The 144,179-nt window shown below is 47.8% G+C and overlaps 1 protein-coding gene across 1 annotated transcript; it reads right to left on the minus strand.

Annotated features, from left to right (window-relative positions):
* Positions 1-2,788: 2,788 nt before the first annotated feature.
* On the minus strand, positions 2,789-97,963 carry XPNPEP2 (X-prolyl aminopeptidase 2). The gene is made up of 22 exons (XM_077286511.1): positions 97,866-97,963; positions 97,180-97,254; positions 93,192-93,256; positions 89,686-89,796; positions 89,156-89,219; positions 63,086-63,190; positions 53,776-53,862; positions 53,225-53,371; positions 52,144-52,245; positions 48,290-48,371; positions 47,480-47,678; positions 47,128-47,217; positions 45,895-46,004; positions 45,534-45,611; positions 45,136-45,207; positions 29,800-29,860; positions 28,742-28,811; positions 28,167-28,271; positions 27,620-27,679; positions 25,100-25,176; positions 6,313-6,411; positions 2,789-3,166 (listed from the first exon to the last, which is right to left on the minus strand). The coding sequence occupies exons 1-22, from the start codon at positions 97,924-97,926 to the stop codon at positions 2,966-2,968; spliced, it is 2,121 nt and encodes a 706-aa protein (XP_077142626.1). The 5' UTR covers positions 97,927-97,963; the 3' UTR covers positions 2,789-2,965.
* Between the last annotated feature and the right edge of the window lie 46,216 nt (positions 97,964-144,179).

Here is a 144,179-nt window from a genome sequence, read left to right on the forward strand (position 1 = left end):
ACCAGTCGTCCTGTCCCTGCAGCTGAAAAACACCCCCATAGCATGTTGCTGCCATCACCATGTTTCACTGTTGGGAGTGTATTGGGCAGGAGATGAGCAGTGCCTGGTTTTCTCCACACATACCGCTTAGAATTATCACCAAAAAGATCTGTCTTCATGTCATCAGACCAGAGAATCTTATTTCTTAGTCTGGGATTCCTTTATGTGTTTTTTAGCAAACTCTATGCGGCTTTCATATGTCTTGCACTGAGGAGAGGCGTCCGTCGGGCCACTCTGCCAGGCCCGACTGGTGGACGGCTGCAGTGATAGCTGACTTTGTGGAACTTTCTCCCATCTCTCTCCTGCATCTCTGGAGCTCAGCCACAGTGATCTTGGGGTTCTTCTTTACCTCTCACCAAGGCTCTTTTCCCACGATTGCTCAGTTTGGCTGGACGGACAGGTCTGAGAAGACTTCTGGTGGTCCCTAACTTCTTCCTTTTAAGGATTATGGAGGCCACTGTGGTCTGAGGAACCTTGAGTACTGCAGAAAGTCTGTTGTATCCTTGGCCAGATCTGTGCCTTGCACAATTCTGTCTCTGAGCTCCTTGGCCAGTTCCTTTGACCTCATGATTCTCATTTGGTCTGACATGCACTGTGAGCTGTGAGGTCTTATATAGGCAGGTGTGCGCCTTTCCAAATCAAGTCCTATCAGTTTAATTACACACAGCTGGCCTCCAATGAAGGAGTAGAACCATCTCAAGGAGGACCACAAGGAAATGGACAGCATGTGACTTACATATGAGTGTCTGAGCAAAGGGGCTGAAGACTTATGAACATGTGATATTTCAGTTTTTCTTTTTTAATAAATTTGTGAAAATTTCTGCATTTGTTTTTTTTCAGTCAAGATGGGGTGCAGAGTGTACATTAATGAGCAAAAATGAACTTATTTGAATTTACCAAATGGCTGCAATGAAACAGAGTGAAAAATTTAAAGGGGTCTGAATACTTTCCGTACCCACTGTATATGCTGATGACACTCAGATCTACCTCTCTGGCCCAGATGTCTCCTCTCTGCTCTCCAGAATCCTGGAGTGTCTATCAGTAGGGTTGAGCGACCTTTAGTTTTTTAGGGTCGAGTCGGGTTTTGTGAAACCCAACTGTCTTAAAAGTCGAGTCGAGTGTAATCGGCCGACCACTGTGAAAAGTCGGGTTTCGGCCGAAACACGAAACCCAATGAAGAAATTTTTTTAATTCTCTCTATATCTCCCTCTCCCTCTCTCTCTCTCTCTCCCTCCTAAACGCTGATTTTCCACATCGCTCCCAGAACGCTCATTTTACACTTTGCACATCGCTGTAATGCACGCGAAAAAAAATGCCTGTTGTTGTGTACGCCCCCTAACACCTACGTCAGCACTCTAACGCTCCTTCATTGGCTGCAAAAATGGCGCTAAACGCGTCATACGAAACGCGACTTTCGCGCCTAGATCGCGTACCGCATGGCCGACCCCACACAGGGATCGGGTCGGGTTTCATGAGACGCCGACTTTGCCAAAAGTCGGCGACTTATGAAAATGAACGACCCGTTTCGCTCAACCCTATCTATCAGCCATATCCTCCTTCTTCTCCTCTCGCTTCCACACACTTAATGTGAACAAACCTGGACTCATCATCATCTTTCCTCCATCTCACAGATCTTCCTTACCTGACCTATCTATCACAATAAATGACATCACGCTTTCCTCTGTCCTGGAAATCTGCTGCCTCGGAGTAACCCTTGACTTTGCCCTTTCCTTCACACCGCACATCCAAGTTCTCGCCGCCTCCTGTCGCCTCCAGCTCAAAAATATCTCCAGAATCCGTCCATTCCTCAACCGTCACTCTACTAATGCTTGTGCATGCCCTCATCATCTCCCACCTTGACTACAGTAACATCCTCCTCTGTGGCCTACCTTCTAACACCCTTGCACCTCTCCAGTCCATCCTTCACTCTGCTGCCCGACTAATTCAACTCTCTCTTCGCTACACTCCTGCTTCCCCCCTCTGCAAATCTCTTCACTGGCTCCCATTCCCTCAGCGTATCCAGTTCACATTACTAATACTGACCTACAAAGCCATCCATAACCTGTCTCCTCCATATATCTCTGAACTAATCTCCCGATATCTTCCCTCACGTAATCTCCAGTCCTCCCAAGGCCTCCTTCTCTCCTCCACACTTAGCCGCTCCTCACCCAACCACCTCCAAGACTTCTCCCGAATATCCCCCATCCTCTGGAATTCTTTGCTCCAACACTTCCGACTATCAACCACATTCAGATGCATCAGACGGAACCTGAAAACCCACCTCTTCAGGAAAGCCTATAGCCTGCACTGACCCTGCTACCTCCTCACCACTACCGAAGCTACCGCCTCACCAACACCGCAGCTCCTGCAACCCCCCGACCTACTGTCTCCTTCCCCACCATCCTGCAGAATGTAAGCCCGCAAGGGCAGGGTCCTCGCCCCTCTGTACCAGTCTGTCATTGTTAGTTTGTTTACTGTAAGTGATATCTGTATTTTGTTCGTTTCCCCTTCTCATGTACAGCACCATGGAATCAATGGTGCTATATAAATAATAATAATAATAACACCTTGCTGGCTGCTCGTCAGTGTCCAGGAGCTGACTTTTCCATACGTTTCTATGGACAGTGGAGGAGGCTGGACTCATGTGATGCCCGCCCTGTGAAGTCCAGACCACTGCAGCTACCAATATATTCATTAATGCAATATTTTACGCACAAACAATAAACAATAAAGCACAGACCACACGTGATTCTTCCCCAGTATTTATTATGTAAGATGTTCTGAGGAGTCCATACCAGGAGGTGCGATGTACAAGGTGCCTCATGCCTCCCTGCAGAAGTCACAGGCTGATGAATGACTGCGCCCCTTTAGTGTCTATTAGTAGTGACAGCCACATATTGCCTGTGCACGGGATGGCGGCATTATCTCACGCTGTGGTCAGCTGTATGCACAGGCTGGTGATGGAGCTTACAATGAGGACACCAATGGAGGTTGCGATGGCGGCTCCGTGTGACAGGGGCTTAGTGTTTGCCTCCAGCCATCTGAATGCCTCGTGAAGATCTTGTTTTTGTAATACGGGTCCCAGAATTCTTCGGATCTTCTCATAATGTTTGTCTACATGTTGAATCTACAGAAGACAAAATATATGATGTGCACTTGTCTCTATCACCAGTGCCGTCACCATATGAGGAGTGTCCCAAACCAGGGGTGGACATATCATTGGTGCAATCTGGGTGACCGCACAGGGGCCCGAGAGGTCAAGGGGCCACTATCATGTCCAAACCAGGGGTGGACATATCATTGGTGCAATCTAGGTGACCGCACAGGGGCCCGCGAAGTCAAGGGGCCACTTTCACCTCCAAAGCAGGGACCCTCATCTGTTTGTGTCCACCCGTGCCCCAATCTCTGCCTTTAACTATAGGATCTGTGACATAATGGTATTAGCTCTGCCCTAATCGCTCCCTTTAACCATCTGATCACTGCGCCCAATGGTATAACCAGTGCTGCAAACATTGCCTTTAACTGTCTGGTTATTTCTGCTAATGCAACACCAATAACAAATCCTATCGTGGTTAGCCAAGCATAAATAAATACCTACAAACAAAGGCACCACATGCACAATATTGTTTATAAAAAATCCTTTATTAATGACAGATAAACCATCAAAGTGGTCATAAAATTGCCTGATGCGGCAAAGGTGAGACACAACAAACACAAAAGGTGGACAATTAGCCTAAAAATAACAATACTTAATGTAGATTTGAACAAGATGCTATACACATGGGAACTAGATATATGAGGCAAATAAGATATACAACATAGCAGGGCACATAATAAGATATATAAATATGACACAGCAAAAATAGTTGTAACATAAGTACTTAGGACTGGTACATGACACGTGAAGATCACATAGTTTAAGTAAACCACACATACTGGTCCGTGAGCTGTATAAAAAAAGCCCTTGTTAAGCCATATGGCCACAGGAACTACCTAAAAACAAATGTTATACCCACATGAAGAGAGAGGTCCAGGAGTCCACCACACCCGACGCGCGTTTCGCACGGAAATGCTTCGTCCAGGGGTGGATAGACGTTGGACAGGTACCTTTTTATATAAAACAGATGGCCACAGAAGTGAGTACAGCTGATACACGCCAGCGCTACAGACCGGAAGTCGTCATCATCATAGCGGCAGTAATATTGCAGCGAGCAAAGGGATGCATCCACAAAAGATTGAAAATTAAGAAAGAAACACTCCAAAAATATAGAGGGACACTCCTCCAATACGGGGAGAAGTGAAATGTAAAGTGAATCAAAAGTGCAAATGCCGTACAGCGGAGAACTTCCGGGTGAGCATCCGTAAAGTGAAACAAGTGATGTAAAAAGGTCAGGGAAATAAATAAACCAGTGCCACTGCGTAGCCGTAACTAAGCGACGCTGAAGCGCATATACATAAAAGTGAACACCACTACAAGTGAATGAATGAAAACAACTTATAACGAATCCTCATAGAGGAACCATAAAGGTATGAACGCCATGAAGAAATTAGATTAAAAACAGCTTAAAAATGCACACTAGCCCGCAATTAGATATGAAATAAAGTGCAAATGCAATACACATAATTTAAATTATGTGTATTGCATTTGCACTTTATTTCATATCTAATTGCGGGCTAGTGTGCATTTTTAAGCTGTCACTAATTTGTATATTTCTTTCAGCTTTTCTTCATGGCGTTCATACCTTTATGGTTCCTCTATGAGGATTCGTTATAAGTTGTTTTCATTCATTCACTTGTAGTGGTGTTCACTTTTATGTATATGCGCTTCAGCGTCGCTTAGTTACGGCTACGCAGTGGCACTGGTTTATTTATTTCCCTGACCTTTTTACATCACTTGTTTCACTTTACGGATGCTCACCCGGAAGTTCTCCGCTGTACGGCATTTGCACTTTTGATTCACTTTACATTTCACTTCTCCCCGTATTGGAGGAGTGTCCCTCTATATTTTTGGAGTGTTTCTTTCTTAATTTTCAATCTTTTGTGGATGCATCCCTTTGCTCGCTGCAATATTACTGCCGCTATGATGATGACGACTTCCGGTCTGTAGCGCTGGCGTGTATCAGCTGTACTCACTTCTGTGGCCATCTGTTTTATATAAAAAGGTACCTGTCCAACGTCTATCCACCCCTGGACGAAGCATTTCCGTGCGAAACGCGCGTCGGGTGTGGTGGACTCCTGGACCTCTCTCTTCATGTGGGTATAACATTTGTTTTTAGGTAGTTCCTGTGGCCATATGGCTTAACAAGGGCTTTTTTTATACAGCTCACGGACCAGTATGTGTGGTTTACTTAAACTATGTGATCTTCACGTGTCATGTACCAGTCCTTAGTACTTATGTTACAACTATTTTTGCTGTGTCATATTTATATATCTTATTATGTGCCCTGCTATGTTGTATATCTTATTTGCCTCATATATCTAGTTCCCATGTGTATAGCATCTTGTTCAAATCTACATTAAGTATTGTTATTTTTAGGTCTAATTGTCCACCTTTTGTGTTTGTTGTGTCTCACCTTTGCCGCATCAGGCAATTTTATGACCACTTTGATGGTTTATCTGTCATTAATAAAGGATTTTTTATAAACAATATTGTGCATGTGGTGCCTTTGTTTGTAGGTATTTATTTCTGCTAATGGTATAACTACTGTCATGGGAATTGCCTTTAAACGTCTTCCCTCAATGATATGATCAATACCCCAAAGTTGCCTTTAACTATGTGAGCCCGGCCCCCAGGGTGTAATCAGTGCCCCATGCCGCAGTGGTGAGATCTGTGCCCAGCACTACAGTCACAGCTTCAGTCGTGTTAACGCTGCCATAATGGTGGAGTAGGACCAACACTATTCTCACTGCCTCAGACTCCGGCCATATCCACCAGTCCGTGCCCCAGTTATCAGCCCTCCAGACCAATGCCCGCCAGCTAATGCCCTCCACCATCTGGCCCGTGACCACGTGGAATAATTAACTCTTCCAACACTACAGCCAGTTTGTCACCAGTCTTATAATGGTGAGATCTATGGCTCTCATGGAGGATCAGTGATCACAATGCTGTGACCGATGCACCCACATGGGGATCACTGACCGAGATCTGATTCGGGAGGGAAACACACGGGAATGTCACCGGGACTCTGCAGCGCCCTCTGCCAGGAATCAGTGGTGTCTGCAGGATGCGGTGTCGGGAATCCTGCACTTCTGTTGGTTGCATTCACTACTCACCTGCACGTCGGTCATTATGCTCGTGTCAATCAACTTTCTGTCATATGGGACTAAGGTCACAGTCTCAAATGTGAGATACTTCTCCCCTCCAAAAATGTTCTGTAGCCAGAGAGAAGGAAGGAGATAATGAGAAGGGGTGAAGTGAGACAACACAAAGGGTTAATCATCCTTCCACAATCCAGTGTTACTATGTAACAAAACGTATCATAAACACTGGAGAAATGGTAAACACAAAGCATCCTCAGCTCCACACACCATACAGACTGCCCTCTAGTGGCCATGGTCACATATGACAAGCAGGAGAAACAGCAGTCTAGAAGCCAGTTCACACATTATACTGTGCACATACATTTCTGCTGGAAGCTATGAATGCCTCTAACATAGAAATGACGATTCGTGTTTGTCCACTGGGATTAGGAACCGTAGACTGTCAACCAAGGTTAGGACAGGAGGAAATACTCCATGTACAGCACTACGGAGTAGGTTGGTGCTATACGAGCACACTCGCTCCATATTCTGTGGGGTCGATAATTACATTCCCCCCACTTTCTCGCTGCGCCTGTGGACTACGCTCAGTGTAAACCCTAGAAGCGCTGTGCTGAGCCGGAGTCCTTTCTGCATCTGGCCGGGTGGAATGGGCCGGTGTAACCGCTCACTATCGGGAAGGGCAATGCTACACGACCCGTGTATGTACGGGCACATAGGGGCAGTAGTGATGAGCGAATATATTTGGCACTATTTGTTACTCGCACGAACAGTACGGTATTCGGGCTGTCCATTACGCGGCGAGTAATTTGGTATTCACCTCAGTATATTCGAGTGACCCGCCCAGCATGTTTGGCGCTTTATTTGCAGCCAATGAACATGCTGGCACCATCTTTCATGTGACATTACTGTGATCGGCTGCCCGAACGCCAGATGCTTGTTGCGCTGTCATGTGCATTGCAGTGCGGTAAACACCACTTCTGATCGGTGGTGAAATCATGCTCGCTGGTCAGAGCTGTGGGTCCACACTGTCAAAAGACAGCATGAGCGCTCAGCTGTGATCATAGGTGTAAAGTTTACCTCCGGTCACTGGTGTCAGCTGATGGGACCACAGCTCCTATCATCTGACGACTACTGCCGCTAATAACAGTGAGAGCAGGAGCGGCGGATGGGAGGATTCATCAACTGCTCCTGCACTATAAATAATGAAAAAAAAAACCTGAATGGGTTCCCCTGTATTCTTGATAACCAGCCAGGCAAAACTCACAGCTGGGGGCTGCAACCCTCATCTGTCAGCTTCAGTAAGGCTAATTATCAAGAATAGAGGGGGGTCCCATGCTGTTTTTTAAATTACTTAAATAATTAAATTAAAAAAAAAAAAAACACAGCATGGGTCCCCCCATTTTTTGACAACCAGCCTTGCTAAAGCAGACAGCTGGGGTTTGGTATTCTCAGACTGGAATTTTATTAAATGATAACCTCAAATTAGTATTTACCAGAAACTATACAAGAACTAATTTAAACAAAATCTTTATTTCAACAACTAGGATAAACAAATCAACACAACCCCTTTTATAAAAACCCTTCTATATAAGACAGGGTTTGACTATCTGGTCTGCATGTATATGAGCAGAGGGATGGGGTACCTATCTGGGATCTAGACCTACACGTCCCTGTGGTGCCCCCTACCTGTCTGCGGGGGTTGGCACCCTCTTGAACGCAATATGGCGCCCCCGCTCCTCGACGGCTGACCCTCAATGCCCTATGGGTCCCTTGTGCACAGTTCGTTGTGGACACCTCACACCTGCCCACTCTTAGGGCCCAAAAATTACAAAACAGTTACCAGATAAGATTTTCCACCCCAAATAACACAATAACAGACAAACTCACTGCCTCTCAAGGCTCAACCAAGTAAATATGGCACACTTAGCCGTCTGTTCTAAGCCTCCTTCACTGGCTATCACACCCTTATGCGTCCCTACCAACAATGCCCTGCCTCACAGCGGAGGTTGGCACCCTCTTGATCGCAAAATGGCGCCCCCGCTCCTCGGCGGCTATCCCTAAGATGCCCTAAGCAGGTCCCTACAGACCATTGAACCCGCTAAGGGAAAGTGCCTATGGGGCTGTGCTGGTGGGCTACAATATAGGCATTAAATCATCATATCAGCAGGGTATGCACAGTGCGTCAGACCTAGTATCTATGTACCATACATTAGCTCTGTTAGTGAATTTATCACACAAGGCAAAGAGAGGTGCAGTGTTGTCTATGTACTAAAGACACATATATTCATATCATTGTTATTTTAGAATATATACATGGTGAGAAAATCAAGATAATAAATAATTAAAAATCTGTTGCACTTATCTGTGCCCAGATCTCGCCTCTACGCGTTTCCCCCCCATGATATGGTTCCTCAGGAGGCACATGGGAAAAAGAACCGTGTGTAACCACATCGGTGATATGCTGTGCCTGGTTGCAGGTGCAGGGATAACACTGATACAGACATGCTTATATATCTCATAAAGCTCCCGCCCACACGGCGGTATTAGGGGGGTTAAATCATACCTGTAGATTGCATTTTGATGCGCTAATGATGGCTCAGATGTCCAGTAGTTGCCCCCAAAACGTATCCTTACATTGCACATGGCGGCCGCCATTATTCCTATGGCATTCTCGGCGTGCCTGTACTGCGCATGCGCCGTTTTCAGACCCTAGAGGTCTGTTGTATTCCTTCAAACTGCGCAGGCGCTCAGGGAGGACTCCATTTTGTTGTGGATCCTATCTCCCTTAAAGGACACATTATCGTCATTGCGACTTATACCGGCACCATTATAAGAACCCCCAAAGAGAATATAGTGCACCGCATACTTGGGGGTAAGGATAAACATGGTGCATCCGAATTACCATATAACTTCTAATGTATGCAATCGCCTCCCATTCATATCATTACACAGTAGTCATGTATCAAATTTAACCCCTATAAAATACCAGCTCATCCATAGATATAACCCTGGGGAACGGTACCAAAAATACCAAACCACCCAAGGTGGGGTATTTCTGAGTTTGCCAGCCTGCACGTAGACCACTTCACATATAGCTTGGTAGCCTTTTATAGTCATGGCTGTACACCTCCATACAGTAAGAAACCCCCTTCCCCCACCTGCAATAATTTTATCCTTACGCCCATCACTGGCGAACAGTCAGAGTTACGTTCTTGGGTAACTCCTTATTATTATACATTGCGAACCATCTATTAGGTCCACATAGCCTTTCTAATCATGTCCAGGGACCGGGGAAGCCTGGATCTATGCAGACAGTTCACACGAAGCAGCTGTAGGTTAGTCGCTCATTGAGTCCCCTAGGGACAACTGACTCCATTCTAAATATCCACTGGGTCTCTTTTTGTAGAATGACCCTATCCCAATCACCCCTTCTCCCATTTTGCTTCACCACCTCCAGGACACAAAAGGAAAGTGTCCTATTTTCTCCCTGATGGAATTCCCAAATATGACGTGCTATGGGGGTGTCCCTGCAGTTCTTAATGTCACCCAAATGTTCCCCGATTCTCCTCCTCAGCTCTCTCTTGGTCTTCCCTATATAATTTTTCGGACAGCCACACGTAGCCATATAGACCACACCCGTGTCCTGGAGGTGGTGAAGCAAAATGGGAGAAGGGGTGATTGGGATAGGGTCATTCTACAAAAAGAGACCCAGTGGATATTTAGAATGGAGTCAGTTGTCCCTAGGGGACTCAATGAGCGACTAACCTACAGCTGCTTCGTGTGAACTGTCTGCATAGATCCAGGCTTCCCCGGTCCCTGGACATGATTAGAAAGGCTATGTGGACCTAATAGATGGTTCGCAATGTATAATAATAAGGAGTTACCCAAGAACGTAACTCTGACTGTTCGCCAGTGATGGGCGTAAGGATAAAATTATTGCAGGTGGGGGAAGGGGGTTTCTTACTGTATGGAGGTGTACAGCCATGACTATAAAAGGCTACCAAGCTATATGTGAAGTGGTCTACGTGCAGGCTGGCAAACTCAGAAATACCCCACCTTGGGTGGTTTGGTATTTTTGGTACCGTTCCCCAGGGTTATATCTATGGATGAGCTGGTATTTTATAGGGGTTAAATTTGATACATGACTACTGTGTAATGATATGAATGGGAGGCGATTGCATACATTAGAAGTTATATGGTAATTCGGATGCACCATGTTTATCCTTACCCCCAAGTATGCGGTGCACTATATTCTCTTTGGGGGTTCTTATAATGGTGCCGGTATAAGTCGCAATGACGATAATGTGTCCTTTAAGGGAGATAGGATCCACAACAAAATGGAGTCCTCCCTGAGCGCCTGCGCAGTTTGAAGGAATACAACAGACCTCTAGGGTCTGAAAACGGCGCATGCGCAGTACAGGCACGCCGAGAATGCCATAGGAATAATGGCGGCCGCCATGTCCAATGTAAGGATACGTTTTGGGGGCAACTACTGGACATCTGAGCCATCATTAGCGCATCAAAATGCAATCTACAGGTATGATTTAACCCCCCTAATACCGCCGTGTGGGCGGGAGCTTTATGAGATATATAAGCATGTCTGTATCAGTGTTATCCCTGCACCTGCAACCAGGCACAGCATATCACCGATGTGGTTACACACGGTTCTTTTTCCCATGTGCCTCCTGAGGAACCATATCATGGGGGGGAAACGCGTAGAGGCGAGATCTGGGCACAGATAAGTGCAACAGATTTTTAATTATTTATTATCTTGATTTTCTCACCATGTATATATTCTAAAATAACAATGATATGAATATATGTGTCTTTAGTACATAGACAACACTGCACCTCTCTTTGCCTTGTGTGATAAATTCACTAACAGAGCTAATGTATGGTACATAGATACTAGGTCTGACGCACTGTGCATACCCTGCTGATATGATGATTTAATGCCTATATTGTAGCCCACCAGCACAGCCCCATAGGCACTTTCCCTTAGCGGGTTCAATGGTCTGTAGGGACCTGCTTAGGGCATCTTAGGGATAGCCGCCGAGGAGCGGGGGCGCCATTTTGCGATCAAGAGGGTGCCAACCTCCGCTGTGAGGCAGGGCATTGTTGGTAGGGACGCATAAGGGTGTGATAGCCAGTGAAGGAGGCTTAGAACAGACGGCTAAGTGTGCCATATTTACTTGGTTGAGCCTTGAGAGGCAGTGAGTTTGTCTGTTATTGTGTTATTTGGGGTGGAAAATCTTATCTGGTAACTGTTTTGTAATTTTTGGGCCCTAAGAGTGGGCAGGTGTGAGGTGTCCACAACGAACTGTGCACAAGGGACCCATAGGGCATTGAGGGTCAGCCGTCGAGGAGCGGGGGCGCCATATTGCGTTCAAGAGGGTGCCAACCCCCGCAGACAGGTAGGGGGCACCACAGGGACGTGTAGGTCTAGATCCCAGATAGGTACCCCATCCCTCTGCTCATATACATGCAGACCAGATAGTCAAACCCTGTCTTATATAGAAGGGTTTTTATAAAAGGGGTTGTGTTGATTTGTTTATCCTAGTTGTTGAAATAAAGATTTTGTTTAAATTAGTTCTTGTATAGTTTCTGTATTCTCAGACTGGTAATGGGCCATGGATATTGGCCCCCCAGCCTGAGAATAGCAGCTCGCACCTGCTTAGAAAGGCACATCTATTAGATGCGCCAATTCTGGCACTTTGCCCGACTCTTCTCACTTGCTCTGTAGCGGTGGCAAGTGGGGTTCATATTTGTGGGGTTGATGTCACCTTTGTATTGTCCGGTGACATCAAGTCCACGGCTTAGTAACGGAGAGTAATGGCTATAAACATCGGCCCCCAGCCGTCGGCTTTCCCTCTGCTGGGTTAAGAAAATTACACGGGAGCCCACGCCATTTTTTTCAGAAAAATAATATTTTAATAAACATTGCACACATTGTACTAATTGTATTTGTCATACAGGTGTATGTGTGTGTGTGGGTATGTGTGTATAATTATATAGTTATATAATTATATATTTGCGCATATACTGTATGTAATCCATCTCTTCTATGCTGTCGGCTCCGGCTGTGATTTGTGATTTTACAGAAGCCAGCAGATGTAATACCGGCTTTTCTTCTATGTATCTTTGTAAGATAGCGCTTACTGCGTGTCTTGGGGGACACTCGCTTGGCAACGGGATAAACGCACACAGGCACGATTTTCTTACAAAAACAGTCTACTTGGTTTATTTCGACGTCAGCACAAACCACAACCTCAGGAACTTGGTAGCATGCAACAGCCTGAACACAGTCTGTACACATTCAGCTTTACAGTGGAACCACAGTCCCTCACTGACCCCAGTCAGCATAACACGGATTACAGTCCGTTACCTGTTGGCGACCATCACTCAGGTTCCCAGATGCTTCTTATCCTCAGAGGTGTCCCACAGGCGTCTCTCACTGACCCCGGTCAGTATCACTCACGGTTATCAGACCGTCCACTCCAGAAGTATCTCACAGGCCTCCTTGCTCTGGCTCAGACCAGCCAGCACTCGCTCCCATGTGCCAAACACACCTCCATTACATAGGTGTAACCACACCCAGGTACCTATCACACAGCTAGTCAGGTGATCGTGACATCACCGCAGGTCCTTAAACACACAACCATCTTAGGTGTTCAGACACATCCCTTTTGGGTGGGCATGTAGGTGACTGAACCCACCCAGCTCTCCAACTCACCTGAAAGTCTTCCCAATGTAAAACATGCCCAGGCTTCCATCCAGGCTCGGACTGGCCCACCGGAGAACCAGAGGATTCTCCGGTGGGCCCAGGCACTGACACCTGCTGGCATACTGGCCAGCAGCTGCCTAGGGCCCCCACTGCTCCAGGGGCCCCTTGCCAGTGGCTATAGGGCCCCTGAGTCAAGGGGGCCTCCCCTGTGCCAGTAGCCGCAGCTGGAGACAGGATCCTGTCCCCGCTGCTAAAGCCAAATGAATATTCATGCTTCCCCACGCTCCTATGGGCGTGGAGAGGCGTGAATACCATTTCTCTTTAATAGCGGGCAGCGTTAGTCGCAGGGTGCAGCTAACACTGCCCACATGTAAAGCTGCACCACACACACACAGCACAGCACCGCACACATACACACGCAGGCACACAGACTCACAGAGCAGCTCACCTCCCGGCGTCCTGCTTCCTGATGTCATCATCCAGCAAGCTGCTGTCTCAGTCAGAAAGCTTCCAGGAATCCAGCGAGGAAGAGGCTGCTGGAATGAGCTGCTGCTGCGGGGAGGTGAGCTGTGCTGCGTGCCTGCATGTGTGTGTGTGTGTGAGAGTGAGAGTGTGTGTGTGTGTGTGTGTGTGTGAGAGAGTGTGTGAGAGTGTGTGAGAGTGTGTGAGAGTGTGTGTGTGAGTGTGTGTGTGTGAGGAGTTGCTGCTGCGGGGAGGTGATGTCACGGGAGTACTGGGTAGACTAAGGCTGGTTACCCGGGCCCCTGCGATTTCCCTTAGGCTAGGGAAACCCTGTCTGTCCCTTTCCCAGAAGTTACACTAAAGGTGTGCATGTCTGGGCCGCCAGGCCTGACCCTGTCTCCTGTTTCAGCCCTAAGCTGAGACCACCACCCACCACCCAGTGAAGAGACCACACACCAATCCCCACAGAAAGCACAGACAGGGAAAACTGAAAAATGCACCACGCCGCAGACATACAGGAATACACTATAATGTGCACAGGGCAAAACAAATACAAATATAGGAAGGAGGAATATGACAAAGGATAATACACCACCAGATACGATATTCCTCCAACAAGACCACCACTCCAGACCAGATTCACTAGGCACAAAGCACAAGCTATAATCGGCGACGCCCAAAGTCCAGCGCGACTATTTAAAGGCCGTGGGCGTGACCCAGCCTCCAACCTGATTACCAGCTAGATTAACCCCGAGTAAGCTGGATAAAATCTAGCCGACGCCACTGAGCGTGTAGTGGACGTAAGTGGAATTATTGCTGTCTGTCGGACGCCCTAGTGTGAACAGCATCCCACATGACAGTACCCCGCCTTCTACGAGGGACCCCAGGGCCCTCACGACTTATAGGACCCGGCTTGTCCGGATGGTGGCGGTGAAACATACTGACCAGCCGGTCCGCATGTATGTCCGAGGCAGGTACCCAGGACCTCTCTTCCGGCCCATAACCACGCCAGTGTACCAGGTACTGTAATGTGTGGCGCACTACACGAGAGTCAACCACCTTGGAGACTTCAAACTCCAAATTACCATCCACCAAAACTGGAGGTGGCATAGGCGCCGTGTCCACAGAACCCACCACCTTTTTTAATAAAGATCTGTGGAACACATTGTGTATTTTATATACCGTAGGGAGCGCCAAACGGTAGGCTACCGGGTTAATGATGGCGGCAACCCTAAATGGACCAATAAACCTTGGACCCAATTTCAAGGATGGAATCTTGAGTTTTATGTTTTTTGTGGACAACCACACCCAGTCACCCACACTCAGGTCCGGACCTGTCACACGTTTACTGTCAGCCACTCGTTTGTACCTTGCACCTACGCTTAGCAAGCGCTGTTTCACTCTCCTCCAAACTGGTCCTCCTCTGGGACGCCAGTAGAGCCCCCCTGACGCAGAGTACAAAACTGAGGATGGAGCCCGTAAACACAAAAGAACGGGGACTCCCCAGACAATTCCTGATGGTGAAACTCAGCCAAAGGAAGGAATGTCGACCACTCCTCCTGATTGTCAGAAACAAAACAGCGTAAGTACTGCTCCAAATACTGGTTCATACGCTCGGTCTGACCATTTGACTGAGGATCAAACGCAGAAGAATGCGACAACTTGATCCCCAGCCGTGATCAAAAAGCTTTCCAAAATTTTGCCACAAACTGAGAACCCCTATCAGACACGATGTCAGACGGGACCCTGTGAAGTCTGACCACCTCCTGCACAAAAACCTGAGCCAGAGTCTTAGCGTTAGGCAACAAAGGCAAAGACACAAAGTGCGACATCTTTGAGAACCGATCAACAACCACCAGAATGACCGTGTTCCCAGCAGAGGAGGGCAAATCTGTGATAAAATCCATGGAAATCCAGCAGGACGAGAGCGGGACGTCTTAGCCCTAGCGCACGTGGTACATGCTGATACGTATGAGACCACGTCCTGTTGGATTTTGGGCCACCAAAACCGACGTGACACCAACTCCAAGGTACCCCTAACCCCTGGATGGCCAGCCAGGACCGCATCATGATGCTCACCCAACAAGATGGAGTGGTACAAACGATTTGTTAATGGGAAGCTCTGGTGGTACCTCCACCTGAGCCTTGGCAATCTCAGCCTCAATCTCGGTCGTGAGAGCCGAGACCACTACACCCTTTTGGAGGATGGGTACCGGATCTTCCCGAGGTTCTCCCCCCGGAAAACACCTGGACAAAGCATCCGCCTTAGTGTTCTTAGACCCAAGTCGGTACGTAACAAAAAAGTTGAACCGGGTGAAAAACAATGCCCAGCGAGCCTGCCTGGGGGACAGACACTTGGCTGACTCCAAATACAGCAGATTTTTATGGTCGGTGATAACTGTAACCTGATGGACCGACCCCTCCAAAAAGTGTCACCATTCCTCAAAAGCCAACTTGATAGCCAACAACTCCCTGTTGCCGATATTGTAATTACGTTCGGCAGACGACAGCTTCTTGGAAAAGTAGGGACAAGGACGCAACTCGCCCAAGGATGAGCCTTGTGACAGCACCGCCCCCACTCCAACCTCAGACGCATCGACTTCCACGGTAAAAGGTTTTGATACGTCCGGTTGCACCAGAATGGGGGCCAAAGCAAAACTGTTCTTCAGAAATTCAAATGCGCGCACAGCAGCCTGAGGCCAGGCAGAGAAATTGGTACCCTTTTTCGTCATGTCAGTAAGCGGTTTAGCAATGGTACAAAAATCTTTGATAAACTTTCTATAATAGTTGGAAAACCCAAGGAACCGCTGAAGTGCTTTTAGGTTATCAGGCCGTTCCCAATGCAGCACCGCTTGCACCTTAGCGGCGTCCATTTTAAACCCTGAAACAGACACAATATAACCCAAGAAAGGCAACTCTTGAACCGAAAATACACATTTCTCAAGTTTTGCATAGAGCTTATTTTCCCTGAGAAGCTGTAACACCTGCCTCACATGCTCTAAATGAGAATAAGGCCATGTGCACACGTTCAGTATTTTTCGCGTTTTTTTGCTATAAAAACGTGATAAAAACGCGAAAAAAACGCTTACATATGCCTCCTATTATTTACAGTGTATTCCGCATTTCTTGTGCAAATGTTGCATTTTTTCCGTGAAAAAATCGCATCGCGGAAAAAAAAGCAACATGTTCATTAAATTTGCGGAATTGCGGGGATTCCGCACACCTAGGAATGCATTGATCTGCTTACTTTCCGCATGTGGCTATGCCCACCATGCGGGAAGTAAGCAGATCATGTGCGGTTGGTACCCAGGGTGGAGGAGAGGAGACTCTCCTCCACGGACTGGGCACCATATAATTGGTAAAAAAAAAAAAGAATTAAAATAAAAAATAGTCATATACTCACCTTCGATGGCCCCCGTAGTCTTCCTGCCTCTCAGCGGTGCATGCTGACACTTCCGTTCCTATAGATGGTGTGTGTGAAGGACCTGCGATGACGTCACGGTCACATGACCGCGATGACGTCGCGGTCACGTGACCGCGACGTCATCGAAGGTCCTGCAAACACACACCATCTATAGGAACGGACGCCGCTGAGGAGATCGGCTGTCTGCAGGTGAGTATAACCATTTTGTTTATTATTTTTAAACATTCTATCTTTTAATATTGATGCTGCATAGGCAGCATCTATAGTAAAAAGTTGGTCACACTTGTCAAACACTATGTTTGACAAGTGTGACCAACCTGTCAGTCAGTTTTCCAAGCGATGCTACAGATCGCTTGGAAAACTTTAGCATTCTGCAAGCTAATTTCGCTTGCAAAATGCTAAAAAAAAACGCAAAAGAAACAGGAAAAAAACGCAAAAAAAAAAATGCGGATTTCTTGCAGAAAATTTCCGGTTTTCTTCAGGAAATTTCTGCAAGAAATCCTGACGTGTGCACATACCCTCACGGTCGCATGAATAAATGAGAATGTCATCTAGGTACACAATAACGAATTTCCCCAGAACATGCGAGAATACATCATTTATGACATGTTGAAATACAGCAGGCGCGTCTGTCAACCCAAATGGCATCACCAAATTTTCAAAATGACCCTCAGGAGTATTAAAAGTCGTCTTCCACTCATCACCTTGATGGACTCTTATGAGGTTGTACGCCCCCCTGAGGTCAAGCTTGGAAAACCACTTAGCTTCAGCCACCTGGTTGAACAAATCAGGTATCAGTGGCATAGGGTATGGATCACGAACCGTAATCTGGTTTAACTCCCTGAAATCCAGACACAGGCGAAGTCCGCCATCTTTCTTTTTAATGAAGAAGAACCCCGCTGCCACCGGCGAGGACTAAGGCCTGATGTGCCCTTTGCTCAAACTCTCAGCAATGTAATCTTTTAAAGCTTGCCTCTCAGGACCAGAGATGTTGAACATCCTAGCTTTCGGCAATTTAGCCCCTGGTTTAAACCTAATAGAACAGTCATAGGGGCGATGTGGTGGCAATTTTGAGCAACCCTTCTCTGAGAACACATCCGCGAAATCAAGCAGTGACTCAGGAATGCTTGGAGTCAAAGCGGACAAACATGTGGCCAGGCAATTCTCCTGGCAAAATCCGCTCCACTGAATTATGTCCTGAGTTTTCCAGTCAATAACCGGGTTGTGCATAGATAACCATGGAAAACCCAGAACCATTTGTGCAGGAAGATTACTGAGCACCCTACATGTAACCTGCTCAGAATGTAGGACCCCAATGTGAAGATTAACCTCAGCCACAAACTCAGTAATCTCCCCCTGTGGGAGAGGGGTAGCATTGATGGTGACCACCCGGATAGGATGAGGCAATTTTTCGACCGTGAACCCGGCCGTGCGCACAAACTCCTCATCAATGAGATTAGTGGTCGAACCACTATCCACAAAAACAGTGATTGGCAGCTCTCTGCCAGCGACCATAACTCTGGCAGGGAGCATACATTGAGAGACCACCATGGAGGATATGCATAAGCTCAGATTGGCCTCCTCCACTCCCTCAGAGCTTAGTAGTTTTCCGCCGTTGCGCTTTTTTTTTAGAAAACAGAGGACAAGCATTTACATAATGCCCCTTTTTACCACAGCAAAAACAGAGACTCTGCTTCCTGAGCGAGGGGGCTTGATGACGCGACACCCCTGCGATTTGCATAGACTCCATGGGCTCACCTTGGGCAACCTCAAGTGCACCTACAACCTCCCCCATAGGCGGGGTCTCTAGCGCCCCCTGACGCAAACGGCGATCAATGCGGACAACAAGACTCATGGCAGACTCTAGAGAAGCAGGAGTCTCATACATCAGAAGGGCTTGTTTAACCCTTCTCGAAACCCCACATACAAACTGACTCCGCAGCGCCGTGTCATTCCATTGTGAGTCCACCGCCCAGCGGCAAAATTCAGAACAGTAATCCTCCGCCATTCGCTCCCCCTGGCAGAGAGCGAGTATTTTAGATTCTGCTAGAGCCAATCTGTCAGGATCATCATAAATGAGTCCAAGAGCAGAAAAAAAACTCTCTACTGTTAAATGCAGCTGAATCAGAAGGTAATGAAAACGCCCATGCATTATATTCTATGAGAGGGGACTGCATTATATTCCGTGAGGGGGCTAAATTATATTCTGTGAGGGGGCTAAATTATATTCTGTGAGGAGGCTACCCCAATCCTTGCTACATAATTAAGACGTGAATTACCTTATATTATACCCTGATTTTACCGCACAATTGGTGGTCTTTTATCTATTTCTATGTAGCTACATAGTGGGCCCCAAGAATGATTTTCTCTGGTAGGCCCAAGGTGCTCCAGTCCGACACTGCTTCCATCAAAGGTTCACCCACGTCTGCGATACATACCGCCCATTAATCACATGACCAGTTGCTATATATATATATGTGTGTGTGTATATATATATATGCATACACACTGATCAAAAAAATCAGGGGAACACTTAAACAACAGAATATAACTCCAAGTAAATCAAACTTCTGTGAAATCAAACTGTCCACTTAGGAAGCAACACTGTTTGACAATCAATTTCACATGCTGTTGTGCAAATGGAATAGACAACAGATGGAAATTATTGGCAATTATAAAGACACCCTCAATAAAGGAGTGGTTCTGCAGGTGGGGACCACAGACCACATCTCAGTACCAATGCTTTCTGGCTGATGTTTTGGTCACTTTTGAATGTTGGTTGTGCTTTCACACTCGTGGTAGCATGAGACGGACTCTACAACCCACACAAGTGGCTCAGGTTGTGCAGCTCATCCAGGATGGCACATCAATGCAAGCTGTGGCAAGAAGGTTTCCTGTGTCTGTCAGCGTAGTGTCCAGAGGCTGGAGATGCTACCAGGAGACAGGCCAGTAGTACACTAGGAGATGTGGAGGGGGCCATAGGAGGGCAACAACCCAGCAGCAGGACCGCTACCTCCACCTTTGTGCAAGGAGGAACAGGTGGATCACTGCCGGAACCCTGCATAATGACCTCCAGCAGGCCACAAATGTGCATGTGTCTGCGCAAAAGGTTAGAAACTGACTCCATGAGGATGGTCTGAGTGCCTGACGTCCACAGATGAGGGTTGTGCTCACAGCCCAACACCGTGCAGGACGCTTGGCATTTGCCACAGAACACCACGATTGGAAAATTCGCCACTGGCGACCTGTGCTCTTCACAGATGAAAGCAGGTTCACACTGAGCACATGTGACAGACGTGACAGAGTCTGGAGATGCCGTGGAGAGCGATCTGTTGCCTGCAACATCCTTCAGCATGACCGGTTTGGCAGTGGGTCAGTAATGGTGTGGGGTGGCATTTCTTTGGAGGACCGCACAGCCCTCCATGTGCTCGCCAGTGGTAGTCTGACTGCCATTAGGTACCGAGATGAGATCCTCAGACCCCTTGTGAGACCATATGCTGATGCAGTTGGCCCTGGGTTCCTCCTAATGCAGGACATTGCCAGACCCCATGTGACTGGAGTGTGTCAGCAGTTCCTGCAAGATGAAGGCATGGAAGCTATGGACTGGCCCGCCTGTTCCCCAGACCTGAATCCGATTGAACACATCTGGGACATCATGTCTCGCACCATCCACCAACGTCACGTTGCACCACAGACTGTTCAGGAGTTGGCAGATGCTTTAGTCCCGGTCTGGGAGGAGATCCCTCAGGAGACCATCCGCCACCTCATCTGTAGCATGCCCAGGCGTTGTAGGGAGGTCATACTGGCACGTGGAGGCCACACATACTACTGAGCATCATTTACTTGTCTTGAGGCATTTCCACTGAAGTTGGATCAGCCTGTAATTTGATTTTCCACTTTGATTTTGAGTATCGTTCCAAATCCAGGCCTCCATTGGTTAATAAATTTGATTTCCATTGATGATTTTTGTGTGATTTTGTTGTCAGCACATTCAACCTTGTACAGAACAAAGTATTCAATGAGAAGATTTCATTCATTCAGATCTAGGATGTGTTATTTGAGTGTTCCCTTTATTTTTTTGAGCAGTGTGTGTATGTGTATATATATATATATATATATATATATATATATATATATATATATATATATATATATATATATATTGTAGTATGGTGACCCCTGTGGCACGGGAAGGAACCGTGTTGTACTGACCGGGGTCAGAGTTAAAGGAAGAGAGAGACATTGTGTCTGGGGCACCTCTGAGGCCAAGGGGTGTCCAGGAACCCATGAAGGTTGCCAATGGGTAACGGTCTGAAAACCGTGTGTAATGCTGACCAGGGTCAGAGACGAACTGTGGTGGAGTTGAACATGTCCAGATACTGTTCAAACTGTTACTAAGTTCCTGTGGATGTGGTTTGTGTTGTGAGAAATAAACCTAAAAGACTCTGTTTTGATAGAAAACCGTGCCTGAGTGCGTTAATCCCGTGCCAAGCGAGTGTCCCCCAAGACACGAAGTAGGCGCTATGCTACAATTGGTGGAGAATGCGGGCAAAAGCGGTTCCCAAGAAGCACATGTGCGGTGCTGGCTAAGCCAGAGGAGTCGACGGTCTGACAACCGTGTGATACTGATCGGGATCAGTATCACACGGTTTTCAGACCATTACCCATTGGCAACCTTCACGGGTTCCTGGACACCCCTTGGCCTCAGAGGTGCCCCAGACACAATGTCTCTCTCTTCCTTTAACTCTGACCCCGGTCAGTACAACACGGTTCCTTCCCGTTACCTGTGGGTGCCGCACAGGTTCTCGGACACCTCTCTTCCTTAGAGGCATCCTGCAGACATTCACACTCTGTCTTTCCTTTTCTCTGACCCCAGTCAGTACAACACGGATGTCCATCCGTTCCACAGCCTGGTCTGTGCGAGGTCCAGAGCCCCCGCCATGTGCTCTTCAGGGAGCCGACACTCTCAACACATGGGGCTCTCTCCAGGACCTTCCAGCACAGACCATTCAGATCCAGACTCAGAGCCCATGTGACCATCCCTCAGTCACATTATCTAGTACTAACCACTCCCACAGGTGGGAGTGTGGATGTGTGGCTAGTTTGTCCCGCCCATCTCACACAACTAGCCTAGTAAATCTCCCTTACAACCATACAAACTCTTGAGGGACTACAGGTCCCAGAACAACGACATTGCAACAGACTTACCACGCAGAATCCCTCTGCGACACATATCGGACATTCACAACACTGCCAGTCACTGTTTTACTACCATTATCACAACAGATATGCCTCAATGCATATCCCAAGGAGCACACACAGCGCCCCCTAGCTGCCACAGGGGTCACTATACTACAATATATATATATATATATATATATATATATATATATATATATATATATAGCTATATATATATAGAGAGAGAGAGAAGAGAGAGAAAAGAGAGCACAGCAGCACTATGTACTATGTACTCTGCTACTAATGCTCAAATTTATTTTTTTTTTTTAACTTACAGAGATGAATGAAAATGAAGGCTCTTAGTGCATAAATTGGCAAATTCATGTATGCCCATCAACCACGGCAAGGTGACCTCCCACTGATGGGTCCCTGCTCTACTGTACATGCCTTCCCTTGGACTATCGACCTACAATTTTGGACACTCATGTCTGCTCCTGGGCTAAGCCTACAATTTATGGACAAGTAGAGCTGGTTACGGCCACCTGCAGGTCAATGGGAGGAGTGCAGAATCAGGCAGGATGCAGCCAACATCCAATAGCTAAATATACAAAAAGATTGATCAGTACCTCCCAAGTGTGAACATATGCAAGCTGCCTGGCTGCATTATATAGAAAAAAGAGAGCACAGTGTCCAAAATTGTAGGTTGATAATCCAAGAGAAGGCACATACAGTAGAGCAAGGACCCAGCAGAGGGATGTCACCTTGCCGTGGTTGATGGGCATACATGAATTGGCCAATTATGTGCTAAGAACCTTCATTTTCATTCATTTCCGTAAGTTTAAAAAAAATTTGGGGGGGAAAATATTTTTTTTGAGTGGCAAACTGTAGATTATGTTTTTAACGTTTTTCTGTGTTTTCACATGGCCTAAACTTATACATAGTGCTGCTATGCTCTCTATTTTTCTGTCTCTTCTATCCTGTCGGCTCCTGTGCGCGGCAGAGCAGATGAATTGCCGGCTTCTCATTTATCACGCGGTGTGAGTCACAAAGACATGCGGCATCTTCTTCATGCTGGTCCCATTAGTTTTAGCTCTTTCCCTTCCATTTCAGCTTTTTTCTCCGGACCCCAGACCAGTTTGTTGGGTCCAGCAGAATAATATTCGGCTTTCCCATTGACTTCCATTGGATCCATTATTCGGTACAAATACACGGATATTAGAAAGTATTTGTGCTGATTTTCTTGAATCCGAATATTTCACTATTCCCTCATCACTACGGGTGATGTCTAAACCGGATGGCGCACAGGTCAATGGAACAGGTGATGTTCCCTTCTTATGTAAGAGAGGCCTGAGCGATGAGAGATGGCTGCCAGCATCAGCCCCATCCTCCTCCATACGACTCATGATGGTGGAACATGTCGCGGAGGCTCGGGTTTAGGGTTTAAACCTCTTCAAGCTCTTACTATAAGGTTCAGATGGATGTATTTCATGGTCTGCAGTGGACGGACTGTCTGTGGGCTTCCCAACCTGAACAGGCTCATACTGTATGTGTGTACGAGGTATAAGTTCAGGTCAGTGCAACCATTGCGGTCTGTATACAGACCTCGGCGTACCTGAGTCGCCCACCAGGGCAATGGGGTACTCAGTACCGGGTCCGGTACTCACAGGGGATATCACGGTGGCGGCGACCCGGTCCGTGGCCCTGGGTGCCCATGTTAAAGGAAAAGTCTTTAAAGGGATTTGGTGAATAAAGTTTGTGTTCGTGACGCCACCTGTGGTATTCGGTCAGGGTGACAGACGCTGCTTAAAGGGGTCCTCTGGGGTGATGTTATGGCAGCTAGATGGTATAACTTCCCACAGGTGAAGTATATCCCCAGGGCTCCCGGTATGTAGGTGAAGATGGTGAGTGGTGTAGTAAAGAACGGAGGACACAGGTTTGCAGTCTCTTTACCTGGTTTACTGATGGTAGCAGGCAGCCACAGTCCAGGGCACCAGATCACAGGCAGGGTATGGCCAGCTTGGAAGTGAATTCAGAGTCCCCTTTACCAGGTGCAGTTAAAAGCCTTCCTTCTAGCGCGGTGGTACTGTAGTCCCTTACTGCCTGTGGCTTCTGGTAAGGTCCTCACAGTTCTCTCTGTCCTCCTTGAAGGTGGGACACAAACCCATATGACAGGTGGCTCGAGCCTTTTTATAGGGTCTCTATCACGACCTGGGCTCTATGCACCACTGTATCTCCTGGTTATTAGGGCAGACAGATTACGTGTAGTTCAGCTTTCCTGCTGGTTTCTGCTGTAAGTCTTGGAGTCCCTCACAACTTTAGTCTTCCGGCTACCGGTATCTGGCTTCGCAGGGAGATAGCTCAATCGCAGCTGTCCTCCCCTGGTGTCACTCTCCTGTGCTTCGCTCTCCTGCAGGCTCACTAAATGCTGTTTTTCCTTCTGTACTCTCTCAATCCTGGAGCTGCAGCACCTCTGGGTGCACGGCCCCTCACACGTCTCTCTGCCTCAGACTGCTCCAGTCTGCTGTCTGGCACAAACTGACTGACTTTCCCTCCAGACCAGAATTTTTATATAGGGGAGCCACCCATAAGCAGGATCAGAGCTCCCCCTTCTGGCCTGGAGTGTGGACATGTTGTGTGCTTTGTGATTACCTGATAAAAGGTATCATCGCTTCCAAGCGTGACATCACTCATCCCGTGAGGAAAGCAATGCCACTGTGACAACCAGGACAATGGGGCGTCACATACCCCATCTGAACCAAGCAACAAAGAGATAGAGATTTCAATGGGGTTCAGGTTTTGGTTCAGTTTCGGATGTTGCTCTGGTACCAAACTTTGGAATAAAGTTTGAGTCTGGTACCAGAACCCGGACTTCCACAGGTCCACACAACCGTACTTGTACTTATGTCATTCTTTGTCAGATCCAGCCCATATACACTCTATATACTCTGCGCCCTTATATTATTCTACATAGTGAAAAAAATAGATAAAAAGTGAAATAAAAAAGAAACCTTGGTCTCTGCTTCCACCACCACAGCAATATCCTCAATACGAATCCCAAAATGTCCATCATGATAGTAGCCGGGTTCTAGGAAAGAAAATGAAAGATATAGTGAAGGTGTGAGGGTGCAAAGGCTGCAGTCTCAAAAAGTCACCCCCATTATATCCACAACAGCTTAACCAAAAAGCTGGGGATAGGGTAGAAGCCCCAAGGTAACAGTGCCGGCCACCACACCCCAGTGTAACAGTGCCGGCCAAGGTGCCCCAGTGTAACAGTGCCGGCCAAGGTGCCCCAGTGTAACAGTGCCGGCCACGGTGCCCCAGTGTAGCAGTGCCGGCCACGGTGCCCCAGTGTAACAGTGCCAGCCGCGGTGCCCCAGTGTAACAGTGCCGGCCACGGTGCCCCAGTGTAGCAGTGCCGGCCGCGGTGCCCCAGTGTAACAGTGCCGGCCACGGCGCCCCAGTGTAACAGTGCCAGCCACGGCGCCCCAGTGTAACAGTGCCCGCCACGGCGCCCCAGTGTAACAGTGCCCGCCACGGCGCCCCAGTGTAACAGTGCCGGCCACTGTGCCCCAGTATAACAGTGCCAGCCACTGCGCCCCAGTATAACAGTGCTGACCACGGCGCCCCAGTGTAACAGTGCCAGCCACGGCGCCCCAGTGTAACAGTGCCGACCGCGGCGCCCCAGTGTAACAGTGCCGGCCACAGTGCCCCAGTGTAGCAGTGCTGGCCACAGCGCCCCAGCATAGCAATGCTGACCACGGCGCCCCAGTGTAACAGTGCCGGCCACAGCGCCCCAGTGTAACAGTGCCGGCCAAGGTGCCCCAGTGTAACAGTGCCGGCCAAGGTGCCCCAGTGTAACAGTGCCGGCCAAGGTGCCCCAGTGTAACAGTGCCGGCCACGGTGCCCCAGTGTAGCAGTGCCGGCCACGGTGCCCCAGTGTAACAGTGCCAGCCGCGGTGCCCCAGTGTAACAGTGCCGGCCACGGTGCCCCAGTGTAGCAGTGCCGGCCGCGGTGCCCCAGTGTAACAGTGCCGGCCACGGCGCCCCAGTGTAACAGTGCCAGCCACAGCGCCCCAGTGTAACAGTGCCCGCCACGGCGCCCCAGTGTAACAGTGCCGGCCACTGTGCCCCAGTATAACAGTGCCAGCCACTGCGCCCCAGTATAACAGTGCTGACCACGGCGCCCCAGTGTAACAGTGCCAGCCACGGCGCCCCAGTGTAACAGTGCCGACCGTGGCGCCCCAGTGTAACAGTGCCGGCCACAGTGCCCCAGTGTAGCAGTGCTGGCCACAGCGCCCCAGCATAACAATGCTGACCACGGCGCCCCAGTGTAACAGTGCCGGCCACAGCGCCCCAGTGTAGCAGTGCCGACCACGGCGCCCAAGTGTAGCAGTGCCAGCCACAGTGTCTCCTGTGTGATCACCGACCAGTGACGTCCCCGATATGCTTGATGGAGACAAGTCCAGAGATGCTGCAGCCATGGGAGCAGGTTTAGGTCACACAGACGCCTCACATTAGTGCGAGAATCATGAGACCTGATATAGTCTTGATGAAAATGACTCGGGACAGTTTGGAGAAATGGCCGCACCACTGGTTCCACAACCAAATCAATGTATCCCGAGCTGTTAGTTACCTGGAATGAAGACTAGAGGGGTCCGACTATCAGAAATTATGACCTCCCTACACCATAATCCCGGGAGTAGGACCAGTGTGACGTTCCCTTGTGAACGAGTCTTCATGGCGTTGCCCATGTGGTCTCCAGACCAATCACCAAGTGAGATCTGTCTCTGAAGAGGACGGACCTCCATTCCAGCCTACATTACTGTATTGCACAGCACATGGAGGCCTTTGAAAGCTGAAGTGAATGGAGCAGCTACAGCCGGACGTCCGGCGTATAGCCACGATGTTGTGCAGATGCTCTTGACGCATTGTGTAGACCCTGACGCCTTGGGCTCGGTCAGTAATGTCTAATATCACTGGGCACACAAAGGATCACAGCACAGCATTCTTGTACCCAGACGTTTCGCCCGTGCAGTTTTGCCTCTGTGCACCTCCTGCTTTTTCATTATTCTCCAAACATCTGGGACACGTAATGTTGATCGGAGCAGACATCTGGGCCGACGCTACAATCTGCCGGACTGATAACCGGATCTCTCTGGCTTCTGTCCCTCTCAGTCTGTGACAAGTGGCGATGACAGCACATAGAGAATCAGAGGCAGCGCACAATCTCCCCATAGGACGGGGGCAAATTTACAGATTCCATGTGGATAAATAAAAAAAGTGCTTTCTCTCTGACTCTTATGCTCCTCCCACTTGTCACAGATTGGAGCGAGATACTGTAACGTGTGATCATTTGCAGATCTTGGTGACACCGGCCTCATTCTGCCTGGCCTCGCGGCTCGTCCTTGGTGCGGCTACTTCAGTGTTGAGGAGTGTATCATAGCGTGCCGAGCACCGGACCCCCGGATATATCCAGGACGAAGAGGAATCACCTGCAGAAAATGTCACCGGTCAGAGGCCGGACTCACCGATAGATGTGAACATGCCTTTAGTCAGAGGGATGTTGTTGGTCTGCAGTCCGACCGGCCCTAAAATATCCAGGAATATGGAGAAATAACAACATTGAAGCGAATAAGACGGAGCACGAGTTACAATAGTAATTAATGCACAACTAATATAAATATTATACAGAATAAGAAACTAAACACCAAGAAGGACTTGTTCACATAAAGCATTTATTATGCGTTTTACCATATTTTACCATACCAACAGCAAAATAATGAGATATCTAAATCTCTCATAAAGGAACACTGTTTTTCTTTGCGTTTTCTGACTTGCGATGTGTTTTTATGAAAAACAATATTCGTTCAGTGTTTTTACTGCAGTTTTTTCCCCTTTGAGTCAGTCAAAAAAAATGCAGCTAAAAAATACATCAAAAGCTATGCATAAAAATTATTAAAATGCAGAGAATTTCAGCCATAATCTCACAAAAAAAAAAAAAAAATGATAAAAAGGCTACATGTGAATCTATCCCAACTGCTCCCCTCACTCTGCTGTTCTCAGGGGTTCACTTACATTCATGGACAGCAAAGAAGTTTCCAATCCCATGTCCGGTGCCGTGGCCAAAGTTCAATCCCACCTCCCATAGGGCTTGTCTGGCTATCGATTCAATGGCTCTGCCTGCAAATAAGAAAGCCACAAGCACCCGTCACATGGCCCCCCCCCGTGCAGTGGATCGTTTTGGGTCACTTTTAAGATCATATAAAAAATTAAATAAAAAAATATCAATGGGGAAATTCTAAATTGTTTATCATCAGAACTTTAAGGAATTTATAGCAGGAAACATTTATGATTATTAGGACCCCGACAGGGCCGGTACTTGTTAATAATGGCGGCCAGCAATGGTAGCGCTGTGGTCTCTGTGCTGTAGGTGATGGGTGAGTCACTGAGAACTGGTGCTGTTGAATATTGATACATTGTTTCACCATTTCTGATACGTTACCAGATACCTACCCCCACTCTGCACTATGGCAGGGGGCATGCCGTCACTCTCCGTTACTTAAGGTCAGAGTCATTGTAGCAGTGAGATCCTCCGGATATCAGGATGACAATGGTAACAAAACACATGGAAAGTAATAAAATGAAGATACCGGCAGTGCGAGGTGGGAACACCAGTCTGCTCAGCTCGATGTTCCCCATTAGGACACGTGTATAGGCCTCCTATAGGACAGACATACAACAGAAGTTAGATTTTGGTGTCCTCCAACTTTAGGAATGAAGGTCTCCAGCTTATCTAAGGCCATATGCACATGGAGGTTTCTTTTTTGAGGCAGTCAACAATGATGAGTTTTCAAGAAGAAAAATGCTCCTGAATCTGTGAGATTTTGTTGTACAGTAGTTTTGGAATAGTTATGATTTTTTTAAGCTTTCTGATTGACCAGTTTGGAGCGTTTTCCATCAGGAGTTGCTTCCTAGAAGAGACATTCACTGCCTGCCTAGCCTTTTCTCGTTATTAATTATAGGGGGACCCTACGTAATTATCTTTGTTGGGTCCCTCATTTTAATAACTAATAAAGTATACAGCTGTGAGCTGATATTAATAGCCTGGGAAGCTCCATAGATATTACCTCCCTTCCCAAACTACAAACGTGAGCCCCCAGCTGTCTGCTTTCCCTCTGCTGGTTAATAAAATCTCGGGGATCCTACACCATTTTTTTTTTTCCACAATTTTTTTTATTAATAAAATACATGTACAGTAAGATGCACACACACCGTACTAATTATATACGTGACTGACATGTTTATATCTATGTTTCTGTATCCTTCTATTCTATATATATCTATCTTGAAGAATATTTCCTTTGAAAACTATGTGTAAATGACAGAGAATTACTTTATGTAAAAGCTCATGTTAACATTGCATTGCAATCAGATCACATTCGCATATAAATCGGATGTCATTCGAATGCTAGGTGCTAAAAATTGCATTATACTCGCAAGAAAATTGTATGACCCTCGTCCCACTTTTCTAGCCCTCAATTTTTTATGGTGATGGGTACGAGCTCTTAGCCTCAGACTTTATAGTGTGACAAGAGGAATCATTGTCATCACATAAAGATGATCACATAATCTCTAGGACCGGACGGTGTCGCCCGATTCTTTCCAGAATCCTCGCTGTGGTTATTCTCACTAAGAACAAACATGTCACCTTTTCAAAGTCCGATGGCGTCCCCCAGTGCACCGTCCTGGTGATGTCCGTGGTCCCATCACTGAAAACCAGATGAACAATAAGAGCTTTACAGAGTGAATGTTATTACTGAGTGTCAGGTTCCACCATTACTATCAGCACGACGGCTGAGACTAGAATTACTAATGTTAGTGCAGGAATTACAGTTACGAGCGGCGACTCTACTGCTGATGTTACTATAATTATTATAGTGCTTTGGAACAAAGCACTATACTGTTATTCCACCGTGGTAAACTTCTTCTTATTATTATAGTGCTTTGGAACAAAGCACTATACTGTTATTCCACCGTGGATAACTTCTTCTTATTCTTATTATTCAGTCCGCACGTAATGCGGCCCGAACCGCTAAACTCACAGACTCCAGTGAGGTGTCATTTCGAAGCCAGCGTCCCCAAGAGGTGTGCTAAGTATTTTTCGTGCCGATCGGATTTGTAGTTTTTGCGCAATTTGTGTTTGAAAAAAGTCTTTCAATGCGTTTCAATGGAGAAATTTTCCAATACGTTTATAATGGGCTGGTTTCTGAGGCAATTTCTAAAAATAACTGCCACCTGGCTGATTAGCTCATTGATATGCGCAGTCAGACACAGTTACTATGCCAACGCCTATGAAATCTACATCAGCTCACCAGGTCACAAGTTTTGTCAGATAATATCAGCTCTTAAAGTGACAGTACAGCACAATTCCAAACCACTATCTGTAGTCTTATAATTATTAGACGGTGGCCCGATTCTAACTCATCGGGTATTCTAGAATATGCATGTCCACGTAGTATATTGCACAGCCACGCAGTATACAGTGCAGAGCCGCGCAGTACACAGCGCAGAGCCGCGCACTACACAGCGCAGAGCCGCGCAGTATAAAGCGCAGAGCCGCGCAGTATAAAGCGCAGAGCCATGCAGTACACAGCGCAGAGCCGCACAGTATAAAGAGCAGAGCCGCGCACTACACAGCGCAGAGCCGCACAGTACACAGCGCAGAGCCGCGCAGTACACAGCGCAGAGCCATGCAGTACACAGCGCAGAGCCGCACAGTATAAAGAGCAGAGCCCCGCAGTACACAGCGCAGAGCCACGCAGTATACAGTGCAGAGCCGCGCAGTACACAGCGCAGAGCCGCGCAGTATAAAGCGCAGAGCCGCGCAGTACACAGCGCAGAGCCGCGCAGTACACAGCGCAGAGCCGCGCAGTACACAGCGCAGAGCCGCGCAGTACACAGCGCAGAGCCGCGCAGTATAAAGCGCAGAGCCGCGCAGTACACAGCGCAGAGCCGCGCAGTACACAGCGCAGAGCCGCGCAGTACAAAGCGCAGAGCCGTGCAGTACACAGCGCAGAGCCGCGCAGTACACAGCGCAGAGCCGTGCAGTACACAGCGCAGAGCCGCGCAGTAGAAAGCGCAGAGCCGTGCAGTACACAGCGCAGAGCCGCGCAGTACACAGCGCAGAGCCGCGCAGTACACAGCGCAGAGCCGCGCAGTACACAGCGCAGAGCCGCGCAGTATAAAGCGCAGAGCCGTGCAGTACACAGCGCAGAGCCGCGCAGTACACAGCGCAGAGCCGCGCAGTACACAGCGCAGAGCCGCGCAGTATAAAGCGCAGAGCCGCGCAGTACACAGCGCAGAGCCGCGCAGTACACAGCGCAGAGCCGTACAGTACACAGCGCAGAGCCGCGCAGTACACAGCGCAGAGCCGTGCAGTACACAGCGCAGAGCCGCGCAGTATAAAGCGCAGAGCCGTGCAGTACACAGCGCAGAGCCGCGCAGTACACAGCGCAGAGCCGCGCAGTACACAGCGCAGAGCCGCGCAGTATAAAGCGCAGAGCCGTGCAGTACACAGCGCAGAGCCGCGCAGTACACAGCGCAGAGCCGTGCAGTACACAGCGCAGAGCCGCGCAGTAGAAAGCGCAGAGCCGTGCAGTACACAGCGCAGAGCCGCGCAGTACACAGCGCAGAGCCACGCAGTACACAGCGCAGAGCCGCGCAGTACACAGCGCAGAGCCGCGCAGTATAAAGCGCAGAGCCGTGCAGTACACAGCGCAGAGCCGCGCAGTACACAGCGCAGAGCCGCGCAGTATAAAGCGCAGAGCCGCGCAGTACACAGCGCAGAGCCGCGCAGTACACAGCGCAGAGCCGTACAGTACACAGCGCAGAGCCGCGCAGTACACAGCGCAGAGCCGTGCAGTACACAGCGCAGAGCCGCGCAGTATAAAGCGCAGAGCCGTGCAGTACACAGCGCAGAGCCGCGCAGTACACAGCGCAGAGCCGCGCAGTACACAGCGCAGAGCCGCGCAGTATAAAGCGCAGAGCCGCGCAGTACACAGCGCAGAGCCGTGCAGTACACAGCGCAGAGCCGCGCAGTACACAGCGCAGAGCCGTGCAGTACACAGCGCAGAGCCGTGCAGTACACAGCGCAGAGCCGCGCAGTACACAGCGCAGAGCCGCGCAGTACACAGCGCAGAGCCATGCAGTACACAGCGCAAAGCCGCCGCAGTATAAAGCGCAGAGCCGCGCAGTACACAGCGCAGAGCCGCGCAGTATACAGCGCAGAGCCGCGCAGTACACAGCGCAGAGCCGCGCAGTACAGAGCGCAGAGCCGCACAGTATAAAGCGCAGAGCCGCGCAGTACACAGCGCAGAGCCGCGCAGTACACAGCGCAGAGCCGCGCAGTACACAGTGCAGAGCCGCACAGTACACAGCGCAGAGCTGCGCAGTACACAGCGCAGAGCCACCCAGTATACAGCGCAGAGCCGCACAGTACGCAGCGTAGAGCCACGCAGTATGCAGCGCAGAGCCGCGCAGTATACAGCGCTGAGCCGCGTAGTATACAGCGCAGAGCCCCGCAGTATACAGTGCAGAGCCCCGCAGTATACAGCGCAGAGCCGTGCAGTACACAGTGCAGAGCCGCGCAGTACACAGCGCAGAGCCGCGCAGTACACAGCACGGACACGCGCAGTACACAGCGCAGAGCCGCGCAGTACACAGCGCAGAGCCGCGTAGTATACAGCGAAGAGCCACGCAGAATATAGCACAGAGCCGCGCAGTACAAAGCGCAGAGCCGCGCAGTATACAGCGCAGAGCCGCGCAGTATACAGCGCAGAACGCGCAGTACACAGTGCAGAGCCGCGCAGTACACAGCGCAGAGCCGTTCAGTACACAGCGCAGAGCCGCGCAGTACACAGCGCAGAGCCACGCAGTATACAGGGCAGAGCCGCGTAGTATACAGCGCAGAGCCGCGTAGTATACAGCGCAGAGCCACGCAGTATACAGCACAGAGCCACGCAGTATACAGCGCAGAGCCACGTAGTTATACTGCCCAGTCACGTAGTATATTGTCCAGTCACATAGTATACTGCATATCCCTGTTAAAAAAAAAAAAGAATTAAAATAAAAAAGTTACATACTCACCTCCTGGAGCGGCCGGTATCTGATGGTTGTTGCACCTCCTAGAGCGGCCGGTACACGATGCTTGTTGCACCTGGAGTGGCCGGTACCCGATGCTTGTTGCGCGCTCCGGTCCCAAGAGTGCATTGCGGTCTCACGAGATGATGACGTAGCGGTGTTGTGAGACAGAAAGACGGAAGTGCCCTTAGACAATTAGATAGTAGATTACCCCGCTCACCAATTCGGAACCCGAGAGGCCCGGCCCACCAAATCGGACCCCGAGGGGCCCGGCCCACCAAATCGGACCCAGAGTGACCCCGCCCCTAAATCAGACCCAGAGTGACCCCGCCCACCAAATCGGACCCAGAGTGGCTCCGCCCACCAAATCGGACCCAGAGTGACCCCTTCCACCAAATCAGACCCAGAGTGACCCCTTCCACCAAATCGGACCCAGAGTGACCCCTTCCACCAAATCGGGCCCAGAGTGACCCCGCCCACCAAATCGGACCCAGAGTGACCTCACCCACCAAATCGGACCCTGAGGTGCCCAGCCCACCAAATCAGACCCTGAGGTGCCCAGCCCACCAAATCGGACCGAGTGACCCCACCCACCAAATTGGTCCCTAAGGTGCCCCGCCCACCAAATCGGACCCAGAGTGGCTCCGCCCACCGAATCGGACCCAGAGTAGCCGCGCCCACAGAATCGGACCAAAAGTGACCCCGCCCACCGAATCGGACCTAGATTTACCCCGCCCACAAAATCAGACCCAGATTGACCCAACCCACCAAATCGGACCGCCTGAGGGGCACCCAAGTGTCAAAGTCTTGCAGGGGCAGCCCGGGCACCATTCCAAAGCACTATCTGTAGTTCCTTCAGGAAATACCCATCTAGTTATTTTTCTTATTATTAGGCTTTTTTTCGCAGTTAATGCGGCCCGAACCGCTGAACGCACAGACTCCAGTGAGGTGTCATTTCGAAGCCAGCGTCCACGAGAGGTGTGCTAAGTTATTTTCATGTCGATCGGATTTGTAGTTTTGGCGCAATTTGCATTTGAAAATTGTTTCCCCCTCATTGGAAAGCATTGTTTCAATGCATTTCAATTGGGAAATGTTGCTATACGTTTAAAATGGGCTGGTTTCTGAGGCAATTTCTAAAAATAACTTAACTGCCAAATGCCACCTGGCTGATTAGCTCATTGATATGCGCAGTCAGACACAGTTACTATGCCAACGCCTATCAACTCCACCAGGTCACCGTTTTATCAGATAATATCAGCTCTTAAAGTGACAGCACAGCACAATTCAAAAGGACTATCTGTAGTCTTATTATTATTACAGTATAAAGCGCAGAGCCCTGCAGCATACAGCGCAGAGCCGCGCAGCATATAGCGCAGAGCCCCGCAGTATACAGCGCAGAGCTCCGCATTATACAGCGCGGAGCCGCGCAGCATACAGCGCGGAGCCGCGCAGCATACAGCGCGGAGCCGCGCAGCATACAGCGCGGAGCCGCGCAGCATACAGCGCGGAGCCCCGCAGTATACAGCGCGGAGCTCCGCATTATACAGCGCGGAGCCGCGCAGTATACAGCGCGGAGCCCCGCAGCATACAGCGCGGAGCCGCGCATTATACAGCGCGGAGCCGCGCATTATACAGCGCGGAGCCGCGCAGCATACAGCGCGGAGCCGCGCAGCACACAGCGCGGAGCCGCGCAGCATACAGCGCGGAGCCGCGCAACATACAGCGCGGAGCCCCGCAGCATACAGCGCGGAGCCGCGCATTATACAGCGCGGAGCCGCGCAGCATACAGCGCAGAGCCACGCAGCATACAGCGCGGAGCCGCGCAGCATACAGCGCGGAGCCGCGCAGCATACAGCGCGGAGCCGCGCAGCATACAGCGCAGAGCCGCGCAGCATACAGCGCAGAGCCGCGCAGTATACAGCGCCCACCAAATCGGACCCAGAGTGGCTACAACTACCAAACCAGCGCCTGAGGGGCACCCAAGTGTGAAAGTCTTGCTGGGGCAACCCGGGCACCATTCCAAAGCACTATCTGTAGTTCCTTCAGGAAATACCCATCGTTTTCTCTCTGTTATCAGCCATTCCCCGTACTGCTGTCAGTCTATTTCTCTCTGTTATCAGCCATTCCCCTGTCCTGCTGTCAGTCTATTTCTTTCTGTTATCAGCCATTCCCCTGTCCTGCTGTCAGTCTATTTCTCTCTGTTATCAGCCATTCCCCGTCCTGCTGTCAGTCTATTTCTCTCTGTTATCAGCCATTCCCCTGTCCTGCTGTCAGTCTATTCTCTCTGTTATCAGCCATTCCCTTGTCCTGCTGTCAGTCTATTCTCTGTTATCAGCCATTCCCTTATCCTGCTGTCAGTCAGAGTGACCCGGCCCACCAAATCGGACCCAGAGTGACCCGGCCCACCAAATCGGACCCAGAGTGACCCGGGCCACCAAATCGGACCCAGAGTGACCCGGGCCACCAAATCGGACCCAGAGTGACCCGGGCCACCAAATCGGACCCAGAGTGACCCGGGCCACCAAATCGGACCCAGAGTGACCCGGGCCACCAAATCGGACCCAGAGTGACCCGGGCCACCAAATCGGACCCAGAGTGACCCGGGCCACCAAATCGGACCCAGAGTGACCCGGGCCACCAAATCGGACCCAGAGTGGCCCGGGCCACCAAATCGGACCCAGAGTGGCCCGGGCCACCAAATCGGACCCAGTGTGGCCCGGGCCACCAAATCGGACCCAGAGTGGCCCGGGCCACCAAATCGGACCCAGAGTGGCCCGGGCCACCAAATCGGACCCAGAGTGGCCCGGGCCACCAAATCGGACCCAGAGTGGCCCGGGCCACCAAATCGGACCCAGAGTGGCCCGGGCCACCAAATCGGACCCAGGGTGGCGCCGCCCGCCAACTCGGACCCAGGGTGGCGCCGCCCGCCAACTCGGACCCAGGGTGGCGCCGCCCGCCAACTCAGACCCAGGGTGGCGCCGCCCGCCAACTCGGACCCGGAGTGGCGCGGCCCGCCAAATCGGACCCGGAGTGGCGCGGCCCGCCAAATCGGACCCGGAGTGGCGCGGCCCGCCAAATCGGACCCGGAGTGGCGCGGCCCGCCAAATCGGACCCGGAGTGGCGCGGCCCGCCAAATCGGACCCGGAGTGGCGCGGCCCGCCAAATCATACCCGGAGTGGCGCGGCCCGCCAAATCGGACCCGGAGTGGCGCGGCCCGCCAAATCGGACCCGGAGTGGCGCGGCCCGCCAAATCGGACCCGGAGTGGCGCGGCCCGCCAAATCGGACCCGGAGTGGCGCGGCCCGCCAAATCGGACCCGGAGTGGCGCGGCCCGCCAGATCGGACCCGGAGTGGCGCGGCCCGCCAGATCGGACCCGGAGTGGCGCGGCCCGCCAGATCGGACCCGGAGTGGCGCGGCCCGCCAGATCGGACCCGGAGTGGCGCGGCCCGCCAGATCGGACCCGGAGTGGCGCGGCCCGCCAGATCGGACCCGGAGTGGCGCGGCCCGCCAGATCGGACCCGGAGTGGCGCGGCCCGCCAGATCGGACCCGGAGTGGCGCGGCCCGCCAGATCGGACCCGGAGTGGCGCGGCCCGCCAGATCGGACCCGGAGTGGCGCGGCCCGCCAGATCGGACCCGGAGTGGCGCGGCCCGCCAGATCGGACCCGGAGTGGCGCGGCCCGCCAGATCGGACCCGGAGTGGCGCGGCCCGCCAGATCGGACCCGGAGTGGCGCGGCCCGCCAGATCGGACCCGGAGTGGCGCGGCCCGCCAGATCGGACCCGGAGTGGCGCGGCCCGCCAGATCGGACCCGGAGTGGCGCGGCCCGCCAGATCGGACCCGGAGTGGCGCGGCCCGCCAGATCGGACCCGGAGTGGCGCGGCCCGCCAGATCGGACCCCGAGTGGCCCGGCCCCCCAAATCGGACCCCGAGTGACCCGGGCCACCAAATCGGACCCAGAGTGGCCTCAACCCTGAGGGGCTACAACTACCAAACCAGCACCTGAGGGGCACCCAAGTGTGAAAGTCTTGCAGGGGCAGCCCGGGCACCATTCCAAAGCACTATCTGTAGTTCCTTCAGGAAATACCCATCTAGTTATAGTGCTTTGGAACAAAGCACTATACTGTTATTCCACCGTGGTAAACTTCTTCTTATTCTTATTATTCAGTCCGCACGTAATGCGTCCCGAACCGCTAAACTCACAGACTCCAGTGAGGTGTCATTTCGAAGCCAGCGTCCCCAAGAGGTGTGCTAAGTATTTTTCGTGCCGATCGGATTTGTAGTTTTTGCGCAATTTGTGTTTGAAAAGTCTTTCAATGCGTTTCAATAGAGAAATTTTCCTATACGTTTATAATGGGCTGGTTTCTGAGGCAATTTCTAAAAATAACTGCCACCTGGCCGATTAGCTCATTGATATGCGCAGTCAGACACAGTTACTATGCCAACGCCTATGAAGTCTACATCAGCTCACCAGGTCACAAGTTTTGTCAGATAATATCAGCTCTTAAAGTGACAGTACAGCACAATTCCAAACCACTATCTGTAGTCTTATAATTATTAGACTGTGGCCCGATTCTAACTCATCGGGTATTCTAGAATATGTATGTCCACGTAGTATATTGCACAGCCACACAGTACAAAGCGCAGAGCCACGCAGTACACAGCGCAGAGCCACGCAGTACACAGCGCAGAGCCGCGCAGTACACAGCGCAGAGCCGCGCAGTACACAGCGCAGAGCCGCGCAGTATAAAGCGCAGAGCCGCGCAGTATAAAGCGCAGAGCCGTGCAGTATAAAGCGCAGAGCCGTGCAGTACACAGCGCAGAGCCGCGCAGTACACAGTGCAGAGCCGTGCAGTACACAGCGCAGAGCCGTGCAGTATAAAGCGCAGAGCCGTGCAGTACACAGCGCAGAGCCGCGCAGTACACAGCGCAGAGCCGCGCAGTACACAGCGCAGAGCCGCGCAGTACACAGCGCAGAGCCGTGCAGTACACAGCGCAGAGCCGTGCAGTATAAAGCGCAGAGCCGTGCAGTACACAGCGCAGAGCCGCGCAGTACACAGCGCAGAGCCGCGCAGTACACAGCGCAGAGCCGCGCAGTACACAGCGCAGAGCCATGCAGTACACAGCGCAAAGCCGCGCAGTATAAAGCGCAGAGCCGCGCAGTACACAGCGCAGAGCCGCGCAGTACACAGCGCAGAGCCGCGCAGTACACAGCGCAGAACCGCGCAGTATAAAGCGGAGAGCCGCATAGTACACAGCGCAGAGCCGCGCAGTACACAGCGCAGAGCCACGCAGTACACAGCGCAGAGCCACGCAGTACACAGCGCAGAGCCGCGCAGTACACAGCGCAGAGCCACGCAGTACACAGCACAGAGCCACGTAGTACATAGCGCAGAGCCGCGCAGTACACAGCGCAGAGCCGCGCAGTACACAGCGCAGAGCCGCGCAGTACACAGCGCAGAGCCGCGCAGTACACAGCGCAGAGCCGCGCAGTACAGAGCGCAGAGCCGCGCAGTATAAAGCGCAGAGCCGCGCAGTACACAGCGCAGAGCCGCGCAGTACACAGCGCAGAGCCGCGCAGTACACAGTGCAGAGCCACGCAGTACACAGCACAGAGCCGCGCAGTACACAGCGCAGAGCCACGCAGTATGCAGCGCAGAGCCGCGCAGTATACAGCGCAGAGCCGCGTAGTATACTGTGCAGAGCCCCGCAGTAAACAGCGCAGAGCCGTGCAGTACACAGCGTAGAGCCACGCAGTATGCAGCGCAGAGCCGCGCAGTATACAGTGCAGAGCCTTGCAGTATACAGCGCAGAGCCGCGCAGTACAAAGCGCAGAGCCGCGCAGTATACAGCGCAGAGCCGCGCAGTATACAGCGCAGAACGCGCAGTACACAGTGCAGAGCCGCGCAGTACACAGCGCAGAGCCGCGCAGTACACAGCGCAGAGCCACGCAGTACACAGCGCAGAGCCGCGTAGTATACAGCGCAGAGCCGCGTAGTATACAGCGCAGAGCCGTGTAGTATACAGCGCAGAGCCACGCAGTATACAGCGCAGAGCCACGCAGTATACAGCACAGAGCCACGTAGTTATACTGCCCAGTCACGTAGTATATTGTCCAGTCACATAGTATACTGCATATCCCTGTTAAAAAAAAAAAAGAATTAAAATAAAAAAGTTACATACTCACCTCCTGGAGCGGCCGGTATCTGATGGTTGTTGCACCTCCTAGAGCGGCCGGTACACGATGCTTGTTGCACCTGGAGTGGCCGGTACCCGATGCTTGTTGCGCGCTCCGGTCCCAAGAGTGCATTGCGGTCTCACGAGATGATGACGTAGCGGTGTTGTGAGACAGAAAGACGGAAGTGCCCTTAGACAATTATATAGTAGATTACCCCGCTCACCAAATCGGACCCCGAGGGGCCCGGCTCAGCAAATCAGACCCAGAGTGACCCCGCCCCCTAAATCAGTCCCAGAGTGACCCCGCCCACCAAATCGGACCCAGAGTGGCTCCGCCCACCAAATCGGACCCAGAGTGACCCCTTCCACCAAATCAGACCTAGAGTGACCCCTTCCACCAAATCGGACCCAGAGTGACCCCTTCCACCAAATCAGGCCCAGAGTGACCCCGCCCACCAAATCGGACCCAGAGTGACCCCACCCACCAAATCGGACCCTGAGGTGCCCAGCCCACCAAATCAGACCCTGAGGTGCCCAGCCCACCAAATCGGACCGAGTGACCCCACCCACCAAATTGGTCCCTAAGGTGCCCCGCCCACCAAATCGGACCCAGAGTGGCTCCGCCCACCGAATCGGACCCAGAGTGGCCGCGCCCACAGAATCGGACCAAAAGTGACCCCGCCCACCGAATCGGACCTAGATTTACCCCGCCCACAAAATCAGACCCAGATTGACCCAACCCACCAAATCGGACCGCCTGAGGGGCACCCAAGTGTCAAAGTCTTGCAGGGGCAGCCCGGGCACCATTCCAAAGCACTATCTGTAGTTCCTTCAGGAAATACCCATCTAGTTCTTATTATTATTATTCAGTCCGCACGTAATGCGGCCCGAACCGCTAAACTCACAGACTCCAGTGAGGTGTCATTTCGAAGCCAGCGTTCCTGAGAGGTGTGCTAAGTATTTTTCGTGTCGATCGGATTTGTAGTTTTGGCGCAATTTGCGTTTGAAAAAAGTGTCTCAATGCATTTCAATAGGGAAATTTTCCAATACGTTTATAATGGGCCTGATTTCTGAGGCAATTTCTAAAAATAACTGCCACCTGGCTGATTACCTCATTGATATGCGCAGTGAGACCCAGTTACTATGCCAACGCCTATAAACTCTACCAGCCCACCAGGTCACAAGTTTTGTCAGATAATATCAGCTCTTAAAGTGACAGTACAGCACAATTACAAAGCACTATCTGTAGTCTTATCATTATTGCCCCGCTCACCAAATCGGACCCAGCCCACCAAATCGGACCAGAGTGCCCCCGCTTGCCAAATCGGACCCAGAGTGGCGCCGCCCGTCAAGTCGGACCCAGAGTGGCGCCGCCCGCCAAATCGGACCCAGAGTGGCGCCGCCCGCCAAATCGGACCCAGAGTGGCGCCGCCCGCCAAATCGGACCCAGAGTGGCGCCACCCGCCAAATCGGACCCAGAGTGGCGCCGCCCGCCAAATCGGACCCAGAGTGGCGCCGCCCGCCAAATCGGACCCAGAGTGGCGCCGCCCGCCAAATCGGACCCAGAGTGACCCGGGCCACCAAATCGGACCCAGAGTGACCCGGGCCACCAAATCGGACCCAGAGTGACTCGGGCCACCAAATCGGACCCAGAGTGACCCGGGCCACCAAATCGGACCCAGAGTGACCCGGGCCACCAAATCGGACCCAGAGTGACCCGGGCCACCAAATCGGACCCAGAGTGACCCGGGCCACCAAATCGGACCCAGAGTGACCCGGCCCACCAAATCGGACCCAGAGTGACCCGGCCCACCAAGCCTCAACCCTGAGGGGCTACAACTACCAAACCAGCGCCTGAGGGGCACCCAAGTGTGAAAGTCTTGCAGGGGCAGCCCGGGCACCATTCCAAAGCACTATCTGTAGTTCCTTCAGGAAATACCCATCTAGTTATTATTATTAGGCTTTTTTCCGCAATTAATGCGGCCCATACCGCTGCACTCACAGACTCCAGTGAGGCGTCATTTCGAAGCCAGCGTCCACGAGAGGTGTGCTAAGTATTTTTCGTGTCGATCGGATTTGTAGTTTTGGCGCAATTTGCGTTTGAAAATTGTTTTCCCCTCATTGGAAAGCATTGTCTCAATGCGTTTCAATAGGGAAATTTCCTCATAGGGTATAATGGCCTGGTTTCTGAGGCAATTTCTAAAAATAACTGCCAACTGCCACCTGGCTGATTAGCTCATTGATATGCGCAGTCAGATCCAGTTACTATGCCAACGCCTATGAGCCCACTAGGAAACAGGTTTTGTCAGTCAAATAATATCAACTCCTCTCTGTTATCAGCCATTCCCCTGTCCTGCTGTCAGTCTATTCTCTCTGTGATCAGCCATTCCCTTGTCCTGCTGTCAGTCTATTCTCTGTTATCAGCCATTCCCTTATCCTGCTGTCAGTCAGAGTGACCCGGGCCACCAAATCGGACCCAGAGTGACCCGGCCCACCAAATCGGACCCAGAGTGACCCGGGCCACCAATTCGGACCCAGAGTGACCCGGGCCACCAATTCGGACCCAGAGTGACCCGGGCCACCAAATCGGACCCAGAGTGACCCGGGCCACCAAATCGGACCCAGAGTGACCCGGGCCACCAAATCGGACCCAGAGTGACCCGGGCCACCAAATCGGACCCAGAGTGACCCGGGCCACCAAATCGGACCCAGAGTGACCCGGGCCACCAAATCGGACCCAGAGTGACCCGGCCCACCAAATCGGACCCAGAGTGACCCGGCCCACCAAATCGGACCCAGAGTGACCCGGCCCACCAAATCGGACCCAGAGTGCCCCGGCCCACCAAATCGGACCCAGAGTGACCCGGCCCACCAAATCGGACCCAGAGTGACCCGGCCCACCAAATCGGACCCAGAGTGACCCGGCCCACCATATCGGACCCAGAGTGACCCCACCCACCAAATCGGTCTCTGTTGTGCCCCGCCCACCAAATCAGACCCAGAGTGGCCCCGCCCACCAAATCGGACCCAGAGTGGGCCCGCCCACCAAATCGGCCCCTGAGGGGACCCGCCCACCAAATCGGTCCCTGAGGGGCCCCGCCCATGAAATCGGACCCATAGTGGCCCTGCCAACCAAATCGGCCCCAGAGTGGCCCCGCCCACCAAATCGGCCCCTGAGGGGCCCCGCCCACCAAATTGGCCCCTGAGGGGCCCCGCCCACCAAATCGGCCCCTGAGGGGCCCCACCCACCAAATCGGACCCTGAGGGGCCCGGCCCACCAAATCGGCCCCAGAGTGGCCCCGCCCACCAAATCGGCCCCAGAGTGGCCCCGCCCACCAAATCGGCCCCTGAGGGACCCCGCCCACCAAATCGGACCCAGAGTGGCCTAGCCCACCAAATCGGACCCAGAGTGGCCCCGCCCACCAAATCGGCCCCTGACGGGCCCCGCCCACCAATTCGGCCCCTGAGGGGCCACGCTTACCAAATCAGCCCCTGAGGGGCCGCGCCCACCAAATCGGCCCCTGAGGGGCCCCGCCCACCAAATCAGCCCCTGAGGTGCACAGGCCACCAAATCGGGCCCAGAGTGGCCCCGCCCACCAAATCGGGCCTAGAGTGGCCCCGCCCACCAAATCGGACCCAGAGTGGCCCCGCCCACCAAATCGGACCCAGAGTGGCCCCGCCCACCAAATCGGACCCTGAGGGGCCCCGCCCACCAAATCGGACCCTGAGGGGCCCCGCCCACCAAATCGGACCCTGAGGGGCTCCGCCCATGAAATCTGACCCAGAGTGGCCCCGCCCACCAAATCGGCCCCTAAGGGGCCCCACCCACCAAATCAGCTCGAGGGGCCCCGCCCACCAAATCGGCACCTGAGGTGCCCCACCCACCAAATCGGTCCTGAGGGGCATGCAAGTGTAAAACTCTAGCAGGGGCAGCCTGGGTACCATTCCAAAGCACTATCTGTAGTTCCTTCAGGAAATACCCATCTAGTTATTATTATAGTGCTCAATAATTTTGGCCCAGCCCACCAAATCGGCCCCTGAGGGGCCCCGCCCACCAAATCGGACCCAGAGTGGCCTCGCCCACCAAATCGGCCCCCAAGGGGCTCCGCCCACCAAATCGGCCCCTGAGGGGCCCCGCTCACCAAATCGGCCCGAGGGGCCGCGCCCACCAAATCGGCACCCGAGGTTCCCCGCCCACCAAATCGGCACCTGAGGTGCCCCACCCACCAAATCGGTCGTGAGGGGCATGCAAGTGTAAAACTCTTGCAGGGGCAGCCTGGGTACCATTCCAAAGCACTATCTGTAGTTCCTTCAGGAAATACCCATCTAGTTACTACTGTTACTGTGTGAGAGAGAGCCAGGGCCGTAGTCATAGCCGAGGATTGCGGTATAATCAGTGCCCTGGCCTCCCATCACATATATACAGTGTCCATTATTCATCATACCTGCGATTCCAGGTTCAGCACCATCAGGGTCTCTTCTCTGCTGCAAGAGACGCTTTGTAATCGGTTTCCATTGAATTGAGACACAGTCCTTTACAACTTTCAACTGAACAACTTTATTGACTTCAGGACACAGCACATCCAGTTCTGTTTCAGCATTGACATCACGTTTCAAGCAGTGCATGTCTTTCTCTTTCCCTGTTCTCTTCCCTTTGTCACTAAGCAAGCTCCCGGGTCGGGCCATATCATACGGCTCCTCAGCATCCTCCCTGTTTAGCTCTACCTCAGTTGAGAATTCCCTCATCCGTTTCGCCCCGGACATGAGGGTATCAGCCCAAGAAACAATGCTCCACATGGTGAGCAACCTGCCCGTTTCTACTGCTGTGTCCACCATGAAGCTCCAGCTGTTTTCACTGACTGTCACTGCTACTCCTGCTGTCACTACTGTAGTCTTCCTCCCTGGCCTTACTTTTAAACATCGCCATCCCCAGGGCTATAGCCATGCTGGATGTTATGGGCTCCCTGGCCCCAACTGCCTACAACAAGGAAGTCCCCCTAACTTACCCATAGTGACGACTCCTCCTAATTATTAACCGTTAACTATCTACAGTGCTATTTCCTACACTATGACGTACCCCATCTTGTGGCTATAAGTGAGTACTATGCTTTCCCTATTTGAAAGTAAAATACATAACAGCAACAGTTAAACATGACATACGGTACCGGGACGAGTAAGAAATGCAAGGACATAATGCACCCCTTAGAACTATTATCTGTATTGTTGTGATTTCTGATGTTACTATCACTGCGATTATTATTACTACTAATACTACTCCTATAATTACTAGTTACCCGTACAAGTTATCATTGTTTAATAACGGAATACTACTATTATTCCTACTAATGATGCTATTATTATTACAACTACTAATTATAACTTCTAATAATACAATTATTATTTTTTCTGCTGCTACAATTAGTTTTGTGTTTTCTACCACTAAGGCCGCATTCACACGCTCAGTATTTGGTCAGTATTTTCCATCAGTATTTGTAACCAGGAGGGTGATAATACAGAAGTGGTGCATATGTTTCTATTATACTTTTTCTCTGATTGTTCCTCTCCTGGTTTTGGCTACAAATACTGATGTAAAATACTGATCAAATACTGACCGTGTGAACATGGTCTAGTACACATATTTCCCCAGTCCGGTTCCTGACTTCCGTCCTGACATGGCGGAGCTCCCCGTTGTGTGACCCCAGCAGTCTCCTGCCCCATGGCGAGTACTCACTAGTATTGCCCCCCGGAGTCCACCAGATACATCTCTTTTGCACTGAGTTTGCGGTCGGTTTCATTATCTGGTCTGAAAAACATGAAGACGATTTCTGACATCAGGATTTTATTAATGAATTGTGTTGATTGCATCTAGTGATTAATCAGATGCTAAACAGGAACCTCCTGGAAGACAGGACGCGGCCATCACAGAGGCGCAGTGCCTGATGGGGTCCATATGGCAGTACAGCAGCATATGGCGGTGCTAGCACAACCTGATGGGACCATCCTTGTGACCCCGCTGTCTGATCAGTGCTTCATTTCTATGTGGACCCCCATAAATAAAATACTATTTTATACATTTTTCGATAAAAGATTCACAATTGATCTGTCATTATTGCATGCGTCTGCTGTTACCTGTAGTGCGGCAGAGCGGCGTTGAGGCCTCCAGCAGAAATCGTTCCAAAACTGGGTCCTTTAAAATGATCCTGCTTCCTACAATGTAGAAAATGACATTATTTATGTTCTTTATGTGCGGTGAATCCTCAGTGCGGAGTTTTCCACATGTGCCGTCTGAGCGTCGGCTTCTTGCCGAGGAGCAGATGACTCCACAGAGCTGCGGTGCAGGGAGTTGCGGTTGTCCGACGGTGCAGTGCTGGTGCTCAGTAACACCTGCGGCACGTCGCCTGTTGCAGGACGTTTCCCATTCTCTCCTAATAGAGTGCAGCCTTCGCATCATGTGATCAGTGACGCTTCCCTAATTATCGGGAACACTTACGCTCGCAGCTCGTCCACATAACTCGCTCCACTTATCTCGGTCACCGTGCCTTTTGGCACGTTGTTCTCCAGCCACAATAAGTATTCGACGACCGCCACAGCGTCACGGATCTAAAGATATTAATAACAAGTAATTAAAAAAAAGTCTAGAATTATCATAAATGGTTTCTGTCATTTCAAAACATTTTCAACAAATCAATTGTCCAAGCAAATATAAGATACTTTGTAATACACATTATCAGAGTAATCTGCATTTTTCTCCACTTATGAGCCCCTTTTCCACTCATCCCACCTCCTAGACTCCTCATTCACTCTGAAATACAGCTGAAATTCATCTACTTTCTGATACTACTACCGCTTTTACCACTGGCACCCATTAATATTTCTACTACTAGTATAGGCAGCCAGCTCATTGAGGGATCAGATTACAGCTGCCTATTAAAGTCTATGGAGAGGAAGAGGAGGGTCGTGCAAAGTGAGAGGCAACACCAGAGATACTAGAAAGCAACAGCACAGTTCTCTGTGTAAGTGTTTTATCTCGCAACAGAGCTGCATTAACAGCTACACTACTCAGTCCGGCTGTATAATGTCCTCAATTCTGACGCTTCTTTCTTACTAAATGTTTTATTTTACTTCAGAGCTGGATTCACATCTACCCTGCTCATTACCATGTAATGTCCTCTAAGCTGATATTCCCCTCTAGAAAGTGTTTTATGTCAGTACAGTCAAGATTGATAGCTACACAGTTTAGCACTGTGCTTTATAATGTCCTCCATGCTGCTGCTTTCAGATGACTGTTTTATATCACCCCACTGCTGGATTTGCATCTACACTGCTCAATACCACTGTGTAATATTTCAGCTTTCTGGTAAGTTTTACCCTCACCATAGTGCTTGATTTGCATCTAGACGGCTCAATACCACTGTGCAATGTTTTAACTTTCTAGTACGTGTTTACCCTCACTGTAGTGCTAGATTCACATCTACACTGCTCAGTACTACTACATAACGTCCTCATGCTGCTGCTCCTGAATATGTGCTACTTAGAGACAGGGGAGCAGAAATCCCTCAAGTCTGGCAGCTAGATAGTGAGCGCAGCTCCCAGGATGTGTCACTCTTCTGCTGATTATCAGGACGCCAGTGACAAGCGCAGCTCCGGGTGACGATTATCCTCCATGGCTGGCTTATTGTATGATTCACACAGTAATTCTCCCACAGATGCGGATTATACTTACGTGACATTGCTTTAATAATTCCTGCTCCTTCTCCGTTTTCACAGCTTTTGTCATCATGATGGGAGAATAATTCTCAGACACAAGTTTATTCTGGAAAAAGATACATTGTAAGGTTGGAAACGTGTCTCTAAACATTTGTGTCACATTTGCACAGTAATTTCCATTCTGAGCGGAGCCCTCGCTACATCCACCAATGACTGACATGGGCCATTGATTTGAATGGAGTTTGGTAGAAATCTCTGGGCCGTGCCAAAGGGTCAGAATTAGGTTTATTAGCGGCGTCCAGGGTCACTGACGCTCGTGGATGTTTGAGAGGCTGATTTTATGGATTTCTCAGTTTTCTGGCATTTACCTTGGGGATAACTTCATAGACTCCATAGTTGGTGTAACTCGATCCGATCCAGACTTTCACGTCGTTCCCTTTCACGTAATCTGTCACCGTTTCACGCACTTTATCATAGTCTAGGATCTGAACGCACATCGAGGCCGAGCAATTAGTAGATAAGTAGGTGTGAACGTCTGCAGGGATCCGGCTGCCATTCACGAATAATCTGCAAGAAGCAGGAGTAACCAGGACCCGTCAGGGGCTGTCCATTTATATATCTTTTACCATAATCACTAATAAACATTCTGCATCTTCCTAATAGACTTTGTCTTTCCAATTCTCACAATTTTCAAGATCACTGATTGCTGTCAGTGAATATCAAACTGCTGTTTATTTACGGAGAACTCGTCCCGATCCTCCACAAAAGAGCGATGTGATACATTGTAACGAGTCCTGCACGTGTGTCAGCCGCAATAGGTCATAACAACGTATTCATTTGTTTGTAAAGGTCTCTATTCACTGACAGCAGATAGAGATACTGAAATGTCTGAGCGATCGCACAAAATGTATCAGAAAGCCACGTACGTCGTAATGTGACCATCCCTATAGGACGCTCTCACACATACATGTTCTGGGAAAAATACTGCACTGCATTGGGTGGTTTTTACTTAGTTTTGATGTTTGTTTTTTTTAAAAAAGGTCGATTTCTGATTTATTTATTTCCCTCCAAAAAAAACTATCAATAAATCAGATGTGAGATTCCACAGATGATGCGACCGATCTCCGGCCGTCTCCTTCTCTGACTTCCCGCGATTATCGCGGCTGCAGCTTCACTACCTGATGGAGTCGACAGTCAGCAGGGAGTACGAATAGAAGAACGGATTGTATGGAATATCCTGTCCGCGGAGGTTGAAAAGCCCTGCGGGAAGGAGAAAAGAGCGGGTCACATAATATTCTGCACCGAGTGCCAGGAGTCTCGGGGGCTCTGCAGAAAACCAGAACATAGATGTATAGGAGATAAACAATGTATCACTGCTGACTATGAACCTTTGGTTTTTAGGGATCTGCTGGATTATGTGGCACATACAGTTGTAGCAGAGCTGAGTTTGTCACTTGGTACAACATCTGGGGCGAGCCTTCGGATTCACAACGAGATTCTACTAATGTATTCTAATAAACTCTGGAAACTTTTTTTCCACCAATTACCGTAGTCTCATTTCACAGTCTCGCCATGTTATCATGTCTTCTGTATATATTATGGCACAGATTCAGATAATTTGTGTTTTGTTTTTTTTGTGCTGGTGAATTAATAATAATAATTAATTGTATCAAATTAATTATAAAGATCACACAATGTTTGAGTATAAGTGGTGCAATCCTTCCAATCAGCTTCATCTACAGCTGTATAATAACAGGAGAGACTTTTTGACTCTTGGACACTGGAGAAGAACAAATTCACCAATTACCGTATATACTCAAGTATAAGCCGATATTTTCAGCCCATTTTTTTAGGCTGAAAGTGCCCCCCTCTCGGTTTATACTCGAGTCATTGTCCCAGGGGGTCGGCAGGGGAGGGGGAGCGGCAGGAGCCGGCGGCTGTCACATCATACTCACCCCCTCCTGCTGCGGTCTCTGCACGTCCCTGCTTCTCCGATAGTCTCTGGCGCCCGCAGCTTGTTCCTGTGTTTAGCGGGCACTGGTACTGCTCATTAAAGTAATGAATATGTGTAATAGTATGCAGGTACTGAGTATGTCACCACGGAACAGACAGACCAACAGTTGAGGGGTTTAATAACAGGAATCAGGTTCTCCTCGCAGGGAGGAAGCAATGGAAAATAACTAGCAATAAAACAGTGCTAAAATATGGGAGTGAAACAATGTAACCGAAGTAAGCAAGATTTCTTGAGAAAAGAACACTTATCAGTCTGATGAGGACTTGCTTGAAGGGTCGTCTTCTCCAACGTAGGCGCCGAGAAACAGCGGCACTTGTCGTCCCTATGTTGTCCGTGGGCTGAGTAGTCTCTAGGAGCCTGCTGCCTGGGGTTTCGGGAGTTAATGTGGTATGCACAGGCTCGGAGTCTTTAGCTTTTACAGCACAGCCAGGAATCAGGGGCTCTGCACTGTTAAGTCTCTGTACCAGGAATCAGGGGCTCTGCACTGTTAAGTCTCTGCACGGGCCAATGTCTCTACACGGGTCTCAAAGCGCCCCTCTCCAGTCACAGCAGAGTACGCTCTCATGTACTCACAAGATGCAGTCTTTCTGGGCAGTCTTCCTCTATTTGTCCTCAGACCGGAAGCTCTCTCTCTCCCGGAGCACAGCTGCACCCTGCTCTGACCGCTGCTCACGCTGCTCTGTCCCCTGCGCGCGTGCCTTTCCCGCTCTCTGCCCGCTTCCTTCCTGTCCCAGTCTCTAAGTCTGCCCCTTGGGGAACCTGCAGCACAGCTCAATGGTTCCAGGCACAGAGCCAAGAAGGTAACCGCCCCCAAACTCTTCTTGTATTTTACCTCTTTACATTTGCACACGACTCCACTCCCATAGGCGTGGAGCGCATATTCATTACCTTAATGAGCAGTACCAGTGACCGCTAAACACAGGAACAAGCTGCCGCCCCGGGACAATGGAGAAGCAGGGAAGTGTAGAGGCTGCACCAGGAGGGTGAGTATGAAGGGGGAGGGTGAGCCATGCGATATTCACCTGTCCCCATTCCACCGCCGGGCGCCGCTGTGTCTTCTGCATCCTCTCGCTATGACGTTCAGGTCAGAGGGCGCGATGATGTGGTTAGTGCGCACCACCCTCTGCCTGAACAGTCACTGCAGAGAGACGGAAGACACAGCGTCGCTTGGTGGTGGAACGGGGACAGGTGAATATCGCAAATGCCGGGGTCCTGAGCCAGCGGTGACACCAGCACCTGGCCCCCATAGCGCGCCGGTGTCCCCGCCTGATCAGAACCCCAGCGACGAGAGGTGAGCATGTTATTTTTTTTTTAATCGCAGCAGCAGCAGCATAAGGGGCATATTATTCTATGGAGCATCTTATGGGGCCATCAACCTTTATGGAGCATTATGTGGGGCATATTATTCTATGGAGCATGTTATGGGGCCATCAACCTTTATGGAACATTATATGGTGCATATTTGTCATGATTAGGTTAATGCTGCGGAGAGAGCTGCACACAGCAGCCACTGAGCTGAGCTAAACGTCAGGTACTAACCTGGTCACCCACAGGACCTTAGACACGTGACAGAGTGGGAGGAGGTCAGGGGGCAGAGCCAAATGCCGGGGAACAGAGAATGGATAAATACTTAAAGAAATACCAAACAGTCAGAGATCTGGGCCAGAAAATCACGAGGTACCAAAGGGACGAGACAGAGGATAGTCAGAAGCAAAGCCAGAGGTCAGAAGTCCAAAATAGCAAACAGAAAAACGCACGGAAAGCAAGGTAAACACAGTGCAGACCGAGTATACACTCCAGGAGTCAGACACACAAACCTAAACAGAATGTATATCTGACAAGGAACCCCGGCTGGGAGCGAGCATAAATACCCCATCTTGTAAGAGAGGCCATCAAGATTAACCCTACGAGAACAGAACATTAACCATGTCTTAACCATGACAATATTATTCTATGGAGCATCTTATGGGGCCCATCATAAACTTTATGGAGCATTATATGAGGCAAATTTTGTATGGAGCATCTTATGGGGCTCCTGATTCAATATGGATATTCAAAAGCACTTAACCTACTGATGTCTCAATTAATTTTACTTTTATTGGTATCTACTTTTATTTTTGAAATTTACCGGTAGGTGCTGCATTTAACACCCTAGGCTTATACTCAAGTCATTAAGTTTTCCCAGTTTTTTGTAGCAAAATTAGGGGCCTCAGCTCATACTCGGGTCGGATTATACTTGAGTATATACGGTATTTTTTTTAAACTTTCCAAAACTCACAAATGACGAATTAGACTAAAACATCTGGATAACAAAAAAGTACAAAGAACAATGTGATAAACTAAAAGCCGGAGCAAATTATATAATGAATTATGCTCAAATAATAAAAAAAAATTACTATAATAACCGACAGAAATCATGTGGAATCAATAATTTGGCCTAGGAATGGTTTGGCGCTTGAATAATCAAGAAAGTTTCCATTCATCGACTGCAATCTGGAAAGAATGTGAACCCCTGGTTTAGAGTATTAGTTGCAGTGGATGGTTCCTTCACTGATTTATCACTGTGCACAAAGCAAATTCAGCTCTGCTACATCTACAGCTCCTGTGACCTGTGTGCGGTGCGGGGGGCAGTGAGGAGACGGGACGTGCGCTGTGTAAGGAGGCGACTGGCCGCTAATTCAGCCCTGGTCGGCAGGAACTAGAGACCCCACGATGTCTTCTGCGGTGATAACTAATGATGGATCATTGATTGCCGGACCCTTCCCTGGTGCGGGAGTTGGCTTCTCAGATCCACACTGTCCTGTTTTGGAGGCTTCTGGTTATTATATAATGGGAATGATTTGGGGAACAGCCCTAGAAGAATCTATTAGGTCATGAAACATGAGTCATAGAGGAAGCAGAGGTCCAAAACCCAACCGAGACCCTGAATGACCCCATCGCCTCCCTCTCCCCGCTGTGACCCCATCGCCTCCATGATGGGAGGGTGCGAGCATTTCCTCTGCTGATGGCGGCCCTTACATGCAGTCTCCTCCAGCGCTGACAGCAGGACCGCCGTCGGCTTCTGGGAATGTTGTTCCATTTGTTTCCGGATATCGGTCACTTTTTCCTGCCAGGTGCTGCCTGGAAAAGAATGGAAAAGGCAGTGATGTGGACAAAAGTCACCTCTCATCCAAAAATGGAGGAAATCTGCAAAAATTAGTGAATAAAGTGAGGAGGCTGCAGACAGGACATTCAGTGTAGACCCCAATACCAAACACACCCACCGGATTCATGGCCCCCTCCTCTATCTGCCATCGTACAGACACACAGGGTGAGATTCACCATGGACATAGTAAAGTGAGCGGTCACGGTATGGCGGCACATTGACTGCTCCATTATGGGAAGTGAATCGTCATCTGCACAACAACTATTCGCTCGCTTTCTTCATCGTAAGATTTATAGTTTCTCATAAAGAGTCAATAGTGACTTGTAGTAGGATCACTACTTCCAATAGGCGGCGCTAGAGTTCACGTCCTCTCTCAATTTGAAAAGGCAATTTGCATATTTAATTTCCCAGAGGAGCGTGCATGGCCTATAAGTCTCCTCGCTCTCACATGCCCGGCTTGTCACTCTCCACATTTTTACGTGTCTTTCTCTACTGTTGCTGGTTGCAATGGTTTCATCTCACTGCGGCCGCCTGCTGCTCGCTGACGTAGCCGGCTGCTCATGAAACATTGCTGGAGATACATATGGAGGGGACCTGAGGCCTGAGAAGGACGAGGACCATTGTCACATGCAGTCCCAGGGTGTCCTGACTACAAGTGGTAGAGAGACGTGATCCGTCCTAAGGCTGCGTTCACACGGTCAGTATTTGTAACCAGGAGGGTGATAATACAGACGTGGTGATGAGTTTCTATTATATTTTGCTCTCCTGATTTTGGCTTACAAATACTGACCTTACAGTAATACAATGATTACACACCGCCCGGTCAGTGAGTACCAGGTGACATGTCAGAGTCACTTTGTATCCATGCTGACTGTCTCCTTTGATGTCAGTCCTGTCTGCACCGGTGTCTATATGGAAAATGTTACATTGTGACGGCACAACTTTCGTTCTTACCTACAAACCCATTGGGGATGGAGTAGATGTCATTGTCTGGCAGAGCGGGGCGCTGGCTCCCCCACACCTCGTCCACCAGATTAGTGGGTATGGAGCGGAGAATCTTCCCGGAATCCTCTAGTAAATCGTTGTACGATTGCCAGTCATCTAGGAAAGACGAGATCAGGTCATCAGGTTCCTTACCGAGGATCCATCGTCTTCTCTATGTGGCTACAATATACAGGATCCAGTGTAACTCAATGGGGAAGATGTAGAGAAATAACTGAACCAGACGGCAAAAATGGCCGATCAGGCGGAATCCACAACCGCCTTTTAGCTAAATCTACAATGTTTCGGGATTTGGTGAGATTTTATGGAAATCCGTGATCGTGTTCTACCTATATAGATTTAGATCTACACCGGACGCTAAAGTCGCGTCATCTACACATGTGCTGAACAGTACGAGAGACTGCCTCTACACGCTGCACTGACTTGTCTGCCACAGTCCGGTCCCCATTGTGATCAGCTCTTGTAATGTCAGAAAGCTTCACCTTAAGAAAGTGACCACATACTGATAGAGAAGAGGAAAGGGTCAAAGCCGATCTCATCCCTGTCCTTCAGCTCTTGTAGGATCCAGGACACAACTTCAGAAGTGGAGACTGGAGACAAAAGTCACTTATTATAAGACAGACGAGAAGGCGAGAATAATAACAGTGATAACAGCAAATAATAACCTAGAACATACAGGTAACACGTAGCCCAGAAGTGATAATATACCGCTATAATAGTGACGACGCGATACAGTCCTAGAACATACAGGTAAGACGTAGCCCAGAAGTGATAATATAGCTGTCACGCTCACGCCCTAACTGGTGGGCATGAGCTCGGGGGTTTGTGGCCCCACTGTGCCACGAACCAGACTACCCTGGAAGGGGCGTGACTATGACAGCTGCCTTGGTCTTCACTGGAGCCTCTGATGGTGAGGTCAGGCTTGTGCAGCAGGCAGCTGCCAGGCGCTACTCCAGGGTGGTGTCTCTCTGTGCCTGCTAATCCCACTTGGGAAACAGGAACACTAGGACAGGTGCGGGCATCAGGCAGGACTAGCAGATGAGCACGGATGAAACTCAGACGAGTAGGATGGAACGGCTGAGACACATGGCTGGCAGAGACACAGGGCTGGCAGGTACGGCAGAGACACAGGGCTGGCAGGTACGGCAGAGACACAGGGCTGGCAGGTACGGCAGAGACACAGGGCTGGCAGGTACGGCAGAGACACAGGGCTGGCAGGAACGGCAGAGACACAGGGCTGGCAGGAACGGCAGAGACAGGGCTGGCAGGAACGGCAGAGACACAGGGCTGGCAGGAACGGCAGAGACACAGGGCTGGCAGGAACGGCAGAGACACAGGGCTGGCAGGAACGGCAGAGACACAGGGCTGGCAGGAACGGCAGAGACACAGGGCTGGCAGGAACGGCAGAGACACAGGGCTGGCAGGAACGGCAGAGACACAGGGCTGGCAGGAACGGCAGAGACACAGGGCTGGCAGGAACGGCAGAGACACAGGGCTGGCAGGAACGGCAGAGACACAGGGCTGGCAGGAACGGCAGAGACACAGGGCTGGCAGGTACGGCAGAGGCACAGGGCTGGAAGGTACGGCAGAGACACAGGGCTGACAGGTACAGCAGAGACACAGGACAGGTTGGTGTGGTGTATGAAGGAACAGGTAGGGACCTGTTCATACAGGAGATGCAGGTATGGAAACAAGCAGGAAGGAATGGAGTGTGAAGGAACAGGTTGGGACCTGTTCACACAGGAAGAGATCCGAAAGGCTGCGGATAGGAGTGGTAGAGCAGCAGGAGATGGAGCAGCAACAGAAGCTAAGCAGAGTGGAACCGCAAGGAATGCGGAGAGGAGCTGCAGCAAGAGGTTTCTGCAGCAGCAAAAGCTAAGCAGAGCGGAACCGCAAGGAATGCGGAGATGAGCTGCAGCAAGAGGTCTCTGCAGCAGCAGAGCAGAGTAGAACAGAGCAGAACCGCAGGAGGGTGGAGCAGAGGCAAAGCTGCAAGAGAGCGGAGCCCAGGCAAAGTCACAAGGGTTCAGAGCAGGCAGAGCCGCAAGAGTGCGGAGCATAAGCAGACTGAGAACACAAGGAAGGACACAGCAGGGAAGGAAACCACAGACAAGGAGACAGAGATAGGACTAAGTTCAGATAAGGTAATGGAACAAGACAAGGAACAAGAACAAAGACACAGGGACCAGGATATACAGCCTCCTGGAGGGAAGACAAACAAGATCAAGGCAAGGCAAGGAGAAAAGCCTCTAGAGAGGGAGTAACAAAGAGCAAGGCCTGGCAACTCAGAAGCTAAACACAAACTGAGCTAACACATTGCACAGGCCCAGTCCACTGGGTGGAGCTGCACTAAATACTGGAGGTCTCTTGATAATTGGTCAGGAACAGATTAGACAGGTGCACCTGATTCCTATAAGAACCAGAGAGTTCAGGCGCCACTCCCCTATGCACACAGCCAGGAAGCATGCAGAGAGCAGAGGCACAGAATATGGAGCTCGCAACAGACAGAGACCACAACATGACCTGGAGCAGTGGGTAAGATAGTGTGAGAGATGAGAGGCCATGCCGTGATGCCAGCAGAGTTGTTACAATACCACTATAATAGTGACGACACGATGTAATCACGAATAAGAAAAACAATAATGATGCTGTGGTATTACTATTATTTCTGTTATCATTATTGTTATTATTATCAATATTGTTACTATTATTACTATTATTATCTCTCTTATCATTACTATTATTATTGTTACTATTATCATTATTTTCACTATTATTGTCACTATTACTATTAATATTATCTCTATTATCATTACTGTTATTATTACTACCATTATTATTACTATTATCATTATTGTTACTATTACTATCATTACTATTACTATTAATAGTAATATTATTGTTACTATTACTACTATTAATATTATCAATATTATCAATACTATCACTATTATTACTACCATTATTATTACTAAAATTAAAGATTATTGAATCCTCCTGAATTCATATCCGTCAGATTTGTGAAAATCTACAATGTAAATCAGACGTTCTACATTACACGCTGAGATCTCTCCAGACACCGAGTGTAATAACATAGACCCCGACTCATCAGGAGACGCCTCCCAGTCTACTGCCATGAAGCTGCTTGAAATGTGATTAAATTAGGAGTTGTGCAATTTATAAGTTGTACAAAAAAATTGCGACTTTTTGGTGTTTTTATGCCAAATCCAGAAACTTTTGGAAAAGTGAGTGAACTTAGCTTGTAGGAGGCATCGACATGCACCCGCGGCAGAGTCACCCAAATGTAAGCCACACAAGTGGTGGAAACTACGACACAAACGGCCATGACGGCAGGACATTTCATATTTCAAAAAACTGAACGTCACATCCAAACATAGACCAAGTGTGAACAGGTGCTGAACCTAGAGTCACCAACTCATATACACTCAAAAAAAAAGGCAGCACATTGTAGTGCCAAAACTTGCAGACATGAAAAATTAAATTTGTATTCATTAGCCTTCTGACTGAGCACTCTGCCTCTTAGCCACAGGTGTTTTAATCCCAGCAGGGCCACTACCCTTCCACACAGAGAGAGATTTTAGTCTAAGACAGGACTCACATTAGGTTACCATCCAGATGAAGACTTTATTCTCAGAGAGGAAAGGTATTGCTAGGTCCTGGTATACGAGAAATGCCTTACCGTGGCTACCAGGTAAACATGAATTGGCCAATTTATCTGCTAAACTTTCTCAATTTTTCATATTTCTAATGCAGTAATGCGATTCAATTTTCATTTTTCATGTCTGCAAGTTTTGGGGCTACAGAGTGCTGCTTTTTTTGTTTGAGTGCAGAACATTTCATGGCAACTGAAAGATGTACCAAATTCATGAACAGGGGAAATAAACAAATAACTCGTGTACAAAGCTCAAGACTCAGGGCAGCAGGTCTAAAGCCGGCCCCTTTAAGGTGAAGATGGAAGAAGACCAGAGGACTGAGTGAGGAGCGGAGCAGAGGGGCAGGTGATGGTACAGAGAGGTGAATAATATGTCCTTTTAAAATACACCGGATTACGTACCGGTAATGCTCTTTTATAGAGCCACGACAGCACCCACTGAGAGAGGGGATCCGCCCCTAGGAACAGGAAACCCTACGGAGAGATAAAAGGGGCGGTCCCCCTCGCTCCCACAGTTTGGGTTACAGAGATTGCGAGGAACCGCCCACCAGTATTAGTAGGCAATTCTATATCATCATTTTATCTTATACTACTAATATTTACAAGAACCAATCACCCTTATTTGTGCTCATATGCAAACTAATATATATATATATATATATAAGGGAGGGAAGTGAAGGGGTGCTGTCGTGGCTCTATAAAAGAGCATTACCGGTACGTAATCCGGTGTTTTCTCTTCGCCACGACAGCACCCACTGAGAGACTTTCAGAGACAGTTATTTGGGGGGGATTATCGTGTTAAGAACCGATCTACCGAAACACAGGTCAGTGGAGGCAGATAAATCTAGTCTATAGTGACTATAGAAGGTAGTAGGAGACGACCAGGTTGCGGCCTTACATATGAGTTCTATTGGAACTTCTGCCCGCTCTGCCCAGGATGATGCTATCGCCCGGGTGGAATGTGCCTTTACAGTCTCAGGTGGATCTTCCCCTCTAGACGAATAGGCCAGGTATATCGCCTCCCGAATCCATCGGGATAATGTGTTTTTCGTAACACCAGCTCCTTTCCTCTGACCCTGGAAGGAAACAAAGAGAGCCCTGCTCTTCCTCCAGGCGCTAGTCCTATCTAGATAGGTTATTACAGCCCTTCTCACATCTAAGGTATGGTATTTTTCTTCTTCCTGATTTGTAGGATTATTATAGAAGGCAGGAAGGAGAATTTCTTGAGATCTATGGAATTTGGTACTCATTTTAGGTAAGTAGGAAGGGTCTGTCTTCAGGACAATCCTATCTGGTAATATTGTCATAAATGGAGGATCTACTGATAGCGCCTGTATGTCGCTGACCCTTCTTGCCGATACTAAGGCAACAAGGAGAGCTGTTTTGAGGGAGACATGTTTAATGTGAGCAGAATGTAGAGGCTCAAACGGGTGATTTGTTAAGGCTTCAAGGACCAGATTAACATCCCAAGGAGGTGAGTTGGGAATATGGACTGGTTCTGCTCTCTGGCAGGCTGAGATGAATCTGGATATCCATCTATCTCCTGCAACGTTGTGACTATACAAAGCCCCTAGCGCTGAAACTTGCACTTTCAAGGTGTTAACTGAAAGGCCTAAATCACGTCCTCTTTGGAGAAATTCAAGAATAATAGGGACTGGAATTTCTTTTGACAGGGCCGAGGGATAGAGGCTTAAAAATTTTTTCCATACTTTTACATAGATCGATGTAGTGGATCTTTTCCTACTCAGCAGTAGGGTATCAATTACTCTATCAGAGAAGCCCCTTAGTTTTAATAGCTGCCTCTCAAATCCCAGGCTGTCAACCGTAGACCCTTCACATGAGGGTGGTTGAAGGGCCCCTGGAAAAGCAGATCTTGATTCTCTGGGAGAATCCATGGATCCGAGATGGACATGGCTCTGAGCAGGGAAAACCATGGTCTCTTTGGCCAGAATGGAGCGATCAAGATTACATTCGCTCTGTCCTCTCTTATCTTCCTGATGACTGTTGGAAGAAGGATCATCGGGGGAAAGGCATATGCTTTCTGAAATGTCCATGGAATCTGGAGGGCGTCGAGAACATCGGGGTTGTCTGTTCGGAACATTGAGGCGAATGTTTTTATTTGCCTGTTTTCTCTTGTGGCAAAGAGATCTATGTCGGGTATACCCCATTTCATAGTTATCATAGAGAATATTCGACGATTTAACACCCACTCCCCCTGATGGAGGGTATGACGACTGAGAAAGTCTGCTTTGGCGTTGTCTACCCCCCGGATATGTAGCGCTGATAAGGACAGAAGATGATCTTCGGCTATGGTCAAGATGTTTTCGGCTATAGACATGAGAGTGCCTGATCTCGTTCCGCCTTGATGGTTGATGTAAGCCACCGATGTCATGTTGTCTGAGAGTACCCTGGTATGTGTTCCGTGCAACTGTGGGAGGAATTCACATAGGGCATGATAGATGGCTTTTAGTTCTTTTTTATTAGAGGAGTCGTCTAACTCCGTAACCGACCACAGCCCCTGGACAACCTGGTCCCCCAAGTGTGCTCCCCAACCCTGAGGGCTGGCATCCGTAAAAATTATATTTGAGGGTTTGACCTCCCAGGGAACCCCACTAACTAGATGATCTGGCTGTAGCCACCAGGCTAGGGATTGGATTACGTCATTAGAAAGGGAAATTTTACCGTGTAATCGCCCCTGTAATTTTATCTCCTCATGTAAAATTGTATACTGTAAACACCTCGAGTGGAACTGTGCCCACGGAACCGCTGGGATACATGACGTGAAGGAGCCAAGCAAGGACATACCTTCCCGGAGGGAAATTATAGGTTTACCTAGTATGGACTGAACCTTATCCCTAATAGTTATTTGTTTAGATTCTGGGAGGAAACATTTTTGATTTACAGAATCTAATATAATTCCCAAAAATACCTGCCGGGTTGTCGGGATCAGTCTAGATTTTTCCCAATTTATTATCCATCCCAAGTTCTGTAAGGATGAGATCATATGACATAGTCTTTGCTGACATTGTGAGGGGGATTTTCCCACTACTAGCAGGTCGTCTAAGTACGGGATTATGAGTGTGTCTTTTAATCTTAGATAAGACATAACCTCTGACATCAGTTTAGTAAATACCCTAGGAGCAATTGATAGTCCAAAGGGCATTGCTGTATACTGAAAGTGCCGTATACATCCATTTAGTATAACCGCTACGCGGAGAAATTGTTGATGCTCTTTAAAGATTGGTAGATGGTAATACGCATCTTTCAAGTCCAAAACCGCCATAAAGCAATGGGGAAACAGGAGTTTTACAGTGGACCGAATGGATTCCATTTTAAAAGTTTGATTTTCTAGGAAGGTGTTCAGTTTTTTAAGATTTATGATGGTTCTGAATGATCCATCAGGTTTTGTAATTAGAAATAGCGGGGAATAGAACCCTTTCCCTTCCTGAAGAAATGGAACCTCCACCAAAACTCCTTTGGATAGCAGATTCATTACTTCTTGCTGTAATGCCTCCTGTTGAGCCTGTGACTTTAAAGAAGTCAATAGAAATGAGTCCGAAGGGACTCGGGCAAATTTTAATTTTAAGCCAGAGGTGACGAGATTGTTTGCCCAATTGTTCGAAGTTATTTTCCTCCATTGGTCTGAAAAAGAGGATAATCTACCTCCCACAGGTAGATCTGCTCTAACGGGGCTTGTCTTCAGATTTAAAAGGGCGCTTCCCAAAGAATGCACCTCTTTGTTTGGCGTCTCTAGGGGTCCAGCGATCTTGGTTTTTAAAATCTTTTCTTTTATTAAATATGGGCTTCCGGAACGCTTTCCTATAGAATGGAAGGTAGTTGTTATTAGGGAAGCCCTTCTTTCTCTCCCCCGCTTTAGTTAGAATCTCGTCCAGTTTGGTACCAAACAGGTACTCACCCTGACATGGGAGGCCACATAACTTAGACTTTGTCTGTGGATCGCCTTTCCAGCCCTTAAGCCATAGGGCTCTGCGTGCCGCGTTTGTGAGACCTGCTGATTTGGCTGCCAGACGTATAGAATCGGCCGATGAATCCGCCAAAAAAGCTGTAGCCCCTCTAATTAAGGGTATAGAGGACAGCAGTTTGTCTCTGGAAAGACCACTTTTAAGACCTTCCTCTAGGTCACTCAGCCAGACCAACATGGACCTAGCGGTGCATGTAGCCGAGATAGATGGTCTGAAGGCTCCCGTACACGACTCCCAGGCTCTTTTTAGTAGTGAGTCGGCTTTACGGTCTAACGGGTCCTGTAATGAGCCTGAATCCTCCACAGGTAGCAAAGATTTTTTAGATGTAGATGCTACCGCAGCGTCTACTTTCGGCGCTTTTGACCATGTCGAGAACTCTTCATCATTGAAGGGATACCGTCTCTTGGAGGATGGAGGTAACCCCCTCTGGCCCTGGCTTTCCCATTCTTTTTTAACCAAAGATTTTATTGCTGCTATCACCGGAAAAGAAGGCCTTTTCTTTTCCGATAAGCCAGCGAACATAATGTCCTGCTGTGTTCTGGGAATTTTAGAATCTTCGATACCCATCGTATTACACACGGACCTGACAAGGTTGTCAATACTATCCGTGGGAAAGCATGTATCTTGTTCCTCGTCTGAGGAAACATATTCGCAGGAGATGTCAGAGTCCGCTTTCTCCCTATCCGAAGATGGGTCAGATATAGGGGATTCATATCCTTTTTTACTTCTAGTATGTGGCTCTTTCTCAGAATCTCGCAAGGTTTGTAACTCTTGCCTTATCATGAGCCTGATGTCCTCAGATTTAATTGAGGCCTCCTCCCGCAAGGTAGAAGCAATACATGATTTGCATAACCTCTTTTTATAACTATCCGGGAGAGGCTGGAGGCATAATGCACACTGTTTGTGCTTCGTCTTTTCTGTTTTCTTTCCCTAAGTGTATAAAGGGAAAGGGAACACCAGTCAGCTTATGAGGGTAGGAGCACACTTACCCCAGTGAAGCTTTAACGGTACCGATTGACGAGGAGTTTTAGGTGGAGAATCGGATTTCTTCCTGGAGGATCCGCTCTGTTTGGAGCGACTGCTGCTGCCCCGTGTATGCAGGGTGGCCGTGGTGTCTTCTATGGAGAGCATCGCAGGGGTCTGTGACGCATCCATTGTGGACACCGGGCGCTTGTGCCGGTGTCCTTTTACATGGGGGCCGCCATCTTCTTCCGGTTGAACCCGGAAGTGCTAACCACTTCCGGGTCGCGGCCATACTGTATGCACTCGCGCTGTCACCGGCATCAGCGCGGGTGCCGTCCACCTCCTCCTCCGCCCGGAGTTTCAATTCAGGACTCCCGGGTAAACTGTGGAGCTGCACGCCGCCTGAGCGCTCGCCAAAGCGCAGCGCTTACCTCTCCTCGGCGCTAGGTCCCGCAGACTGCCCGGATGGATTCCCATGAGCCAGGAACCCCTGCAGTTGTGGCCTCATGGCGTCTGCCAGCAGAGGGGGGAAACTGAGAAGAGGACCCCCGACGCTGCATCCAGCTCTGGAGCCCTTGCCGTCCTCACAGGTAAACTGCGCAAGCGGCATCCAGGCTAGGCATCCTCTTCTCCGTGGATTCCCGTAGGAACAGGAAACCAAACTGTGGGAGCGAGGGGGACCGCCCCTTTTATCTCTCCGTAGGGTTTCCTGTTCCTAGGGGCGGATCCCCTCTCTCAGTGGGTGCTGTCGTGGCGAAGAGAAAATAATAAATAGAAGCCGCCGTCTATGTCAGCCGCCATGTATCCGAATTTGCCAAAATAAGCTGCAAAATTTAAGTTCTTGTGAATCCAATTTTTTTTTTCTAAAACTCAAAGCTAATTTGATTTGCTATGAATGAATTTTCTAATTTCTAATAATTATTATTGTTAGACTATACAATGGCATAATAATACATGACATAACTCGGAATGGAATTATAAAATCACTATAACTTTATAACTACATGGTCAAGAAAACAACGGCTCCTCTTTTCTGCAATTCCTGCATTGTGTGTTGCCATTAAGATTGCTACATATTTTTCACACAGCTTTCCCAGGCTCCTGATTGGCTTTTCTTTGCCCATCTTCTATACTAGCATATCATTTCCTCATTTCTGATATTGACTTGTAACATTCAGTATGGAAGTTACTGACGCGTCTTCTGCAGCTCCCAGTTACAGTCCATCTGCCGCTCCGCCTGGGTCCAGTACCGGCTGTCAGTGAAGACGGCAGCTCGGGTCAGCGTCACCGCTGCGGTGCCTGAAACGACAGAACAGAGATTCTCTGGAGACATCAGGGCTAAGACTCGCGACAAGATAATTCTAAAAGATCAATTCTTATCGGAACCTTGATTTCTGGTTACCGTATAACTACAAATCGCTTTAACATTCTAATGTTCTTCCATAAAGATTTTCAAGATCTCTACTTGCTGTCAGTGAATGTCCAAAGTCTACGGGTTTGCTTCAGTCTTGTCCAGTCGGATCTTCTCTCTACAGACTAAACAGCTTGGACTCCAAAGTATTGTAGCCAGACAAAGCGGTCAGTGCAAAACCAGGGACAAGCTGCGGCCAGTGTCACATACAATATAGGAAACACGGGAATATTGAATTCATCTGTGCAATGGCCGAATAACGGAGAAATAACCATGAGGACATTAAAAGGGACATACAGGTGCTTCTCACAAGATGAGAACATCATCAAAAAGTGAATTTATTTCAGTTCTTCAATACAAAAAGTGAATCTCATATACAGTGCAGACCAAAAGTTTGGACACACTTTCTCAATTAAAGATTTTTTTTGTATTTTCATGACTTTGAAAATTGTACATTCACACTGAAGGCATCAAAGCTATGAATTAATACATGTGGAATTATATACTTAACAAAAAAGTGTGAAACAACTGAAATTATGTCTTATATTCTAGGTTCTTCAAAGTAGCCACCTTTTGCTTTGATGACTGCTTTGCACACTCTTGGCGTTCTCTTGATGAGCTTCAAATGTAGTCACCGGGAATGGTTTTCACTTCACAGGTGTGCCCTGTCAGGTTTAATAAGTGGGATTTCTTGCCTTATAAATGGGGTTGGGACCATCAGTTGTGTTGTGCAGAAGTCTGGTGGATACACAGCTGATAGTCCTACTGAATAGACTGTTAGAATTTGTATTATGGCAAGAAAAAAGCAGCTAAGTAAAGAAAAATGAGTGGCCATCATTACTTTAAGAAATGAAGGTCAGTGAGTCCGAAAAATTGGGAAAACTTTGAAAGTGTCCCCAAGTGCAGTTCCAAAAACCATCAAGCGCTACAAAGAAACTGGCTCACATGAGGACCGCCCCAGGAAAGGAAGACCAAGAGTCACCTCTGCTTCTGAGGATAAGTTTATCCGAGTCACTAGCCTCAGAAATCGCAGGTTAACAGCAGCTCAGATAAGAGACTAGGTCAATGCCACACACAGTTCTAGCAGCAGACACATCTATACAACAACTGTTAAGAGGAGACTTTGTGCAGCAGGCCTTCATGGTAAAATAGCTGCTAGGAAACCACTGCTAAGGACAGGCAACAAGCAGAAGAGACTTGTTTGGGCTAAAGAACACAAGGAATGGACATTAGACCAGTGGAAATCTGTGCTTTGGTCTGATGAGTCCAAATTTGAGATCTTTGGTTCCAACTACCGTGTCTTTGTGCGACGCAGAAAAGGTGAACGGATGGACTCTACATGCCTGGTTCCCACCGTGAAGCATGGAGGAGGAGGAGATGTGATGGTGTGGGGGTGTTTTGCTGGTGACACTGTTGGGGGATTTATTCAAAACTAGCTGAAGAGCCCAGCGTTGCCTGGGCATAGTAAATATCTGTGGTTATCTTATTTTCCCATCACGCCTCTCATTTTCCCCCTCACATCTCTCATTTTCTCCCTTACACCTCTCATTTTCCCCCTCCTCTTATATTCCCCTCACTCCTCTCATTCCCTCCTCATTCCTCTCATTCCCCACTAACACTTGTCATTTCGACCTCACATCTGTTATTTTCCGATCACTCCACTATTTGCCCTCACTCCTCTCATTTTGCACTCACACCTTTTCATTTTCACCTCACGCCTCTCATTTTCCCCTCAGTATATACATGTTTGTCATCTCCCTTATATATAGTATACACCTGTATGTCATCTCCTGTATATAGTATATACCTGTATGTCATCTCCCCTGTAAATAGTATATACCTGCTGTACGTCATCTCCTCCTGTATATTGTATATACCTATGTGTCATCTCCTCCTGTATATAGTATATACCTGTATGTCATCTCTTCTGTATATACTATATACCTGTATGTCATCTCTTCCTATATATAGTATATACCTGTATGTCATCTCCTGTATATAGTATATACCTGTATGTCATCTCCCCTGTTTATAGTATATACCTGCTGTATGTCATCTCCTCCTCTATATACCTATGTGTCATCTCCGCTTTTAAATAGTATATACCTGTATGTCATCTGTCATCTCCTCCTGTATATAGTATATACCTGTAAGTCATCTCCTCCTGTATATAGTATATACCTGTGTGTCATGTGCTCCTGTATATAGTATATACCTGTCATCTCCTCCTGTATATAGTATGTACCTGTATGTCATCTCCTCTTGTATATAGTATATACCTGTGTGTCATCTGCTCCTGTATATAGTATATATCTGTGTGTCATCTCCTCCTGTATATAGTATATACGTGTGTCATCTCCCCTGTATATAGTATATACCTGTGTGTCATCTCCTCCTGTACATAGTATATACCTGTGTGTCATCTTCTCCTGTATATAGTATATACCTGTGTGTCATCTCCCCTGTATATAGTATGTACCTGTATGTCATCTCCCCTGTATATAGTATATACCAGTGTGTCATCTCCTCCTGTATATATTATATACCTGTATGTCATCTCCTGTATATAGTATATACCTGTGTGTCATCTCCCCTGTATATAGTATATATGTGTGTGTCATCTCCCCTGTTTATAGTATATACCTGTGTGTCATCTCCTCCTGTATATAGTATATATCTGTGTGTCATCTCCTCCTGTATTAGACCTCGTTCACACGTTATTTGCTCAGTATTTTTACCTCAGTATTTGTAAAATAAATTGGCAGCCTGATAAATCCCCAGCAAACAGGAAGCCCTCCCCCCTGGCAGTATATATTAGCTCACACATACACATAATAGATAGGTCATGTGACTGACAGCTGCCATATTTCCTATATGGTACAGTTGTTGCTCTTGTAGTTTGTCTGCTTATGAATTAGATTTTTATTTTTGAAGGATAATACCAGACTTGTGTTTGTTTTAGGGCGAGTTTCATGTGTCAAGTTGTGTGTGTTGAGTTGCGTGTGGCGACATGCATGAAGCGACTTTTGTGTGGTGACATGCGTGTAGCAACTTTTTGTGTGTTGAGTTGCATGTGACAGGTTAGTGTAGCAAGTTGTGTGCAGCAAGTTTTGCGCATGACGTGTTTTGTGCGTGGCAAGTTTTATGTGTGGTGCGTTTTGAGCATGTGCAAGTTTTGTGTGAGGCAACTTTTGTGCATGAGGCAATTTTTCCGCGTGTGCAAGTTTTGCGTGTGGCGAGTTTTCCATGAGGTGAGTTTTGCACGTGTGGCGAGTTTTGCGTGAGCCTAGTTTTGCATGTGGTGAGTTTTGAGCGTGGCGAGTTTTGAGCCGTGACTTTTGTGTTTCGACTTTTATGTGGCGAGGTTGGTGTATGTGTGGTGAAATGTGTGCTGAGGGTGATATATGTGTTCAAGCACGTGGTAGTGTGTGGCGCATTTTGTGTGTGTTCATATCCCCATGTGTGGTGAGTATCCCATGTCGGGGGCCCACCTTAGCAACTGTATGGTATATACTCTTTGGCGCCATCGCTCTCATTCTTTAAGTCCCCCTTGTTCACATCTGGCAGCTGTCAATTTGCCTCCAACACTTTTCCTTTCACTTTTTCCCCATTATGTAGATAGGGGCAAAATTGTTTGGTGAATTGGAACGCGCGGGGTTAAAATTTCGCCTCACAACATAGCCTATGACGCTCACAGGGTCCAGACGTGTGACTGTGCAAAATTTTGTGGCTGTAGCTGCAATGGTGCAGATGCCAATCCCGGACATACACACACACATACACACACACATTCAGTTTTATATATATACTAGCTGTACTACCCGGCTTCGCCCGGGGTAATAACTGCTGTTAGCAAAATAGAATGTGTTAACAAAATTTTATTCTGCACAAAAAAACCACAAAACAAATAGATAGAAATGTAATTATTAAAAGGCAAAAACTAAGCTAATAGAAGCATTTTACAACATATATTTCAACACCAGAGATATTCCACACAGATTTAACTAAATTGGCCAAGTAATGTGAAGTAATCTTCTACTACTTAAGGCTACGTTCACACTAGCGTTGTGCGCCGCTGCGTCGGCGACGCAACGCACAACGCACGCAAAAACGCGGCAAAACGCACGCAAAAACGCTGCGTTTTGCGACGCATGCGTCGGTTTTTGCCGAAAATCGGATGCAAGAAAAATGCAACTTGTTGCGTTTTCTTGGTCCGACGCTTGCGGCAAAAAAGACGCATGTGTGGCACAACGCAACAAAAAAAAACGCATGCGTCCCCCATGTTAAGTATAGGGGGCGCATGACGCATGCGTCGCCGCTGCGTCGCCGACGCAAATCCGACGCACATTAGCTTAACGCTAATGTGAACGTAGCCTAATCGAGAGCCTTTTGATAAACGACATTCTTAGTTTTTCCTTCAGGTGCAAAGACAAACAGATTTTTGGCTGTTCCAACTCTTGAACAGGCCACATAAAGTTGACCATGAGAAAAGCATGGAGATTGTAAATCTAAGCTAGCTGAAGAGCCCGGCGTTGCCTGGGCATAGTAAATATCTGTGGTTAGTTATAGCACCTCACTTCTCTTATTTTCCCATCACGCCTCTCATTTTCCCCATCACATCTTTCATTTTCCCCCTCACATCTCTCATTTTCTCCCTCACACCTGTCATTTTCCCCCTCACTCCTCTCATTCCCCCCTAACACTTGTCATTTCGACCTCACATCTGTCATTTTCCGATCATGCCACTATTTTCCCTCACTCCTCTCATTTTGCACTCACACATTTTCATTTTCACCTCACACCTCTCATTTTCACCTCAGTATATACATGTTTGTCATCTCCCTTATATATAGTATACACCTATATGTCATCTCCTGTATATAGTATATACCTGTATGTCATCTCCCCTGTATATAGTGTATACCTGCTGTGTGTCATCTCCTCCTGTATATAGTATATACCTGTGTTATGGTTCTCAATGGCAAGAGAACATAGCCCAGCATACATAGGAACTAGCTCTTGGAAGGATGGAAACTTAAACTGACCATGAACTAAACCTGCCGCACAACTAACAGTAGCCGGGTAGCGTAGCCTGCGTTTTATCCCTAGACGCCCAGCGCCGGCCGGAGGACTAACTAATCCTGGCAGAGGAAAATATAGTCCTGGCTCACCTCTAGAGAAATTTCCCCGAAAGGCAGACAGAGGCCCCCACATATATTGGCGGTGATTTAAGATGAAAAATGACAAACGTAGTATGAAAATAGGTTTAGCAAAATCGAGGTCCGCTTACTAGATAGCAGGAAGACAGAAAGGGTACTTTCATGGTCAGCTGAAAACCCTATCAATACACCATCCTGAAATTACTTTAAGACTCTAGTATTAACTCATAACATCAGAGTGGCAATTTCAGATCACAAGAGCTTTCCAGACACAGAAACGAAACTGCAGCTGTGAACTGGAACAAAATGCAAAAAACAAACAAGGACAAAAGTCCGACTTAGCTGGAAGTTGTCTGGTAGCAGGAACATGCACAGAAAGGCTTCTGATTACAATGTTGACCGGCATGGAAGTGACAGAGGAGCAAGGTTAAATAGCGACTCCCACATCCTGATGGGAACAGGTGAACAGAGGGGATGATGCACACAAGTTCAATTCCACCAGTGGCCACCGGGGGAGCCCAAAATCCAATTTCACAACAGTACCCCCCCCTCAAGGAGGGGGCACCGAACCCTCACCAGAACCACCAGGGCGATCAGGATGAGCCCTATGAAAGGCACGGACCAGATCGGAGGCATGAACATCAGAGGCAGTCACCCAAGAATTATCCTCCTGACCGTATCCCTTCCATTTGACCAGATACTGGAGTTTCCGTCTGGAAACACGGGAGTCCAAGATTTTTTCCACAACGTACTCCAACTCGCCCTCAACCAACACCGGAGCAGGAGGCTCAACGGACGGCACAACCGGTACCTCATACCTGCGCAACAATGACCGATGAAAAACATTATGAATAGAAAAAGATGCAGGGAGGTCCAAACGGAAGGACACAGGGTTAAGAATCTCCAATATCTTGTACGGGCCGATGAACCGAGGCTTAAACTTAGGAGAAGAAACCCTCATAGGGACAAAACGAGAAGACAACCACACCAAGTCCCCGACACAAAGCCGAGGACCAACCCGACGCCGGCGGTTGGCAAAAAGCTGAGTCTTCTCCTGGGACAACTTCAAATTGTCCACCACCTGCCCCCAAATCTGATGCAACCTCTCCACCACAGCATCCACTCCAGGACAATCCGAAGATTCCACCTGACCGGAGGAAAATCGAGGATGAAACCCCGAATTACAGAAAAAAGGAGACACCAAGGTGGCAGAGCTGGCCCGATTATTGAGGGCAAACTCCGCTAAAGGCAAAAAAGCAACCCAATCATCCTGATCTGCAGACACAAAACACCTCAAATATGTCTCCAAAGTCTGATTCGTCCGCTCGGTCTGGCCATTAGTCTGAGGATGGAAAGCAGACGAGAAAGACAAATCTATGCCCATCCTAGCACAGAATGCCCGCCAAAATCTAGACACGAATTGGGTTCCTCTGTCAGAAACGATATTCTCCGGAATACCATGCAAACGAACCACATTTTGAAAAAACAGAGGAACCAACTCGGAAGAAGAAGGCAACTTAGGCAGGGGAACCAAATGGACCATCTTAGAGAAACGGTCACACACCACCCAGATGACAGACATCTTCTGAGAAACAGGAAGATCCGAAATAAAATCCATCGAGATGTGCGTCCAAGGCCTCTTCGGGATAGGCAAGGGCAACAACAATCCACTAGCCCGAGAACAACAAGGCTTGGCCCGAGCACAAACGTCACAAGACTGCACAAAGCCTCGTACATCTCGTGACAGGGAAGGCCACCAGAAGGACCTTGCCACCAAATCCCTGGTACCAAAGATTCCAGGATGACCTGCCAACGCAGAAGAATGAACCTCAGAAATGACTTTACTGGTCCAATCATCAGGAACAAACAGTCTACCAGGTGGGCAACGATCAGGTCTATCCGCCTGAAAATCCTGCAAGGCCCGCCGCAGGTCTGGAGAAACGGCAGACAATATCACTCCATCCTTAAGGATACCTGTAGGTTCAGAATTACCAGGGGAGTCAGGCTCAAAACTCCTAGAAAGGGCATCAGCCTTAACATTCTTAGAACCCGGTAGGTATGACACCACAAAATTAAACCGAGAGAAAAACAACGACCAGCGCGCCTGTCTAGGATTCAGGCGTCTGGCGGACTCAAGATAAATTAAATTTTTGTGGTCGGTCAATACCACCACCTGATGTCTAGCCCCCTCAAGCCAATGACGCCACTCCTCAAAAGCCCACTTCATGGCCAAAAGCTCCCGATTCCCAATATCATAATTCCGCTCGGCGGGCGAAAATTTACGAGAAAAAAAAGCACAAGGTTTCATCACGGAGCAGTCGGAACTTCTTTGCGACAAAACCGCCCCAGCTCCGATTTCAGAAGCGTCGACCTCAACCTGAAAAGGAAGAGCAACATCAGGCTGACGCAACACAGGGGCGGAAGAAAAGCGGCGCTTAAGCTCCCGAAAGGCCTCCACAGCATCAGGGGAACAATCAGCAACATCAGCACCCTTCTTAGTCAAATCACTCAATGGTTTAACAACATCAGAAAAACCAGCAATAAATCGACGATAAAAGTTAGCAAAGCCCAAAAATTTCTGAAGACTCTTAAGAGAAGAGGGTTGCGTCCAATCACAAATAGCCCGAACCTTGACAGGATCCATCTCGATGGAAGAGGGGGAAAAAATGTATCCCAAGAAGGAAATCTTTTGAACCCCAAAAACGCACTTAGAACCCTTCACACACAAGGAATTAGACTGCAAAACCTGAAAAACCCTCCTGACCTGCTGGACATGAGAGTCCCAGTCATCCGAAAAAATCAGAATATCATCCAGATACACGATCATAAATTTATCCAAATAATCACGGAAAATGTCATGCATAAAGGACTGAAAGACTGAAGGGGCATTTGAAAGGCCAAAAGGCATCACCAAATACTCAAAGTGGCCCTCGGGCGTATTAAATGCGGTTTTCCACTCATCCCCCTGCTTAATTCGCACCAAATTATACGCCCCACGGAGATCTATCTTAGAGAACCACTTGGCCCCCTTTATGCGAGCAAACAAATCAGTCAGCAGTGGCAACGGATATTGATATTTAACCGTGATTTTATTCAAAAGCCGATAATCAATACACGGCCTCAAAGAGCCATCTTTCTTAGACACAAAGAAAAAACCGGCTCCTAAGGGAGATGACGAAGGACGAATATGTCCCTTTTCCAAGGACTCCTTTATATATTCTCGCATAGCAGCATGTTGAGGCACAGACAGATTAAATAAACGACCCTTAGGGTATTTACTACCCGGAATCAAATCTATGGCACAATCGCACTCCCGGTGCGGAGGTAATGAACCAAGCTTAGGTTCTTCAAAAACGTCACGATAGTCAGACAAGAATTCAGGAATCTCAGAGGGAATAGATGACGAAATGGAAACCAAAGGTACGTCCCCATGCATCCCCTTACATCCCCAGCTTAACACAGACATAGCGTTCCAGTCGAGGACTGGGTTATGAGATTGCAGCCATGGCAATCCAAGCACCAACACATCATGTAGATTATACAGCACAAGAAAGCGAATAATCTCCTGATGATCCGGATTAATTCGCATAGTTACTTGTGTCCAGTATTGTGGTTTATTACTAGCCAATGGGGTGGAGTCAATCCCCTTCAGAGGTATAGGAGTTTCAAGAGGCTCTAAATCATACCCACAGCGTTTGGCAAAGGACCAATCCATAAGACTCAAAGCGGCGCCAGAGTCGACATAGGCATCCGCGGTAATAGATGATAAAGAACAAATCAGGGTCACAGATAGAATAAACTTAGACTGAAAAGTGCCAATTGAAACTGACTTATCAAGCTTCTTAGTACGCTTAGAGCATGCTGATATAACATGAGTTGAATCACCACAATAAAAGCACAACCCATTTTTTCGTCTAAAATTCTGCCGTTCGCTTCTGGACAGAATTCTATCACATTGCATATTCTCTGGCGTCTTCTCAGTAGACACCGCCAAATGGTGCACAGGTTTGCGCTCCCGCAGACGTCTATCGATCTGGATAGCCATTGTCATGGACTCATTCAGACCCGCAGGCACAGGGAACCCCACCATAACATCCTTAACGGCATCAGAGAGACCCTCTCTGAAATTCGCCGCCAGGGCGCACTCATTCCACTGAGTAAGCACAGACCATTTACGGAATTTTTGGCAGTATATTTCAACTTCATCTTGCCCCTGAGATAGGGACATCAAGGCTTTTTCCGCCTGAAGCTCTAAATGAGGTTCCTCATAAAGCAACCCCAAGGCCAGAAAAAACGCATCCACATTGAGCAACGCAGGATCCCCTGGAGCCAATGCAAAAGCCCAATCTTGAGGGTCGCCCCGGAGCAAGGAAATCACAATCCTGACCTGCTGAGCAGGATCTCCAGCAGAGCGAGATTTCAGGGACAAAAACAACTTGCAATTATTTTTGAAATTTTGAAAGCAAGATCTATTCCCCGAGAAAAATTCAGGCAAAGGAATTCTAGGTTCAGATATAGGAACATGAACAACAAAATCTTGTAAATTTTGAACTTTCGTGGTGAGATTATTCAAACCTGCAGCTAAACTCTGAATATCCATTTTAAACAGGTGAACACAGAGCCATTCCAGGATTAGAAGGAGAGAGAGAGAGGAAGGCTGCAATATAGGCAGACTTGCAAGTGATTCAATTGAAAGCACACTCAGAACTGAAGGAAAAAAAAAAAAAAATTTTTTCAGCAGACTTCTTTTTTCTCTCCTTTCTCTGCCAATTAATTTAACCCTTTGTGGTCCGGTCAAACTGTTATGGTTCTCAATGGCAAGAGAACATAGCCCAGCATACATAGGAACTAGCTCTTGGAAGGATGGAAACTTAAACTGACCATGAACTAAACCTGCCGCACAACTAACAGTAGCCGGGTAGCGTAGCCTGCGTTTTATCCCTAGACGCCCAGCGCCGGCCGGAGGACTAACTAATCCTGGCAGAGGAAAATATAGTCCTGGCTCACCTCTAGAGAAATTTCCCCGAAAGGCAGACAGAGGCCCCCACATATATTGGCGGTGATTTAAGATGAAAAATGACAAACGTAGTATGAAAATAGGTTTAGCAAAATCGAGGTCCGCTTACTAGATAGCAGGAAGACAGAAAGGGTACTTTCATGGTCAGCTGAAAACCCTATCAATACACCATCCTGAAATTACTTTAAGACTCTAGTATTAACTCATAACATCAGAGTGGCAATTTCAGATCACAAGAGCTTTCCAGACACAGAAACGAAACTGCAGCTGTGAACTGGAACAAAATGCAAAAAACAAACAAGGACAAAAGTCCGACTTAGCTGGAAGTTGTCTGGTAGCAGGAACATGCACAGAAAGGCTTCTGATTACAATGTTGACCGGCATGGAAGTGACAGAGGAGCAAGGTTAAATAGCGACTCCCACATCCTGATGGGAACAGGTGAACAGAGGGGATGATGCACACAAGTTCAATTCCACCAGTGGCCACCGGGGGAGCCCAAAATCCAATTTCACAACATACCTGTATGTCATCTCCTCCTATACATAGCATATACCTGTATGTCATCTCCTCCTGTATATACTATATACCTGTAGGTAATCTGCTCATGTATATAGTATATACCTGTGTGTCATCTCCTTCTGTATATAGTATATACCTGTATGTCATCTCCTGCTGTATGTAGTATGTACCTGTATGTCATCTCCTCCTCTATATAGTATATACCTGTGTGTCATCTCTCCTGTATATAGTATATATCTGTGTGTCATCTCCTCCTGCATATAGTATATACCTGTGTGTCATCTCCCCTGTAAATAGTATATACCTGTGTGTCATCTCCTCCTGTATATAGTATATATCTGTATGTCATCTCCTCCTGTATTAGACCTCGTTCACACGTTATTTGGTCAGTATTTTTACCTCAGTATTTGTAAGCTAAATTGGCAGCCTGATAAATCCCCAGCCAACAGTAAGCCCACCCCCTGGCAGTATATATTAGCTCACACATACACATAATAGACTGGTCATGTGACTGACAGCTGCCGGATTCCTATATGGTACATTTGTTGCTCTTGTAGTTTGTCAGCTTATTAATCAGATTTTTATTTTTGAAGGATAATACCAGACTTGTGTGTGTTTTAGGGCGAGTTTCGTGTGTCAAGTTGTGTGTGTTGAGTTGCGTGTGGTGACATGCATGTAGGGACTTTTGTGAGATGAGTTTTGTGTGGCGACATGTGTGTAGCAACTTTTTGTGTGTCGAGTTGCATGTGACAGGTTAGTGTAGCAAGTTGTGTGCAGCAAGTTTTGCGCATGGCGAGTTTTGCGCGTGGCGAGTTTTATGTGTGGTGGCTTTTGAGTATGTGCAAGTTTTGTGTGAGGCAACTTTTGCATGTGTTGCAACTTTTGTGCATGTGGCAATTTTTCCGCGTGTGCAAGTTTTGCGTGTGGCGAGTTTTCCATGAGGTGAGTTTTGCACGTGTGGCGAGTTTTGCATGTGGAGAGATTTGCGCGTGGCGAGTTTTGAGCGGCGACTTTTGTGTTTCAACTTTTATGTGGCGAGGTTGGTGTTTGTGTGGTGAAATGTGCGCTGAGGGTGGTATATGTGTTCGAGCACGTGGTAGTGTGTGGCGCATTTTGTGTGTGTGTTCATATCCCCGTGGTGGTGTGGTGATTATCCCATGTCGGGGCCCCACCTTAGCAACTGTACAGTATATACTCTTTGGCGCCATCGCTCTCATTCCTTAAGTCCCCCTTGTTCACATCTGGCAGCTGTTAATTTGCCTCCAACACTTTTCCTTTCACTGTTTCCCCATTATGTAGATAGGGGCAAAATTGTTTGGTGAATTGGAAAGCGCGGGGTTAAAATTTCACCTCACAACATAGCTTTGACGCTCTCAGGGTCCAGACATGTGACTGTGCAAAATTTTGTGCCTGTAGCTGCGACGGCTCCAACACTTTTCCTTTCACTTTTTCCCCATTATTCAGATGCCAATCCCGGACATACACACATACACACACACATACATACATACACACATTCAGCTTTATATATTAGACTAGCTGTACTACCCGGCTTCGCCCGGGTTAATGACTGCTGTTAGCAAAATAGAATGTGTTAACAAAAATTTATTCTGCACACAAAAACCACAAAACAAATAGATAGAAATGTAATTATTAAACGGCAAAAACTAAGCTAATAGAAGCATTTCTTAACATATATTAGCTTTGTTATACTGAGAATGTCTTTGTTGCCTATATTAACCAATCAGAGCTCAGATTAATTAACTGTAGCAAAATAGAAGCTGAGCTGTGATTGGTTGCTATTGGCAGCCTGATAAATCCCCAGCCAACAGGAAGCCCTCCCCCCTGGCAGTATATATTAGCTCACACATACACATAATAGACAGGTCATGTGACTGACAGCTGCCGTATTTCCTATATGGTACAATTGTTGCTCTTGTAGTTTGTCTGCTTATTAATCAGATTTTTATTTTTGAAGGACTTCTGTGTGTTTTAGGGCGAGTTTCATGTGTCAAGTTGCGTGTGTTGAGTTGCGTGTGGCGACATGCGTGTAGCGACTTTTGTGAGATGAGTTTTGTGTGGTGACATGCGTGTAGCAACTTTTTGTGTGTCGAGTTGCATGTGACAGGTTAGTGTAGCAAGTTGTGTGCAGCAAGATTTGTGCATGGCGAGTTTTGCGCGTGGCGAGTTTTATGTGTGGTGCGTTTTGAGTATGTGCAAGTTTTGTGTGAGGCAACTTTTGCATGTGGTGCAACTTTTGTACATGTGGCAATTTTTCTGTGTGTGCAAGTTTACCATGAGGTGAGTTTTCCATGAGGTGAGTTTTGCACGTGTGGCGAGTTTAGCGTGAGCCTAGTTTTGCATATGACGAGTTTTGCATGTAGCGAGTTTTGCGCGTGGTGAGTTTTGAGTGGTGACTTTTGTGTTTCGACTTTTATGTGGCGAGGTTGGTGTGTGTGTGGTGAAATGTGTGCTGAGGGTGGTATATGTGTTCAAGCACGTGGTAGTGTGTGGCGCATTTTGTGTGTGTGTTCATATCCCCGTGTGTGGTGAGTATCCCATGTCGGGGCCCCACCTTAGCAACTGTACGGTATATACTCTTTGGCGCCATCGCTCTCATTCTTTAAGTCCCATTGTTCACATCTGGCAGCTGTCAATTTTCCTCCAACACTTTTCCCTTCACTTTTTCCCCATTATGTAGATAGGGGCAAAATTGTTTGGTGAATTGGAACGCGCGGGGTTAAAATTTCACCTCACAACATAGCCTATGACGCTCTCGGGGTCCAGACGTGTGACTGTGCAAAATTTTGTGGCTGTAGCTGCGACGGTGCAGATGCCAATCCCGGACATACACACATACACACATTTAGCTTTATATATTAGATATACCTGTATGTAATCTCCTGTATATAGTATATACCTGTGTGTCATCTCACCTATATATAGTATATATCTGTGTGTCATCTCCTCCTGTATATAGTATATACCTGTATGTCATCTCCTCCTATACATAGCATATACCTGTATGTCATCTCCTCCTGTATATACTATATACCTGTAGGTAATCTGTTCCTGTATATAGTATATACCTGTGTGTCATTGCAGTGCCCCAGAGTCCTGGTCATTGCAGTACTGTGGCTCCGCCACTAAGGGGAGCTATGGTACGTCTGATGGCACTGAAGGAGTTCATCTGATCGGGTATCACAGACACCAATACATTTCACAGTCGGGCCTCCGGGGGGAGCTAAGGGTTCTATTCATTAGGCCACTCCCCACCATAGTGGGTAAACTGGGGGTCAGGCAGGAAGTTAGATGAGAAAGCTGACTGGGTTGGAACCAGGCAACACCTTGTGGCAGAGGGTGTTGTGGTGGAAGATACAGTGGGGTCTCTGTCAGGGGTGGGATCCTGACAGAGGCTTGGCAACTTGAACGAACGTAACGGGACCGTGCCTGCTCAGCATAGCGGCGGTGCCCAAGGAAGGATCAGAAGCGAGATAGATTGTGCTGAGTGAGAAACGAGATCAAGCAGTAGGAGAATACCAGTAGGGGTCGTGCTGTAAGACCGAAGCAACACCCTACTGAGGCGCACTACCGGTGGCCGGAACGCCGAGTCAGTATCATAATATCTAGCTTCAAGCAATACCCTAAACAGCGGCAGGACAGTCAGTCTAAGGCGGGCTGTCTAACTTAAATCACCTATGCAGTCTTGGGGGGCAACTTGTGGAGAGGGGCGACTCTAGGGTCACGGAAGAGCTCCGAGCCTACCCGTCAAACGGGTGCCGTCCCAACCAGAACACCAGGGAGGGACGGAGGATTAGCAGAACATCATCTAATCGAGTTGTGAGGGAACTTAAGAAACAGACACAACAGTTGTGGGGACTTTCCGTAAGCACAGCAGGGAAGGACCGCAACACATAGCGCTAGAAGGAAGGCACAGATTTCCACCTGTGAAGAGAACTCTGGAGGTGCCATTGGACCGGCCGGACTTGCGCAGCCTGGTGAACCGTGTTCTGGACTGAGGACCCAGAGATCTTCAGTAAAGAGGTAAAGAGACTGCAACCTGGTGTCCTTGTTATTTAACCGCGACCTGCACCCCACAACTGCACCGCACCATCACAGCCTCACCTCCACTATCATCATCATTCACTGTGCGCCCCTCGGCAGGGTCACGGACTGGGCCTAGCCACCGTGACAACCCCAGAGCAGAGACTCAGAGGCCCGGTACCGGGTACCCCTCGGCCCTGCGGCAGTGGGGGCGCTACAACTTGGCGTCACGAACAGGATCTACTTAAGCCTGAAGAATCAGGTCATGTGTGCCTTGGAACTGTGATTTACTGTGCTTGGACTGTACTTTATTGCAAAGACTGTGGATTGTCACTTGCCGCCAAAAGTTCGCGCCAAAACCGCCGCCATTGCAGCGTCACAGGGAGCGCAGAGGAAGAAGAAGGGCGTGCCATGGGAGGAGACTACCAAAGCGGCGCCAGAGGTAGCGACCGCCCCCTCCAACTCCTGCTGCGAGAGGACGACCTGCCCAGCAGCAGAGGAGAACCGCCCCCTGATTTGCAACGGCGGGAACGAGGTGAAGGAGGAGCCCGACCTCGGAGAAATGGTGGAGCCAGGTGCATGCGTTGCCGCCGAATGCCAGACAGCGACGATGAGCAGCAAGTACCCGAGCAATGGCGAGGTGATCCCGGCTTGCCCTCACCCATCAGAAGCGGACTCGCGTCCACCGCCGGTGAGGGACCCGAACTCCTTGGAGCCGCCAGTGGAGGAGCCGAGCCTACCTATCCCAGCCACGGAACCATGGAGGGCGGAGTTACATCAAGAGGTGACTCCGGAGGAGCCGCGGTCCGGGCTGCGGCCGATTCCAGTGCCCTTGTCAACGGACCGGAGCGACATCGGTGGAATCACATCAGGCGCAGGTATGGACGGCATCCCTACTCCCCTGGCCGATTCTGCTCTTCCGACCGATCCGGCTCCCCTGACCGCTCCCGCTCCTGTGACCGCTCCTCACCCCAGCAATGATCGTTCCTTCTTGGTGGAACGGGTCATCCTCACCTCTAACGCGATGGGGAAGCTAGTGCCTCCGCTACCAACCAAGATGGGGGAACCCATAGATGTGGGCCTAGACGGGGTGATCCTCCGGTGGGACACCCCCTGGACCGGGCCGGATGCGACCCGGGAGGATGGCCTCAACCTTGCGGTACTTACTTGGGAACAGTATAAGCAATGTTTAATACAACACTAGAAAGATCGAGACGAGACCGAACAACCTGACACACAACGTAGGAAGTCTGCGCCCGGCAGGAAAGACGTGGTAAAGCGGGGAACTGTGCTGGCCTACCACCCGAAGAGGGGATGGGGCTCCATACAGGAACCGGGGCTACCAACTGATGTCTTTGTTACTAGCTATAACGTGAAAATTCCCTGCTGCAGTCGAGATGGTGACCCATTACAAAGGGGGGATCAGGTGACCTACACCCGTCATCGGAATGCACAAGGATGGTGTGCCCGGAACGTTCGACGGTGTGAACCTGAGCGAGCGCCCCCTGTCGCCCCGACCATGACTGATCCCGATTTGCCAGATCTTGTTCCTATCACCACCGTACGCCTTGTAGCGGCTACTGAACTTGCAAGCAGGATTAGCCTTCAAATCCAAACACCGGCTGATCTGATGGCGCCTGAGAGACCAACTACCAGCATGGATGCTGCCTCAGCCAGGGGTGGGGAACCACCATCTCTACCGAAAAATGAGTAAGCATGAATGCTTTAAACTGTAAATAGTTCCTTGTTTAACTGTTTGTTGTCCTGACTTTGCTGCAAAACCCGTCCAGGGTTAACTCTTAAGGGGATCCTTTTGTTGACCAGGGATCCCTATTGTTTTGTTTGATTTTTCCTAAAGTTTTTGCACAAAGTTTCCAGAACTGCCGCAATCATGAACAGTGCATGATACAAACTTTTTGTACATAGTTTGCACCTTATTAAAGGTGCTCCCTACTGGTTTTACTTCAAAAAGGACTCTTTGTGAAGATACCACACCGCACCCTTGGCTGAGTACGGACTGGTAGCCTGAGAAGATATGCTACCCCATAGAGACTTGGTCCCCCTCTTAAAGGGGATGTTCATTTGTTGCACTTAAATGGTGATATTGCTTTAAAGGCTAAGAGATAGCAATAATGTTGATGAAAGAAAGTGATGATAATGTTTATATGAGAAAGTTATATGTATCCAACTAGTTAATTGTAAAGAAATGCTGATGATGTTCCCTGAAAGAAAGTGAAAGCTAGAAGAAGGATGCAGTGGGCCCGTAGGGGTAGACGTAGTGTCCTGCATACGTGTTAGTAAGAAGATAATGAGAAGGTTTAATGTTATGTAAAGCAAATGGTTGATAATGTGGATAGACAATGAGGATAGAAGGTAAACCCTGAGTCCTCATAGGAGTCATGTAGAGATGGCTCAGTGCTCTTAAATTGAAAGTAATGTTATGCTCTATACTGTGTATAGTAGTTGAAAAGGCAGTAGGCCCGGGCTGAACGGGGCGGTCCTGCATAGAAAGTAGAGGCAGTAGGTCTGGTGCCGTTAGGACAGGCGGCCCTGCAGATTTAAAGAAGGAGAATGAAAAAGTTAAATTGCCTTATAATGTGATTATAAGAAGGTCTTTAGTGGATTCAGAGTGTATGTCCTTAAAGGCAATGTTAAATTATTGTTCAACAATTTTGCACTTAGTAGAATACCCGGTTGGGTAAAAGGAAAGTTATTTGTAGCATGTTGCTATGATATTTAACCATGTTTGTAACGTTCAAGTGTCCTTACCTCCCATAAAGGGAAGCCTGTTCAGACATACTTATTGTTATTGCACTCAACAAAACTGTATGTCTTTTTGCTAACTTGTATTGTTGTTTTCTTCCCAGTCCCGGAGTACTGTGTTTAACTAGGGGGGAGTGCAGCGCCCCAGAGTCCTGGTCGTTGCAGTACTGTGGCTCCGCCACTAAGGGGAGCTATGGTACATCTGATGGCACTGAAGGAGTTCATCTGATCGGGTATCACAGACACCAATACATTTCACAGTCGGGCCTCCGGGGGGAGCTAAGGGTTCTATTCACTAGGCCACTCCCCACCATAGTGGGTAAACTGGGGGTCAGGCAGGAAGTTAGATGAGAAAGCTGACTGGGTTGGAACCAGGCAACACCTTGTGGCAGAGGGTGTTGTGGGGGAAGATACAGTGGGGTCTCTGTCAGGGGTGGGATCCTGACAGAGGCTTGGCAACTTGAACGAACGTAACGGGACCGTGCCTGCTCAGCATAGCGGCGGTGCCCAAGGAAGGATCAGAAGCGAGATAGATTGTGCTGAGTGAGAAACGAGATCAAGCAGTAGGAGAATACCAGTAGGGGTCGTGCTGTAAGACCGAAGCAACACCCTACTGAGGCGCACTACCGGTGGCCGGAACACCGAGTCAGTATCATAATATCTAGCTTCAAGCAATACTCTAAACAGCGGCAGGACAGTCAGTCTAAGGCGGGCTGTCTAACTTAAATCACCTATGCAGTCTTGGGGGGCAACTTGTGGAGAGGGGCGACTCTAGGGTCCCGGAAGAGCTCCGAGCCTACCCGTCAAACGGGTGCCGTCCCAACCAGAACACCAGGGAGGGACGGAGGATTAGCAGAACATCATCTAATCGAGTTGTGAGGGAACTTAAGAAACAGACACAACAGTTGTGGGGACTTTCCGTAAGCACAGCAGGGAAGGACCACAACACATAGCGCTAGAAGGAAGGCACAGATTTCCACCTGTGAAGAGAACTCTGGAGGTGCCATTGGACCGGCCGGACTTGCGCAGCCTGGTGAACCGTGTTCTGGACTGAGGACCCAGAGATCTTCAGTAAAGAGGTAAAGAGACTGCAACCTGGTGTCCTCGTTATTTAACCGCGACCTGCACCCCACAACTGCACCGCACCATCACAGCCTCACCTCCACTATCATCATCATTCACTGTGCGCCCCTCGGCAGGGTCACGGACTGGGCCTAGCCACCATGACAACCCCAGAGCAGAGACTCAGAGGCCCGGTACCGGGTACCCCTCGGCCCTGCGGCAGTGGGGGCGCTACATCATCTCCTCCTGTATATAGCATATTCATGTATGTCATCTCCTCCTGTATGTAGTATGTACCTGTATGTCATCTCCTCCTCTATATAGTATATACCTGTGTGTCATCTCCCCTGTAAATAGTATATACCTGTGTGTCATCTCCTCCTGTATATAGTATATACCTGTATGTCATCTCCTCCTGTATATACTTTATACCTGTGTGTCATCTCTCCTGTATATAGTATATGCCTGTGTGTCATCTCCCCTGTATATAGTATATACCTGTGTGTCATCTCTCCTGTATATAGTATATATCTGTGTGTCATCTCCTCCTGTATATAGTATATACCTGTGTGTCATCTCCTCCTGTATATAGTATATATCTGTATGTCATCTCCTCCTGTATTAGACCTCGTTCACACGTTATTTGGTCAGTATTTTTACCTCAGTATTTGTAAGCTAAATTGGCAGCCTGATAAATCCCCAGCCAACAGTAAGCCCTTCCCCCTGGCAGTATATATTAGCTCACACATACACATAATAGACTGGTCATGTGACTGACAGCTGCCGGATTCCTATATGGTACATTTGTTGCTCTTGTAGTTTGTCAGCTTATTAATCAGATTTTTATTTTTGAAGGATAATACCAGACTTGTGTGTGTTTTAGGGCGAGTTTCGTGTGTCAAGTTGTGTGTGTTGAGTTGCGTGTGGCGACATGCATGTAGCGACTTTCGTGAGATGAGTTTTGTGTGGCGACATGCGTGTAGCAACTTTTTGTGTGTCGAGTTGCATGTGACAGGTTAGTGTAGCAAGTTGTGTGCAGCAAGTTTTGCGCATGGCGAGTTTTGCGCGTGGCGAGTTTTATGTGTGGTGCCTTTTGAGTATGTGCAAGTTTTGTGTGAGGCAACTTTTGCATGTGTTGCAACTTTTGTGCATGTGGCAATTTTTCCGCGTGTGCAAGTTTTGCGTGTGGCGAGTTTTCCATGAGGTGAGTTTTGCATGTGGAGAGTTTTGCGCGTGGCGAGTTTTGAGCGGCGACTTTTGTGTTTCGACTTTGATGTGGCGAGGTTGGTGTATGTGTGGTGAAATGTGCGCTGAGGGTGGTATATGTGTTCGAGCACATGGTAGTGTGGCGCATTTTGTGTGTGTGTTCATATCCCCGTGGTGGTGTGGTGATTATCCCATGTTGGGGCCCCACCTTAGCAACTGTACAGTATATACTCTTTGGCGCCATCGCTGTCATTCTTTAAGTCCCCCTTGTTCACATCTGGCAGCTGTTAATTTGCCTCCAACACTTTTCCTTTCATTTTTTCTCCATTATGTAGATAGGGGCAAAATTGTTTGGTGAATTGGAAAGCGCGGGGTTAAAATTTCACCTCACAACATAGCCTATGACGCTCTCGGGGTCCAGACGTGTGACTGTGCAAAATTTTGTGGCTGTAGCTGCGACGGTTCAGATGCCAATCCCGGACATACATACATACATACATACATACACACATACACACATTCAGCTTTATATATTAGACTAGCTGTACTACCCGGCTTCGCCCGGGGTAATAACTGCTGTTAGCAAAATAGAATGTGTTAACAAAAATGTATTCTGCACAAAAAAACACAAAACAAATAGATAGAAATGTAATTATTAAAAGGCAAAAACTAAGCTAATAGAAGCATTTTACAACATATATTTCAACACGAGATATTCCATACAGATTTAACTAAATTGGCCAAGTAATGTGAAGTAATCTTCTACTACTTAATCGAGAGCCTTTTGATAAACGACATTCTTAGTTTTTCCTTCAGGTGCAAAGACAAACAGATTTTTGGCTGTTCCAACTCTTGAACAGGCCACATAAAGTTGACCATGAGAAAAGCATGGAGATTGTAAATCTAAGCTAGCTGAAGAGCCCGGCGTTGCCTGGGCATAGTTAATATCTGTGGTTAGTTATAGCACCTCACTTCTCTTATTTTCCTATCACGCCTCTCATTTTCCCCATCACATCTTTCATTTTCCCCCTCACATCTCTCATTTTCTCCCTCACACCTCTCATTTTCCCCCTCACTCCTCTTATTTTCCCCCTCACTCCTCTCATTCCCCCCTAACACTTGTCATTTCGACCTCACATCTGTCATTTTCCGATCACTCCACTATTTTCCCTCACTCCTCTCATTTTGCACTCACACCTTTTCATTTTCACCTCACACCTCTCATTTTCACCTCAGTATATACATGTTTGTCATCTCCGTTATATATAGTATACACCTGTATGTCATCTCCTGTATATAGTATATACCTGTATGTCATCTCCCCTGTATATAGTATATACCTGCTGTGTGTCATCTCCCCTGTATATAGTATATACCTGTATGTCATCTCCTCCTATATATAGCATATACCTATATGTAATCTCCTCCTGTATATAGTATATACCTGTATGTCATCTCCTCCTATATATAGTATATACCTATATGTAATCTCCTCCTGTATATAGTATATACCTGTAGGTAATCTGCTCCTGTATATAGTATATACTTGTGTGTCATCTCCTTCTGTATATAGTATATACCTGTATGTCATCTCCTGTATGTAATCTCCTCCTGTATATAGTATATACCTGTGTGTCATCTCACCTATATATAGTATATATCTGTGTGTCATCTTCTCCTGCATATAGTATATACCTGTATGTCATCTCCTCCTATACATAGCATATACCTGTATGTCATCTCCTCCTGTATATACTATATACCTGTAGGTAATCTGCTCCTGTATATAGTATATACCTGTGTGTCATCTCCTTCTGTATATAGTATATACCTGTATGTCATCTCCTGCTGTATGTAGTATGTACCTGTATGTCATCTCCTCCTCTATATAGTATATACCTGTGTGTCATCTGTCCTGTATATAGTATATATCTGTGTGTCATCTCCCCTGTAAATAGTATATACCTGTGTGTCATCTCCTCCTGTATATAGTATATATCTGTATGTCATCTCCTCCTGTATTAGACCTCGTTCACACGTTATTTGGTCAGTATTTTTACCTCAGTATTTGTAAGCTAAATTGGCAGCCTGATAAATCCCCAGCCAACAGTAAGCCCACCCCCTGGCAGTATATATTAGCTCACACATACACATAATAGACTGGTCATGTGACTGACAGCTGCCGGATTCCTATATGGTACATTTGTTGCTCTTGTAGTTTGTCAGCTTATTAATCAGATTTTTATTTTTGAAGGATAATACCAGACTTGTGTGTGTTTTAGGGCGAGTTTCGTGTGTCAAGTTGTGTGTGTTGAGTTGCGTGTGGCGACATGCATGTAGCGACTTTTGTGAGATGAGTTTTGTGTGGCGACATGCGTGTAGCAACTTTTTGTGTGTCGAGTTGCATGTGACAGGTTAGTGTAGCAAGTTGTGTGCAGCAAGTTTTGCGCATGGCGAGTTTTGCGCGTGGCGAGTTTTATGTGTGGTGCTTTTTGAGTATGTGCAAGTTTTGTGTGAGGCAACTTTTGCATGTGTTGCAACTTTTGTGCATGTGGCAATTTTTCCGCGTGTGCAAGTTTTGCGTGTGGCGAGTTTTCCATGAGGTGAGTTTTGCACGTGTGGCGAGTTTTGCATGTGGAGAGTTTTGCGCGTGGCGCGTTTTGAGCGGCGACTTTTGTGTTTCAACTTTTATGTGGCGAGGTTGGTGTATGTGTGGTGAAATGTGCGCGGAGGGTGGTATATGTGTTCGAGCACGTGGTAGTGTGTGGCGCATTTTGTGTGTGTGTTCATATCCCCGTGGTGGTGTGGTGATTATCCCATGTCGGGGCCCCACCTTAGCAACTGTACAGTATATACTCTTTGGCGCCATCGCTCTCATTCTTTAAGTCTCCCTTGTTCACATTTGGCAGCTGTTAATTTGCCTCCAACACTTTTCCTTTCACTGTTTCCCCATTATGTAGATAGGGGCAAAATTGTTTGGTGAATTGGAAAGCGCGGGGTTAAAATTTCACCTCACAACATAGCCTATGACGCTCTCGGGGTCCAGACGTGTGACTGTGCAAAATTTTGTGGCTGTAGCTGCGACGGTTCAGATGCCAATCCCGGACATACATACATACATACATACATACATACATACACACGCACATACACACATTCAGCTTTATATATTAGATCGAAGGCATACTGAACCAGCATGGCTACCACAGCATCTTGCAGCGGCATGCTATTCCATCCGGTTTGTGTTTAGTTGGACCATCATTTATTTTACAACAGCACAATGACCCCAAACACACCTCCAGGCTTTGTAAGGGCTTTTTGACCAAGAAGGATGGGGTGCTACCCCAGATGACCTGGCCTCCACAGTCACCAGACCTGAACCCAATCGAGATGGTTTGGGGTGAACTGGACCGCAGAGTGAAGGCAAAAGGGCCAACAAGGTGCTAAGCATCTCTGGGAACTCCTTCTAGATTGTTGGAAGACCATTCCCGGTGACTACCTCTTGAAGCTCATCAAGAGAATGCCGAGAGTGTGCAAAGCAGTCATCAAAGCAAAAGGTGGCTACTTTGAAGAACCTAGAATATAAGACATATTTTCAGTTGTTGCACACTTTTTTGTTAAGTATATAATTCCACATGTGTTAATTCATAGTTTTGATGCCTTCAGTGTGAATGTACAATTTTCATAGTCATGAAAATACAGAAAAACCTAGAAATGAGTAGGTGTGTCCAAACTTTTGGTCTGTACTGTATTCTATAGAGTCATTACACACAGAGTGATCTATTTCACGTGTTTATTTCTGTTAATGTTGATGATTATGGCTTACAGCCAATGAAAACCCAAAAGTCATTATCTCAGTAAATTAGAATAATTAACAATAAACACCTGCAAAGGCTCCTAAGTGTTTATAAAGGTCCCTTAGTCTGTTTCAGTAGCTGCACAATCATGGGGAAGACTGCTAACCTGACAGATGTCCAGAAAAGGTCATTGGTAAAGAAGCCGGCTGTTCACAGAGTGCTGTATAGAAGCAGATTAATGGAAAGTTGAGTGGAAGGAAAAAGTGTGGCAGAAAAAGGTGCACAAGAAACCGGGATAACCGCAGCCTGGAAAGGATTGTTAAGAAAAGGCCATTCACAAATGTGGGGGAGATGGACAAGGAGTGTACTGCTGCTGGAGTCATTGCTCCAAGAGCCTCCACACACAGACGTCTCCAGGACATGGGCTCCAAGTGTCGCATTCCTTGTGTCAGGCCACTCATGAGCAATAGACAACGCCAGAAGCGTCTTACCTGGGCTAAGGAGGAAAAGAACCAGACTGTAGTCAGTGGTCCAAGGAGTTGTGTTCAGATGAAAGTAAATGTTGCATTTCATTTGGAAATCCAGGTCCCAGAGTCTGGAGGAAGAGAGGAGAGGCCACAATCCAAGCTGCTGGAGGTCTGGTGTGAAGTCTCTCCACAATCAGTGATGGTTTGGGGAGCCATGTCATCTGCTGGTGTAGGTCCACTGTGTTTTACCAAGACATTGTAGAGTATTTCATGCTTCCCTCTGCCGACAAGCTTTTTGGAGATGGAAATGTCATTCTCCAGCAGGACTTGGCAACTGTCCACACTGCCAAAAGTACCAATACCTGGTGTAAAAACAACAGTATCACTGTGCTTGATTGGCAGCAAACTCTCCTGACCTTAACCCCATAGAGAATCTATGGAGTATTGTCAAGAGGAAGATGAGAGACTAGACCCAACAATGCAGACGAGCTGAAGGCTGCTATCAAAGCAACCTGGGCTTCCATAACCCCTCAGCAGTGCCACAGTCTGATCGCCTCCATGGCATGCCACATTGATGCAGTAATTGATGCAAAAGGAGCCGAACCAAGTACTGAGTGCATTTACTGATCATACATTTCAGTAGGACAACATTTCAGATTGTTCAATAATTTTTCAAGCTGGTGTTATAAAGTATTCTAATTTACTGAGATAATGACTTTTGGGTTTTCATTGGCTGTAAGCCATAATCATCAACATTAACAGAAATAAACACGTGAAATAGATCACTCTGTGTGTAATGACTCTATAGAATATAGGAGATTCACTTTTTGTATTGAAGAACTGAAAAATAAATTTTTTGATGATATTCTAATTTTGTGAGAAGCCCCTGTACAATGCCCTATCTGCAGGGGCACTCCGCTCACTATTTGAAGGGGCACTCCGCTCCCTACCTGCAGGGGCACTCCGCTCCCTACCTGCAGGGGCACTCCGCTCCCTACCTGCAGGGGCACTCCGCTCCCTACCTGCAGGGGCACTCCGCTCCCTACCTGCAGGGGCACTTAGCTCCCTTGCCACTTGGCTTCCTGCTTGCACAGGAGTAGTACGTGTATGATGACTGACATTTCAGAAGAGCGGCAAGACTGAGCCACTGTCCAATTTGATGTGATTCAATGTAATAAACCTGATCCTCCCTCTATCAGATACAATGTAATAAAGCCGATCTCCCATCAGATACAATGTAACATTTGCTGCCGATTCAGTTTTTTTCTTTCCCTTACAGATAAAGTGCAAATTCATCATCTGTCTGTGGATCATCCACTTATGACGTCCTGGGGTCACGCAGGGAAACTCCCACTGGTGACCTTTGTACGATAGTAATAGAAGACTAAAGAACTAAGACACAGGACGATTCTGTCTCGGCTGCTGGGACCAGATCGGCTCGTTCTCTGTCACCATCTACACGGTCATGTCAGGGAGCTCGGTGGTAGTATCAGGGGTCCTCATCTGAGATACAGAATCTACAGGGAGTAGTAGTCCACATACAATGATGGTTGATGACTATGGGCACAGTTCACAGTGAAAATAATGTAACAATGACATCCACAATGCCTGCACAGTCGGTACAAATATCGGACACCGTCCACAACGTCTGCACAGTCGGTACAAATATCAGACACCGTCCACAACGCCTGCACAGTTGGTAGAAATATCAGACACCGTCCACAATGTCTGCACAGTCATGCATTTTCCACCATTTCCGCTGTGGTAAATTCCGGCACTGTGTGAATCCCTCACTGTAAAGTACTGAAGGTCCTGTACCTGAGGATCCGGTGAAGCCAGTCAGCCATTGTCTGCGCTGCTCGCGGACAGCCGTGTATTCTCCCTGATTATACAATAAAAAATGAGATTAGAAAGAAAACAATGTCCAGATCTGCACGGAGTCGTCCTACATGGAGCAGATATTGTAACTGGATGGGACCTTCCCATTATCTCCATTCACATCCTGACATCGGGACTCCGCTACATGCGGCTGTCCTCACTAGAATCAGAACATAGATGGACGAGTTTACTGCTCACAAGTAATGTATACTCTGTGCTGCTGGGGACTCCACCCATTCAGCTATGCTATACTATAAGCCACTTACCCCCCACATGATCAGCACTCATTTCCTGAAATACTCTGTGCTTCTGTGCGCTCTACTGCTTCCATGGTGTAACTCTGATCTCCTGCTCCCCCACTAAGTTACTCTCAGTCTGTGACCCCCACAATATCATCACATGGTTTCCCCGATTCCATCATCATCATCATCATCTACTAATCACTCAGGAGACATTGCACTATTCCTCACCAGGTGCGGGTCCGTGGCTGGAATAATATAAGCCGAGACGTTGTTCATCCTCATTTGTTGGCGAAGGTTGTTCAGGTCTTCAGTGGAGATTTTTGCAGTTGGTGGAACATACTGGATAAGAAAGAGAAAAAGAAATCATGAAGGTGAAAGAATGATGAGCAGATTGAGAAAGAAGAAAAGATGAATAATGACAAGAGATAACAGCCAAGCCACGAAAAGCAAGACAAGGACTGAAAATGGAGAAACAGGAGAAAGAGAAAGAAGAAAAATGAGGAAGAAGGAAAAGAAAGAGCAGAAAGAGAAAGAAGAGCAGAACGAGAAAGAAAAAGAGAAAGAAGGAGAAGAAAGAGGAGATGATAAAGAAGAGCAGAAAGAGAAAGAAGAGATGATGAAAAATAAAGAGGAAAAATAAAAGGGAAGAGGAAAAGGAGAGAAAAGCAACAGGAAGGAGAAAACAATGAAGAAAAAAAGAGCAGCACAGAGGATTAGGAGAAAGAGAAAGGAAGAGAAGATGAAGAATAGCAGGAAGGAGATGAACAAAGTGAGCAAGGATAGAGAAAATGAGAAAAAGATTAAAATAAAACAAGAAAGTAAAGAGAAGAATGAGGAAAAAAATAATGAGCAGAGAGGGAAAACGAGAAGAAATATGCAGTAGAAGGAAGAAGGGATGATGGATGAGAAAGGGAACAAGAAACGATAAGGAAAAGAATAAGAAAAAAGAAGAAGAAACAGAGCAAGGAAAGAAGATGGAATGAGAAGAAAAGGGATACAAAGGATAAAAAGACTTGAGAAAACATGAGAAGAAAAAGAAGCAGAATGGGAAGGAAGCCTCATGGTCATGGAAGAACTACAACAAGAAGAGTAAAAGAAAGTAGGAAGAAAATAGAAAGAAGGAGGAAGATAAGAAAAATAAAGGACAAAAAAGAAGGCTAAAGAAAAGAAAAGAAAAGTGAGAATGAGAAGAAGAAACCAGACTCAGATATAGAGGAGGTTGGAACAACAAGAAGACAAAGATGGCGGAAAATTAGAAGACAAAACAAGCAAGAAAGAGAAGGAATAAAATGTCTTGATGTTGTCACTGATCACCATGTGACCAGTCGTTTCGTCGTCATACCAGGAACTTTAGCATAAACTGCCCAAACATCAGATTAATGTCTGCAGATCCCACTGAGGGCGGATGAGAAACGGTCATCTATCCTAGGTTCATGGGGTCTAAGTGTCGGGAAGGAAGGGTCCGTCTGTGCAGATTCACCACTCAGGCGCTGATCATCAGGACCGGCATTCTGTAAGTCTTGATGAAGGGCGTTTGCTCCTCTAAATGAGTTTGTCCCGTCCTTCATCTGCTTTGTGCCAGCAGCACATTGTATGGCGGTCAGGGGCCGGAGCACTGCTCTGTGTAATTCACACTTGTAGCATAAATTATTTCTATACTCCACTTCTTCCCTTGAAGATCTGCTAATTTTCAGAAATTTGGTGGCTCTAGCCGGGATTGGCATAAAGGATGGCAAAAGTCACAACATTTTCCTGCAACTAAAAGTTCTGCAAAAAGTGTGCAACGTTACAGGTTTGCACCAGAATTCAGGTCCAAGTTTTTTTTTTCCAACAGCGTGGGATTAGTGGCCGCCAAGAGTAATATGACAGCTGTGCATCGCGTGTGGTGTAATGCAGCGTTATCCTTGCTGTGCAGCGTCTGGTGTAATGCAGCGTTATCCATGCTGCGCAGCGTGTGGTGTAATGCAGCGGTAACCTCGCTGTGCAGCGTGTGGTGTAATGCAGCGGTATCCTCGCTGTGCAGCGTGTGGTGTAATGCAGCGGTATCCTCGCTGTGCGGCGTGTGGTGTAATGCAGCGTTATCCTCGCTGTGCAGCGTGTGGTGTAATGCAGCGTTATCCTTGCTGTGCGGCGTGTGGTGTAATGCAGCGTTATCCTCGCTGTGTAGCGTGTGGTGTAACGCAGCGTTATCGTCGCTGTGCGGCAAGTGTGGTGTAATGCAGCGGTATCCTCGCTGTGTAGCGCGTGTGGTGTAATGCAGCGGTATCCTCGCTGTGCAGCGTGTGGTGTAATGCAGCAGAATCCTCGCTGTGCAGCGTGTGGTGTAATGCAGCGTTATCCTCACTGTGCAGCGTGTGGTGTAATGCAGCGGTATCCTCACTGTGCAGCGTGTGGTGTAATGCAGCGGTATCCTCGCTGTGCAGCGTGTGGTGTAATGCAGCGGTATCCTCGCTGTGTAGCGTGTGTGGTGTAATGCAGCAGTATCCTCGCTGTGCGGCGTGTGGTGTAATGCAGCAGTATCCTCACTGTGTAGCGCGTGTGGTGTAATGCAGCAGTATCCTCGCTGTGTGGCGTGTGGTGTAATGCAGCGGTATCCTCGCTGTGCAGCGTGTGGTGTAATGCAGCGGTATCCTCGCTGTGCAGCGTGTGGTGTAATGCAGCGTTATCCTTGCTGTGCAGCGTGTGGTGTAATGCAGCGGTATCCTCGCTGTGTAGCGTGTGTGGTGTAATGCAGCAGTATCCTCGCTGTGCGGCGTGTGGTGTAATGCAGCAGTATCCTCGCTGTGCGGCACGTGTGGTGTAATGCAGCAGTATCCTCGCTGTGCAGCGTGTGGTGTAATGCAGCGGTATCCTCGCTGTGCAGTGTGTGGTATAATGCAGCGGTATCCTTGCTGTGCAGCGTGTGGTGTAATGCAGCGGTATCCTCGCTGTGCGGCGTGTGGTGTAATGCAGCGGTATCCTCGCTGTGCAGCGTGTGGTGTAACGCAGCAGTATCCTCGCTGTGCGGCACGTGTGGTGTAATGCAGCGGTATCCTCGCTGTGCGGCACGTGTGGTGTAATGCAGCAGTATCCTCGCTGTGCAGCGTGTGGTGTAATGCAGCGGTATCCTCGCTGTGCGGCACGTGTGGTGTAATGCAGCAGTATCCTCGCTGTGCAGCGTGTGGTGTAATGCAGCGGTATCCTCGCTGTGCAGTGTGTGGTATAATGCAGCGGTATCCTCGCTGTGCAGCGTGTGGTGTAATGCAGCAGTATCCTTGATGTGCAGTGTGTGGTATAATGCAGCGGTATCCTCGCTGTGCAGCGTGTGGTGTAATGCAGCAGTATCCTCGCTGTGCAGCGTGTGGTGTAATGCAGCAGTATCCTCGCTGTGCAGCGTGTGGTGTAACGCAGCAGTATCCTCGCTGTGCAGCGTGTGGTGTAATGCAGTGGTAGTGTGTGTGTGTGTGTGTGTGTGTGTTGCCTTCTGGTCTTATCGAAGCCTCCAGATACACATTTAGCCCGGACTTCCTGACCACTAATGATGAGATGACTTCTTCCTGCCCCAGTCTGTACAGCACAGCTTGTCACAGTGTCAGGCTATTCTGTCTGTTCTAGTGATGTGAAGGGGACACCTCTCAGATCATTCACTCTGAATATTGCTACATGCGGCCGTACAGCCCCAGACTTCTCCTCCTTTCGGGGGCAGATAATTCAATGTGAACAGGCGACCTGGATATTAGATACTAGGCTCTTACTGGGGGGTTCACAGTGCAGTTCCTTATGGTCGGGTCTCGGGGCTGCGGGGCTCCTTCAGTTATTCCTGAAAGAAATATTGAATAGAAATTGATATAAAAGAGAAATCAGGAAACATAAAAGAGAAATAAAAGATTGTTGAGCAGCCACAAAAATGTTCAATACTGCGGGACCACCAGCTACTGTCTGGGGGGTGTCAGCAGCTCATTGTGGGGAGAGCCTGCAGAAGAAGAAAGAAGAAATAAAAAAAAAAAAAAATCAGTAGAAAAATTAAAAAATTCGGGAAAGAAACCTCCCACACTGTGGGGGGGTCTCCCCATTATTCTCTGTCCCCCCTACTACTTTCCCATCATAGAGGAGGTTTGTTCCTGTATTTTGTATTTTTCTATTGATTTTTAATTCTTCTGGAATAAAGACTTGATGGTTTTAACCTCGTCTCCATGAACTGTGGGTAAGCAGCGGGATCAGCTCTTTCCTTCCCCGGTGTCTAATTCACGGCGTGCGGTGGCGAGGAGCGCGGCCTTCTCAACAGATCGAGCTACATTGAGGACTGAGCTGTTTATTTCTCCTTTTTTCTATTCTCTCCATGTTAACCAAAGTGATCAACCCCTTTAATAATGTAAATAAGGAAGTTTCCAGGGGCTTCCTTCAGAGGATCCCTAATCCAATTTGGAATAAGAGCGTTATACAGCCGAAGGACCGCGTACCTCTGATATTGAATCAGATGATATTTTATTGTCTAAGTAAAATGCTACATTTTATAAAAGACAATAAAAAATTATTAAAAAAACACAATGCGTTTCGGCCTTCATCATTTGCCTGATAAAATGACTTTGTTGTGAGCTATTTATCCCCCATTTTCACTACTATCGGGTGTTGTTGTACAGTATTAAGTGAGGAACCGATCGCACAAACTCTTCAGCATGTTGTCCACATATTATATAACATCACCCTCCTTCACCTATCCCGGGGTTAACACAATATGTCTGTAAAATCCAGGCAATCACATGTCAATATACATGTTCACAAGAAAACCCCGCACCTGTGCATGTGTCTGATTAAACACCTCTCTCCTCCTGGGTGCAGGAGTTTGTTCTATCGCTGTGACTTTTATACATTCAAGAGTGATGTGCTGAGAAACTGTTCCAGAAACCTCCCACTCCCGACTCCAAGACTTCTCCCGTGCTGCGCCAATCCTCTGGAATGCTCTACCCCAAGAAATTAGGACCAATCACAACTTGCATAGTTTTAGGTGCTCGCTCAAAACACATTTGTTCATATCGGCCTACCACATTCACTAATCAAAGTCAGTGTGTGTGTGTGTGTGTGTGTGTGTGTGTGTGTGTGTGTGTGTGTGTGTGTGTGTGTAGCCCATTCACTATCCCCCATCTACCCCCCACTCCCTGAAGATGGCTGGACCATCATTGTAAATACATCATTGTAAATACACCCCTGTACTTTGTATCTCCCCCACCTCATTGTAGATTGTAAGCTCTCACGAGCAGGGGCGGCTTATTGTGCTTTAATTATTGTATTGTTAACGTTGTTACTTGTGACTGTTGTGTTTGAAACTGTTACTCTGTAAAGCGCTGCGGAATATGTTGGTGCTATATAAATAAAGATTATTATTATTAAAGCCTATTACCACATTATGTCTATGACCATTCATACGATCCCGTAGTCACCATGTAGTGCGGCCGACACAGAAAAGTCCACACACACTGGTCACCACATACACATCAGAACCACAGGGTAGCTCTATTTTTACAACAGTCACAAAGGTTTTTTTTTTCACATTGAAGAATTCCTTTTTTCATTTGTTGGACAGATGGCACATGTATTGGTGTTTCTTTTTTTTTTTTTTTTTGGGGGGGGGGGGGATGTAAAAAACTAGGTGCTATGAAATGCCCGCCAGGGCCGTGGGGTACTAGGTACCGGGTCCGTTACTTAAAGGGATGTGTCACGGCGGCGGTGACCCGGTCTGTGGCCCTGGGCGCCTCAGTAAGTACTAATATTTTTTCGAGGATGCAGCAGACGGCTTGGTGGCCTCTATTGTAGGTGGTGATGGAGCTATATTTCCTCGTCGCTGTGCTATCACTAGTCCCGTGTTTTGAGGATTGTTTTTTCAGGCAATCATCCTGTGTGAGTGAGATTGCTTGATACACTGCATGTACTCATGATTTTGGAGACCTTTTTTCCTTAATCCTGGAAAGAAAAACTTGTGATAGTTGTACATAGTCTCTATTAGATCAATCAATAGAATCTGTTTGTTTTGTTTTTGCTTTGTGTTTTTTTACATTTTTTTTCTTCTTTCACATTTTTTTTATCACTAGTGTCTGTAGCTCTTCCAGTTTACTGCTTGACCGCCTGCACCAAGAGGAGAGGTGGTTAAAGCAGACACATGTACAGGCGCGGGGGTTTTGTGTGAACAGGTATGAATGTGTGTGATTGCCTAGACTTTACAGACAGGAATAGGTGAAGGAGGGTGATGTTATATACTGTAATATGTGGACAACATTCTTTTCTTGGGGATGAAGTTATAATATACGGATTCTAACTGAAGAGTTTGGTAGATGGCGATCAGCTCCTGTTAGTACAACCACTCCCAATAGCAATGAAAATGGGGGATAAAAAGCTCACAACAAAGTCATTTTATCATACAGATGATGAAACGTGTTGTGTATTTAATACGTTTTATTGTCTTTTATAACATTTAGTATTTTACTTAGACAATAAAATATCATCTGATTCTACATCAGAGATACTCGGTTCTTTGGCTGTATAACGCTCTTATTCCAAATCGGGTTCCCGGAACCTTCTTTATTCATAATATCCATGTGGAGGGAATGACTGAATAAAATCATCTGCATGTTATTACAGACGGGCAGCATTCCGGTGGAAGGATCACCCTTGTTTGCAAACTTTTCCCAGTGTTGTGCACGACCACACCAGGTGAGCAGGATTCAAGTTGTACTTATCTCAGAGTTCAACATTAGTTTCTATAAGCCAAAACCAGGAGTGGAACAATCAGAGAAAAAGTCTAATAGAAACTCGTCACCACTTCTGCATTTATCACCCACTCCTGGTTTTGGCTACAAACACTGATGTAAATACTGACCAAATACTGATGGTTTGTATCCAGTGTGAGCAGAACAGACACTGAAGCAATCTCTGACCACATCTTGCTACAATGTATCAGTGATGGTAAAATGTATCAGTCTCTACTCCCCATTCATCCAGACTTTTTAGTTCACAGAGGATTCTCTAGACTGGATACGATTGTAGCAAACACTCCGCTGCAAGAGATATTGAATAGATATAAGTTTCCTGTCACAATATGTCATTGCTGCCTCAGTCACTGACCACGCACAACCAGATGTGATATTTTTGGTGGAGTAATTATTGCACATATGATTTAGAAAAAGAGGGAAAAAAAATGTACAAACTGAAGATCTGATAGTTTGCTACAATGTATCAGTCCGGACTCCACAGTGTAGGAGATGATTTGTGGGATATTGTATTAGGCATTTCTTGATGTAGCAGAGCTGCATTAATTGTGCACTGGTCACATTCTCCGAGTACAAGTTATATCGAAAAAAATAATTGCAGTCCCATGTAACATTACAGGCAACACAATGCGCTACCATAACGACACCCTCAGCTCTGCTGCACCTGGACCTCAGTACATAAGGCAAAGTTTATACATCTTGTAGGGAAATCACAAGTGTTTTATTTTTTCTTTAACGTTTCCTGAGAGATTAATCTCTGATCACCTGTAGAGATCCCCGACATGACATAGCTGTGCCAAGTGACACTCTCAGCTCTGCTGCACTTATCAAGCAAGTTTGGCAATGTTCTAGAGGTAGGAAAGGTGTAGATCCATGTAAAATCACAAATAACGCAAAATAATCATGTAACATGAGCAACTCCAAAGGACAAACCCAACTCTGCTGCATCTGTGCATAAAGACAACAGGGTGTGAGCACCTACCACAGAGGATGAAGAGGGTGAGCGTCCACAGGGAGACTGTCAGGGCGTCCATGATTCCGGGCTGGGACCTGCAGCCTGGAGGGAGAAAGAAAGACGGAGATGATAAAGTCCCAGCTGTAAACTCAGCTGTCACCGCTGCCAGTGTCCTCACCCCATCCCAGGACCGTGCAGCCCCTCCCAGCAGGGAAGCAGCCCACCCACCCCAGGCCAGCAGGGAGGTAGCCCACCCACCCAGGGAGGCAGCCCACCCACCCCAGGGAGGCAGCCCACCCCAGGCCAGCAGGGAAGCAGCCCACCCACCCCCAGGCCAGCAGGGAAGCAGCCCACCCACCCCAGGGAGGCAGCCCACCCCAGGCCAGCAGGGAAGCAGCCCACCCACCCCAGGGAAGCAGCCCACCCACCCCCAGGCCAGCAGGGAAGCAGCCCACCCACCCCAGGGAAGCAGCCCACCCACCCCCAGCCAGCAGGGAAGCAGCCCACCCACCCCAGGCCAGCAGGGAAGCAGCCCACCCACCCCAGGCCAGCAGGGAGGTAGCCCACCCACCCCAGGCCAGCAGGGAGGTAGCCCACCCACCCCAGGCCAGCAGGGAAGCAGCCCACCCACCCCAGGGAGGCAGCCCACCCACCCCAGGCCAGCAGGGAGGCAGCCCACCCACCCCAGGCCAGCAGGGAGGCAGCCCACCCACCTGTGCCATCTCCACCTGCGTCCTGACCGTCACCCCCAAAGTCAAATGCAGAGTTTGTCATTGAGAGCAACTCATGGTGATTCACTGTTATCTGTGGTGTTACATGGGACTGCAGGTGACAGCTACTAAATTATCTGTACTCAGAGAGATATCACTGTGTTATCTGTGGTGTTGCATAGGACTGCAGGTGACATCTACTACATTATCTGTACTCAGAGAGATATCACTGTGTGATCTGTGGTGTTGCATAGGACTGCAGGTGACATCTACTACATTATCAGTACTCAGAGAGATATCACTGTGATCTGTGGTGTTACATAGGACTGCAAGTGACAGCTACTACATTATATGTACTCAGAGAGTTATCACTGTGTAATATGTGGGATTACATAGGACTGCAGGTGATATCTACTACATTATCTGTACTCAGAGAGATATCACTGTGTTATCTGTGGTGTTACATAGGACTGCAGGTGACAGCTACTACATTATCTGTACTCATAGAGTTATCACTGTGTTATCTGTGGTGTTACATAGGACTGCAGGTGACATCTACTACATTATCTGTACTCAGAGAGTTATCACTGTGTTTTCTGTGGTGTTACATAGGACTGCAGGTGACATCAGTATGTGGTCAGTATTTTACATCAGTATTTGTAGCCAGAACCTGGAGAGAACAATCAGAGGCGACCTGTTAATAATAATAATAGGACCTCGTCACCACTTCTGTATTTATCGTCCACCCTTGTTTTCCGTTTACAAATCCTGATGTAGATACTGACGGTGTGAACAGGACCGTACGGTAGGAGGACGCTCTGCTCTGAATGGCGATTAGTCCCCCGTGTGATAATAATAACACTTCCAGTAACTTATTGGCACGTTTCAGGTTTGTGTTGAATCCTCTCTGCGCTGCAGCTCCCTGTATTATCCCCATCGGGTGTCGTCGCCCTCCTGCTGCTCCTCCATCTGCAGCACAAGACCCTCTCTGCAGATGTGACGATGGCGGCTGAATAATCTGCGGCATTTATTGCAGTTGTGCCGTACACAACCAGTCAGGTGACCCCGCACTCCCCGATCTCTACTAGATGATACATTATTATCCTATGTGCACTTGTCTGCTTGTAACATCACCTTAGTGACATATTCGTCTCTGCTACATTTCATTCTTTTTGGTATTTATTTAATGTCTATAAAAATAATTTAACTTGTTACAAAGTACAAAGATTCTCTGTGAGAAGATAGAAGACAATTAGCAGCGAGTGACTGATTAACGCTGATTACTGCTGCTCCGATGATACAGGTGACGTGCGAGATGATCATAAAGCGCCGGCGCTGTGCCGGGTGTAGAGTAATCATTAATGGGGCAGCCGAAACCTGCTGCATTGGTTTATGGGGCATCCATGTAAACATGGTAGATGGTTAAAGAATAACTCTGCAGCTAAACAGAGGAGGAGGACGGTGCCCGAGCGCTGCGTCTGTTACACCTGTCACATCTACTGCTCCAGTAAGGCCATGTGCACACGTTGTGGATTAGCCTCTGGAATTTTCAGTGCGGATTCTGCATCTCTTGGCAGAAAACGCAGGTGCGGATTTGATGCATTTTTTATGCGGATTTTGTGCAGATTTGCTGCGGATTTACTGCGGATTTTGTGTGGATTTCTTGCATTTTTACCCATGCGGATTTCTATAATAGAATGGGTACAAAAACGCTGCAGATCCGCACAAATAAATGACATGCTCCTTCTTTTAACCTGCAGCGTTTCCAGTGCGGAGTTTTCCGCACCATTTGCACAGCATTTTTTTTTCCATTGATTTACATTGTACTGTAAATCACTTGCGGATCTGCAGCGTTTCTGCATGGTAAAAAACGCTGCGGATCCGCAGGAAATCCGCAACGTGTGCACATAGCCTAATAGCCAGAGCTGCATTCACAACTCTGCCATTAAATTGTTATATTCCCAGAACAGCCGGCAAAAGTAACAATTATGTGTAACCTTTACATCTACATCAAGAGCTGCACTCACGATTCTGCTGTTAGGCCTGTCCCACACGTCCAGATAATTCCGGTACCGGAAAAAAACAGTAACGGAATTATCCGTGTCCGTGTGCCCCTGCGTTTCTGTGGCACATCAGTGTGGCACACGTGTGCCTCCCGTGTGCCCACTGGGTACCACACGCACCGTGCAGGAGACAGCGCTAAAGTTTAGCGCTGTCCCCTGCATCGTGCTGAAGCCGCGATTCATATCTTCTGTGCAGCAGCGTTTGCTGTAAAGAAGATATGAATAATCCATTTTTTTAGTGGTATTTCGTGTTTAAAATAAAGCTCCATGTCCCCACCCCCTGTGCGCCCCCCCCCCGCTGCTCTGAAAATACTCACCCGCCTCCCTCGCAGTGTCCTGTCCTGGCCGCAGCTTCTCCTGTATGCGGTCACGTGGGGCCGCTCATTTACAGTAATGAATATGCGGCTCCACCCCTATGGGAGTTGGAGCCGCATATTCATGACTGTAATCGGCGGCCCCACGTGACCGCATACAGTAGAAGGTGCGGCCAGGACAGGACACTGCGAGGGAGGCGGGTGAGTATTTTCAGAACAGCGGGGGGGCGCACAGGGGGTGGGGACATGGAGCTTTATTTTAAACATGAAATACCACAAAAAAAATGGATTATTCATATCTTCTTTACAGCAAACGCTGCTGCACAGAAGATATGAATCGCGGCTTCAGCACCATGTGGGGGGACAGTGCTTACTGTAGCGCTGTCTCCTGCATGGCACACGGACTGCACACGGAGAACGTCCGTGTGCGGTACGTGTTTTACACGGACCCATTGACCTTAATGGGTCCGTGTAATACGTGCGCTCCCACGAACACTGACATGTCTCCGTGTTTGGCACACGGAGACACGGTCCGCAAAAAATCAATGACATCTGCACAGATGCATTGATTTTAATGTGTCTACGTGTGTCAGTGGCTCCGGTACGTGAGGAAACTGTCACCTCACGTACCGGAGCCACTGACGTGTGAAACCGGCCTTAAGTGAATTTATAGAGCTGTATCCTCCAACCACATCCAGAGCTGCATCTATCTATATAATCATCTAAGGGGTACTTCCGTCTGTCCGTCTGTTTGTCTGTCTGTAACGGAAATCCCGCATTGCTGGCCGCGACCAATCAGTGACAGGCTTAGTCCGGCTGCGAATTGGCCCCTCCCTACTCTCCTCCAGTCAGTGCCAGTGTGTCGCCCCATCCCGGACCAACGTTTTACTATTGATGCTGCCTATGCAGCTTCAATAGTAAAAAGATATAATGTTAAAAATAATAATAAAAAAAAAAAAATGTGCTATTCTCACCTTCCGCCGTTCACTGATGCGCGGGATGCTGCCGCCAGCGTCCGTTCCCAGTGATGCATTGCAAAATTACCCAGATGACTTAGCGGTCTCACGAGACCGCTAAGTCATCTGGGTAATTCCGCAATGCATCACTGGGAACGGAAGCTGGTGGCAGCATCGCGCACATCGGGACAGCATCGCTGGATGCCGGAGGGTGACTATATAACCATTTTTTGTTTTAATTTTTTTTAATAGGGATATGGTGCCCACACTGCTATATACTACATGGGCTGTTATATACTGCATGCCTGCTATATACTACGTGGCCTGTGTTATATACTGCGTGGGCAGTATTATATACTGTATTATACAGTACGTGGGCTGTGTTATATACTACGTGGCTCCTATATACTATGTGGCTCCTATATACTATGTGGCTGTCTGTGTTACATGGGCTGTTTTATATACTATGTGGCTGCTATATACTATGTGGCTTTGTTATATACTACGTTGCTGTGTTATATACTACGTGGCTGTGCTATATATTACGTGGGCTGTGTTATATACTATGTGGCTGTGCTATATATTACGTGGGTTGTGTTATATACTATGTGGCTGCTATATACTATGTGGCTGTGCTATATACTATGTGGCTGTGTTATATACTACGTGGCTGTGTTAAACGTGACGTACATACATACCTACATACATACATATTGTAGAATACCCGATGCGTTAGAATCGGGCCACCATCTAGTTTTCTATAATCAGCTGTGATCACAACATTATGCACAGCTCCCCGGCCTCCCGCATCCTAGGGGTGCTGCACATGGCTGCTGGAATGACAGCTTGGTCCATCATGTATTGTGTGTGACTAGAGAAGACACCATGCTTCGAGTGTGACTAGAGAAGACATCATGCTTTGAGTGTGACTAGAGAAGACATCATGCTTTGAGTGTGACTAAAGAAGACATCATGCTTTGAGTGTGACTAGAGAAGGTGTTCTGCATTGTATGTGAGTGGAGGAGACGCCATTGTGGTTTTCCAAGCACAATGCACCAGGATTCTTTCTGAATTCTTACTTCTCCATGTTAGGCCATGTTCCCACGGTCAGTATTGGGTCAGTATTTCTCATCAGTATTTGTAGCCAGGGGGGAGATAAATACAGAAGTGGTGACGAGTTTCTATCATACGTCTCCTCTGATTGTTCCTCTCCTGGTTCTGGCTACAGATACTGATCGTGTGAACGCGGCCTTATTCCTTATTCTGGTGACCCCACCTTGAGCCATATTTGTTCCATTTTTGACTCTTTCATTAGTTGCAATAATCATCTAGTATTGGTACAATGTGGCAGATTATGAATGGCGTGCATCATCTTTTAGATGTAAAATATTTCCTAAGTTCAGGAGAGAAGCGTCGGCTCTCTGACACAACGTGCCGGTATGTGTGGCCGCTAAGCAGATCTGAGCGATGGGCAGCAGCCCCATTCATGCAGACAGGAGGACGGTCCCTGACATGTGACTTACCGTGTGTCAGTCGTATACCTGCGCGGGTCTCCGGCCGTCCCTGGGGTCGAATGTGATGGCCTCCTCATCCCGATCGCTCGGTTCCTATGTATCAGACGCTTTCTTTTCATTGGCCACTGCCGGACGGAGGGATCCTCAGTAACAAGGACCTAGTGTTGGCACCGCTCAGCCCAGTCTGTGAGGGGAACGTCCTGGGCAAAGTTGAACTAAGGCCAAACACGACGCAGACATTTACTGGTTTAGGGGTTAATTCTCACATTAACTCCATCAGCACCAGCAGCAAAAGGTCAACTCAGAAGACCCCAAACCTGCAAACATTATCTATAGACTTCTGTGAATAATAAAGAGGAGTCATGTCTAGTGTTGAGCGATATCGTCCGATACTTGAAAGTATCGGTATCGGAAAGTATCGGCCGATACCGGCAAAGTATCGGATCCAATCCGATACCGATACCCGATACCAATACAAGTCAATGGGACTCAAGTATCGGACGGTATTCCTGATGGTTCTCAGGGTCTGAAGGAGAGGAAACTCTCCTTCAGGCCCTGGGATCCATATTAATGTGTAAAAGAGAGAATTAAAATAAAAAATATTGCTATACTCACCTCTCCGACGCAGCCTGCACCTTACCGAGGGAAGCGGCAGCGTTCTTTGTTTAAAATTCACGCTTTTCTTTCCTTCCGTGAAGTCCCGGCTTTGTGATTGGTTGCGTCGCAGTCACATGGGCGACGCAACCAATCACAGCAAGCCGTGACGTAATTTCAGGTCCTTAAGGATTTTAAAATTACGTCCCGGCTTTGTGATTGGTTGCGTCGCAGTCACATGGGCGACGCAACCAATCACAAGCCGTGACGTCACGGGAGGCTGGACACGCGCGCATTTTAAAATGCGCACTTGTCCAGCCTCCCGTGACGTCCCGGCTTGTGATTGGTTGCTTCGCGGTCAACCAATCACAAGCCGGGAGGCTGGACACGCGCGCATTTTAAAATGCGCGCTTGTCCAACCTCCCGTGACGTCCCGGCTTGTGATTGGTTGCTTCGCGGTCAACCAATCACAAGCCGGGAGGCTGGACACGCGCGCATTTTAAAATGCGCGCGTGTCCAGCCTCCCGGCTTGTGATTGGTTGCTTCGCGATCAACCAATCACAAGCCGGGACGACATGGGAGGTTGGACAAGCGCGCATTTTAAAATGCGCGCGTGTCCAGCCTCCCGGCTTGTGATTGGTTGATCGCGACGCAACCAATCACAAGCCGGGACGTCACGGGAGGCTGGACTTTAAAATGCGCGCGTGTCCAGCCTCCCGTGACGTCACGGCTTGTGATTGGTTGCGTCGCCCATGTGACTGCGACGCAACCAATCACAAAGCCGGGACTTCACGTAAGGAAAGAAAAGCGCGAATTTTAAACAAAGAACGCTGCCGCTTCCCTCGGTAAGGTGCAGGCTGCGTCAGAGAGGTGAGTATAGCAATATTTTTTATTTTAATTCTCTCTTTTACACATTTTTACATTAATGTTGTTTCGATACCGATACCCGATACCACAAAAGTATCGGATCTCGGTATCGGAATTCCGATACAGCAAATATCGGCCGATACCCGATACTTGCGGTATCGGAATGCTCAACACTAGTCATGTCGGATGATGTAGCAAAACATCTCTGTAATCCGGAAACACAGGAAATCGAACATCCGAGTGATAATTCAGAGAGCTGCTGCAGAACCTCTTAACACAAGTTGATTGGCTGACAAGAAGCTGGTATCCTCCATGTTTTGCAGCTGATGCAGTTTGCATTGGTGAGAGCTGCATTATGGAAAGAGCAGAGTCCACAGAAGCACAGAGTGTGGCCCGATGCAAACCAGCGCATGCAAAATCCTTCTTCCTCCAGGAAAACTGTTGATTTTCCATCTGTGTACCATCCGTGAGTCTGTGCGCCATCCGTGAGGCCAGTATCCCACTTCCAGATTTTTCTGGAAACGGTCCCGGAGTTATCCGTGTCCGTGTGTCCGTGTGTGCACGTAGAGGCTATCCGTGTGTCATCTGTGTGCTGTCCGTATTTCTCGTCCGTGTTTTGAAACAATTTGTTTCAATTTTAACCCTATGAGTTTAAAAACGCACACGGACGCCACACGGATGACATCCGTGTGCCGTACGTGTTTGCACGCACCCATTGACTTTAATGACATGTCTCCGTGTTTTGCACACGGACACACGGTCCATAAAAACACGCTGACATCTGCAGAGACTCATTTACTTTAATGTGTCTACATGTGTCGGTGTCTCCGGGACGTGAGAAAACTGTCACCACACGTACCGGAGCCACTGACGTGTGAAACCAGCCTGAGTCTGTGCGTCATCCATGAGTCTGTGCGTCATCCGTGAGTCTGTGCGTCATCCGTAAGTCTGTGCGTCATCCGTGAGTCTGTGCGTCATCCGTGAGTCTGTGCGTCATCATAAGTCTGTGCATCATCCGTGGGTCTGTGCTCCATCCGTGGGTCTGTGCTCCATCCGTGGGTCTGTGCTCCATCCGTGAGTCTGTGCTCCATCCTTGAGTCTATGCTCCATCCGTGAGTCTGTGCTCCATCCGTGGGTCTGTGCGCTGTCCATGGGTCTGTGCTCCATCCGTGGGTCTGTGCTCCATCCGTGAGTCTGTGCTCCATCTGTGAGTCTGTGCTCCATCATAAGTCTGTCCGCCATCCGTGAGTTTATGTGCCATCCGTGAGTCTGTCTGCCATCCGTGAGTCTGTGCTCCATCCGTGAGTCTGTGCGTCATCCGTGAGTCTGTGCTCCATCCGTGAGTCTGTGCTCCATCCGTGAGTCTGTGCGCCGTCCGTGAGTCTGTGCGCCGTCCGTGAGTCTGTGCGCCGTCCGTGAGTCTGTGCGCCGTCCGTGAGTCTGTGCTCCGTCCGTGAGTCTGTGCTCCGTCCGTGAGTCTGTGCTCCGTCCGTGAGTCTGTGCTCCGTCCGTGGGTCTGTGCTCCGTCCGTGGGTCTGTGCGCCGTCCGTGGGTCTGTGCACCGTCCGTGGGTCTGTGCACCGTCCGTGGGTCTGTGCTCCGTCTGTGGGTCTGTGCGCCGTCCGTGGGTCTGTGCGCCGTCCGTGGGTCTGTGCGCCGTCCGTGGGTCTGTGCGCCGTCCATGGGTCTGTGCTCCATCTGCAGCGCCCCAGAGTCCTGGTCGTTGCAGTACTGATGCTCCGCCGCTAAGGGGGGCTATGGTACGTCTGATGGCACTGAAGGAGTTCACCTGACCAGGTATCACAGACACCAATACACTTCACAGTCTGGCCTCCAGGGGGAGCTAATGGTGCTATGTATTAGGCCACTCCTCACAATCTGGTAAAACTGGGGGTTAGATAGGAAGTTAGACAGAAGCTGACTGGGTTGGAACCAGGCAACATCCTGTGGCAGAGGAAGATTCAGGGGAGTCCCTGTCAGGGGTGGGATCCTGACAGAGGCCTAGCGAACAGAAAGAACCTTACGGGACCGCGCCTGCACTTCATTGCGGCGGTACCCCAAGAAAGGACAAGAAGCGAGGTTTATTGTGCTGAGTGAGAAACGAGATCAACGCAACAAGGAGAAACACCAGTAGGAGTCGTGCTGTAAGACGAGGCAACATCCTACTGAGGCGCGCAGCCGGTGGCCGGAAACGCCGAGGAAGTATTGAGCTCCAGACCTTACTTCAAACCTACAGCAGGACAGTCAGTTCTAGGCGGGCTGTCTCACCCAAAATCACCTAAGCAGACACAGGGGGCAACATTTGGAGAGGGGCGACTCTAGGGTCCCGGAAGACCTCCGAGCCTACCCGTCATACTGGTGCGTCCTAGCCATATCATCTGGGGGGACGAAGAACATCATAATCGAGTTGTGAGGGAACTTCAGAAACAGACACAACAGTTGTGAGGACTATCCCGTAAGCACAGCAGGGAAGGACTACAACACACAAGCGCTAGAAGGTAGGCACAGATTTCCACCTGCAAAGGGAACTCTGGAGGTGCCATCAGACTGGCCGGACTCAGGTAGCCTGGTCAACCGTATTCCGGACTGAGGATCCTGAAGCCTTCAGTAAAGAGGTAAAGAGACTGCAACCTGGTGTCCTCGTTATTTACCGCGACCTACACCACACCACAACATCATCTCATTCTCAACTTTCACTGGACGCCCCTCAGCAGGGTCACGGACCGGGCCTAGCCACCGTGACAACCCAAGGACTGAGACGCAGAGGCCCGGTACCGGGTACCCCTCGGCCCTGCGGCAGTGGGGGCGCTCCACATCCGTGAGTCTGTGCTCCATCCGTGAGTCTATGCTCCATCCGTGAGTCTGTGCTCCGTCCGTGGGTCTGTGCGCTGTCCATGGGTCTGTGCTCCATCCGTGGGTCTGTGCTCCATCCGTGGGTCTGTGCTCCATCCGTGGGTCTGTGCTCCATCCGTGGGTCTGTGCTCCATCCGTGAGTCTGTGCGCCATCCGTGAGTCTGTGCGCCATCCGTGAGTCTGTGCGCCATCCGTGAGTCTGTGCGCCATCCGTGAGTCTGTGCTCCATCCGTGAGTCTGTGCTCCATCCGTGAGTCTGTGCGCCATCATAAGTATGTGCGCCATCCATGAGTCTGTGCGTCATCCGTTAGTCTGTGATCCATCCATGAGTCTGAGCTCCATCATAAGTCTGTGCGCCATCATAAGTCTGTGCGCCATCCGTGAGTCTGTGTGCTAGAAATTCTAGAAATTACATTTAAAGGCTTCCCCAGACTGGTGTCCATAGATTGGGATCCGATCCTTTGGTCTGCCCTTATTCACACACTGAGATCAACTCTGACACATGGTAAGGTTTTTAATATTAGACCGAGTAGGATAGTCCTGATCAGGGTCACCTTGTCGATGGCGGGATGGCTTTTATGCTATTTTTGATCAAAATCAGTATTTACTAAGACACACTTTTGCTTATTATTTATTTAGTTACAGCAGGTGTCTTGCTCATTTTGTTTCTTGTAGGTTTTGTATGTTTTCTTATGGCCAATGTGAACATGTGTTTACACACTGCATGTATACCATCTTAAACCAAGCTCGATTGTTGTGTGTTTTTACTGTGTGTGTGTATGTATGTATGTATGTATGTGTATATATATATATATATATATATATATATATATATATATATATATATATATATATATATAATATACACTAGTGGCCAAACTTGTGGATACACTTGAAGTTTTTAATCATTTTCGAGGCTTCTGGAGCTTTCGGTGATCTTACTTGCTTGATTATATTTATATCCCAGGCACGCAATCAGTTACAAAAGTTATCGGGAGACTTATTTTTGATATTTTTGTCGGTACTTTTTATAATTTTGACAAGAAATACCAGACTTTGTTCTCTGTGAGTAAAATTCATAAATTTTTAGTTATATGTTAACTTTTCTTGGTTCCCCACCAGACCCCACTGGTATCATATTCCGAAAGTGCACAAGTCTGTTCAAAGTCCCCCTGGACGGCCGATAGTGTCTGGGATAGGGTCGCTCACAGAGCCCCTATCTCAGTACATTGATTGGCTATTGCGGCCGATCCTGAAGGATATTCCTGCTTATCTTAGAGATACGAACTCTTTTTTGGACAGCATACAGAACTTCGAGTGGCAGGATAATTATTCCTTAGCCTCAATAGATGTTGAGAGTTTGTACACTAGGATTCCCCAGGACATAGGGGTTGAGACAATTGAACGGATTTTGCGCACGACTGATAAAAGTCAGGAATTTATTGGATTTGTGTGCGAGGGTTTGAGGTTCATCCTCGCACACAATGCATTTATGTTTTTAGACGAATGGTATGTACAAAAGGTGGGGACTGCGATGGGGACTCCGGCAGCATGTACATTCGCAAACCTGTTTCTGAGTCTCTTTGAGGAGAAATATATCTATGCAGACACTAATGGTTACTTGCGGCATATTAAATTCTATCAGAGATATATAGATGATGTAGTGGTGATCTGGGATGACACTGAAAAAACCTTCAATGATTTTGTTTCCTATCTGAATGAGAGTAATAGGATGAATATGGCATTTACGTCCGTATTCGGAGGTCGACGTCTAGAATTTCTGGACGTCTTGGTGGAGGTAAAAGGGGATAAAATCTGTACATCGTTGTATCGCAAGCCCGTAGCGGCTAATACAATGATGCATTATAAAAGTTTCCATCCTGATCACACAAAGCAGGCATTGCCTCGTAGTCAATTCATGAGAATTGATAGGGTCAACAATACCGAGGAGGGATTTGTGCGACAATCTGATGAAATGTCACAACGATTTAGAGAGAGAGGCTACCCAGAAAAATTGATAATATCAGAAAAGGAGAAAGTGATAAGAGAAAGGGGGTTGGCTGGCGATCGTAGTTTGGTGACACATAAGCCGAAAAAAGAAAAGAGATTCACTTTTTGTTTTCCATATAATAGTATGGATCAGCAGATTAGGTTGGCTATTAAGAGAAATTGGCACATTTTGGGGCAAGATAAAGAATTGGCAGCTATTGGAGCACGAGGTCCCTTGATAGCCAACAGAAGAAGTGTCAGGTTACGGGATAAACTGGTGAGGAATAGGATTGTCAAGCCTAATCAAAATTGGTTGAGTACTGCTGCGCCTAAAGGAAACCATAAGTGTGGACACTGCCCTATGTGCAAACAGCATGTAATAGAACGGACATTGCAAATGGGAGCGATAAAGCACATTGTGAATGACTTTATAACGTGCAGGACGGACCACGTTGTGTACGTGGTTTTCTGTCCGTGCAGATATTATTACATAGGTAAAACAATCAGACCTATGTTTGTGCGGTTCCGTGAGCATTGCCGTTCGATAATTACAGGTAAGGGGGTACCGAGATTAATTGCCCATGTGAAGGAGAAGCATGGAGGTTGCCCCGACTGTTTAAGTTTTGCGGGAATAGAAAAAATTAGTTTACCTACCAGAGGTGGTGATTTAGATAATCTGCTGCTCAGGGCCGGGGCAAAATGGATTATGCGCAGTAATGCGATGGGCCCTTTAGGTTTTAATGATAGAGTGGATCTCTCAATATTTCTTTGAAAGGACTGGAAAGTTCGTAGATAAATGATGGTAATAGTAGGTACCTCTAGAAGAAAAAAACATTTGAAGGATGGCTAATTTAAGGGCTAGTGCTAGAGGTTCGTTAGTATACATGTGGTTATATCTGTGGTATTATGTATATTTGATCTCCGTCCGTGTATTTATAAGCCAGCATCCTAATTTAATAACGTAAGAATTTAATAGTGAAATTATGCTTAAATGACATTGTTTTTAATTGTGCTTTTTAATGAGTGTTTTAGATTTGGTGGGAGGGCTTACAGGTGGAGGTGGGTGTCATGGCCGGCACTATATTTCCGCTGTTCTGCTCTCACACTGAGTGACCCGTAGAAGCGCAAAGCACAGCGCGAAACGGCCGTCGTCTCCTTCCTTCCCTGCTCACACGAGCTTCGGCTCCGACGTTCCCGGCCATGAATTTTATTCAAATGTATTGCCAATAAAGACTGAAATATGTGCAGCGCCCCAGAGTTCTGGTCGTTGCAGTGCTGTGGCTTCGCCGCTAAGGGGAGCCATGGTACGTTCGATGGCACTGAAGGAGTTCCTCCAATCAGGTATCACAGACACCAATATGTTTCACAGCTGGGCCTCCGGGGGGAGCTAAGGGTGCTATTCATTAGGCCATTCCCCACCATAGTGGGTAAACTGGGGGTCAGGCAGAAAGTTAGTGAGAACGCTGACGGGATTGAACGGAGCAACACCCTGTGGCAGGGGGTGTTGTGAAGGGAGAGACTGTAGGGTCTCTGCCAGGGGTGGGATCCTGGCAGAGGCTTGGCATTGAAAGAACGTAACGGGTCCGCGCAGGCTCCTGGAAGCGGCGGGACTCAAGGAAAGGACTAGAAGCGAGACAGATTGTGCTGAGTGAGAAACGAGATCAAGCAGAAGGAGAATACCAGCAGGGGTTGTGCTGAAAGAGGCAGCACCTTGCTGAGGCGCAATACCGGTGGCCGGAACGCCGAGGGAGTGGATTAGAATACAGCTTCAAGCCATACTCCAAACAGCGGCAGGACAGTCGGTCTCAGGCGGGCTGTCTACCACATATCACCTATGAAGTCTTGGGGGGCAATTGCGGGAGAGGGGCGTCTCTAGGGTCCCGGAAGAACTCCAGGCCTACCTGACAAACGGGTGCCATTCCAACCTGAATACAGGGAAGGGGTGGATTACAGAGGAACATCAAATCGAGTTGTGAGGGAACTTAAGAAACAGACACAACCGTTGTGGGGTTACTTTCCGTAAGCACAGCAGGGAAGGACTACAACACATAGCGCTAGAAGGAAGGCACAGATTTCCACCTGAGAGGAGAACTCTGGAGGTGCCATTGGACCGGCCGGACTTGCGCAGCCTGGTGAATCGTATTCTGGACTGAGGACTCAGAGATCTCCAGTAAAGAGGTAAAGAGACTGCAAACTGGTGTCCTCGTTATTTACCGCGACTTACACCCCACAACCGCACCGTTACATCGCTACCATTACTACCACCTATTGCACCGGACGTCCCCCACTGACGGACAGGGCCACGGACCGGGTCTAGCCACCGTGACAACCCCAGGACTGAGACCTAGAGGCCCGGCTCCGGGTACCCCTCGGCCCTGCGGCGGTGTGGGGGCGCTCCAACTTGGCGTCACGAACAGGATCTACTTAAGCCTGAAGAATCAGGTCATGTGTGCCTAGAGACTGTGATTTGTTGTGCTTGGACTGTACTTTATTGTAAGACTGTGCTGCGCCATTAGCCGCCAAAAGTTCCCGCCAAAAGGCGCCGCCATTGCTACACCCAAGGAGAAGGAGGGCGTGTTATGGGCGGAGACTCCCAGTGTGGCGCGAGAAATGGCTACCGCCCCCTGCACTTCTGGCTGCAGAGGAATGACCTGCCCCAAAGCAGAAGAGAAACACCCCTTGATATGCAACGGCGAGAGGCTGGTGACGGAGAAGCCCGACCTCAGAGAAATGGCGGAGTTAGGTGCATGCACTGCCAGCGACTATCAGGTGGCGATGATGAACGGCGAGTGCCTGAGCGAGGAAGAAGCGGTTCAGGCCTGCCTTTCTTCACCGGAGATGGACCGGAAGCCTGCGGATCCGACAGCGAAGCTACGTCCACCAATCCCGACCTCGGAGTTAGAGGAGGAGGAACCACAGCAAGCGGAGCGGAGTCCGAGCATCCCATTGGAGGAGCCCCGGTCCGGGCTGCAGCAGACTCCAGCGTCCTCGTTAACGGACCAGAGCGACGTCGGTGGAACCACATCAGGCGCAGGTATGGGCGGCGCCCCTACTCCCCTGGACGGTTCTGCTCTCCCGACCGATCCTCCCCACAACAGTAACCCCGCGTTTACAATCGACCGGGCGGTTCTCACCCCCGGCGCGTTGGGGAAGTTGTTACCACCATTGCCAACCAGGTGGGGAGAGCCCATAGAAATGGACCCAGGAGGGGTGATGTTCCGATGGGATGTTCCCTGGGTCGAGCAGGATGGGATTCCAATGGAAGGTCTCACTATTGCGATACTTACCTGGGACCAATACAAACAATGCGTGCTCCAGCATTGGGGGCAGCGCACTGAAGTTGAAAAACGGGAACTGCAGGGCAAAAAAATGATCTATGATGGGACGGATGCTGTCAGGCGAGGGACGGTGGCGGCATTCCACCCAAAGAAGGGGTGGGGTTCCATTTGGGAGTCGGGTCTACCTACTGGCATCTTCGTTGCCGGCTACGATGTGGAGACTCCCTGCTGTGATCGAGAAGGTGAACCACTCCGGGAGGGGGATCAGGTGACGTATATCCGTCACTGGAACACACAAGGATGGCGTGCCCGGAAAGTTCAGCGATACGAGTCTGAGAGAATGGCACCTGTGGCCCCAACTGTGGTCAATCCAGGGCTGCCAGACCTTGTTACTGTTTCTACTGTACGCTTTGTAGCAGCTCCTGAACTTGCCGACAGAGTTAGGCTTCAAATTCAGACAGCAGGCGACCAGGTGGTCCCTGCGGAGCTTGCCGCTGGTGTCCGTGCTACAGTGGCCGGGGTTCAGGAACCCAAGCCACCAGAAGAAGAATAAACCTCGATACCATGAAAATGTAAATAGTTACTGTTTGTTCTTTTAAGTTGCTGCCAAACCCGCCCAGGGTTAATGGATCCCTCTGTTAACCCGGGATCCTCTTTGTTTGTTTTCCTTTTCTGAAGATGTTGCACAAAAGTTATACAAACTGCAGAAATCATGGACTGTGCATGATTCGAACTTCCCTTGTAAATAGTTTGCACCTTCTTAAAGGTGCACCCTACTGGTTTTAGCCAAAGACACTTTGCGAAGATATTTGCCCTATTTGTTTGAGCCAAAGACACTTTGTGAAGATACCTTTCCTACCGGTTCTAGTTAAAGACACTTTGCGAAGATACCATGCCGGAACCTTTGCATGGGCCGGTAGGCTGAGAAGACGAGCTACCTTAGAAAGACTTGGTCTCGTCTTAAAGGGGATGTGAGAAACTGAACTTGAGAGAGATACTGTTGCAGAACAGTAATGCCATAATGATGCCTTGAAAAGAAATGTAACTGTTTTACATGCTAAGTTATATGTGTTGAATTTGTTGAAATGTCTAAATAATGTTTTGCAGAAAGAAAAGATGCAGAGAGCCCGTAGGGGTAGAGATAGAGGTCTGCATAGTTGAAAGTAAGCAAAGTAATAATGAAGGTGAGGATAGAAGGTAAACCCCGCGTCCCCATTGAAAGTTACTTTGTTACTAAGGACAGAGAGTGAACCCGTAGGGGTTAGAGAGTGAGTCCTTAAAGGAGCCGAGTAGAGCTGGCTCAGAGTTCTTTAAACGAAAGGAATGTTATGTCTATACCATGTATAGTAGAGAAAGGCAGTAGGCCCTGGATGAACAGGGCGGTCCTGTAAAAGAAAGGAGAGGCAGTAGGTCTGGTGCCATAGGGACAGGCGGTCCTGCAGGTTCAAAGTAGGAGAATGTGAAGTTACCTTACCCTGTAATGTGATTATAGGAAGGCCTTTGGTAAACTAAGAGTGTATGTTTCCTAAAGGCAATGTTAATTTATTGTTCCAGAATTTGCACTAAGTAGAATACCCGGTTGGGTAACAGGAGTTATGCATAGCCTGTAATTTATAATGTTGACCATGTTTGTAACGTTAAAAGTGTCCTCACCTCCCATAAAGGGAAGCCTGTTCAAGTATGCTTATTGTTTTACACTCAACAAAATTGTATGTCTTTTTGCTAATCTGTATTGTTGTTTTTCTTCCCAGTCCCGGAGTACTGTGTTTAACCAGGGGGGAGTGCAGCGCCCCAGAGTTCTGGTCGTTGCAGTGCTGTGGCTTCGCCGCTAAGGGGAGCCATGGTACGTTCGATGGCACTGAAGGAGTTCCTCCAATCAGGTATCACAGACACCAATATGTTTCACAGCTGGGCCTCCGGGGGGAGCTAAGGGTGCTATTCATTAGGCCACTCCCCACCATAGTGGGTAAACTGGGGGTCAGGCAGAAAGTTAGTGAGAACGCTGACGGGATTGAACGGAGCAACACCCTGTGGCAGGGGGTGTTGTGAAGGGAGAGACTGTAGGGTCTCTGCCAGGGGTGGGATCCTGGCAGAGGCTTGGCATTGAAAGAACGTAACGGGTCCGCGCAGGCTCCTGGAAGCGGCGGGACTCAAGGAAAGGACTAGAAGCGAGACAGATTGTGCTGAGTGAGAAACGAGATCAAGCAGAAGGAGAATACCAGCAGGGGTTGTGCTGAAAGAGGCAGCACCTTGCTGAGGCGCAATACCGGTGGCCGGAACGCCGAGGGAGTGGATTAGAATACAGCTTCAAGCCATACTCCAAACAGCGGCAGGACAGTCGGTCTCAGGCGGGCTGTCTACCACATATCACCTATGAAGTCTTGGGGGGCAATTGCGGGAGAGGGGCGTCTCTAGGGTCCCGGAAGAACTCCAGGCCTACCTGACAAACGGGTGCCATTCCAACCTGAATACAGGGAAGGGGTGGATTACAGAGGAACATCAAATCGAGTTGTGAGGGAACTTAAGAAACAGACACAACCGTTGTGGGGTTACTTTCCGTAAGCACAGCAGGGAAGGACTACAACACATAGCGCTAGAAGGAAGGCACAGATTTCCACCTGAGAGGAGAACTCTGGAGGTGCCATTGGACCGGCCGGACTTGCGCAGCCTGGTGAATCGTATTCTGGACTGAGGACTCAGAGATCTCCAGTAAAGAGGTAAAGAGACTGCAAACTGGTGTCCTCGTTATTTACCGCGACTTACACCCCACAACCGCACCGTTACATCGCTACCATTACTACCACCTATTGCACCGGACGTCCCCCACTGACGGACAGGGCCACGGACCGGGTCTAGCCACCGTGACAACCCCAGGACTGAGACCTAGAGGCCCGGCTCCGGGTACCCCTCGGCCCTGCGGCGGTGTGGGGGCGCTCCATATGAAGACCGGTGAGTGCCCTCTATTTTTCTGTTTTCTGGATTACTATCACAGTCGCATTTTCTGGAGGAGCACCCGACGTTTAGTTCAGTGAATATTGCAACAGTTAATCATTAAGTACTCCCTCAGGGGTATACCGACTTATACAGAACCTCAGCAGAGATTGTGCCGCCTACTGAATTCTCTTATGGTGCATATATATATATGTGTATATATATATATAATATACACTAGTGGCCAAACTTGTGGATACACTTGAAGTTTTTAATCATTTTCGAGGCTTCTGGAGCTTTCGGCGATCTTACTTGCTTGATTATATTTATATCCCAGGCACGCAATCAGTTACAAAAGTTATCGGGAGACTTATTTTTGATATTTTTGTCGGTACTTTTTATAATTTTGACAAGAAATACCAGACTTTGTTCTCTGTGAGTAAAATTCATAAATTTTTAGTTATATGTTAACTTTTCTTGGTGTCCGCATTAAATTAATAATAGTGTTTTAAAGCTCCAGTCGTCACTTTATCCTTTCAGTATAGGTCCTATAGGCTTTAATTTCTTTACAAACTATTGAGAATTTTTATTTCTTGTATTTTGTTAATATTTAAATTTAATTTTTCAAACTGAATAATTATAAATGTCTATTTTGAGCTCACAAAGTCCTAAATAATTGTTTGGGGGGTGCACGCATCACAGAAGCAAAGCGTCACGAAGATAAGCGTCGTGATACAGCAGTTATTCCATGGCACAGAACTAACATCCATCTTCTCCACACAGGTATAAACTCCCTCTGCTTTCTGTCTCCTGCAATACATTCAAATGGTGCAACTTCTTCCTACCTCTGATTGCTGTCTCATCTGCTGCAATAGACCCTAATGGTATAAATTCCCTCTGCTTGCTGTCTGCTGTCTGTCATCTGCCACTCTACCATCTAGCAACATATTTTAATGTGCTTGCTTAATGATTGGTATAATTCATTTGTTGCATTGTACAATTTACTCACTGTTTGATGTATATCCATGACTGTGGCCACTCTAGATACTATCAGATGGAAGGTGTTATAGCATGTTGCCAGCCACAATGTGTTTGATCATTTAACCACCCGCTGGTGTGCTGGCCCCAGCTGCCAAATTATCCCCACCCTGGTCCCACAATCCATCTCTTCTGACCCAGCAGTCTGAACTATAAATTTAGAACCATCCTTAGGGGTGCACGCATGTGGGGGTGCACGCAAGCGTCCCAGAAGGAAAGCGTCAGGAAGATAAGCGTCGTGATACAGCAGTTATTCCATGGCAATTAGTCAGGGCAGGAGTCAGGTAACCCACTCTCTGCTCTCCCTTCTCTCCATGTGCTTTATTCCTATCCTCCTATGTTCCCTTACAATCCACATTCACCGCCCAATCCCCCCTCCACCACGACTCATATACATCAGCTCCTCTCTCCTTGCCTCTCCCATGTACAGCTCCCATGCACTTCTCACCTTCCTGATAAACCTCAGCTCATCTTGCCCAAACACACTGCACAAAAAAACTTCATACACTTCCAAAAACTACTTGCTTTTTATCTTCTTACTCCTTCTGATTACGGGGGACATCTCCCCCAACCCCGGTCCCCCATCCCCCAACCTCAACCACTACCCTACCTCATATCAAAACCATACTAACCTTATTAATATTACTTGCACTCCCTCACCTCTCTCTTTCAATTGTGCCCTTTAGAATCCACGGTCTGTATGTAACAAGCTTCCTTTCCTGCTCAACTACTTTGTGAACAACTCTCTGAATCTGTTGGCCCTCACTGAAACCTGGATCCAGGACTCTGACACTGTCTCCCCTGCTGCCATTTCTCATGGTGGCTTACAATTTTCCCATTCCCCAAGACCCACAAACAGACCTGGTGGTGGAGTCGGCATACTCCTGTCCCCACAATGCACGTTCCAGGTTATACGCCCAGTTCCATCACTGTCATTCCCTTCTTTTGAGGTTCACACCATCAGGCTCTTTCGTCCCCTCTCCCTCAGAGTAGCAGTCATATACCGGCCCCCAGGCTCACCCACCCACTTCCTGGGCCACTTCTCAGCCTGGCTGCCGCACTTCATGTCCTCAGAACGTCCAGCCCTTATCCTGGGAGACTTCAACATCCCCATTAACAGCCCCACTTCCACATCTGCATCCCAGCTTCTATCACTAACCACTTCCCTAGGCCTCTCACAGCTCTCAACCTCTGAAACACACAAAGACGGTAATACCCTGGACCTGGTCTTTGTCCGGCTCTGTTCAATCTCCTACCTAGATAACGCACCACTTCCCCTCTCTGACCACAACATTCTATCCTTCACACTCACAATTCCTCCCCCACCCCAGTACTCTCCTACCTACAACACATTCAGAAATCTACATGCCATTAACCCTCATACCCTTTCAGACTTCTTACACTCATCATTGTCCCCAATCTCTTCTTTTTCATGTCCTGATCTGGCTGTACATCACTACAACGACACTCTTAGAAGCACCCTTGACCAAGTAGCTCCCTTCACCCTCAGAACCTCCAAACACAGAGGAAACAGCCCTGGCTCACATCGCAAACCCGATTTCTCCAGCGATGCTCTAGGAGTGCTGAACGCTTATGGAGGAAAACACGCACACCAGAAGACTTCATACACTTCAAATTTATGTTAAGGACCTATAACTCTGCCCTTCACCTCGCCAAACAGACCTACTTCACCACCCTGATCTCCTCACTATCCAACAACCCCAAGAAACTTTTTAACACCTTTCACTCCCTCCTCAGGCCAAAAGCACAAGCCCCTATCACAGACATTTGTGAAGATGACCTGGCCTCCTACTTTATAGAGAAAATAGATAATATCCTTCAGGAAATCCGCTCCCAGACACCAAGTGCCATGACTCCCATCCCTCCCTGCATCTCCCCTGGCTCACTCTCCACATTCGATCCCATCACAGAAGAAGAAGTTTCCAAGCTCCTCTCCTCTTCTCGTCCGACTACATGCACCACCGACCCCATTCCCTCACACCTCCTCCAGTCACTCTCTCCAGTCGTCACAACTCACCTAACTACAATCTTTAATCTCTCCCTCTATTCTGGCATTTTCCCCTCCTCCTTCAAACACTCTATCATTACTCCATTACTAAAAAAACCCCACCCTCGACCCATCCTGCACAAACAACTACAGACCGGTCTCCAATCTCCCCTTCATCTCGAAACTCTTGGAGCGCCTGATCTAATCCCGCCTTACCCGTTACCTCTCCACTCATTCCCTCCTAGACCCTTCACAGTCCGGTTTCCGCCCATCACATTCGACAGAAACTGCACCACTCTCTGCTCATTCTTCTCGACCTTTTTGCAGCTTTCAACACTGTTGACGACCCTCTCCTACTCTCTAGGCTCAATCACTAGGCATTAAGGACACTGCTCTCTCCTGGTTCTCCTACCTTTCTGACTGCTCCTTCAGTGTTCTGTTCTCTGGTTCCACTTCATCTCCTCTTCCTCTCACTGTTGGGGTACCTCAGGGCTCAGTCCTTGGCCCCCTTCTCTTCTTCCTCTACACAGCCCCAATTAGACAGACCATCAGCAGATTTGGCTTTCAGTACCATCTTTATGCTGATGACATACAACTATACACGTCAACCCCTGACCTTACCCCCGCTGTACTACAGAACGCCACTGACTGTCTGCAGTCTCCAACATCATGTCCGCTCTCTATCTGAAACTCAACCTCTCCAAAACTGAACTTCTTCTGCTCCCGCCTTCTACTAACTTCCCTAAATCTGACATTTCCCTCTCTGTGGGTGGCACCATAATAACACCCCGGCAGCAGGCACGCTGTCTGGGTGTTATGTTTGACTCCTATCTCTCCTTCACCTCCCACATAAAATCTCTTGCCCGCTCGTGCCGCTTACACCTAAAGAACATCTCTAGAATCCGCCCTTTTCTCACCATGGAGACAACGAAAACCCTCACTGTCGCCCTAATCCACTCCCGCCTGGACTACTGCAATGCTCTATTAATTGGCCTCCCCCTTACTCGACTTTCCCCTTTCCAGTCTAGCCTTAATGCAACAGCCAGGGTTATCTATCTGGCTAATCGTTACTCCGATGCATCCGCTCTTTGCCAGTCATTACACTGGCTGCCCATTCATTACAGGATACAATTCAAAGTACTTGTTCTCATCCACAAAGCTCTCCACAGTGAGGCACCCCCATACATCTCCTCCCTCATTTCGTTCTATCGGCCTAGTCGACCGCTGCGCTCTGCAAATGACTTTCGACTAACCTCTGCACTAATCCGTACCTCCCACCCCCAACTCCAAGACTTCTCCCGTGCTGCGCCAATCCCCTGGAATGCTCTACCCCAAGATATTAGGTCCATCCACAACCTGCATAGTTTTAGGCGCTCGCTCAAAACACATTTGTTCAGAGCGGCCTACCACATTAACTAATCAAACTAATCAAAGTCATTTTATGTTTGTGTGTGTGTAGCCCATTCACTATCTCCATCTATCCCCCACCCCCTGAAGATGGCTGGACCATCATTGTAAATACATCATTGTAAATACACACCTGTACTTTGTATCCCCCCCACCTCATTGTAGGTTGTAAGCTCTCACGAGCAGGGTCGTCTTATTTTGCTTTAAAGCGTTCTGATTGGTCTCCAAAAAAGAGAGCTATGACTATTGCTTTGAGGAAGGATGGATACAGTTTCAGAGAAATTGCTAGGAAGATGGGTTGTGTAGTCACTGCTTCTGGAGGCAAAAAGCTGTGCTCACGTTTTGTTGATAGTTGCAGCATCAAAGCTAAGAGTGGAAGAGGAAGAAAAAAGGCAACAACTCCAAAAACAGACAGAGGAATTGATAGGCTAGCCTTCCAAAACAGAAGAGCATCAGCCAAGGAACTCAACCAGTTCTTGCACGATGGAGGAGTTTTGGTGTCGGATAGAACAGTACGTCGCCAATTACTTGATGCCGGTCTGAAAGCACAAACACGAAGGAAAAAGCCATTCCTAAATCTTAAGCAGAGAAGTAAGAGAATTTCCTTGGCCACAGAACATCTTAGCTGGACAACTGAAGATTGGAAGAAAGTAATCTGGAGTCATGAAAGGAGAATATAAATTTTTGGTAGTGACGGAGTGCGTTATGTTCGGAGAAGGCCAAAGGAAGACTGTCTTCCAGAGTGCATGACCGCTACAATTAAACATCCTGAGTGTTATGATACGGGGCTGTATGTCCTGGCAGTATTAATAGACGCAAATAACAAAGCTACAGAAAAAACTCAAGATGATCTAGTTAGAAAATCAAGAGATTGAACAGCAAATAAACACCGGGATAATAAAAGATTTATCTTCAGCTTTATACACAATCCCAATATGAACTTGATAGAAAACACGATAAGGAGAAACTGGCATCTTGTAGAAAGTGATAAAGATCCAGCAGAGATAGCAAGAAATCAACCCCTTGTGGCACCCGGGAGAAGCCGCAATGTCGGTGAGATGCCAGTACATAAAAGACTTCAATCGAACAAACGGAAATCCACTTGGTCAGAAGATCACAATCTTGTAGGAAATTATCGGTGCGGCAATTGTTCCCTTTGTCAGTTACACAAAAGAGGTAAAAATGTAAAAACATGTGACACATAAAGAGAATGAACTGATAACATATCGCAGTAAATACGTAGAGTACGCAATGTTCTGCCCCTGCCAATTCTACATTGGTAAAACGATACGACCAATGTGAGATTCAGAGAATATTATCACTCAATTACTACAAAAAAGGGTCTTTAAGACTTATCAAACATATTCATGATTTTCATAATAGTAACATAGTTATTAAGGTTGAAGGAAGACTTTAAGTCCATCTAGTTCAACCCATAGCCTAACCTAGCATGCCCTAACATGTTGATCCAGAGGAAGGCAAAAAAAACCCATGTGGCAAAGAGTAAGCTCCACCTTGGGGAAAAAAATTCCTTTCCGACTCCACAAATGGCAATCAGACTAGTTCCCTGGATCAACGCCCTATCAAGGAATCTAATATATATACCCTGTAACATTATACTTTTCCAGAAAGGTATCCAGTCCCCTCTTAAATTTAAGTAATGAATCACTCATCACAACATCATACGGCAGAGAGTTCCATAGTCTCACTGCTCTTACAGTAAAGAATCCATGTCTGTTATTATGCTTAAACCTTCTTTCCTCCAGACGTAGAGGATGCCTCCTTGTCCCTGTCACAGGTCTATGATTAAAAAGATCATCAGAAAGGTCTTTGTACTGTCCCCTCGTATATTTATACATTAACATAAGATCACCCCTTAGTCTTCGTTTTTCCAAACTAAATAGCCCCAAGTGTAATATCCTATCTTGGTATTGCAGACCCCCCAGTCCTCTAATAACCTTGGTCGCACTTCTCTGCACCCGCTCTAGTTCAGCTATGTCTTTCTTATACACCGGAGACCGGAACTGTACACAGTATTCTAAGTGTGGTCGAACTAGTGACTTGTATAGAGGTAAAATTATGTTCTCCTCATGAGCATCTATGCCTCTTTTAATGCATCCCATTATTTTATTTGCCTTTGTAGCAGCTGCCTGACACTGGCCACTGAATATGAGTTTGTCGTCCACCCATACACCCAGCTCTTTTTCATTTACGGTTTTGCCCAGAGTTTTAGAATTAAGCACATAGTTATACATCTTATTTTCTCTACCCAAGTGCATGACCTTACATTTATCCCCATTAAAGCTCATTTGCCATTTATCAGCCCAAACTTCTAGTTTAAATTTACAATCATTCTGTAATATAAAATTGTCCTCCTCTGTATTGATTACCCTGCAGAGTTTAGTCTCATCTGCAAATACTGAAATTCCACTCTGTATGCCCCCTACAAGGTCATTAACAAATATGTTAAAAAGAAGAGGGCCCAATACTGACCTTTGTGGTCAGATACGGACTGGGGCTGAAATTCAGCCCTGGCATTTGAGATCACACAGGCCCATGTGGTCCCCATCCCCAAGCACCAGATGTGATATATTGCTACTAATATTACCTGAATGGAGGAAAGGAAGATTTACTACAAGACCAATATTTCTAATAATACCCGTGGCCTTCAGGGGTAAGTGACAGAGTCAGCAACTTTGTGCTCCTTCACAACTCTTAACAGTATGGGTGTCTTGAGAACACTGATTCTGTTAACAACGTAGCAGACAAGACAGTCCATGACCAGACAGGCCCTTCTGGCATTTGCCAGAATTGCCAGATGGCCTGTCTGGCCCTGCCTGTGGTACCCCACTGTGAACCGCGACCCAGTCCGAGTGTGCTCCATTAATAACCACCCTTTGTTTCCTATCTCTGAGTCAGCTCTTAACCCACTTACACATATTTTCCCCTATCCCCATTATTCTCATGTTATGCATCAACCTTTTGTGTGGCACCGTATCAAAAGCTTTTGAAAAGTCCATATACACTACGTCCACTGGGTTCCCTTGGTCCAGTCCAGAACTTACCTCTTCATAGAAATTGATGAGATTAGTCTGACATGAACGGTCCCTAGTAAACCCGTGCTGATACTGGGTCATGAGGTTATTCCTCTTCAGATACTCCAGTATAGCATACCTTAGAATGCCCTCCAGGATTTTACCCACAGTAGAGGTTAAGCTTACTGGCCTATAATTACCGAGTTCAGTTTTTGTCCCCTTTTTGAATATTGGCACCACATTTGCTATACGCCAGTCCTGTGGTACAGACCCTGTTATTATGGACTCTTTAAAGATTAAAAATAATGGTCTATCAATGACTGTACTTAGTTCCTGCAGTACTCGGGGGTGTATCCCATCCGGGCCCGGAGATTTGTCAATTTTAGTGATTTTTAGACACCGCCGTACTTCCTGCTGGGTTAAGCAGGTGACACTTAATGGGAAATTTTTGTTATCTCTGATCATATTGTCTGCCATGGAATTTTCTTGTGTAAATATTGATGAAAAAAGTAATTTAGCATATTGGCTTTTTCCTCATCCTCATCCACCATTTCACCCAGACTATTTTTAAGGGGCCAACACTATCATTTTTTAGTTTCCTACTATTTACGTAGTTAAATAATATTTTGGCATCCTAATGTTTTAGTATTCGCTGGCATTGAACACGTGAGTTACCGCACACAAGGAGGTGATTGTAACAGATTTCCCCTACAAAGAGAAGCAAAGTGGATACTAGATACAGATGTACAAGTGACAAATTAGACATTTCTGTGGCTATGAATCTGCTCTGAATTTTTTTTTAACCAATGGTGTTGTTTGTCATATAGTGTTAACCCATTCCCTCCCCCTTGTTAAAAGGAAGTGTCGTAACACCACGTATTATTATGGCCCCGTAGAAGCGCAAGCTGTGTGCAAATCGGCAGTAGTCCGTCAGGTTTCCTGTCTTTCCTCAAAAAAACTCCCCAGTCACCTGCACACAACTCTATGATGTTCTCCTTATAAAGGACTTTACCTTCAAGGATCGGGGGAGTGCTGCAATTTCTTCCTTTCTTCTATATTGGAACAGATAACAAGTCACCAGGCTTCTAAACTAATATTTTAGAATATTTAAACACCACTTTATCTCCCCATTAACTGCGATGTTCAATCACGTCACTAATACTTGCATCTTCCCAGAAGAGAATCTTCATGCATATGTAATAATTATTCCCAAGCAAGATAGTGATCCTGAAGTAGAACAAGACTATCGCCCCATATCACGGCTAAACTTTGTGCAAAACGTTTATCTGAAAGGTTAATTAATATAATTCCCAAACTGGTTCACTCGATCAAGTCGGCTTTGTTATAGGCCATCAGACCTCAGATGCCACCAGAAGAATTCGAAATTTACTGTTTTTTGTAGCGAGAATAAAATCTCCATCTATTCTACTCTCTCTAGACCCTGATGAAGCATTCAGCAAAACAAACTGAGAGTTTATCCTTTGCCACCCTGACAAAATTTGGTTTTGATGGTTGAATAGTGAAAGATCAGGGGCGGACATATCATTGGTGCAACCTGTGCAGCCGCACAGGGGCCCAAGAGGTAAGGGGGCCCATTTCTACCTACAAAGCAGGTGCAATTTTACATTTTTAGGAGCTCTTGGGCTGGAAAGGGCCCCTACATTATTCTTGCACAGGGGCCCTCTTCGGTCTGTGTCCGCCAGTGTAAAAGCTATATTAGCTTTATATCTTCCCCCCTCAGCAAAGCTATCCTGATAAAGCCTGTAGTCACTGAGCACAATCCTGATCACAGGTATCAGTGTAATCAGTATAACGGCACCGACCTGACACTGTCTGTAGTCACTGAGCACAATCCTGATCACAGGTATCAGTGTAATCAGTATAACGGCACCGACCTGACATTGTCTGTAGTCACTGAGCACAATCCTGATCACAGGTATCAGTGTAATCAGTATAACGGCACCGACCTGACACTGTCTGTAGTCACTGAGCACAATCCTGATCACAGGTATCAGTGTAATCAGTATAACGGCACCGACCTGACACTGTCTGTAGTCACTGAGCACAATCCTGATCACAGGTATCAGTGTAATCAGTATAACGGCACCGACCTGACACTGTCTGTAGTCACTGAGCACAATCCTGATCACAGGTATCAGTGTAATCAGTATAACAGCTCTGACCTGACACTGTCTGTAGTCACTGAGCACAATCCTGATCACAGGTATCAGTGTAATCAGTATAACGGCACCGACCTGACACTGTAGTCACTGAGCACAATCCTGATCACAGGTATCAGTGTAATCAGTATAACGGCTCCGACCTGACACTGTCTGTAGCCACTGAGCACAATCCTGATCACAGGTATCAGTGTAATCAGTATAACGGCTCCGACCTGACACTGTCTGTAGTCACTGAGCACAATCCTGATCACAGGTATCAGTGTAATCAGTATAACGGCACCGACCTGACACTGTAGTCACTGAGCACAATCCTGATCACAGGTATCAGTGTAATCAGTATAACGGCACCGACCTGACACGGTCTGTAGTCACTGAGCACAATCCTGATCACAGGTATCAGTGTAATAAGTAAAACGGCTCCGACCTGACACTGTCTGTAGTCACTGAGCACAATCCTGATCACAGGTATCAGTGTAATCAGTATAACGGCACCGACCTGACACTGTAGTCACTGAGCACAATCCTGATCACAGGTACTGTATCAGTGTAATCAGTATAACGGCTCCGACCTGACACTGTCTGTAGTCACTGAGCACAATCCTGATCACAGGTATCAGTGTAATCAGTATAACGGCACCGACCTGACACTGTTTGTAGTCACTGAGCACAATCCTGATCACAGGTATCAGTGTAATCAGTATAACGGCACCGACCTGACACTGCCTGTAGTCACTGAGCACAATCCTGATCACAGATATCAGTGTAATCAGTATAACGGCACCGACCTGACACTGTCTGTAGTCACTGAGCTCAATCCTGATCACAGGTATCAGTGTAATCAGTATAACGGCACCGACCTGACACTGTCTGTAGTCACTGAGCACAATCCTGATCACAGGTATCAGTGTAATCAGTATAACGGCACCGACCTGACACTGTCTGTAGTCACTGAGCACAATCCTGATCACAGGTATCAGTGTAATCAGTATAACGGCACCGACCTGACACTGTCTGTAGTCACTGAGCACAATCCTGATCACAGGTATCAGTGTAATCAGTATAACGGCACTGACCTGACACTGTCTGTAGTCACTGAGCACAATCCTGATCACAGGTATCAGTGTAATCAGTATAACGGCGCTGACCTGACACTGTCTGTAGTCATTGAGCACAATCCTGATCACAGGTATCCGTGTAATCAGTATAACGGCACCGACCTGACACTGTCTGTAGTCACTGAGCACAATCCTGATCACAGGTATCAGTGTAATCAGTATAACGGCACCGACCTGACACTGTCTGTAGTCACTGAGCATAATCCTGATCACAGGTATCAGTGTAATCAGTATAACGGCTCCGACCTGACACTGTCTATAGTCACTGAGCACAATCCTGATCACAGGTATCAGTGTAATCAGTATAACGGCACCGACCTGACACTGTCTGTAGTCACTGAGCACAATCCTGATCACAGGTATCAGTGTAATCAGTATAACGGCACCGACCTGACACTGTAGTCACTGAGCACAATCCTGATCACAGGTATCAGTGTAATCAGTATAACGGCTCCGACCTGACACTGTCTGTAGTCACTGAGCACAATCCTGATCACAGGTATCAGTGTAATCAGTATAACGGCTCCGACCTGACACTGTCTGTAGTCACTGAGCACAATCCTGATCACAGGTATCAGTGTAATCAGTATAACGGCACCGACCTGACACTGTAGTCACTGAGCACAATCCTGATCACAGGTATCAGTGTAATCAGTATAACGGCACCGACCTGACACGGTCTGTAGTCACTGAGCACAATCCTGATCACAGATATCAGTGTAATCAGTATAACGGCACCGACCTGACACTGTAGTCACTGAGCACAATCCTGATCACAGGTACTGTATCAGTGTAATCAGTATAACGGCTCCTACCTGACACTGTCTGTAGTCAGTGAGCACAATCCTGATCACAGGTATCAGTGTAATCAGTATAACGGCACCGACCTGACACTGTCTGTAGTCACTGAGCACAATCCTGATCACAGGTATCAGTGTAATCAGTATAACGGCACCGACCTGACACTGTCTATAGTCACTGAGCACAATCCTGATCACAGGTATCAGTGTAATCAGTATAACGGCACCGACCTGACACTGCCTGTAGTCACTGAGCACAATCCTGATCACAGGTATCAGTGTAATCAGTATAACGGCACCAACCTGACACTGTCTGTAGTCACTGAGCACAATCCTGATCACAGGTATCAGTGTAATCAGTATAACGGCACCGACCTGACACTGTCTGTAGTCACTGAGCACAATCCTGATCACAGGTATCAGTGTAATCAGTATAACGGCGCTGACCTGACACTGTCTGTAGTCATTGAGCACAATCCTGATCACAGGTATCAGTGTAATCAGTATAACGGCACCGACCTGACACTGTCTGTAGTCACTGAGCACAATCCTGATCACAGGTATCAGTGTAATCAGTATAACGGCTCCGACCTGACACTGTCTGTAGTCACTGAGCACAATCCTGATCACAGGTATCAGTGTAATCAGTATAACGGCACCGACCTGACACTGTCTGTAGTCACTGAGCACAATCCTGATCACAGGTATCAGTGTAATCAGTATAACAGCTCCGACCTGACACTGTCTGTAGTCACTGAGCACAATCCTGATCACAGGTATCAGTGTAATCAGTAAAACGGCTCCGACCTGACACTGTCTGTAGTCACTGAGCACAATCCTGATCACAGGTATCAGTGTAATCAGTATAACGGCACCGACCTGACACTGTAGCCACTGAGCACAATCCTGATCACAGGTATCAGTGTAATCAGTATAACAGCTCCGACCTGACACTGTCTGTAGTCACTGAGCACAATCCTGATCACAGGTATCAGTGTAATCAGTATAACGGCACTGACCTGACACTGTAGTCACTGAGCACAATCCTGATCACAGGTATCAGTGTAATCAGTATAACGGCTTCGACCTGACACGGTCTGTAGTCACTGAGCACAATCCTGATCACAGGTATCAGTGTAATCAGTAAAACGGCTCCGACCTGACACTGTCTGTAGTCACTGAGCACAATCCTGATCACAGGTATCAGTGTAATCAGTATAACGGCACCGACCTGACACTGTCTGTAGTCACTGAGCACAATCCTGATCACAGGTATCAGTGTAATCAGTATAACAGCTCCTACCTGACACTGTCTGTAGTCACTGAGCACAATCCTGATCACAGGTATCAGTGTAATCAGTATAACGGCACCGACCTGACACTGTAGTCACTGAGCACAATCCTGATCACAGGTATCAGTGTAATCAGTATAACGGCTCCGACCTGACACTGTCTGTAGTCACTGAGCACAATCCTGATCACAGGTATCAGTGTAATCAGTATAACGGCTCCCACCTGACACTGTCTGTAGTCACTGAGCACAATCCTGATCACAGGTATCAGTGTAATCAGTATAACGGCACCGACCTGACACTGTAGTCACTGAGCACAATCCTGATCACAGGTATCAGTGTAATCAGTAAAACGGCTCCGACCTGACACTGTCTGTAGTCACTGAGCACAATCCTGATCACAGGTATCAGTGTAATCAGTATAACGGCACCGACCTGACACTGTAGTCACTGAGCACAATCCTGATCACAGGTACTGTATCAGTGTAATCAGTATAACGGCTCCTACCTGACACTGTCTGTAGTCACTGAGCACAATCCTGATCACAGGTATCAGTGTAATCAGTATAACGGCACCGACCTGACACTGTAGTCACTGAGCACAATCCTGATCACAGGTATCAGTGTAATCAGTATAACGGCTCCGACCTGACACTGTCTGTAGTCACTGAGCACAATCCTGATCACAGGTATCAGTGTAATCAGTATAACGGCACCGACCTGACACTGTAGTCACTGAGCACAATCCTGATCACAGGTATCAGTGTAATCAGTATAACGGCTTCGACCTGACACGGTCTGTAGTCACTGAGCACAATCCTGATCACAGGTATCAGTGTAATCAGTAAAACGGCTCCCACCTGACACTGTCTGTAGTCACTGAGCACAATCCTGATCACAGGTATCAGTGTAATCAGTATAACGGCACCGACCTGACACTGTAGTCACTGAGCACAATCCTGATCACAGGTATCAGTGTAATCAGTATAACGGCTTCGACCTGACACGGTCTGTAGTCACTGAGCACAATCCTGATCACAGGTATCAGTGTAATCAGTAAAACGGCTCCGACCTGACACTGTCTGTAGTCACTGAGCACAATCCTGATCACAGGTATCAGTGTAATCAGTATAACGGCACCGACCTGACACTGTAGTCACTGAGCACAATCCTGATCACAGGTACTGTATCAGTGTAATCAGTATAACGGCTCCTACCTGACACTGTCTGTAGTCACTGAGCACAATCCTGATCACAGGTATCAGTGTAATCAGTATAACGGCTCCGACCTGACACTGTCTGTAGTCACTGAGCACAATCCTGATCACAGGTATCAGTGTAATCAGTATAACGGCTCCGACCTGACACTGTCTGTAGTCACTGAGCACAATCCTGATCACAGGTATCAGTGTAATCAGTATAACGGCACCGACCTGACACTGTCTGTAGTCACTGAGCACAATCCTGATCACAGGTATCAGTGTAATCAGTATAACAGCTCCGACCTGACACTGTCTGTAGTCACTGAGCACAATCCTGATCACAGGTATCAGTGTAATCAGTATAACGGCACCGACCTGACACTGTAGTCACTGAGCACAATCCTGATCACAGGTATCAGTGTAATCAGTATAACGGCTCCGACCTGACACTGTCTGTAGTCACTGAGCACAATCCTGATCACAGGTATCAGTGTAATCAGTATAACGGCTCCGACCTGACACTGTCTGTAGTCACTGAGCACAATCCTGATCACAGGTATCAGTGTAATCAGTATAACTGCACCGACCTGACACTGTAGTCACTGAGCACAATCCTGATCACAGGTATCAGTGTAATCAGTATAACGGCTTCGACCTGACACGGTCTGTAGTCACTGAGCACAATCCTGATCACAGGTATCAGTGTAATCAGTATAACGGCGCTGACCTGACATTATCTGTAGTCACTGAGCACAATCCTGATCACAGGTATCAGTGTAATCAGTATAACGGCACCGACCTGACACTGTAGTCACTGAGCACAATCCTGATCACAGGTACTGTATCAGTGTAATCAGTATAACGGCTCCTACCTGACACTGTCTGTAGTCACTGAGCACAATCCTGATCACAGGTATCAGTGTAATCAGTATAACGGCACCGACCTGACACTGTCTGTAGTCACTGAGCACAATCCTGATCACAGGTATCAGTGTAATCAGTATAACGGCACCGACCTGACACTGTCTGTAGTCACTGAGCACAATCTTGATCACAGGTATCAGTGTAATCAGTATAACGGCACCGACCTGACACTGTCTGTAGTCACTGAGCACAATCCTGATCACAGGTATCAGTGTAATCAGTATAACGGCGCTGACCTGACACTATCTGTAGTCACTGAGCACAATCCTGATCACAGGTATCAGTGTAATCAGTATAATGGCACCGACCTGATACTGTCTGTAGTCACTGAGCACAATCCTGATCACAGGTATCAGTGTAATCAGTATAACGGCACCGACCTGACACTGTCTGTAGTCACTGAGCACAATCCTGATCACAGGTATCAGTGTAATCAGTATAACGGCGCTGACCTGACACTATCTGTAGTCACTGAGCACAATCCTGATCACAGGTATCAGTGTAATCAGTATAACGGCACCGACCTGACACTGCCTGTAGTCACTGAGCACAATTCTGATCACAGGTATCAGTGTAATCAGTATAACGGCACCGACCTGACACTGTGTGTAGTCACTGAGCACAATCCTGATCACAGATATCAGTGTAATCAGTATAATGGCGCTGACCTGACACTGTGTAGTCACTGAGCATAATCCTGATCACAGGTATCAGTGTAATCAGTATAACGGCACCGACCTGACACTGTCTGTAGTCACTGAGCACAATCCTGATCACAGGTATCAGTGTAATCAGTATAACGGCTCCGACCTGACACTGTCTGTAGTCACTGAGCACAATCCTGATCACACGTCACTTTAATAAGATAAAGAAAAATTCAGTTAAACTATGCCATCATCTTTTCCTTTTCTTTCTGGAGGCTGAACATCTTCATATTATTTATCTTGTTACATTTGCGCTGTTACTAAATTACTTATTGGAGCTAAGTGGAAATAATCTGCTATTCCATCTATTAATTACATTGTGGAAAAAACTTCCACAAATAACTCTTTTGAACTAACTCACGGTCTTGGGGACAATCTACTTTTTAAATTCTTTATTAGATGGGTGTTATGGAATATTAGCTTCCCTCCAAGTAAGGATTACCCCTTGTCAGAATAATTCTTATCCTTTATCCAGTTATAATGCATATCAGCTTTTCATTATTTTGAGTCCCGTGGTAACTATGTCTCTCAGATGATCCTTTTCTTCCCTCTTTTTTCTTTCCTTTACCTTTTTTCCCAGTCATCCCTCCCCTTCCTTCACTTACCTCCCTCTTTATTTCCTTTTTTAGGTAGATTGGTTGTCATATTTGACTCTTTATGTTACCTTTTTTGCAAACTTACCGTATGTTTATTGCATTTCTTGTTTATTTGTTTTTTGCTTAAGATAATGTCTCCCTCCCCCTTCCCTATATCGTAAAAAAAAGCCTTTAATAATGAAAAATGTGATACAAAAATGCAAGTAACCAAATTTACCAAACAGGCGCAGAAAATCTGCAACATCAGAAACTCCGCAAATATTTATTGTGGGCACGTAGCCTAATGATCTAGTCCAGGGGTGTCAAACTGCATTCCTCAAGGGCCTCAAACCATGCGTGTTTTCAAGATTTCCTTCTCATTGCACAAGGTGCTGGAATCATTCTGTGCAGGTGATTAAATTATCACCTGTGCAATACAAGGAAATCCTGAAAACATGACCTGTTTGCAGCCCTTGAGGAATGCAGTTTGACACCTCTGATCTAGTCTGAAGGAGCTCTAACTCAGGACAGGAGTGAGACAATGTTATGATCTGTTCAGGCACATTGTGAACATTTGGGGTTAATGACGGGGATGTGATTGGATTGTAGCCATAGATGTGTTTTGCTGCTGCTTTATAGCCAGGAATAGGATGATCTGCACAGCGACCTCTGACCCCGCAGCCGTAAAGCCACGGAATGCGTAATAATAGTGCCAATTCTACCCAGGTATTACCGCAATTCTATAATATATGTACAATTGGCACTAATATTCCCCACGTATGGTATCGCATTTCATTGGTTTTACCTGTGGATCACTTCTCTGGGCATCTCTGTATATTCAGAGTCCGCAGGCTCCTATCTATGGCCACATATGCTCACTTTATGATTGGTCTGTTTTTTTTTTTCCGCTGGGTTCTTTGTTATCACTTTATCTGGAATAGTTTCATGATAGATACGGTACATGTGGTATATAGGGTTTATCGTGTCATACATGGGCAGGTCTGTCTGAGAGCAGTTCTTGATTGTACATGTTTTTAAAGATTGTCAATGTTACCCAATGAACATTTGTACAATTGTTGATTACTCTGGTGTACTCATCAATATGTGCTGTCTTTTTCTTGCTGTTCTATGCCATAGTCCTCTCCACATGATGTAGCTCCTTTATGGATATATTGAAACTTATTAATAGTGGTGCACCCCTCATCGAGTATTTTCGGCGTGCTCGAAAAAAAATGCTCGAATCGCTGCAGGCGCAACACATGCAGGGATTGCCTAACAAACAGGCAATTCCGGTGTCACAGCTCTGTGTTCTGGTGTCCCGGGACCAGGGGCTCCTTCCCTATCCCTAACGCTAGGGGCGACCTATCTCGCTCTCTTCCCCATGTTACTTCTGATGGTGAAGATACCGGGGCCACATACCTTGCCTTAGCTCCTGAATCTGCCCTCAGTCTGTACCCTTCCCCCACCCAGGGTAGGGTACAGGAGTAGGCAGTAGGATAAGGAGTAGTAGTGTACCGTAATACACCAACCAGACTAACAATGTAATACTAGAAGGGGTAACGGAAAATACTAAACACAGAAATATACACTCACATATAACAGAGGAATGTATCGGGAAGTGGAGGATGGGGTTAAACCAAAGTTGTAGAAGAAAGGGAATTATCACACACCCAAAACCTAGCAACAGTAAGGCCGGAGTCACACTACAGCGAGATACGGCCGCGTCTCGCAGGTTAAAACCAAGCTCTGGCACCGGCACTCCGGAACGGAGCGTGCAGCTCCATGTATTAATCCAAAATAAGAAAAAAGTGAAGCTCACTCACCGGTGATGAACCAACGAATTTATTCGGACATAAATTATGTGCTGCAGGGAGGGTTGTGAACACCCACGGACAATCACAACCCTCCCTGCAGCACATAATTTATGTCCAAATAAATTCGTTGGTTCATCACCAGTGAGTGCGCTTCACTTTTTTCTTATTTTGGATTTCTACATGAACTGTTTCAGAAGCAGCACCCAGGTGGGACCTTGTTTTAAAAAAGGCATGATACGGTCATTACAGCATAATGGAATTTTTTTTTTAAATTCGTTTATTAGTTGCAAAATAAATCATACAGTACACACATTTGCATTTGTGTCCATCGTTTTCCATTATATCATAAAATGCAATTACTTACATTACATTATCACTTCTAGAATATTACAAGAGTAACAAATGGTGTATGTCGATCACTGGTATCTTATTGTATAACCTTAACTACATTAACTACTAAAAGAGAAAGAAAGAAAAAAAAAGAAGAGAACGCCGCCAAAATAAAATTCCGTATAAATTTCGCCCTGTAAGCAATATCCTCAAAACCACGGACCCTACTTCTCACATGTATACTAAATTATTATGAATTATAGAGTGTGATGAGAGGACTTCCATCTGCCCCATATTTTCTCAAATTTATCTGGAGATCCTCTATTCTGATATAATGTCCGTTCATACGGGATAATTGAGTTTACTAAATCAACTCAAGCTCTAAGGGTACCGTCACACAGTGCCATTTTCATCGCTACGACGGTACGATTCGTGACGTTCTAGCGATATCCATACGATATCGCAGTGTCTGACACGCAGCAGCGATCAGGGACCCTGCTGAGAATCGTACGTCGTAGCAGATCGTGTGGAACTTTCTTTTGTCGCTTGATCACCCGCTGACATCGCTGGATCGTTGTGTGTGACACCGATCCAGCGATGTGTTCGCTTGTAACCAGGGTAAACATCGGGTAACTAAGCGCAGGGCCGCGCTTAGTAACCCGATGTTTACCGTGGTTACCAGCGTAAACGTAAAAAAAACAAACAGTACATACTTACATTCCGGTGTCTGTCCTCCGGCGTCTCAGCTTCTCTGCACTGTGAGCGCCGGCCAGCCAGAAAGCGAGCACAGCGGTGACGTCTGACGTCACCACTCTGCTTTCCGGCTATGGTGCTTACACAGTGCAGAGAAGCACAGCGCCGGGGGACAGACACCGGAATGTAAGTATGTACTGTTTGTTTTTTTTACGTTTACGCTGGTAACCAGGGTAAACATCGGGTTACTAAGCGCGGCCCTGCGCTTAGTAACCCGATGTTTACCCTGGTTACCCGGGGACTTCGGCATCGCTCCAGCGCCGTAATTGCAAAGTGTGACCGCAGTCTACGACGCTGGATCGTGCCGTCGTAGCGATGAAAATGGTACTGTGTGACGGTACCCTAAGAGATGGACAAGAACCACCCATCCATCGCAGCGCCAGTACCTTTCGCGCCATAAATAGTGTCTCTCGCAGAAATATCCCAGTGTGGTGATCCCAGGTTTCCGCATCCCACACCCCAAATAAACAGGTCAATGGCTCAAGCGGGACAGGAATCGACAACAAAGATGTCAACAATGTCGTCACCTCTTTCCAATAATGAAAAATAACAGGACATCTCCAAATCATATGAATAAAGTTCGCATCACTGGAATGACATCTTAGACAATCTGATGAATAGAGACGACCCATTTTAAAAAGGCGAATCGGGGTCAAATAGGATTGGTATATAATGTATAATTGAGTCATCCTATTATTAATCGATGGGGAAACTTTAGTTGGAGATTCCAAAATATCGTCCCATTCTTCCCCTAGTGTATCCGGAAGAAGTCCCTCCCATTTCCCCTTAATAGAATCTATGATAGACCCCCCTCCTATAGATAACAAATAGGTATATAAAGAGGAAATAAGTCCTTGAGGACCTTGCGAATTAAGAATTCCTATTAAAGGTAGAGATGAAATAGCTCGACCTGTACCCATATTCCGCATGTGCGATTGAAAAGCTGATCTTAATTGTAAATAGCGGAAAAATTGAGACTTCGGGATATTGTAAAAATTTTGTAATTGTTCAAAGGAAATGAAAATCCCCTGGTTATGTATATGACCTACTGAGAGAACACCATACGATATCCAAAATTCCATGGACGGGTGGCCCAGTAGTCCCGGAAAATAACTGTTATTCCACAATGGCATTTCCGCTGCTATATCAACAGATTTAGTTATTTTTTTAATTTGTCTCCATATTGATAGTGCCAACCGGAGCATAGGCAGCAGACGAGGAACACCAACCCTCTCCAGTTCCAAAAACCCCAGTGGACAATCAATCTGGGCAGAGTGAAGCAAATGGCTCTCAGAATTAGGAAGAGAGTTATTGGGCATCCATTTATTTATCATTTTTGCCTGCCCGGCAAGATAATATAAATAAAAGTCCGGCAAAGCCGCCCCACCCCCCTGTTTCGGTCTCTGCAAAGCAGATAGTCTAAGTTTAGGCCTAGTCTTCCCCCATATGAAAGATGTTGTTAGGGAGTTTAGAGTCGCAAAGAGGGATTTAGGTATTGGGACAGCACTGTGTTGGAAGCAGTAACTTAACTTAAGGCCCCGTCTCACTAAGCGATTTACCAACGATCACGACCAGCGATACGACCTGGCCGTGATCGTTGGTAAGTCGCTGTGTGGTCGCTGGGGAGCTGTCACACAGACAGCTCTCTCCAGCGACCAACGATCAGGGGAACGACTTCGGCATCGTTGAAACTGTCTTCAACGATGCCGAAGTCCCCCTGCAGCACCCGGGTAACCAGGGTAAACATCGGGTTACTAAGCGCAGGGCCGCGCTTAGTAACCCGATGTTTACCCTGGTTACCAAAAAAAACAAACACTACATACTCGCCTTTCGGTGTCCAGGTCCCTTGCCGTCCGCTTCCTGCTCTGACTGAGCCGCCGTACAGCGAGAGCAGAGCGCAGCGGTGACGTCACTGCTGTGCTCTCACTTCTCACTGTACGGCCGGGAGTCAGTGAGAGCAGGAAGCAGACGGCAAGGGACCTGGACACCGAAAGGCGAGTATGTAGTGTTTGTTTTTTTTGGTAACCAGGGTAAACATCGGGTTACTAAGCGCGGCCCTGCGCTTAGTAACCCGATGTTTACCCTGGTTACCAGTGAAGACATCGCTGGATCGGTGTCACACACACCGATTCAGCGATGTCAGCGGGGCCTCAACGACCAAAAAAAGGTCCAGGCCATTCTGACACGACCAGCGATCTCGCAGCAGGGGCCTGATCGCTGGTACGTGTCACACATAGCGAGATCGCTATGGAGGTCGCTGTTGCGTCACAAAACTTGTGACTCAGCAGCGATCTCGCTAGCGATCTCGCTATGTGAGACGGGGCCTTTAGGGAGCAATATCATTTTGATCAGATTGATACGACCAGCCACAGAAAGCGGGAGTTTATCCCAGGTAGCAAATTTGGATTTATCCAGATCCAATAATGGGTAGATATTAAATTGTAAGTCAAATTGACTATGTTGAGACATATAGATTCCCAGATATTTGAAGTTGGAGACAATGGGCAACGATGAGAGAGTTTCGAGATGTGGCATTGGGTTATGAGAGAGAGGCATCAGGGCAGACTTATCCCAATTTATATAAAGACCGGAGAATTTGTCTATAATCGTTATTACTTTTGGTAACGTATCCTCTGTTTGATCCATAAACACTACCATATCATCAGCATGAAGGCCAATAATGTCTACCCGATCCGCTATATGTATCCCCTTGATGTTAATGGAAGACCTCATTCGTATTGCCAAAGCCTCTATCGCCAAGGCAAATAGAGCAGGGGAAAGAGGGCACCCTTGGCGAGTTCCCCTATGTAACAAAAAAGGCTCAGACATCAAGCCGTTCACAAACATACGTGCTCTAGGCTTCGCATATAATGTACCTATCCCTCTCAGAAATTTGTCCCCAAAACCGTACCTTCGCAAACATGCAGAGAGGAAGGACCACTCAAGGGAGTCAAAAGCTTTGGCTGCGTCCAGTGAAGCCAGTGCCCATCTATTATCTGACTCTAGAGAACTATATTGGATGACCGACTGAACACGCCTAATATTGATGGAAGTACTTTTCCCAGGCATAAAGCCAGTCTGGTCCGGGTGTATAAGATCTAATATAATCATGTTCAGTCTGGTAGCCAGAATCTTAGTAAAGATTTTATAATCTATGTTCACCAGAGAGATTGGTCGATACGATCAACAATCTAGAGGATCCTTCCCCTCCTTCCTGAGCACAATAATGTTGGCATCATAGAACATTTCAGGCACAGACTCTCCTTCCCATATTCCCCTAAGTACCTTCAATAGAAGCGGTGCCAACTTATCTCGGTATTTCCTATATAGCTCAATGGGAAACCCATCAGGTCCCGGGGCCTTCCCAGTAGCCATGTCTGCTATAGCGTGTTCCACTTCCTCCAAAGTAAACTCAGCCTCCATGAAGGCTTGTTGAGATGGGTTCAGTGTGGGGAATGTTATATCTGATAAGTAATCTAGACAGTCACAAACATCAAAACCGCTACTGGATTTATATAATGATTTATAATAGTCGTGAAAACATTGAAGTATGTCATCAGTAGAGGATACTAATGAGCCATCGAATGCGCGGATCTGCAATATTGTATTGGAGGTGTTATGTTGGCGTACTAAGAAAGCCAGGAGTGTGCTGGCCTGGTTCCCCAGTTCAAAGTAGGACTGGCGGGTAAAAAATAGTTTGCGTTTCGATTTAACGTCTGTATGTTGAGTATACAGCCTCTGGGAAGTAAGCCACTCAACCCTGTTACTGCTAGTCTGATTTGCTATATACGTGACCTCTGAATCTTTCAATCGCTGTTCTATCTCATCATCCTCCCTTGCCGTCACCCTTTTAATATAGGAGATTGTAGAGGATAAGCACCCCCTCAAATATGCCTTGAGGGCATCCCAAAATAAACCAAGATTCTTGGGTTCCGGGTGTGTTAAAATAAAACAATTTAACTGGTCAATCGTCCTATCACTAGAATCTATTAATTTCAACCAGAAGGGGTTTAATTTCCAGGATCTATTATTATTGGACTGCCCATATTTAAGTTTAAGAGTTATCGGACTATGGTCCGAAATCCCCCTATTGCCATGTTCAACATTATCCACCCATAATGCCAAGCCACTAGATCCAAATATATAGTCTATACGAGATAAAGATCACTTAGTAGATGAGTGGCAAGTATACCCCTTAACCTCTGGGTGACACATTCTCCACAAGTCCAGCCAACTGCTGCCATCCATAAACAATGCCAGTTGGGAAGGGGACTGAGGCAGAGACTCCCCGGACACTGTGTCATCCAATCTCAATCTGTCCATAGAATGATCCATGACCAGATTAAAGTCACCCATACAAACAACATTAGCATCCGGATATTTTAGGGAGAAACCCAATGCCATACGGAGAACTGACATGTTAGCGGGGGGAGGGTTATAGACACACATTATCACATATTCACGTGAATTAAGAAATGCATGCACAAAGACGAAACGGCCTTCAGGATCCCGCCGTGCTTCTCTGGCCTCCCATCTAACCTCCCTGTGTATCAACAGAGAGACCCCTCTTGAATAGCTAGTATGAAATGCATGGAGAGACCATTGCACCCACGGCTTTTGCATGCATCGAACCGTATCCCTAGTCAGGTGTGTTTCCACTAATGCCACAATATGGGGATGATGTCTTTTAAGCTGCGAAAATACCTTGACTTTCTTCCGAGGAGTCTTAATACCCCGTATGTTCCAGGTCATGCATATAATTTCAGACCCCATATATATATAAAAGAGAAAATTATTATATAGTATGTTATTCGGGCGTAGCTCAGAGACATCACACAGAGCAAAAAGTTAATATTGGCGGCAACCGTACATATCAAACAACCAAGCATAATGGAATTTAGAGGACTAAGGGTCTAACTAATAACGGCGGTGCGGAGGTATTTTTTCTTCTTTTTGTTTGGAGCTCCATGTATTGCTATGCGGCCGCACGCTCCGCTTTGGAGTGCCGGTGCCAGAGCTTGGTTTTAACCTGAGAGACTCGGCCGTATCTCGCTGTGTGTGATCCCGGCCTTACAGATAAATCCACCAAACACCTTTTCCAATAACCACCAACTCCTAACCATGCAGCATAAGCTAACTCTGACAATGAGTGCTAGCCAGGGCCCAGATTATATAGGAGATGGGAGTGGCTAACAGTGTACAGCTGAGAGCCTTAATGCAGGAACGCTTCCAGGAGCTCTCAACTGAGCAGATTAACCCCTGCACTGCTAAAAGAAATCTGCACCATTTAATATAAAGGTGAAGTACAGGAGTAGGAGAAATCAGACGCTGCGGTCTTCTGGCTCCTCTCTGTTGTGGTAAACCTGTGACACTTGACATGTGTTGCAGCTCCCTAATAGCTGAGAGACATGCAGCCGCAGCGTCTCAAGCATTTTTTTCGAGCATGAGAGTATTTGGATAACACCTTATCTGAGCATGCCCACTCATCACTACCCTCGATGTCATCAGGCATAAAACGTTTCCTGCTTCTGGCCGATATGATGGAGGTTTAAGTAAAACATAGTTGGGCTTGGATGGTTTTGTTTGTAATAGAAGACTTCTGTGTTGACCCCCGATCCCACAGGCCGGACACATGAAGAATAAGGGAGATTCTCGTCACATGTAGGACACAATCAGGACAGGCTAGATTTCCTGCAGCTCCTTTAATTTTGCTGTCAGCCTGTTGCAGCTTCCAAGGCTGAATTTCTTTTTTTTGTCTTTTCATCAGTTTTTGCGTGGGGTCCAGTTCTCAGTAATGTCACTGTTGTACCAAATTTCAGCCCCTTCCTGCTGATGTCTTTACAGTGTCCACGGTAGATCTGATGCCTTGGTGCCTTTTTGTACCTTCGCCTGATTGATAACTTTCCACAGTAAGATCCTTTGCTGTGTTGTCAACTGTTTATGGACCGGGAAAAGTCAAGAAAATCTTCCTAGAGCAATGACACTTTCTCTGGGGTTAATCAGAACTAAATAATGGCAGCCGAGCGCTGACTACTAAGTAATAAGAGGGGAATGCGATCGGCTGAACATGACCACAGCACCTAATTTCTCCTCATGCCTCCCGCTCTCTGCACACATTTGCTATTTACCATGTCCTAGTTTCTGAATCTGGACGGAGTCTGAGCCACAGCTAAAGACGTTCCATGAACAGTTTAATCAATTTCATCCCACCATCAACTTGACACTCAACTACTCCTGCACTGAAATTAACTTTTTGGACACCATCATTAACCTGCAGAACAATAAAATAGAGACATCCCTGTATCAGAAGCCAATTGACCGTCCAACATACCTTAAATGGGACAGTTTCCATCCAAAACACATAAAAAACTCTATTGTCTACAGCCAAGCCATCAGATACAATTGTATATGTTCCAACCCAATGGACAGGGATGAACACCTTGGTCACCTCAGAAAGACCTTTTTGAATCAGGGCTACCATCTAAGAACAATTGAAAACCAGATTACAAGAGCCACCAGAATATCAAGGAATCACCTGCTACATTACAACGCTAAAGAAGAAAATAACCGGGTGCCTCTAGTAGTTACCTACAATCCAAATCTGGAGGTGCTAAGGGGAGCTGCACGGAAATTACAACCTTTACTGCAAAAAGATGCCCACTTATAATTAGTGTTGAGCGATACCTTCCGATATCGGAAAGTATCGGTATCGGAAAGTATCGGCCGATACCGTCAAAGTATCGGATCTAATCCGATACCGATACCCGATCCCAATGCAAGTCAATGGGACGAAAATATCGGAATTAAAATAAACCCTTTCTTTCCTTGTAGGTTAATTCTACATGAAGGAAAACAACTAAGAATAATGTAGGATGTATTGGGGGAGGTGGCGGAGACATTAAAGGCACAGAGGTTTAGCCCAATCAAATAGAATAGCAGGATTTTTATTTTTTTTTATGACGTTCGGCGTTAGAAAGATTTTGACTATGTTATTTTTTATTTTTTTATTTTGTCAGATATTGATGTTACACTACTTCCACGCCCTTCACCTTCTTTTTAACTTCTCCCACACTTTCTTCTTCATTATCCTCATCATCAGCTTCTTTGACATCAACTTCTTCACCTTATTCATCTTCTTCTTCATCTTCTACCTATTATTTTTTTTGTTACATTGTTCATATTCTTTTTATTTTACTATTATCTTCTTCATATTCAACTTCTTCGTCATATTCTTATTTGTGACAGGCATTCCCGTAGTTGTTATCTATAAAAGTTTGAAGATTACACCTTCCGTTCTGCCTGTCACAAAACAGTTACATTTGTCCGTGTTCAGTTTGGCCTGCAGCATGAGGCTTTATCCAGGGGCACCACGAGGAGGAACGGACTCACCCCCATACACTGCTTAGTCTTCTTCTGCTTATAATTTAGATAATATCTTTTGCTCTGATATTTAGTCTTATGCTTAATGTTCTTCTGCTCTTTGTTCTGCAGCCTCTTGTTCTTCTGCTTCTCGGTCTTCCAGGTCGTCGTCGTCTCCAGGGTCGTCGTCTCCGGGGTCGTCGTCATCGGGGTGGTCTTCAGGGTCATCGTCTCCAGGGTCGTCGTCATCTCAGTGGTTGTCGTCTCTGGTGTCGTCGTCATCTTAGGGGTGGTCTTCCGGGTCGTCGTCTTTAGGGTCTTGAACTTGGAAATGTAGCAGAAGGTACAAGTAGGCTGAGAAAATGCTGAGAAACAGCTGATGGAACTGGAACTCGGATGGCTACCCGAAGGTCCAAGAGCCAATGGAACTACCGAGGACCAGCTGATGTTACTGGAACCCGGTTACTAAGCAGGAGGTACCCGTGCTGAAAGCATTACCAAGGACCACCTGACGTTGGTGGAACTCAGATACCCAGAGGGAGGCACCTAAGCCAAAGGCTCTGCCCGGAACCAGCTGATGGTACTGGAACCAGGATGGGGAGCAGAAGGTACAAGAGCAAAAGACACTGCCGAGAACCAGCTGACGGTACTGGAACCCGGATGGGTAGCCGAAGGTCCAAGAGCCAATGGAACTACCGAGGACCAGCTGACGTTACTGGAACCCGGTTACTAAGCAGGAGGTACCCGTGCTAAAAGCACTACCAAGGACCACCTGATGGTGGTGGAACTCAGATACCCAGAGGGAGGCACCTAAGCCAAAGGCTCTGCCCAGAACCAGCTGACGGTACTGGAACCAGGATGGGGAGCAGAAGGTACAAGAGCAAAAGACACTGCCGAGAACCAGCTGACGGTACTGGAACCCGGATGGGTAGCCGAAGGTCCAAGAGCCAATGGAACTACCGAGGACCAGCTGATGTTACTGGAACCCGGTTACTAAGCAGGAGGTACCCGTGCCTGAAAGCACTACCAAGGACCACCTGACGTTGGTGGAACTCGGATACCCAGAGGGAGGCACCTAAGCCAAAGGCTCTGCCCGGAAACAGCTGACGGTGCTGGAACCAGGATGGGGACCTATTCAAGCTTGTCTTCCTAGAGCCCCAACTAGCGGTGTTGGAGCAAAGGGTCAGCAGGGGGAGCAGAGTGTAGGCCGAAGCCTGCACTGGAGGCATTTGTAGGTCTGTTGTGTCTGCATGGCATTTGCAGGACACGTTGCCGGCTACACAGCAGGGGAACAGCTGGCGGTGCTGAACCCCACTGACACATTGGCTGGTGTTTTTCTCTGTGCAGCTAGCAGTACCGGGCCCCAACTGGCGGTGTTAGAGCCCGGGGTCAGCAGGAGGAGGAGAGGGAGCAGAGTGTAGGCCGAAGCCTGCACTGGCGGCAGCTTTGTGTCTGCGTGGCTGTTGCAGGACACGTTGCCGGCTACACAGCAGGGGAACAGCTGGCGGTGCTGAACCCCACTGACACATTGGCGAGGTGTTTTTCTCTGCGCAGCCAGCACTTCGGGGCACCAACTGGCGGTGTTAGAGCCCAGGATCTGCAGGGGGAGCAGAGTGTAGGCCGAAGCCTAATTGAACCAATTTTAAAGGTAACCTTTAACCCCCCCTCAGGGGTTACAAACTAGAAGAGCCACGCCTTATGCAGCAGTAGTGCTGCACAAGTCAAAGGTTGCTCTTTTAATTTTTCTCCTTGCACACGCTGAATGAAACACGTATAACATTTAGCCCTTTATACAGTCAAACTGTGTTGGAGGCGAGAGTTCCCTTCGTAATGAGACGCAGCACAGATGTCAAAAATCCCACCTTGGTGCTGGGCGCAGCCTCCTGAGAGTTGTTATTTGCTGTACAGGAGTCTGCGCTGTCGTGTTATCCCTTGGCCTTGCGCTGTTAGCGCTGCCCATCTTCTGACATCATTTAATGTCGGCCGTTGCGGTTCGCGATGACCATGAATCCCAGCCCCGCAGTGTCTTTACATTGTTAAAACACTGCGGGGCTGGGATTCATGGCCTGGCGCAGTACATATGTTCGCCTCTCACACTCGGGTCCTTACACCTGCTTCAGACTGTGCGGCGCCAGCTGATCCCTTATGGCATGCCACGGCCATGATGCCGCACAGTGTGAAGAAGGCGGAAGGAGATAAGTGCCAGGCGAAGATAGGCACTGCTCATGCCCATCAATCACACCCTCGCAGTCTAAAGAAATTAGACACCGAGGGGCGTTGTGTCGGGCAGGGCTGCCGCAGAGGCGCAGCCAGCCAAACAATGATGCCAGAAGACGGGCAGCGCTACCAAGGGGGTTGCAGCGTGTCATTACAAAGGAAAGTCACACCTCAGGGACGGTTTAATGGTCACAGAGGACAC

Source organism: Ranitomeya variabilis, chromosome 2 (genome assembly GCF_051348905.1).
Source record: "Ranitomeya variabilis isolate aRanVar5 chromosome 2, aRanVar5.hap1, whole genome shotgun sequence".
Taxonomy (NCBI): Eukaryota; Metazoa; Chordata; class Amphibia; order Anura; family Dendrobatidae; genus Ranitomeya; species Ranitomeya variabilis.

Coding starts and splice junctions, on each gene's coding strand:
- XPNPEP2 (XM_077286511.1), bottom strand. CDS start 97,926: ATGACAAACTCTGCATTTGACTTTGGGGGTGACGGTCAGGACGCAGGT. Junction 53,372..53,775: donor CCCTTTCCTCTTCTCTATCA/GTATGTGGTCAC, acceptor CGTCTTTCCTAG/ATGACTGGCAATCGTACAAC. Junction 29,861..45,135: donor GACTCCGGGGGGCAATACTA/GTGAGTACTCGC, acceptor TCTGGTTTTCAG/TGATGGGACCACGGACATCA.